A 113,738-nucleotide genomic window follows, 5' to 3' on the forward strand; every position below is an offset into this window, starting at 1 on the left:
ACTTATGCCCCGTCCGCAGAATAGGGCATAAGTGTCTGATCGCGGGGAGTCCAAACGCTGAGACCCCCCCCCCCCCCCCCCCCCCCCCCCGATCTCCTGTACGGGGCCCCAGCTCTGCCGCAACTCTCCAGTGCAGAAGGCGAGTCGGCCGCACTATGACGCCACGGCCAACACCCCCCCCCTCCCCCCCCCTACACGTATCTCTATGGGAGAGGCGGAGATGCAGCATTCGTGTCGCCCCGCCTCTCCCATAGAGCTATATGGCGGGGGCGTGTCCTCTATTCAGGATCCTCGTCCAGAGTCGAGATCGGTTACAAAGAGTTTCTATCTTCCTGGAGGACCAGTCCGGTCCTGAATTACACATTGATATGAATAGACGTTGTGTAATGCTTCGTTTCACCTGTGGAGGGGCTGCAGGAAAAGTAAACAGCTGATCGCTGAGGTTCGTGGCAGGAAGATGCTATTCTTTTTTTTTTACACGCAAAAGTCACAATTTTTCAGCTCCGCCTGCTATGGATTCCCCAAAACGTGGGCCAGGCTTAGCAGGATGGGGCTTGGCTTCTTACAGTCCGGCATACTAAACATAAATACTGGAAAATGGTTTACATTATGCCGAAAATCTGCCACAGTAGCTGTTGTATGAACTAGCATTCTAGTGTGTGGCCGGCCATAGACTCCATCCTGCATGCACAGCATATCCTCTCCCCTTCACACTAATTAAAGGGGTACTCCGCTTCTCAGTGTTTGGAACAAACTGTTCCGAACGCTGGAGCCGGGAGCTTGTGACGTCATAGCCCGACCCCTAGAGATGAGCGAACTTACAGTAAATTCGATTCGTCATGAACTTCTCGGCTCGGCAGTTGATGACTTTTCCTGCATAAATTAGTTCAGCTTTCAGGTGCTCCGGTGGGCTGGAAAAGGTGGATACAGTCCTAGGAGACTCTTTCCTAGGACTGTATCCACCTTTTCCAGCCCACAGGAGCACCTGAAAGCTGAACTAATTTATGCAAGTCATCAACTGCCGAGCCGAGAAGTTTGTGACGAATCGAATTTACTGTAAGTTCGCTCATCTCTACCGACCCCCCCATATAATGTCACGCCCCGCCACCTCAATGCAAATCTATTGGAGGGGGCGTGACAGCCACCACGCCCCCTCCCATAGGCTTACATTGCAGGGGCAGGGCGTGACATCATGAGGGGGTGGGGCTATGACGTCACGAGCTCCCGGCTCCAGCGTTCGGAACAGTTTGTTCCAAACACTGAGCAGCGGAGTACCTCTTTAGGGTGCGTTCACACGCTAGTAGCAAGTTTCACGCTGCGGGAAACCCGCTGCGAGTTACGCTACCATTGATTTAAATGGGTCCGCGGACTGTCCACAAATCTGACACTATTGCGGACTGTCTGTGGACCTATTGAAATCAATGGTAGCGTAATTCGCAGCGGGTTTTATTCAGCGTGAAAAACACAACGCTAATAATAGTGTGTGAACGCACCCTAAAAAGACTTCTCCACACTGGAAATCTCTATCTCTAATAATAAATGTGTACTTACCTGCTGCTGCACAGAACTTCCCGTTCTTTGTTTCTTCACAAGAACCGTGTCTACTTAGCCCAGTGTTTCCCAAGCAGGGTGCCTCCAGCTGTTGCAAAACTACAACTCCCAGCATGCCCGGACAGCCTTCGGCTGTCCGGGCATGCTGGGAGTTGTAGTTTTGCAACAGCTGGAGGCACCCTGCTTGGGAAACTCTGGCTTAGACAAGAGGAAGCGGAGAGGAGACCAGAAAATACTGCACAGTGTAGGGCACCATCTGAATGATAGTAGCAGCAGGAGATTGGGGCAGATAAGTACATATTTATTATTGTTTTTATCCCAGCCTGGCCATATTTAACCCCTTCCCGCAGAATGTCATATATAAACGCCGGGTTGTGCAGTGTGTTCGCGCATCCCGGCGTTTATAAATGACATGCAGTTAACCCGGCGATGCGCAGCATCGCACGGGTTAACTGGCAGAAGTCCCGCTGTTTCCAGCAGGGGACAACTTCTGCTTCACCCCCAGGACCATCAATTGATGGTCCTGGTCAGCGATCACTGTGATTGGTCCCTGTGGACCAATCACAGTGATCTGGGGTGAAAGTTCAGATCCCCCGCACTGCCCGCCCCTGGAAGTCGGGCAGAACGGGGGACGAAGCGCTGCAGGGGCTCGCGGGGACCTGCGGCATTCGGGGGGAACACGTGGGGACCGGCGGACTTACCTGATCCAGCGGCGGGACCGAGGAGCAGCGCGGGACCGGCCACGTGGACGAGCAGCGACGGGTAAGTATGTGGTCCTCAGAGGCAGCAGTGAAGATCTTCACTGCTGCTTCTAGGAGTCTGAAAACTACAACTCCCAGCATGCCTAGACAGCCTTTGGCTGTCCGGGCATGCTGGGAGTTGTAGTTTTGCAACATCTGGAGGGCCCCAGTTTGGAGACCATTGTATAATGGTCTCCAATCTGTGCTCTTCCAGCTGTTGCAAAACTACAACTCCCAGCATGCACTGACTGTCCAGGCATGCTGGGAGTTTTAGTTAAGCAACATCTGGCCCTTCAGATGTTGCCGAACTACAACTCCCAGCATGCCCTTCAGCTGTCTGGGCATGCTGGGAGTTGTAGTTTTGCAACAGCTGGAGACACACTGGTTGGGAAACATTGTTTCTAACTCAGTGTTTCCTAACCTGTGTGCCTCCAGCTGTTGCAAAACTATAACTCCCAGCATGCACTAAAAGACCATGCATGCTGGGAGTTGTAGTTTTGCAACATCTGGAGGGCCCCAGTTTGGAGACCATTGTATAATGGTCTCCAATCTGTGCTCTTCCAGCTGTTGCAAAACTACAACTCCCAGTATGCACTGACTGTCCAGGCATGCTGGGAGTTTTAGTTCAGCAACATCTGGCCCTTCAGATGTTGCCGAACTACAACTCCCAGCATGCCCTTCAGCTGTCTGGGCATGCTGGGAGTTGTAGTTTTGCAACAACTGGAGACACACTGGTTGGGAAACATTGTCTGTTTCTAACTCAGTGTTTCCTAACCTGTGTGCCTCCAGCTGTTGCAAAACTATGACTCCCAGCATGCACTAACAGACCATGCATGCTGGGAGTTGTGGTTTTGCAACAGCTGATGCAAGCCCCCCCCGCCCCGCCACCCCCATGAATGTACAGGGTACATTCACATGGGCGAGGCTTTTACAGTGGGTTTCTCGCATCTTGAGATGCAGCAAATTTTGCGCTGGGAAACTCGCTGTAACCCCCGCCCATGTGACTGTACCCTAAAAACACTACACTACACTAACACAAAATAAAATAAAAAGTTAAAAACACTACATATACACATACCCCTACACAGCCCCCCTCCCCCAATAAGAACGTCCGGTACACCACTGTTTCCAAAGCAGAGCCTCCAGCTGTTGAAAAACAACAACTCCCAGTATTGTCGGACAGCCGTTGACTGTCCAGGCATGCTGGGAGTTTTGCAACAGCTGGAGGCACCCTGTTTGGGAATCACTGGCGTAGAATACCCCTATGTCCACCCCTATGCAAATCCCTAATTTAGGCCTCAAATGCACATGGCGCTCTCACTTTGGAGCCCTGTCGTATTTCAGGGCAACAGTTTAGGGTCACATATGGGGTATCGCTGTACTCGGGAGAAATTGCGTTACAAGGTTTGGGGGGCTTTTTCTTCTTTAACCCTTCATGAAAAGGAAATGTTGGGGTCTACACCAGAATGTTAGTGTAAAATTTTTTTATTTTTTACACTAACATGCTGATGTTGCCCTATACTTTACATTTTCACAAGAGGTAAAAGGGAAAAAAGCCCCCCAAAATTTGTAACGCAATTTCTCCCGACTACAGAGATACCCCATATGTGAGCGCAAAGTGCTCTGGGGGCGCACAACAAGGCCCAGAAGGGAGAGCGCACCATGTACATTTGAGGTGATTTGCACAGGGGTGGCTGATTGTTACAGCGGTTTTGACAAACGCAAAAAAAAAAAAACCCCACATGTGACCCCATTTCGGAAACGACACCCCTCACGGAATGTAATGAGGGGTGCAGTGAGAATTTACACCCCACAGGTGTCTGACGGATCTTTGGAACAGTGGTCCATGAAAATGAAAACTTGTACAGCCCACTGTTCCAAAGATCTGTCAGACACCAGTGGGGGGCAAATGCTCACTGTACCCCTTGTTACGTTCCTCAAGGGGTCTAGTTTCCAAAATGGTATGCCATGTGTGTTTTTTTTTGCTGTTCTGACACCTTAGGGGCTTCCTAAATGCGACATGCTCCCCGAGCAAAATTTGCTCTCAAAAAGCCAAATATGACTCCTTCTCTTCTGAGCATTGTAGTTCGCCCATAGTGCACTTCAGGTCAACTTATGGGGTACCTCCATACTCAGAAGAGATGGGGTTACAAATTTTGGGGGGTATTTTCTGCTATTAACCCTTGCAAAAAGGTGAAATTAGGGGGGAAACACACATTTTAGTGGAAATTTTTTTTTTTTTTTTTTACATATGCAAAAGTCGTGAAACACCTGTGGGGTAATAAGGCTCACTTTATTCCTTATTACATTCCTCAAGGGGTCTAGTTTCCAAAATGGTATGCCATGTGGGTATTTTTTGCTGTTCTGGCACCATAGGGGCTTCCTAAATGCGACATGCCCCCCGAGCAAAATTTGCTCTCAAAAAGCCAAATATGACTCCTTCTCTTCTGAGCATTGTAGTTCGCCCATAGTGCACTTCAGGTCAACTTATGGGGTACCTCCATACTCAGAAGAGAAGGGGTTACAAATATTGGGGGGTATTTCCTGCTATTAACCCTTGGAAAAATGTGAAATTTGGGGGGAAACACACATTTTAGTGAAAAAAAATAATTTTTTTTTACATATGCAAAAGTCGTGAAACACCTGTGGGGTATTAAGGCTCACTTTATTCCTTGTTACGTACCTCAAGGGGTCTAGTTTCCAAAATGGTATGCCATGTGAGGGTTTTTTGCTGTTCTGGCACCATAGGGGCTTCCTAAATGCAACATGCCCCCCAAAAACCATTTCAGAAAAACGTACTCTCCAAAATCCCCTTGTCGCTCTTTCCCTTCTGAGCCCTCTACTGCGCCCGCCGAACACTTAACATAGACATATGAGGTATGTGCTTACTCGAGAGAAATTGGTCTACAAATACAAGTATACATTTTCTCCTTTTACCCCTTGTAAAAATTTAAAAATTGGGTCTACAAGAACATGCGAGTGTAAAAAATGAAGATTGTGAATTTTCTCCTTCACTTTGCTTCTATTCCTGTGAAACACCTAAAGGGTTAAAATGATGACTGAATGTCATTTTGAATACTTTCGGGGGTGCAGTTTTTATAATGGGGTCTTTTGTGGGGTATTTCTAATAAGAAGACCCTTCAAATCCACTTCAAACCTGAACTGGTCCCTGAAAAATAGTGAGTTTGAAAATTTTGTGAAAAATTGAAAAATTGCTGCTGAACTTTGAAGCCCTCTGGTGTCTTCCAAAAGTAAAAACTCATAAATTTTATGATGCAAACATAAAGTAGACATATTGTATATGTGAATAAATTTTTTTTTAATTTGTAATATACATTTTCCTTACAAGCAGAGAGCTTCAAAGTTAGAAAAATGCAAAATTTTCAAATTTTTCATCAAATGTTAGGATTTTTCACAAGGAAAGGATGCAAGTTACCAAAAAATGTTACCACTACGTTAAAGTAGAATATGTCACGAAAAAACAATCTCGGAATCAGAATGATAACTAAAAGCATTCCAGAGTTATTAATGTTTAAAGTGACAGTGGTCAGATGTGCAAAAAACGCTCCGGTCCTTAAGGCCAAAATGGGCTTGGTCCTGAAGGGGTTAAAGGGGTACTCCATTGGGAAAACATTTTATTTTTTATTTTTTAAATCAACTGGTTCCAGAAAGTTAAACAGATTTGTAAATTACAAGAAAGGTGCGAGGTAGTTAAAGCTATAACCGGTCCCCACCGGCGTCAGAGAGAAAAAAAAATAAATCTAAATTTATAGCTTTTACCTCAAGAACCTCCCCATCTGAGGCGCATAATGATGTGTGTGGAATCGTAAATGAATGGAATAAGAAACAGCATCACTAGTACAAAAATGTAATTCAGTAAAGTATAATATAATAAAATGTACTACATATATATAGGCACTAGTAGATACCCCACTGGGCCCTAGTGGGGTAACAATACTGGATTGATGACTATAGAATATTAAGCGTAATGCAGTCCGATAGTCAGGCACCTGGTTTATTAGTCCCGTTACGGAGCAGATGGTTATAGTGCACTTGATAAATAATGCAGAATCAGACTCCAGATAGTCAGTGGATTAGATGATAGAGATATTGAAGGAACATTAATAATTGTATTTCTCGCCGCCTGGTTCTCACTGGCGTGGACCGATGGAATGCGGCTGTTGGAATCTCTCCCGTGTAGCCACAAGATGGTAAGTGGCGATCTCTCGCTGGGTTAGCAACCTCGATGGCAATGGGGTGCGAGGCGATGGTCCGAACAGTCCCTTGCAGCCGCTCCTCCGTGGATAGCTGGATGGTGACAAAGCCGACACTCTGGGAGGAGTGACACGCACACACGGGAGCGGCGTCCCACGTGGGGGATCTGAAGGGTGAGATGCCGACAAACAAAGCGGGAGGCTGGAGCTTGAATCGACTCCTCAGGTGAAGCGGGAGACTGGATTAACTCCTCAGGTACCGGGATTGGGTGCGGACACTGGTAGTTAGATGCATACCAGTAGATGGAGTAAATAGTGCCAAGTCCTAGACGCGTTTCAGGGTACTGGGAATTGTAGTCCTCCGACCCCTTCTTCAGTAGGTAAATGAGCAGATTTGTCACCATCCAGCTATCCACGGAGGAGCGGCTGCAAGGGACTGTTCGGACCATCGCCTCGCACCCCATTGCCATCGAGGTTGCTAACCCAGTGTGAGATCGCCACTTACCATCTTGTGGCTACACGGGAGAGATTCCAACAGCCGCATTCCATCGGTCCACGCCAGTGAGAACCAGGCGGCGAGAAATACAATTATTAATGCTCCTTCAATATCTCTATCATCTAATCCACTGACTATCTGGAGTCTGATTCTGCATTATTTATCAAGTGCACTATAACCATCTGCTCCGTAACGGGACTAATAAACCAGGTGCCTGACTATCGGACTGCATTACGCTTAATATTCTATAGTCATCCATCCAGTATTGTTACCCCACTAGGGCCCAGTGGGGTATCTACTAGTGCCTATATATATGTAGTACATTTTATTATATTATACTTTACTGAATTACATTTTTGTACTAGTGATGCTGTTTCTTATTCCATCCATTTACGATTCCACACACATCATTATGCACCTCAGATGGGGAGGTTCTTGAGGTAAAAGCTACAAATTTAATTTTTAGATTTGTAAATTACTTCTATTTAAAAATTGTAACCCTTCCAGTACTTATCAGCTGCTGTATACTACAGAGGAAGTTCTTTTCTGTCTGACCACAGTGCTCTCTACTGACACCTCAGTCTGTCTCAGAAACTGTCCAGAGAAGGAGCAAACCCCCATAGCAAACCTATCCTGCTCTGGACAGTTCCTGACATGGACAGAGGTGTCAGCAGAGAGCACTGTGGTCAGACAGAAAGGAAATTTAAAAAGAAAAGCACTTCCTGTGGAGCATACAGCAGCTGATAAGTACTGGAAGGATTAAGATTTTTAAATAAAAAGTAATTTACAAATCTGTTTAAGGTTCTGGCACCAGTTGATTTAAAAAAAAATAATAATTAGTTTTTCACCGGAGTATCCCTTTAACTAATTTAAAAATCCCTTTAAAAATAATTTCCTAGACAACCTTTTAAAGTCTTAGGTGGAACCCTAACAGCAAGTAAATAAACAGAACATATATATATTTTTTTTTACTGTACTGTATAACTATAACATATGTGGAATCCTCCAGTTTTTCTCTCTCCACATTCACGTCATGGAAGCTCCATAGGGGGGAGTCACATTTATTATAAAAAAATTCCAAAACAAAAAAAACCAGGATAAAAGAAGAGTTCCTTAGGATGACTCCCCGGTGATCTTCATGTCCTCTTCAGGGCTGACACAGGGGTCACCTTCAGTAATTGTCTGTCCATAACAATCATGTATAACGGAGTGCTAGACACAAGTGTCGCCCCCTAGAGCAGGATGATGGGTGCTAGTCCTGATAGCCGAACGTTGCTGAAGATCTCACGAGATGGTGGAGAATTCTTTCAGTAGTGTCTCTTGGCTCAGGGTGTTGAAGGCGAGGTTTTTCCGTACGTTGATACTAATTGATCGGGCCTGGAGAAAAAAAATTGTAGATAATAAAAGTAATTTTCTAAGATGCATAGATTTAGATATCTCAAAAAAGAAAGTCACTAGAGATGAGCGAACTTACAGTAAATTCGATTCGTCACGAACTTCTCGGCTCGGCAGTTGATGACTTATCCTGAGTAAATTAGTTCAGCTTTCAGGTGCTCCCGTGGGCTGGAAAAGGTGGATACATTCCTAGGAAAGAGTCTCCTAGGACTGTATCCACCCTTTCCAGCCCACCGGAGCACCTGAAAGCTGAACTAATTTATGCAGGAAAAGTCATCAACTGCCGAGCCGAGAAGTTCGTGACGAATCGAATTTACTGTAAATTCGCTCATCTCTCAAAGTCACAGATGACTCCACTGTAACTTCTATAGCAGGGTTTTCCAACCATTGTGTCTCCAGCTGTTGTAAAACTACAACACCCAGCATATCAGGACAGCCTGCAGTTCCCACGATTCCTTTCCCTGCTCACAAGCACTGTCTCTACTTCCAGCTGCCTAAAGGTCCCTCTATTAAAAGGCAGAAGATAGCGCTATATTTATTGTTATATTGCTCACAAGTCTTTATAATATATCAAAAGTTTTCTGATGATTGGTATCCTTTAGATTAATGTATGCAGAATAACTTTCCAATTTAATGTTGTTAAAAAATATGCTTCTTTCTATTTAATTTTCCACTTTGAAAAAATGACCACTAGAGGTCTCCCTACCCGTCCTGGCCGCAAGCCCTGTTTATAGATTTCAGACTCATGCTCATGCTAAATCTCAGACTGCAGCCAGGACACAGACAAGCTCAGCACTGCTCCCTGCCTGTCAATCAGACAGTACTGTGCTCATAGCACAGCAGGGCATACTCATGACTCTGCGTTACTGCATGCCCTCATTTATTTTACTATTTGAGCTCGATCTTTCTTCTCTCTGCACATGCAGTTGTAGACAGCGAGGAGAAGATTCAGAGCTGCCAGCTGAGCTTGTCTGTGTCCCGGCTGCAGTCTGAGATTTAGGACTCCCGCATAAGTCTCAAATCTATAAAAAAAAAAAAAAAAAAAAAAAAAAAAAAAAAAAGGGCTTGCGGCCAGGACTGGTAGGGAGACCTCTAGTGGTCATTTTTTCAAAGTAGAACATTAAATAGAAAAAAGCATATTTTTAAAATAACATGCCATTGGAAAGTTATTCTGCATACATTAATCTATAATTAATCAAAAGTTTTTTTTGATGAAAGGTACCCTTCAAACAATCTGCTGCCCAGCATGTGAAACATGATTATTCCAGAGAAGAGAAATGGGAGCACTGGAGGTAACATTAACCTGTGTAAAATTTGTATATTACAGGGAGGGGTACATTACCACATGTGAGACTGGCTTACAAAAGGAATCTCAGCTGAGGCTGTCCAGGCATGCTGGGAGGTGTTGTTTTGCAACAGCTGGAGGCACACAAATTAGGAGACACTACTACAAGGTCTGCCTTTGGGTAAAAGAAGTATCCAAGAGGATAGGCAATTAATCCTTCTAAACAAAGGCTGTCTGGGCATGCTGGGGGTTATAGTTTTGCAAAAACTGGAGGCACACTAGTCGGGAAACACTGGTCTACAGTGAGGACACCAGCAACTGTGGTTGACCTAGGTAAACTAGGGTAGACCTAAAAAGTTAAAATAAAATATTTTTACTGGAAAAACTCACCAACTCCTTGAAGAAAGTAGCTTCTTTATGCTGCTCTGAATAGCGTTCATACTGATCGAGGCCATCTTGAAGTTTTAAAGTCAGGGTATCATAGTTAGAGCGCACAACTTCTAATACCTGTCATTCATATAGAGGGGGGGAAAAAAAACACAACATAATAAATCAACATTGTGGACTCCATCAATAAGACCCCTTTACACTACAAAGATATGTCTTCTAATGGAATCGTTAGTAAGAAAGCGTCAGCGTGACTGCTGGGGGTCGGAATATTGTGACCCCCCGGCGATGCTTAAAATGGTGCTTGGTAAAGTGCCGGAGCACCATTTGCATGGAACGTTCAGCAATTTCGTAGACCGCAGCTTTAGCCGCTGTCGCAACAACTTTAACTGCAATAGAGCACGATCTACTTGAACAGAGGTTCCCAACCTCAAGCTTCCCAGCTGTTGCAAAACTACAACAAAGAATTGGGCCCTGACAGCCATCGGCTACCGGAGCATGATGAGAGTTCTAGTTCACAATAGAAGAAGGCTGCACTAGAATCAAATGGATAGGTTGTTCACATCATGTCCAATCCTTTTGGATTTACATAGCCATTATTAGTTAAAGGGGTACTCCGCCCCTAGACATGTTATCCCCAATCCAAAAAGGGATAGGGGATAAGATGTCTGATCGCGGGGGGTCTAGCAATCTAGCATGCGGCACCCACCTGTAAGCGGTATAGTGACGTCACGACTCCACCCCGGTGTGACGTCACACCCCGCCCCCTCAATGCAAGTCTATGGGAGGGGGCTTGACGCCCCCTCCCATAGACTTGCATTGAGGGGGCGGGGCGTGACGTCACACAGGGGCGGAGTCGTGACATCACGATATTCTCTCCCCGGGGTCGGGAGGCATAACACTGAGAGCCTCCAGCGCTTACTGCAGTGCTTACAGGTGGGTGCTGCATGCTAGATTGTGGGGGTCCCCAGCGGCGGGACCCCCGCGATAAGACATTTTATCCCCTATCCTTTGGATAAGGGAAAAAGATATATTGGGGCAGGAGTACCCCTTTAAAGGGGTACTCCGGTGAAAACCTTTTTTCTTTTAAATCAACTGGCTCCAGAAAGTTAAACATATTTGTAAATTACTTCTATTAAAAAAAATCTTAATCCTTCCAGTACTTATTAGCTGCTGAATGCTACAGAGGAAATTGCTTTCTTTTTGGAACACTGATGACATCATGAGCACAGTGCTCTCTGCTGACATCTCTGTCCATTTTAGCAACCGTGCATAGCAGATGTATGCTAAGGGCAGCATGGTGGCTCAGTAGTTAGCACTGCTGCCTTGCAGTGCTGGGGCCTTGGGTTCAAATCCAACTAAGGACAACAATAAATAAAGAGTTATTATTATTATTATTATTATAATAACTTCAGCAAAGAAAACTGTGCTCGTGATGTCATCAGAGAGCATTCCAAAAAGAAAAGAATTTCCTCTGTAGTATTCAGCAGCTAATAAGTACAGGAAGGATTAAGATTTTTTTAATAGAAGTAATTTACAAATCTGTTTAACTTTCCGGAGCCAGTTGCTTTAAAAGAAAAAAAGGTTTTCACCGGAGTACCCCTTTAAACACTCCTCTATTACAAGATGTAAGTTAGTTCTATAATTACCCTCAGTCTGTACACAAAACATAGATCTACTACTAAGGCCGCGTTCACACAGTGGATTGTCCGCACAGAAAATCGTTGTGCAGACATTCCGTACAGTGCGGGGTGCTGGCAGAATCTGCCGGCACTAGCTGGGGCCGCACGGAATGCGCCGTCTCCTAGACAGTTATGCATTCCGTGGGGAATATCCACAAAGAACGAAAGCGCTCATTCTTTGTGCGGACATAGAAAAAAGGAATTTCCGTGCCGGAAACATCTGGCACAGAAATTCCACGGTGTGCACAGAGCAGCAGAATCCCAGTAAATGCTGCAGCTGAAATTTTGTGCGGACATTCCAAGCAGTGTGAACGAGGCCTCAGACACAGGTCTTCTATTACTGGGACACAGCTCTGCTATTCTATTGCTTACTAGACAATAATCTGCTGCCCAGCATGTGAAACATGATGATTCCAGAGAAGAGAAAAGGTTAGAGAGCAGGGAGCAGTGGAGACGTGTAACCTGGGTGAAATGTGAATATTACAGGGAGGGGTACATTACCACATGTCTGACTGGATTACAAAAGTCATCTCAGCTACAGACCTCAGCATTTCTGCACCAAAATCCACACTGGTTCCTTTTGACGTCAAGATGCCGTTAATTTTCTGCTGTAGAAATTATGCAGCGTATCCACCCTGTGTAAACATACCCTAAGGTGGCGTTTTCCCAAACAGTGTGCCTCCAGCTGTAGCAAAACTACAACTCCCAGCCAACGGCTGTCCGGGCATGCTGAAAGTTTTGCAACAGCTGGAGGCACCCTGTTTGGAAAATACTGCCCTAGGAATTACACCCCTACACTCCTGAACACAAAATCGACCCCCCCCCCCCTCCCGCTTAGAGAATAGAAATAACAAAACGCCTACCTGGTCTTCTGACAACTGTGAGATGTGATTCACGGCGGCGTAGGACTCTATCTTAGGGTTAAAGTGATTTATAATGGCCCTGGATAAAGGATACGAGAGCAATTAACTATAAAACAGAAAGAAGTCTATATTCTCAGCGCTCAATTCATAAACTGTAGAATATGAATAAAAAAAACAAATCTCAGCAGAGGTCTCCTTTAATAGCTGATTTGTGTCATATGACAAACCCATCCATAAGAACGGAGCAGTACTTTGTATATAGATTTATGCCTCGACAACAGTGCAGATGAGGGGTATCCCAGGAAAAAAACATTTTTTTATATACATATATATCAACTGGCTCTGAAACGTTTAACAGATTTCTAAATTACTTCTATAAAAAAAAATATCTTAATCCTTCCAGTAGTTATCAGCTGCTGAAGTTGAGTTGTTCTTTTCTGTCTCACCACAGTGCTCTCTGCTGACACCCTCTGTTTGTCTCGAACTGTCCAGAGTAGGAGCAAATCCCCATAGCAAACCTCTTCTGCTCTGGACAGTTCCTGAGACAAACAGAGGCGTCAGCAGAGAGCACCGTGGTCAGACCGAAAAGAACAACTCAACTTCAGCAGCTGATAACTACTGGAAGGATTAAGAAGTAATTTACAAATCTGTTTAACATTCCGGAGCCAGTTGATATAATAAAAAAAAATAAAAAAAATAAAAAAAATAATAGTTTTTTTCCTGGAATACCCCTTTAAAGGAGAAGTCCCATGCCTTGAAGTACAGAAAAACGTATCCCTTATCCACAGGATACGGGATAAGTTCTAGACAGTAGGGACTCCGTCTGCTGTGGCCCCCCCAGCGATCTCCTGTCTGGAGCCCCGGCTCTCTCCCCGAGCAGCGCGTCACGACCTCTGCCCGGAGCAGCACCGCAACGCCACCTCCATATATCTCTATGGGAGAGCCGTTTGGCTATCTTCGGATCTCCCATAGAGATATATGGAGGGGGTGTGGCGGTCAGACCCCCCTCGTTCTAAAACTACGTATTTCTGTACTTCAAAGCATGGAACTTCTCCTTTAAGCCCCCACCAATCAGCTCCCCCTACCTACCGGACATTGACCAACGCATGGGTCACTTTGCTTGCTGGTTCCTTCCACTGTCCTGCATTGGTAGATAGACGAAGCACTGCAAAAATAAAATGGATCGATAAACAAGTAAATGATTAAATAAAATAAATAATAATGTTTAATATTAATACCAACAAAGAGAAATATGGGCACTGCCATTGTAAAGAACTTTTGATAGGTCAGAGAGTGTTTAGACCAGCGGTTACCAACCAGGGTGCCTCCAGCTGCTGCAAAACTACAACTCCCAGCATGCCCGGACAGCCAACGGCTGTCCGGGCATGCTGGGAGTTGTAGTTTTGCAGCAGCCAGAGGCGTCCTGGTTGGTAAACACTGGTTTTGACCTTCAATAGAACGACAATAAGTGCACCCTTAGTGTGTTCTCTCCCGATGCCATGTCACATGACCTGGACGGCCTCATAATGTAAGTCTATGGGAAAGTCTCGCTCATGTAGACAAAGCAGGAAGAAAGGCGCAGGTGCGCGCTTCTTTCCCCACTTATTTTAGTGATTAGGGAGCGATAGAAACTTTTCTTTAACATGTACAAGTTAAAGGGGTATTCCAGGCAAAAACTTTTTTTTATATATATCAACTGGCTCCGGAAAGTTATACATATTTGTAAATTACTTCTATTAAAAAATCTTAATCCTTCCAATAGTTATTAGCTTCTGAAGTTGAGTTGCTGTTTTCTGTCTAACTGCTTTCTGATGACTCACGTCCCAGGAGCTGTGCAGATCCTATGGGGATATTTTCCCATCATGCACAGCTCCCGGGACGTGACATCATCATTGAGCAGTGAGACAGAAAACTTCAGAAGCTAATAACTATTGGAAGGATTAAGATTTTTTTAATAGAAGTAATTTACAAATCTGTTTAACTTTCTGGAGCCAGTTGATATATAAAAAAAAAAGTTTTTGCCTGGAATACCCCTTTAATCACGGAATTTTTAAACATTTTTAATTACAAATTTTATTGATTGACCATTTTCTACATCTCCGACTGTCAGCGGATGAAAACATTCTTGCTTAGGCTGCGTTCACACGGCCGTCTAGACCCGTCACTTTCTTCTCCCATCAAAAATAAAAACAAGACTTTAAAAAAAATTAAAAATAAAAAAAGGGACAATAACGGATGCTATCGGTTTGGATCTGTTATTGTTCAATTAATAAACCAAAAGGAAAAAAAAAAATATTTTGTTTGTTCTGAGCATGCTCAGAAGTAAAAAGGGATCAAAAAACGGATTGAAAAAAAAACGGATGCAAATGGATGAAATTAAAGGGGTATTCCAGGAAAAAACTTTTTTTTAATGTATATCAGCTGGCTCCAGAAAGTTAAAACAGATTTGTAAATTACTTCTATTAAAAAATCTTAATCCTTTCAGTACTTATGAGCTTCTGAAGTTAAGGTTGTTCTTTTCTGTCTCAGTGCTCTCTGATGACACATGTCTCGGGAAACGCCCAGTTTAGAAGAGGTTTGCTATGGGGATTTGCTTCTAAACTGGGCGTTTCCCGAGACACGTGTCATCAGAGAGCACTTAGACAGAAAAGAACAACCTTAACTTCAGAAGCTCATAAGTACTGAAAGGATTAAGATTTTTTTTAATGGAAATAATTTACAAATCTGTTTAACTTTCTGGAGCCAGTTGATATATAAAAAAAAGTTTTTTCCTGGATAACCCCTTTAAAGGCTCATCCATTTTCCATAGACTTCAATGTTAAATTTACTGTATTCATTTTTTTCTTCCGTTCTTTTGACAGAAGAAAAAATACTGCATGTGCCGTTTTTTCTGCCGTCAAAAAAACCAAAATGAGTGCAGACGGGTACAAACGGATGTAAACGGAATGTGAAAAAATCCCACTGACATGAATGGGATTTTTTAAAACCGCTTTTAATCCGTTTACAGCCTGCAGGAACGGAACCGAAACGGGGATAAAAAATAAAATAAAAAAGGGGACTGACGGCCGTGTGAACGCAGCCCTAGTGATCTCAGCTGAGAGAGTTTGCTACAATTGTATCCGATCTGAAGAATCCTACTGTGACCGATACATTATAACAAACTCAAAGTGGGGGATTTATCAAAACCTGTCCAGAGGAAACGTTAACCAGTTGCCCATAGCAACCAATCAGATCGCTTCTTTCATTATTCAGAGGTCTTTTCAAAAATGAAAGAAGCGATCTGATTGGTTGCTATGGGCAACTCAGCAACTTTTCCTCTGGACAGGGTTTTGATAAATCTCCCCCTTTGTGTTGAAAGGTTATTCCGCGGTCCTAGTCACACGGTAGATTTTCCGCTACAGCGTGGATTCTGAAATCCCACATAAATTCAGCACAAATTCTCCATGCACATTCCGCAAAGAATTCAGCGAAACTGCAAAAACTGCAAAAAAAAAAAATATAATAATAATAATAATAATCCGCTGCCAGCTTGGCAGAAAGGAATCTGGGCGGAAGCTCTGAGGTTCCACAGTGTGAACATAGCCTTAGGTTAGGTTCAGACTACGAAATTTCTGCCTGCAATTCAGCTGTGAAATTGCAGGCAGAAATTCTGCGTACTAAAACGTATTATGCTAGTCAATGGATTTTCCGTACACCAATTCACACTTCGGAATTTTTGAAGCGGAATTTGTGAACGGAAAATTCACTAAAAATTTCCGCCTAAAGAATGGTGCTGCTTATCCTTCAGGCGGAAATACTCGCGGAACACATTGCAGTCTATTGGGGAGTGCAATGTCACCTGATTCAGTCGGCGCAGGCCGCACTCTGGAGCTTTAGACAGAAATTTTCCGTCTGGAGATTCCGTAGTCTGAACATAGCCTTATGAAAACCATATTTTGACAAGTTATTGATCGAACCAGGTCTCACACCTGAGACACGGGGTAGTCGGGCGGCATTGCGCTCCACTCCTCAGATGGCCAGGAGAGGAGATCCAACCTTTTATTTGCATAGACTTTTACACACAGAAAAGGTTGGATCTTCCGCCCACCGAGGAGTCTTAATGACATGTCAAAAGTTGTTTTTTTAAGACAGTAACGCTTTAAAGGGGTACTCCGCTCCCCAGCATCCAGAAGTTTATTGTTCCGAACACTGCGTGTGGGTTTCCGTGTTCAGGGCCGCCCCTCGTGACGTCACACCCGCCCCCTCAACGAAAGTCTATGGGAAGGGGGCGCGACGGCCGTCGCGCCCCCTTCCCATAGACTTTCGTTGAGGGGGGCGGCGTGACATCACGAGGGGCGGAACATGGAAGCCCGCACGCAGCGTTCGGGAACAATAAACTTTCGGATACTGGGGAGCGGAGCTTCCCAAGCAGGGCAGCAGAGTACCCCTTTAAAGGGATGCTCCAGTGGAAAACATCTTTTTTTTAATCAACTGGTGCCAGAACGTTAAACAGATTTGTAAATTACTTCTGTATAAAAATCTTAATCCTTACAGTACTTATCAGCTGCTGTATGTTCCATAGGAAGTTATTTTCTTTTTTAATTTCCTTTCTGTCTGGCCACAGTGCTCTCTGCTGACACCTCTGTCCATGTCAGGAACTGTCCAGAGCAGGAGAGGTTTACTATGGGTATTTTGCTCCTACACTGGACAGTTCCTGACATGGACAGAGGTGTCAGCAGAGAGCACTGTGGTCAGACTGGAAAGAACTACACAACCTCCTCTGTAGCATACAGCAGCCGATAAGTACTGGAAGAATTAAGATTTTTAAATAGAAGTAATTTATAAATCTGTATAACTTTCTGGCACTAGAATTTTTTTTTTCCACCAGAGTACCCCCCTTCAAGCTTCTGAACATTGGGTGGATTTTCCCACAATACAAAATTATAGCACAGAGTTTCCCAACCAGGGTGCCTCCAGCTGTTGCAAAACTACAACACCCAGCATGCCAGGACAGCCTTTAGCTGTCCGGCCATGCTGGGAGTTGTAGTTTTGCAACAGATGGAGGGGACCTTGTTTGGAAACACTACTACAGCATATCGCTAGTATATACCATCACTCCCAACATTCGTGGGAGCCATGACGTAGCTCTATTCACTTCACGATTTAACCATCCGATTATCGGTCCGTAAACTCGGATGAAATCTGATTGCAGAAAATCGTATATATGAAATCGAATCCAAAAATCGTACAGATGAAAATTCCATCCGATTTTCAATACAAATCTGATCCTGTTTTTAAAATTAATATGTATGCCAATGGCAATAAAGTTTTATATATTTGAAGTGTATGTGTTTTGAAGTCTACTGCGCATGCGTACAAAAAAAATCGCGTGCGATTAATCCGATAGAATTGCACACAGTCACACGATTCCATGCGATTTACATAGACATCAATAATAAAAAAAAAATTTGGACACGATTTCGATCAGATTTTGAATCTGAACGAAAAATCGTGGTCAACCACGATTTTACCTCCCATCTTAAATTGTGCAAAATCGGATGCGGATCCAAACTGATGCATTTGTTGTCTATCACGAATGAATGGAAGTCAATAGATACGACTTGGCGTGCGGATTTGTACGATTTCAAAGTAAAAAATCGTGAGAAGAAGTAGGATGGTAAAATCGCGATATGAACGCACCCTTAGCTGCAATTGATTATTTGGACCATTCAGCCATTATTACAACAACGTCCGTTCTTACCCATAGAGTAAAGGTTGTCGAATATCTGATGCATTCGAATGATTTCATAGTACAACTCATCATAGCTGCTGGGGGTTGGGAGGAAAGTGTCTCCGTAGGTAATAAACATATTAAACAGATTCACCACCTTCAAAAGAAAAGAATGTAGCATTAAAGGGGTACTCTGGTGGAAAACTTTTTTTTTTTTTTTTTAACCCCTTAAGGACGCAGGACGTAAATGTACGTCCTGGTGCGGTGGTACTTAACGCACCAGGACGTACATTTACGTCCTAAGCATAACCGCGGGCATCGGAGCGATGCCCGTGTCATGCACGGCTGATCCCGGCTGCTGATCGCAGCCAGGGACCCGCCGGCAATGGCCGACGCCCGCGATCTCGCGGGCGTCCGCCATTAACCCCTCAGGTGCCGGTATCAATACAGATCCCGGCATCTGCGGCAGTGCGCGATTTGAATGAATGATCGGATCGCCCGCAGCGCTGCTGCGGGGATCCGATCATTCAGAACGCCGCACGGAGGTCCCCTCTCCTTCCTCCGTCCGGCTCCTGGCATCTCCTGCTCTGGTCTGTGATCGAGCAGACCAGAGCAGAAGATCGCCGATAACACTGATCTGTTCTATGTCCTATACATAGAACAGATCAGTATTAGCAATCATGGTATTGCTATGAATAGTCCCCTATGGGGACTATTCAAGTGTAAAAAAAAAAGTAAAAAAATGTAAAAGTAAAAGTAAAAAAAAAGTGAAAAATCCCCTCCCCCAATAAAAAAATAAAACGTCAGTTTTTTCCTATTTTACCCCCAAAAAGCGTAAAAAATTTTTTTATAGACATATTTGGTATCGCCGCGTGCGTAAATGTCCAAACTATTGAAATAAAATGTTAATGATCCCGTACGGTGAACGGTGTGAACGAAAAAAATAAATAAAAGTCCAAAATTCCTACTTTTTTAATACATTTTATTAAAAATAAAATTATAAAAAATGTATTAAAAGTTTTTTATATGCAAATGTGGTATAAAAAAAAAGTACAGATCATGGCGCAAAAAATGAGCCCCCATACCGCCGCTTATACGGAAAAATAAAAAAGTTATAGGTCATCAAAATAAAGGGATTATAAACGTACTAATTTGGTTAAAAAGTTTGTGATTTTTTTTAAGCGCAACAATAATATAAAAGTATGTAATAATGGGTATCATTTTAATCATTTTGACCCTCAGAATAAAGAACACATGTCATTTTTACCATAAATTGTACGGCGTGAAAAAGAAACCTTCCAAAATTAGCAAAATTGCGTTTTTCGTTTTAATTTCCCCACAAAAATAGTGTTTTTCGGTTGCGCCATACATTTTATGATATAATGAGTGATGTCATTACAAAGGACAACTGGTCGCGCAAAAAACAAGCCCTCATACTAGTCTGTGGATGAAAATATAAAAGAGTTATGATTTTTAGAAGGCGAGGAGGAAAAAATGAAAACGTTAAAATTTAATTGTCTGAGTCCTTAAGGCCAAAATGGGGTTAAATCAACTGGTGCTAGAAAGTTAAACAGATTTGTAAATTATGAATTCGAGTAGAATACAGACATGGTGCACATTTACAATCTTGTATAATGATCTGACTGCTTCTCAGTATAATATCAAAAACCAACAGGTTGTTAGTATACATTTTTGATCAAAAAGTACAAGCCCACTCGCCACGTCAAGGCCACCTATTTAGAGTGGGTCCCTAACGTCCCTAACATAAAATGGCGCAGCACCGGGCGGCGACCACCACCGCCGCGACACCAGCGCCCACGGGGGGGAGCGACCCACTGGCAGAGCGGCCCCAATGCCACTCCAACCAGTCTATGGGCCGCACCCGCCCGCAGACACAGCGCCACGGCAGCAACGGAAGCCGCCCCGCACCACACCAGTGTGAACAAGGTGTAATGGCTCACTTACCTTGCTCTCCCAGTCTGACTGGGAGACCAAGGTAAGTGAGCCATTACACCTTGTTCACACTGGTGTGGTGCGGGGCGGCGTCTGTTGCTGCCGTGGCGCTGTGACTTCTTTTAAAAAATCTTAATCCTTCCAGTATTTATTAGGTGCTGAATACTACAGAGGAAATTATTTTCTTTTTGGAACACAGAGCTCTCTGCTGACATCACGAGCACAGTGCTCTCTGCTGACATCTCTGTCCATTTTAAGAACTGTACAGAGTAGGAAAAAAAAAATCCCCATAGAAAACATATGCTTTACTGGACAGTTCCTAAAAAGGAAAGAGGTGTCAGCAGAGAGCACTGTGCTCGTGATGGCAGCAGAGAGCTCTGTGTTCCAAAAAGAAAAGAATTTCCGCTGTAGTATTCAGCAGCTAATAAGTACTGGAAGGATTAAGATTTTTTTAAATAGAAGTAATTTACAAATCTGTTTAACTTTCTGCCACCAATTAATTAAAATAAATAAATAAATAAATAAATAAAAAAATTTCCACCTGAGTACCCCTTTAAGAATCAAGTTAGCATTGAGAAGCTGGCTCGGGGGGGGGGGGGGGGGGGGGTGGTCAGGGCATAAATTATATTATATATATATATATATATATATATATATATATATATATATATATATATATATATATATATATATAGACTATACTCACCATCAGCGCCAAAGTGAAAATGTTGTGTTTCGCCAGGAGAACAGTCTCGTAAGACATGAGGAATTTCAGCAAATTTATCAGGGCTGTGAAGAATAGAAATAATAATGTATAAGAGGAGAAATAATAAAAGCAACATGTGATCGAGGCTCACTAGGTGGTTTCTGGGTGTATGAATATGGAATTGCAAAACTACAACTCCCAGCATGCCCAGACAGCCAATGGCTGTCCGGGCATGCTGGGAGTTGTAGTTTTGCAGCATCTGGAGGGCCACAGTTTGAGACCACTGGTATGGGCCATGTAATGCCATGAAAAGGTATGTACCGTATTTTTCGCCGTATAAGACGCACTTTTTCTTCCCCAAAACAGGGGGGAAAAAGTCGGTGTGTCTTATACGGCGTAGACACCCCTATCACGGCGGTCCCTGCGGCCATCAACAGCCGGGACCCGCGGCTAATACAGGACATCACCGATCGCGGTGATGCCCTGTATTAATCCTTCAGACGCGGCGATCAAGGCTGACCACCGCGTCTGAAGCGAAAATAACACTAACCTGGCTGTTCAGTCGGGCTGTTCGGGACCGGGTTAGTGCTTGAATAGCCGGGTTAGTGCTTATAGGACACCGGGAGGGACCTTACCTGCCTCCTCGGTGTCTTCTCCATTCAGGGATCCCCTGTATGGCCGGCGCTTTCCTTCGTCGTCATCGCGTACGTGCGTCGGCGTGCGTAACGACGTGATGGCGGCGACGGAGAGTGAGGATACCCGGCCAGCAGCAGAGACGTTCCGGAGCGACGGGGACAGCGATGGAGCAACATACAGGGCAGCGGTGACGGGTCCGGAGCGGCGGGGACACGTGAGTATTACCTCCTATGCAGTGGTCTTCAATCTGCGGACCTCCAGATGTTGCAAAACTACAACTCCCAGCATGCTGGGAGTTGTAGTTTTGCAACATCTGGAGGTCCGCAGGTTGAGGACCACTATTGGGTTCAAAATCTTTATTTTTTTAGATTTTGCACCTATAAATTGGGTGCGTCTTATACGCCGGTGCGTCCTATAGGGTGAAAAATACGGTAAATCAGCTCTTCCAGAAAATACAGACTCTACAGTGCCACCTATAGGCAGCTGTCATATAAGTCAATGAGTAACGTATTAGAGGGCCTTGAAACAGCAAAAGGAGTTTTAGTCTGATGGAAAAGGATGAGACTGTTTAGGGTTCTTGTCAGTACAGAGCAGGGTACTGGTTAGTTGGGGGTGATGGAACGTACCTCCCCACAGCTCTCTCCAGGTATAATGCAGCCGCACTCGGCACTTCTTCTGGTAACACAGGACTTTGTGGATAATCTGTATGCAACGTCTACAATAAAAGAATACAGTGCGTTATTTACATACATGACCAATGAAACTATTTTATATATATAAATATATTTATTTATTTATAAAAAAAAATTATCCAATAGAAACAGCACATTCACAAGAATGCAGCAAAAAGATAGAGGCCCACTGGTTCTTCAATTCATAGAAAAAATACAGGCAGCTCACCACATGTTGGGTTTCAAAAAAGGAGGATTTATTCCATGATGTGAAAGAGACTATGTTTCACCAGCCTCACCCTGGCTTTCTCAAATATATTTATAGATAGATATGAGATAGATAGATAGATAATGAGATAATACAATACAGTCCAAAGAAGAGCACAACCGCCCAAATTCAATGCATGGTTAGGTGCACGCAATCTTGGGATCCGTGGTCATGGTATCCTGGTAAATCCACATGGAAATAATTGCAGCACATAGACGTAGTTCAAAATTAGTGAAGTGGTTTATTTCATCTCAGAAATTTCAGAATTCTGTCTGCACCAGAAACAAAAAACCCGACCAACTCTCCATTTTACTGAGAAAACCTGAAAAGGGGGCGTGCCTGTCAGAAAATGGGGCGTGGTCACGGAAAAGAGGCGTGTTCCCGACATTTTCACAAAAACCCAACATATTTACTAAGGTTTTCACAGAAAATGTGGTGGATTTGATCTCTCATATCTATCTATCTATCTCTCTCATATCTATCTATCTCATATCTATCTATCTCATAGCTATCTATCTATCTATCTCATATCTATCTCTCTCATATCTATCTATCTCATATTTATCTATCTATCTCATATCTATCTCCTAGCTATCTATCTCATATCTATCTATCTATCTATCTCATATCTATCTATCTCATATCTATCTCTCTCATATCTATCTCATATTTATCTATCTATCTATCTCATATCTATCTATCTCTCATATCTATCTATCTATCTCTCATATCTATCTATCTATCTCTCATATCTATCTATCTATCTCTCATATCTATCTATCTATCTCTCATATCTATCTATCTATCTCTCATATCTATTTATCTCATATCTATCTATCTATCTCATAGCTATCTATCTCTCATAGCTATCTATCTCTCATATCTATCTATCTCTCATATCTATCTATCTCTCATATCTATCTATCTCTCATATCTATCTATCTATCTCTCATATCTATCTATCTATCTATCTCATATCTATTTATCTCATATCTATCTATCTCATATCTATCTATCTCATATCTATCTATCTATCTCATATCTATCTATCTCATATCTATCTATCTCATATCTATCTATCTCATATCTATCTATCTATCTCATATCTATCTATCTATCTATCTATCTATCTCTCATATCTATCTATCTCATATCTCTCTATCTATCTCATATCTATCTATCTCATATCTCTCTATCTATCTCATATCTATCTATCTCATATCTATCTATCTCATTATCTACATGGAAATGATTGCAGCACATAGACGTAGTTCAAAAGTAGTGAAGTGGTTTATTTCATCCTCAAAAACAGGTGCGACGTTTCGACAGCCTCGTCGCTGTCTTTCTAAAGCATATCCAAGTGAGTGAACATCCGGTACTTAAATAGTACCCATTTACATCAAACAGGGAATTTACAATCATTAATAAATTAAGTAAAATATTACAAAATTCCATGTGCATATATTAAATCCTATCAAACAGTGCAAACATATCATAGTAAAGTGCTTACATTTTTTAGAGGATCGTCACCGATCCATAAAGTGTGCAGTGCAAAATAAAAACAATGCTTAGTTAATACTGTAATAAAAGATTATAGGGGCCCCTATAATATTACAGTATTAAGCATTGTTTTACGTCTATGTGCTGAAATCATTTCCATGTAGATAATGAGAGAGATAGATATGAGATAGATAGATATGAGATAGATAGATAGATATGAGATAGATAGATAGATATGAGATGGATAGATAGATAGATATGAGATAGATAGATATGAGAGAGATAGATAGATAGATATGAGATAGATAGATATGAGAGAGATAGATAGATAGATATGAGATAGATAGATATGAGATAGATAGATATGAGATAGATAGATAGATATGAGATAGATAGATAGATAGATATGAGATAGATAGATATGAGATAGATATGAGATAGATAGATAGATATGAGATAGATAGATAGATAGATATGAGATAGATAGATAGATATGAGATAGATAGATAGATATGAGATAGATAGATAGATAGATATGAGATAGATAGATATGAGATAGATAGATAGATATGAGATAGATAGATAGATAGATAGATATGAGATAGATAGATATGAGATAGATATGAGATAGATAGATAGATATGAGATAGATAGATAGATAGATATGAGATAGATAGATAGATAGATAGATAGATATGAGATAGATAGATAGATAGATAGATAGATATGAGATAGATAGATATGAGAGATCAAATCCACCACATTTTCTGTGAAAACCTTAGTAAATATGTTGGGTTTTTGTGAAAATGTCGGGAACACGCCTCTTTTCTTTGACCACGCCCCATTTTCCGACAGACACTCCCCATTTTCGGGTTCTCAGTAAAATGGAGAGTTGGTCGGTTTTTCGTTTCTGGTGCAGACAGAATTCTGGCGCAAATTTCGGCTCAGACAGTATTTCTGGCGCAATGAGACAGAATTCTGGTGCACAACCTGACAAAACATGTCGGGTTTACAATAGTAAATCAGGGCCAAAGTGTATCGAACTAAGACATTGTTCTCTGCTGACATCTCTGTCCATTTTAACAACTGTCCAGAGTAGGAGAAAATCCCCATAGCAAATGTATGTTGCTCTGGACAGTTCCTAAAATGGACAGAGATGTCAGCAGAGAGCACTGTGGTCATGATGTCAGCGAGAGCTCTGTGTTCCAAAAAGAAAAGAATTTCCTATGTAGGATTCAGCAGCTAATAAGTACTGGAAGGATTAAGATTTTTTAATAGAAGTCATTTACAAATCTGTTTAACTTTCTGGCACCAGTTGATTTAAAAAAAAAAAATTCCACCGGAGTACCCCTTTAATAGGGAGGACAAATTCCGAAATAAAATTAACAATGAAATGCAATGTTGCGGATTTTGCCCTTAACAACCAATCAGATCGTCAAGTATCAGGGTTCTTATTCTTCCCAGAATGTAAGGATCACACTGTACCAGGATCCCCAGTATCAGGGTTGATCGAGACGTTAGGTGTCATTATTGGACAGAACTAAAGAAAATCTTTTTTTGCGCCTTTTTCATTTTACCATATAAAGACACTATCCACTGCTACTATAAACGAAAGGAAAAACGCTCCTAGCGTGACAACGTAACATGTACGGTGTGAAATGCAAAAGCAATAATGCTCACCGAGAAGAGTTGTACTGCGACCAAGTACAACTATGGTGTGAACGTAGAATAAAGCCTCAACGGGCGAAGCCCGGCAGCCGCTCCCGGCAACACAAGTGAAGCACTCAGATGGATCAGCACAGGATAGAGCCGGCGCACAAAACTCCAAAAGGTAAAAAACTGTTTTATTTACCCGGCATGCAACGCGTTTCACTGGATGACCAGCTTCATCAGGCATGTGATGAATGCATCACATGCCTGATGAAGCTGGTCATCCAGCGAAACGCGTTGCATGCCGGGTAAATAAAACAGTTTTTACCTTTGGAGTTTTGTGCGTCGGCTCTATCCTGTGCTGTTCCTTGGAGGGATCTGTCTGAGTACTATCCACTGCTGGCCTCCCTGGTAATGAATCTCCATTGTGTGTGCACCCAAACTTACACATACAAGTCCATAGGAAACTCCTTCATCATGTGGGTGACTATGAATTCCACCATGAGATCTAGAAGAAAAGAAGATGAGCATTATCGTGTAACCCCATATAGCAGTGTTCCCCAACCAGGGTGCCTCCAGCTGTAGCAAAAATACAACTCCCAGCATGCCCGGACAGCCAATGGCTGTCCGGGCATGTTGGGAATTGTAGTTTTGCTACAGCTGGAGCAATACTGGTTGGGGAACACTGCCATATAGTATACATAAACAGCCAGCCCAAGCAGCATTTTAGGAGGATACTTTCCCTCAATGTGGATTTTCTGGGGCAGTTGGCCCATAGACTTTAATAGTCAGTATGGGATTACATAAAGGAGACTGAAAATAAGGTCACTTACCTAACACTGAATACCAAACCCCTAGGCCTTTGCCTGGGGGTATAAAACCTACAACTTAAACTTTTACTGTGTGCTGTTAAAACATGTGATCCCAAAAAAAAAAAAAAAAATGATATCGGAGTGAACCAGATTGCGGATATAGCGTGTACACTCCCTATATGAAAATGAACGGCCCAGCAGTGGCCACTATATTCATTATCCACTCAGATTATCACTTAAAACGTCACTCAAGTTTTGCCGGAACAACGGCTTTCTCAAGAGGCAAGGGTGGCAATGGCTGCTCAAAAATGGTGATGGGAGTATTTATAACCATCCCCTATAACATTACCCTTCATGGACCATCTGGGACAACCAGTGACACAGGATCCGACACAGGTGAGGAGGAGCGGTATTGAGAGAGGATTGGAGGATGACTTAGGTGATCTTGATATGCGCAGGATCATTGATTGTCTCAGATGGTCCATGAAGGATGATGTCATAGGGCAATGATGGCGAACTTATGGCACGCATGCCACAGGTGGCACGCCGAGCCCCCTCTGTGGGCACGCGGCCATAGATGCCAGGTGGGGCAAACTGGGACATCCCTGTGTCCCGAAAGATCTTTTCGGGACACAAGGATGTCCCAGTTACCTTTCTGCATCCCCACGTTAACTTTAAAAACGCAGGGGCCGCCAGGAGGTAGCGCACACAGGGACGTCACTGACGTCCCATGCGTGCGCTTTTAGGAACGGAGCATCAAGGAGGATGTGCGCTGGCCGGCATGGTAAGTTACCAGCTACACTTCAGCTTCAGTGCTCCGACCACCGCTCCTCCAGTCCCGGGACCTACTGCTATGGCCTATAGGCCATAGCAGTAGGTCGTGACCCCTGACCGGAGGAGCGGTGGACGGAGCACTGAAGTGGGTCAGTACACAGGCATACAGCCTCCAGCCATACACTGTATATGGCTGAAGACTGTATGTCTGTGGGGGAACTACAACCTAATGTGGGGGAACTACAACCTAATGTGGGGGAACTATACTGCCTACCTAATTTGGGGGAACTACAACCTAATGTGGGGGAACTACAACCTAATGTGGGGGGGGGGGGAACTACAACCTAATGTGGGGGGAACTACAACCTAATGTGGGGGGGAACTACAACCTAATGTGGGGGAACATACTGCCAACCTAATGTGGGGGAACTACAACCTAATGTGGGGGAACATACTGCCAACCTAATGTGGGGGAACATACTGCCTACCTACTGTGGGGGAACATACTGCCTACCTACTGTGGGGGAACATACTGCCTACCTACTGTGGGGGAACATACTGCCTACCTACTGCGGGGGAACATACTGCCTACCTACTGTGGGGGAACATACTGCCTGCCTACCTACTGCGGGGGAACATACTGCCTACCTAAGTTGTTTTTTCTAAACTTAAACCTCAGTATTCTGATTTAATTGCTGTGCTGGCACTTTGAGGGGGAAAAATTGGCGTGCATTACGGTTTGGGCACTCGGGCTCAAAAAGGTTCGCCATCACTGTCATAGGGGATGGTTATAAATACTCCCATCGCCATTTTGGAGCAGCCATTGCCTCTTGAGAAAGCCATTGTTACGGTGAAACATGTAGAGGCGGTAATTGAGTGACGTTTTAAGTGATAATCAGAGTGGATAATGAATATAGTGGTCGTTAATTTGGTATTCAGTGTTAATTGGCCCCTTACTACCCTTGGGTAGAACATATGAGTACTTACCTAACACGGCGCACACCAGCGGTCGGCAGGGTATGTTCTTGTCAGCTGCTTTTTTCCGATGCCTCATGGGCTGCAAAGATTTGGAAAACAAGAAATAGAAAAGTAAATAAACCATCAAAAGGATTCAGTGCTGAGAAACGTTCAGTCTTCTGCTGCTTTGTAGATCGGCTGCAGCTGTCAGAGAAGAATCATACGTGACCTCTGGAATTCAACTTGGAGTAGAAGTCTTCTCTATTAGAAATCTCAGATCCAACAAAGTAGAGGAGTCGCTTCAGGTTTTAAGATCCTTATTCTCACCAAACTCTAAATTACCCTAATATCTATGTCTACCATTTTAGCATTCTTTATTTTAAAAAAAAAAAAAAAAAAAAAAAAAAAAATGATACTTTGAAAATTGATTTTAATTAATAAAAGGTCTCTTCCAGATCTATGTGTCTCTACGGCAATGTTTCCCAACCAGGGCGCCTCCAGGTGTTGCAAAACTACAACTCCCTTCATGCCCGGACAGCCTTTGGCTGTCCGGGCATGCTGGGAGATGTACTTTTAAAACATCTGGAGGCGCCCTGGTTGGGAAACACTGCTCTAGGGAAACCGACTACAAAACAAAACAAACCTCGAGTAGTCCGGCTTAGAGACTATTCCATCTTGGACAGTCCGGACGTCGATGAAGAAGAGGATTAACGCCCCTCTGCTTCCCCTACCTCCCCATACTTTTGCCCAGTAGTTTGATCCTGTGACCCCCCCCCCCCCATAGATCCCACGCCCCTCCCCAATCACAGACTGTAATGTGTTGTTGTTTTTCGACTTTGTTTCTTCAATATAGAGTGAAGGAGCGGAGTGTTAGTGTAGCATGTGGTACGGTGTATAGCTTAGGGAACCTGTGCTGTATATTGTACTGTCATGCTTTGTGCGATTGTATTTTATTGTATGATTTGTAATGACGACTGAATGATGAATAAAGCTCCTTCATTACCTCTGGTTCTCGTGATTGGTGGAGGTCCCAGTGGTCAGACCCCTACTGATCAGATTCTTATGATCTACAATGTGAATGGTCAACTCTGCACTCACCATTCTGTGGAGGTTTACACGGAAGTTCATGTTGTCGTCATGTAGGAAGGCGTTGGCGTATTGGTCCTGTGCAGAAACAAGATATGTGAACGGTTACTGACTGCAGCCTCTCAGTGCATCTGAGTGAAAGTGAAACAGAAACTCCAAATAGACCAGATATTAAAGACAATCCCACAAATCTGCCTTTTGCCACTTTTGATGGCGGTCCCATAGACTTGCATTATGAGACTGTCTTGGTCACGTGACACAAAGCGGAGAGAGAATGTGCTAAGTGGGTGCTTCTCCTCACTCAGACCCTGACCCATAAGAAACTTTTCATTTGTCTCTATGACATAACATCATTTTTTCATAATAACAGGTACAATTTAGTAGGATTTAAAAAAGGTAATAAAAAAATCCACCTACATAAAACAATGCCTTAAAAGTTACAGCTGCAGTAATTGAGAGGCATAAACCAAAGAAGGAAAAAACATTATAATAATTAGCTGGTCAATAAGTGCCCAAACAGACCAAGTCATTAACCGCTTGCTGACTACCCATAACTTATAAATGTCTAGGCCAGGGTTTTCCAACCACGGTGCCTCCAGCTGTTGCAAAATTACAACTGGGACCTCCAACTTTGGCTGCCGGGGCATGCAGGGAGTTGTAATTTTGCAACAGCTGGAGGCACCCTGGTTGGGAAACACTGATCTAGGCTGTGCAGCAATGTCTATGGGCATGTGAAGTGTACTTGGTTAGGAAGGGGTTAAATGAGTTAATGTAAAAAAAAAAAAAATTAAAAATAAAATAAAAACACAAGCCATGTTCAGTAGAGCTATAAAGAGGACAGAAATGAGACTCACCTCAGCGATACAGGTTAGGATGATCAAACAGAGTTTCCCGCTATTGAGCCGATGTTCATCTACAACACGTAACACAGGACATTACTCAATGACTGCAGGATCCGCAACCGATGACACAAAATTAGGGATCGACCGATTATCGCTATGGCCGATATTATCGGCCGATAATCACGATTTTGGGCATTATCGGTAATCACCTTGCCGATAAGCCGATAATGCCCCACCCCCCGCACCGCCCCCACCGCACCCGACACCGCCCCCCCCCTGACCCGCCGCACCGCGACCGCCCCCCCAACACCCCCCCCCCGACCCGCCGCACCGCGTCGCACCCCCCACCGTAGTGCTGGGCGGTATACCAGTATGAACCGGATACCGTTTTTTTTTCTCCCACGGTATGGATTTTTGCCCATACCGCTATACCGGTCGGGCCCCTCCCCCACCCTCCGAGTCAATAAAAAAAATTAAACTTACCCATAATGGGTGTGGTCCGGGCCATCCATCCTTCCTGTAGTGTCCGGCGGCATTCCGGGTGGAGGGTGAACCGGTCCGGGCTGTCCTTCTTCTGCGGGGGTCCTCTTCTCCACTCCGGGCATGCTCCGGCCTAGTACGCTGCATAGACGCCGCTACGCCGTGCGGTCAGGTGCGTCGCTGCGCAGCGGCGTCTATGCAGCGTTACTAGGCCGGAGCCTGCCCGGAGTGGAGAAGAGGACCCCCGCAGAAGAAGGACAGCCCGGACCGGTTCACCCTCCACCCGGAATGCCGCCGGACACTACAGGAAGGATGGATGGCCCGGACCACCCTCCCCGGACGGTCCCTGCAGCAACTGGGAAGGTGAGTCAGGGTTCTGGGATGGACAGGGGTCTGTATAATATACTATACCTACAGTAGGCCCTCCAGCTGTTGCAAAACTACAACTCCCAGCATGCCCGGACAGCCAACGGCTGTCCGGGCATGCTGGGAGTAGTAGTTTTGCCACAGCTGGAGGCACCCCTATGCACGGTGCGGCGCGGCGGGGGGAGCGGTGGCGGTGATAGGACTCAGGACCCCCGGACAGGCACGGGGGGAGAAGCGGGTGGCGACGGCGGCCTATGGCACCGCAAAAGCCACTGCAGTGCATTGATTTAAAGCGCCCGCTTTAAATCAATGATCTGCAGCGGTGTCGCGGGGGGATAAATAGCCGATAACTTATACCGGAATATCGGTATAAGTTATCGGCTATCGGCCCTAACCTCCACCGATTATCGGTATCGGCCCTAAAAAAAACGATATCGGTCGATGCCTACACGAAATGACAAGTATGTGTACCGTTTGCCATCAGATGTGAATCTCCAGCATTTACCTTTTGTGTCTTGCATAACGATGGAGCTGTATTTCAGGAAGGTGATGAGAAGGTTACTCGTCTGTACGTCAGCATCGAGCGGCAGCTCCACCGGACTGATCACTACGGGACAATACAGAAGATTTATTATAACCTATATTACTAAATATAATAATAACAAGCAGGGTAGGAGAGAGAGGCATACTCACCATCTGAGGAAGGGGGCGTCGTACCCAATGGAGTTGTGGGTGTTGTTGGAAGAGGGCTGGTCGGTACCGTAACTAACCCCATCTCCGGATGGCTCTGTGTAAAAGAATAAAACGTTACAGCTTTCAATATTGCTCAGTAAGTCTAGGTTCACTGTACTGTCATATAGATCAGAAGAGGTAATAAGTAGCCGATCGGTGAGGGTCTGACTTCTGAGACCCTTAAAGGGGTACTCCCGTGGAAAACTTTTTTTTTTTTTTTTTTAAATCAACTGGTGCCAGAAAGTTAAACAGATTTGTAAATTACTTCTATTAAAAAAAAAATCTTAACTTTCAGAACTTTTTAGGGGCTGTATAATACAGAGGAAATGCTTTAATTTTTGGATTTCTCTTCTGTCACGAGCACAGTGCTCTCTGCTGACCTCTGCTGTCCATTTTAGAAACTGTCGAGAGCAGGAGAAAATCCCCATAGCAAACATATGCTGCTCAGGACAGTTCCTAAAATTGACAGAGGTGTCAGCAGAGAGCACTGTGGGCGTGACAGAAGAGAAATCAAAAAATTAAAGCATTTCCTCTGTAGTATACTGGAAGGATTAAGATTTTTCAATAGAAGTAATTTACAAATCTGTTTAACTTTCTGGCACCAGTTGATTTAAAAAATAAATAAATACATTTTCCACAGGAGTACCCCTTTAATGATCATAATCTATATTAGACTCAAAGGGGGAGATTAATCAAAACCAGTCCAGAGGAAAAGTTGCCCAGTTGCCCATAGCAACCAATCAGATCGCTGCTTTCATTTTTAACAAGGCCTCTGCAAAATGAAAGTAGCGATCTGATTGGTTGCTATGGGCAACTGGTCAACTTTTCCTCTGGACAGGTTTTGATAAATCTCTCCCAAAGAGTTGAATAAAGCAGCAATGTCCACCTGTCACTCCATACAAACAGGTGGTGGGGGGCACAGGACCCCTATTCTCCTGATCATTGTGGCTCCCACTGATCAGACACTCCGTCCTCACAGGATAGTTAAAGGGTATCCTTCAAATATAGTCTTGAATGGAACAAGTTGCAACACAGCGGTCCCTCAAGTTACAATATTAGTTGGTTCCAGGACGACCATTGTAGGTTGAAACTATTGTATGTTGAGTCCATAACTCTATGGAAACCTGGTAACTGGTTCTGAAGCCCCCAAAATGTCATCCAAAAATAGGAAAAAGTGAGGATTAAAGATAAATAAGTAGATAACTAATATAGATAAAGCAAATCCTTATATATAAATGTAAGAAAGATCTGCTGGGAGCTGTAATCACTGTCTATGTAGAGGACAGGAGCTTCTTCAGGGTCCTGTACAGTACACAGTGTCCTAAAAAAGTAACATGGAGCCGCCCTCACCTGATGTCCAAAGGAGCAGCTAACCCTAGGACAGGTAAAGAGTAGTACAGAACATGTAATACCTCCCTGTACTGTAGGGGGCGCTACCAGACACCAGTCAGTGCATACACTTCAGTAATACAGGGGTTTTACCAGTGAATGCCCATTCTGATTGGTCAGTTCTTCCAGACATTGACAGGTTTCTCAGATCTGGACTGTCTGTAGCATTGTATGTTGAGTCAGGTCACGATATTTTCAGTCTTTTCTGGACCATTGTAACTTGAAACCAGAGGCCATTGTAAGTTGAGAGACCACTGTACAAGGTCTGGCTGCTAACAAATGTACAGTACTTTACCTGCTAAGCCGTAAATAGAGATGAGCGAACTTACAGTAAATTCGATTCGTCACGAACTTCTCGGCTCGGCAGTTGATGACTTTTCCTGCATAAATTAGTTCAGCTTTCAGGTGCTCTGGTGGGCTGGAAAAGGTGGATACAGTCCTAGGAGACTCTTTCCTAGGAATGTATCCACCTTTTCCAGCCCACCGGAGCACCTGAAGGCTGAACTAATTTACGCAGGATAAGCCATCAACTGCCGAGCCGAGAAGTTCGTGACGAATCGAATTTACTGTAAGTTCGCTCATCTCTAGCCGTAAAGAGAGACCACAGTAATCACCCAATCAGGGTAGACTCCCACCAACCTGATAATGATGGTCTATATCAGTGTTTCTCAACCAGAGTGCCTCCAGCTGTTGCAAGACTACAACTCTCAGCATGCCCGGACAGCCGAAGGCTGTCCGGGCATGCTGAGAGTTGTAGTTTTGCAACAGCTGGAGGCACACTGCTTAGGAAACACTGGTCTATGCTAAAGATAAGCCATCTGGACTCTATACAAAGTAAGAATGAGGACCCTAAAGTATCTAGTTAGTATTTGTGGAAAAACTACTCTGCAATTAATTGCTAATTAAACATTTCTATATTTCACCCATTATAATCTGGTAGTAAGGACTGACCTGTGCCAGGACCGTGATGAAGTTTCTATTGAGATGAACGGCTTCGTAAAGTGCTAGCAAAATGGCTTCATTGGTTCTGATCAAGACAAGAACAACCTCAGTTAGACTCAGAGGGGATTTCACAGGATGGTGATATTATAGGAAATAAAAGAAACTCACTGTACGGAGATTTTCTCATCTGCATCTGCAATGAACATACTGCCCACCTGTGGACACAAAGAGAATTGCAACGGCTCAGATTGTAATCTATGAGACAGGGCCTGCTACTTGTAAACACCCGATGATCTGCTAAATGATGAACGTCTGATTCCATGAAACACCTTTTAACCTACCCGTCTGAGGCAACACCACCATAAAAGCTCAAGTATATTAAAGGGGTATTCCAGGAATTTTTTTTAATCTGACTATGCTACAGGGGCTGTGAAGTTAGTGCAGTTCATAATATAGTGTCTGTACCTGTGTGTGACGGTTTTCTCACAATTCTTGTGATTTTCACCCCAATGTTTATTTTTAACAGCATACAAAATGACTGTTGTCTCAGATTTTTCCCAGGTTGCAATGCAGCCGAGACATTACATCACTAGTCAGCTGATGACAGGGAGCCTGTCTGCTTCAATGGGTGGAGGGATCGCTTGGTGGGAGAGAGATCAATCTGCAACTAATGCAACAGCTGTAGGAACCCTGATTGAAAACCACAGGTCTTTTGAATGGATGCAGCTCATTTAGGTTTCGATGGGTGGGGTGTGGCTGATGTGTGGGAGGGAGGAAAATTGAATTATGGGATTTGTAGGCAAAAAAAGAAAACTCAAACAGGAAATACCAGCTCACAAAAAGCCAGCCACAGTGTTGTGATAATATAACAACATCGCAGCCTTGCGGCCGATCCGATCATCCATTTAAACATGCGCATTGCCGCAGATGCCATGATCTGTATTGATCACGGCATCTGAGGGGTTAATGGCAGACATCAGCACGATCGCCGATGTTCGCCATTACCGGCGGGTCCCCGGCTGCTGATAGCAGCCAGGACCTGCAGTGCATGACGCGAGCACCGCTCTGATTCTCATGCTCATGTACAAGACGTAACTGTGCGTCCTGGTGGGCTAAGTACCTCCGCACCAGGACGTACATTTACATCCATGGTCGTTAAGGGGTTAATTCACCCACCAAGTAAAGGAGTAGTCCCATCATGACATTCAAGCCATTTCTTAAGGATATGCCTTAAACACCTTTGGCATCCACACCTATCTCTACAATGGCCCCCACTCCACCCAGATGTTCCAGGATTATGGAAACAGCCAAGGGGGCTGTTCTTGGCCTCTTTCTATAACTCCATAAAAATAAATGGGTGTCAGAAGAAAATAATTTGCAGCGCAACAGCATTTCCTTATGATCACAAGAACTGGGCTCATTTGTCCCCCAAGCGAATAGAAGGTCAACACACATTTACTTGCTATGGGACTTCCGTAGATGGCCAAGTACAGAGCTTGGCTATCAATGGAAGCCCAATAGGAAGTGACTATATGTGTGCTGCTTCTCTATTCACTTGGGGGACAAGGAAGCCCCATTCTAGTGAATGAAGGGGGGTCCCAGTACTCAGATGCTTATGACCAATCAAAGGCTGAAAATACTCATCTTTATCAAAGAGACGTTGCAGCCATCTTCTCTATGATTTGTGATCGCTCCCTTCTAGTGACTGACATAATCTTAAAGGAGTAGTCCAACGTGGAAAAATTCTATACAGTTAGCAACAGTTTTAAAAGTTATATAACTCTGCAATATACTTAAACCAAGTGGAACGGAAAGTAGCTTTTTTCCAGGTTTTCCTCTGGACAGGAAGTGCTGCATAATTCAGCATGTCGACCCACGCATTCTCTTCACCCGCGGCCATTTTGAGGTCGGCTCGTCATTTCTCTCTGCTCTGCTGCCCGCCCCGTGCACGGCTTCGCCCGGCCCATTCATTATACCCTCTCCCCCTGTACAGCCCCTCTCCTCCACAATGCACATTGGCTCTGTAGTCAGAGCCAATCACTGATGCTTCGCTGCGCAAGCGCAGCATACTCTAACCCATGAAAAATTCTGACCGCAGAGCCCGAGGTCTGCAGGAGATAAGCCACGCCCCCTCACCCCCCCTCCCGGAGGATGGAGACTGCAGCTCTTCATAATACAAGAAGACAGTGCAGGGGGAGAATGAGGACTTACACCAGTGGTCCTCAACCTGCGGATCTCCAGATGTTGCAAAACTACAACTCCCAGCATGCCTGCTAGGAGTTGTAGTTTTGCAACATCTGGAGGTCCGCAGGTTGAAGACCACTGACGTACACAGCTCCTTCACTCCCCTGCTCTGTGTTTTCCCCGTGAAAACTTGAAACCTCCCTGTGATTAATGAGGTCGTGTGTAGACCGAGCTGGGGGAGGGGAGGGGCTTTGTACATCCTCATTCTCCCCCTGCACTGTCTTCTCCAGTGAAAAAATCAAACCCATGGCTGCTCTGTGTGTCCTATGTAGACAGAGCAGGGGAGGGAAGGAGCTGTGTACGTCAGTGGTCTTCAACCTGTGGACCTCCAGATGTTGCAAAACTACAACTCCTAGCAGGCATGCTGGGAGTTGTAGTTTTGCAACATCTGGAGGTCCACAGGTTGAGGACCACTGGTGTAAGTCCTCATTCTGCCCCTGCACTGTAAGTCTTCATTCTCCCCCTGCACTGTAAGTCCTCATTCTCCCCCTGCACTGTAAGTCCTCATTCTCCCCCTGCACTGTAAGTCCTCATTCTCCCCCTGCACTGTAAGTCCTCATTCTCCCCCTGCACTGTAAGTCTTCATTCTCCCCCTGCACTGTAAGTCCTCATTCTCCCCCTGCACTGTAAGTCTTCATTCTCCCCCTGCACTGTAAGTCCTCATTCTCCCTCTGCACTGTAAGTCCTCATTCTCCACCTGCATATTATGCATCTTGTATTATACATCTTCTTGTATCTTTTTATGTCAGGATAGCGCAGCAGCCTGACTTGTAATGAATGGGCGTATATACAATGTCGGTCGGCATAGCAATGTGTGGGCTGCGATTGGTGCAGCTATGAGGACTGTGATTGGTGCAGCTATGAGGACTGTGATTGGTGCAGCTATGAGGACTGTGATTGGTGCAGCTATGAGGACTGTGATTGGTGCAGCTATGAGGACTGTGATTGGTGCAGCTATGAGGACTGTGATTGGTGCAGCTATGAGGACTGTGATTGGTGCAGCTATGAGGACTGTGATTGGTGCAGCTATGAGGACTGTGATTGGTGCAGCTATGAGGACTGTGATTGGTGCAGCTACGAGGACTGCGATTGGTGCAGCTACGAGGACTGCGATTGGTGCAGCTACGAGGACTGCGATTGGTGCAGCTATGAGGACTGTGATTGGTGCAGCTACGAGGACTGTGATTGGTGCAGCTATGAGGACTGCGATTGGTGCAGCTATGAGGACTGCGATTGGTGCAGCTATGAGGACTGCGATTGGTGCAGCTATGAGGACTGTGATTGGTGCAGCTATGAGGACTGTGATTGGTGCAGCTATGAGGACTGTGATTGGTGCAGCTATGAGGACTGTGATTGGTGAGCACTAGGAAGGGCAGTGATTTAGCATAGTAGGTCGTGTTAGAGGACGGCTTGGGGGCATTTTTATTTTATTTTATGGAGGTGTAGATTATGTTTTATACTTGGGAGGAAGTCGGCTGTGGGAGAGTGAAAAGGATCATGGGAGCTGAGCTCCATAAACAGGAAGTACAGGGATTTTCACTGCAGCATATCTCACAAATGGGAGCAGTCAGACAAATAATGGAAAGTGCTGTGTGATTATGGATGCAAGGTGTACATTGTGGCAGGTACTTCATTTCGTTTTTTTCACAATTGGATATCTCCTTTAATATAATCTGGTGCATTTGCATGCCTGACGTGTTCCCATGTTACTCACCATACTTGTTAAGGCAGAGAAGAAGCCGGTCTGGTTCTCCTCCTCCTTATCCCTGTATTGCCTGAGGGAAAACAAAAAACAACCATAAGATGGAAACACAGCAGGAAGCAGGCAATGTGTGCTAGTAGGGGGAAAAAAAAAAAATTTTAATATATCAACTGGCTCCAGAGAGTTAAACAGATTTGTAAATTACTTCAATTAAAAAAATCTTAATCCTTCCAATAATTATGAGCTGCTGAAGTTGAGTTGTTCTTTTCTGTCTGACAACAGTGCTCTCTGCTGACATCTCTGCTTGTCTCGGGAACTGCACAGAGTAGAAGAGGTTTGCTATGGGTATTTGCTTCTACTCTGGACAGTTCCCGAGACACGTGTCATCACAGAGCACTTACACAGAAAAGAACAACTCAACTTCAGCAGCTGATAAGTACTGAAAGGATTAAGATTTTTTTAATAGAAGTAATTTACAAATCTGTTTACCTTTCTGGAGTCAGTTGATACATAAAAAAAAAAAAAAAAAAAAAAGTTTTTTCCTGGATAACCCATTTAAAGACATAGGACAGTGTTTCCCAACCAGGGTGCCTCCAACTGTTGCAAAACTACAGCTCCCAAACATTTTGTTCCTCCAGAGTACTCCTTTAATATGGAGTAAACAATTCTATAGCAGTGGTCTCCAAACCGTGGCTCTTCAGATGTTGCAAAACTACAACTCCCAGCATGCCTGGACAGCCAATGGCTGTCCGTGCATGCTGGGAGTTGTAATTTTGCAACAGCTGGAGGCACTCTGGTTGGGAAACACTGTCCTATGTCTTTAAATGGGTTATCCAGGAAAACTTTATATATATATATATATATATATATATATCTCAATCACCTGGCTCCAGAAAGTTAAACAGATTTGTAAATTACTTCTATTAAAAAATCCTTTCAGTACTTATCAGCTGCTGAAGTTGAGTTGTTCTTTTCTGTCTAAGTACTGAAAGGATTAAGAGAGATTATATATATATATATATATATATATATATATATATATATATATATATATATATATCTTAATCCTTTCAGTACTTATCAGCTGCTGAAGTTGAGTTGTTCTTTTCTGTCTAAGTACTGAAAGGATTAAGAGAGATTATATATATATATATATATATATATATATATATATATATATATATATATCTTAATCCTTTCAGTACTTATCAGCTGCTGAAGTTGAGTTGTTCTTTTCTGTCTAAGTACTGAAAGGATTAAGAGAGATTATATATATATATATATATATATATATATATATATATATATCTTAATCCTTTCAGTACTTATCAGCTGCTGAAGTTGAGTTGTTCTTTTCTGTCTAAGTACTGAAAGGATTAAGAGAGATTATATATATATATATATATATATATATATATATATATATATATATATATATATCTTAATCCTTTCAGTACTTATCAGCTGCTGAAGTTGAGTTGTTCTTTTCTGTCTAAGTACTGAAAGGATTAAGAGAGATATATATATATATATATATATATATATATATATATATATATATATATATATAAGTTTTCCTGGATAACCCATTTAAAGACATAGGACAGTGTTTCCCAACCAGGGTGCCTCCAGCTGTTGCAAAACTACAACTCCCAGCATGCCCGGACAGCCGACGGCTGTCCGGGCATGCTGGGAGTTGCAGTTTTGCAACATCTAAAGGGCCACGGTTTGGAGACCACTGCTATAGAAATGTTTACTCCATATTAAAGGAGTACTCTGGAGGAAAAAAAAAATGTTTGGGAGTTGTAGTTTTGCAACATCTGGAGGCACCCTGATTGGGAACCGCAATACAGACAGGTATACACTGATATGTTCCTATGTACTTACGTGTTATATTCAAATAACGCACGGGCAATAACCAGTCCCATCCCCTAGAATAGGAAGAAGCACAGAATGTATTACTACAACGCGAGACGTGAATTATGGATAATAAAGAAGAGGCTAATACTTGACTCACATTGAGCGTCCCCTCATCATCCACGATAGACAACTTCACAATGTACGGGTTTACAGACTGAAGAAGGGAAAGGAAATGGATTATTACTGAGCGTGAAGTTATCCTAGACGGGATTAGCTAAACTAAATACACACTGACTGCATTACCAGCGAGTTATCACGACCGGGCTGACATGGAAAACACAGAGAGAGTGTGAACAGCGGATGACTGTCCGCCTCCTGCAGGCTATTTTCATCTAGTAATGTGGTAAAGTACCGGACAAGTTCAAATCCGTCCGATGCGACAGATGATGGTGGAAAGAAGGGACGGCTGTGATGTATTTTCACCACCCAATTCTATTGTGCTAGGAGGGATAAGCTGGTGCCAGAGCTGTCTGGTTGGGGTTATGCCTTTTCTCCCCATAGAGGACACATGAAAACTCAGACGTGATGAACGTTCATGTGTATGGAGAGGTCAGGAGAGGGACACACAATTTAAGTGTATGGCCAACTTAAAGGGTCACTCTCATTAAAAATTTTTTTGCTATTGCACTTCTTATGGTAAATAAAAAAAATATTTCTAATAGACTTTGTTTAAAAAAAAAAAAAAAAGTTTTCTATGTTTTATTTTTGCTTAAAAAAGCTCAAGAGCACATTTCCCCCCCCATCTTATACATAGACTTAGGACCGAAGTCCAAACACAGGAAGTGCAGCCTGGAGTGCTGAGGGGAGAGGTGTCCAACCAACTGCATATGGAAGTTAAGTGTGAGAGGAGCTATGATTGGATGAGGCTGGACACACCCCCCTCAGCACTCCAGGCTGCACTTCCTGTGTTTGGACCTCGGTCCTAAGTCTCTGTATAAGATGGGGAAAATGTGCTCTTGAGCTTTTTTAAGCACAAATTAAAAAAAAAAATGAAGTTTTCTATGTTTTAACAAAGTATATTAGAAATATTTTTTATTTACCATAAGGAGTGCAATAGCAAAAATTAGTAGATATTTTGTACTGTGAACGAGCCCTAAGTGTGTACGTGGCTGTTTGTCGGTATTTCACACCTGTGCAACCAATAACATTGTGGTATGACTGCTGTAAACTAATATCATAGCATTGTATCAACAAGTATGACATTTTCCAGTGATATGCAATGCATGGTTCATGGGTTTATCCAGGAAAAAACTTTTTTTTATATATCAACTGGTGCTAGAAAGTTAAACAGATTTGTAAATTACTTCTATTAAAAAAATCTTAATCCTTTCAGTACTTATGAGCTGAAGTTGAGTTGTTCTTTTCTGTCTAAGTGCTCTCTGATGACACTTGTCTCGGGAAATGTCCAGAGTAGAAGCGAATCCCCATAGCAAACCTCTTCTACTCTGTGCAGTTCCCGAGACAAGCAGAGATGTCAGCAGAGAGCACTGTTGCCAGACAGAAAACAACAACTCAACTTCAGCAGCTGATAATTATCGGAAGGATTACGATTTTTTAATAGAAGTAATTTACTAATCTGTTTAACTTTCTGGCACCAGTTGATATATAAAAATGTAAAAAAAAGTTTTTTTTCCTGGAATACCCGTTTAACCTCTTAAGGACCCATGACGTATGCGTACGTCATGAGTCCCGGTCCTGCGATATAACGCGGGGTCACACGGTCATCATAGTGAAGCCGGGACCCGCCTCTAATAGCGTGCGGCACTGATCGCTGTGCCGCGCGCTATTAACCCTTTAGCCGCGCACTCAAAGCTGAGCCGCGCGGCTAAAAACGAAAGTAAAATGTGCCGGTTAGCTCAGGGAGCTGTTCGGGATCGCCGCTGTATAATCGCGGCATCTCGAACAGCTGTAGCACAGGAGGAAGGTCTCTTACCTTCCTTCCTGCAGTCCGATCGCCGAATGAATGCTTCAAGCCTGAGATCCAGGCTTGAGCATTCAATCGCTGAAAACACTGATTGATCCATTCCTATGGAGATGGATCAATCAGTGTAAAAGATCAGTACATGCAATGTTATAGCCCCCCCTATAGGAGCTATAATATTGCATAAGAAAAGTGTAAAAAAATCATTAACCCTTTCAATTATCCCTTTCCCTAATAAAAGTTTGAATCACCCGGCATTTCCAAAAATAAAAAAAACATTATGTAAATAATAATAAAAATAAACATATGTGGTATCGCCGCGTGCGGAAATGTCCGAATTATAAAAATATACCGCTTTTTAAACCGCTCGTTCAATGGCGTACGCGCAAAAAAATTCCAAAGTCCAAAATAGCGCATTTTTGATCACTTTTTATACCACAAAAAAGTGAATAAAAAGTGATCAAAAAGTCTGATCAGAACAAAAATGGTACTAAAAACTTCAGATGACGGCGCAAAAAATGAGTCCTCAAAGCGCCCTGAACACAGAAAAATAAAAAAGTTATAGGGGTCAAAAAATGACCATTTTAAACGTATAAATTTTCCTGCATGTATTCATGATTTTTTTCTGAAGTGATACAAAATCAAACCTATATAAAGTAGGGGATCATTTTAACCGTATGGACCTACAGAATAAAGATAAGGTATCATTTTTGACAAAAAATGTACTGCGTAAAAACAGAAGCCCCCAAAACTTACAAAATAGTGTTTTTTCATCAATTTTGTCGCACATTGATTTTTTTTCCCGTTTCACCGTAGATTTTTGGGTAAAATGACTAATGTCATTACAAAGTAGAATTAGTGACGCAAAAATTAAGCCATTATATATAATTTTAGGTGAAAATTTTTAAGAGTTATGATTTTTTAAAGTTAAGGAGGAAAAATTGAAAATGAAAAAACGGAAAAAGCCCGGGTCCTTAAGGGGTTAATATGTATGTTGTCATAGGAAAACTCACTTCATATTTTCTGTAATTGACTAGAAGGGCCAGTAATACCACAGCATCGTAGCCATGTTCCCTGCGGCTGGGAGGATGGGACAAAATCTGAAAAACAAAAAAAGCCAAACAGTGTAATATAGGAAGTATAGGATAATAAATAAAGAAACACGGCGGGTCAGTCTTTCCTGTCTCCTCTTGTAAACAATCACATTTGGTTTGGCCAGTATAGGAAGGGAGATAAGCGGCTACCAGACACCATGGTACTGCCGATTTTCAAAGGATCTAACTAATTAAAATGCAACCTGACTGAGCCTGATGGTGAGAGACATAGAATAAATTAGCAAAAATCTTCAATGGACGGAGGGGCAACAACTTATATCTTAAAGAGAACCTGTCACCAAACTATACTTTTAATTAATTGTTCCTTATGTTATTATAAGACACTTTGCTATTTACTTGCTGTTAAAATTCACAACCTTTATAGGTTTTTCATGTGATTGAAAAAAAACGGCCACTAGGTGGCTCTGTTCTGTTCCCAAACAGTTAGTTTGGTCTCCACCTGGACTTACAGAAGTCCAAATTCAGGAAGTGCATGCGGGGCATGGAGAGTCACAGCTCTCGCAGGCTTCAGTGACGCCGCGCCTGCTGGGGAACGCCCACTTTCTCCTTCCGGGAGCTCACACAATGTGAGCAAGGGGAAAGGCATGGTACACAGCTTTTTAAAGGGGTACTCCGCCCCTGGCATCTTATTCCCTATCCAAAGGATAGGGGATAAGATGTTAGATCGCCGTGGTCCCGCTGCTGGGGACCGCGGGGATCGCCGCTGCGGCACCCCGCCATCATTACTGCACAGAGCGAGTTCGCTCTGTGCGTAATGACCGGCGATACAGGGGCCGGAGCAGCGTGACGTCATGGCTCCACCCCTCATGACATCACGGCCCGTCCCCTTAATGCAAGTCTATGGCAGGGGGTGTGACGACCGCCACGCCCCCTCCGATAGACTTGTATTGACGGGGCGGGCCGTGACGTCACGAGGGGCGGAGCCATGACGTCACGCTGCTCCGGCCCCTGTATTGCCCGTCATTACGTGCAGAGCGATCTCGCTCTGCGCAGTAATTATAGCGGGGTGCTGCAGCAGCGATCCCCGGGGTCCCCATCAGTGGGACCCCGGCGATCTGACATCTTATCCCCTATCCTTTGGATAGGGGATAAGAGGTCTAGGGGTGGAGTACCCCTTTAAAGTTTGGAAACTATTTTTAGGACAGGAGGGGTGTTAGGAGTAGTTAGCTTAGAAAATATGGTTTGATGACAGATACTCTTTAACTAATAAGCCTCCATGGTGTCTAGAAGAATTAGATGGTAAATTTCTATCTTTATTGTATCCTTCTTTTGCCCATAGGCAGCCCAGGCATAAGATTTTCCAACCAGGGTGCCTCCAGCTGTTGCAATATTACAACTCCCAGCATGCCCGGACAGCCAAAGGCTGTCCGGGCATGCTGGGAGTTGTAATTTTGCAACAACTGGAGGCACACTGGTTGGAAAACACTGACTTTGAGGGTCATTCAGGTCCAGTCTGAATTTTCAATAAATGTAAGAGATAACAGATATGGACTCACACAGTGCAAAGCCAAATAAAACAAAGAAAAAGCATCAATGGCATTGTCCATTACTGGTACAAATAGTAAACGCACCTGTAGAATGGCTTCGAATATGCTATTGATCATAACATACTCCAAAATAGTGTTCTGGCTGATGTTATCTGTCACCTGAAACAAGAGGAACAAAAACAAATTTTACTTCTATTGTACAGGTATTCTGTGAATGGTTTGTTACCATAGAGGTTGTAGAGACTATATGGAAGGCACATAGGCCTCTTTATTCTCATGATCACTGATCAGTAAGTGATGTTAAGGGGGGAAAAAAAATCACATTAAAGGGAATCTGTGAGGGGACGTGGCCTGATGCCGAGCTAGTCGGACGCACGACGCGGCTCCCTGGAGGGGAAAAACACGAAAAACTTACCCTGCCGGGCTCCTGCTTGCCTCCCTTGGGTGGTCGGTTCCTGTGTATGCTCCTGGGGTGCTCCGGTCCGCCTCCGCTCTTATCTGGTGCGGGCACACAGTCCTGGCGGTGTACTGCAGCTGTTGGCTGGTGCGGCTGGGACGCAGGTCCTCGGGCTGTAGCAGTCAGGTCGGCTCCTGACACTCCGGGCTGTCTGGTTGCTTCGGGACACCTGCTGATGTTCTGGTGGGGGTCAGTACGGCAAACAACAAGGCATGCTTTCCTGCCATTGTTGGCCTTCGTGGGCATGGCTTCCATCTTCCCTCTGGTTGCTGTGGTAACTCCCGCGGCTGGTGACAGGGGACGCTGTTGCGCTGTGCTTGCAGGGGGTCTGAAGCTGCTGGACCTTGCTGCTGTGGATTCCTCTGCCTACATATTCCATCATACAGTGAGTGTTGCTACTTGAGGGGGGCTGCCTCTACCAGGGGACTGTTGTGCTGTGACCTTGCTGGTGCTGAGTCTGCTGGGACTTGTGGTGCTTCCTTGCTGTGCCTGCTTGGAGTGCCCTCTATATAGAGACTCTTTGCTGCAGGATACGGGATTGGGCCTTCTTGTCCTCTGTTTACAGCCTCCTACTTCACCTTGCCGACCTTGCCTGGTCTACTGTGGTCCCTGGATATGGGAGGCCCCTACTCCAAGACAAAAAAAGTCAAAGATGGTGGCGGAGGCTGCGGGACAGTCCTCAGATGATAACGCCTCAGATGGTGGGTGCTCGGAGGATTGCGGTCCATCTCAACGTAACCCCTGTGCTCAGACACCGCTTTCTTCAAGGATGGCGCCCAGCGTAGCAAAAACACTTTTGGATGCTATGGGCTTTGGTCAGAGGTTTTGTGCGTGGGTACATCTTTTATATGATAGTCCTAGGACTCGTATATGTACTAACCTAGAGGTGTCTGGCTCCTTTTCTTTGGGTCGGGGTACGAGACAGGGGTGTCCACTATCCCCTCTCCTCTTTGCGCTTGCGGTGGAGCCCTTGGCTGCAGTGATTAGGATGGCCCCTAGCATATGTGGCATTCCCAAGGGGTCTATAGTAGAGAAGGTTTCCTTATGAGGATAATACCCTAGTCTATTTAGCTGATGCGGAGGGTTCTCTCCGTTTCCTTATTGACCTTCTTGACCATTTCAGCTCCTTCTCGGGATTATGGGTTAACTGGGCCAAATCCTCCTTAATGCCTCTGTCCCTGGGGTGTGTTGTTCCAGATTCGCTCCAGCCAGGTCTTTGAGCGGTATGTCAATTTTGGTATTTTGGGGTGGAGGTCACGGCCTCCTTGGTGGATTTTTCCCCCTTAATCTAGGGCCTCTTCTGTTCAGTACTAGGGATAGGCTGAACTCATGGACTTCACACCCCTTGTCACTAGCTGGTAGGATAAACATCTTTAAGATGATTTATCTCCCTAAGTTCTTATACTTGTTTGATTTAGCCCCTGTTATGACCCCCTAAAAGGTTCTTCCTAAAACTATTCAGTGCTCTGGGATCCTTCTACTAGCAGGGTAAGTCTCCTAGACTCGGTCAAGGCCCTTATCCAGGTGCCTAAACAACATGGGGGATAAGCTGCTCCTGATATGTATAACTATTTTCTTGCTTCCCAACTGGTGTATACAACGTGGTGGATCGACCTGGACCTCTCGAATGCAGCTACCTCCCTGGATGGTGCTCTCATGGGGTCGTATGAAGGAATGAAGGACTAACTAACACATTATATAGTCCAATAGGAGGGACCCAGCACTGGATGAGCGCCAGTGAGGTGCACGTACTCCCCCCACTTGCCAACCATCGGGTTAGATACAAAGCTTCACCTCGAGGTAACAGCACCAATCACTAGGTCCGGTTAAAGTGCAGGCTTTTCATTGCATCAAAGCATAAACAAGTGCAACGTTTCGACCAACAAGCGTTTTTCAAGCATAGTACATCCATCAATAAAGTATACTTATATGGGTGGCAAATACATGTGATTGGTGGAAACACAAGTGCAAACAATGCGATATTATCAGTTCAGACCGCCTTCTGAATCTCATAGGTTTAACTATAGGTCATGTGATTTAAGAACCGTCAAACAGTATACTATAATAAAATATGCAATAAATACATTGTGTAGTATAAAAACCGTCAGGAGCGCAGCATAAGGGGGACTCCACAATACTTGTCTGACCTTCTGATCTTTCATAACTTGCAGAGAATCCCCTTATGCTGCGTTCCCGACGGTTTCTATACTACACAATGTATTTATTGCATATTTTATTATAGTATACTGTTTGATGGTTCTTAAATCACATGACCTATAGTTAAACCTATGAGATTCAGAAGGCGGTCTGAACTGATTGTTTGCACTTGTGTTTCCACCAATCACGTGTATTTGCTACCCATATAAGTATGCTTTATTGATGGATGTACTATGCTTGAAAAACGCTTGTTGGCCGAAACGTCGCACTTGTTTATGCTCTGATGCAATGAAAAGCCTGCACTTTAACCGGACCTAGTGATTGGTGCTGTTACCTCGAGGTGAAGCTTTGTATCCAACACATGATACAGACATTCTCCTGCCTCTTCTTATCTCCTCCCTCTTCAGACGGTGGCTAAGGTGTGGTCCGTGGTGTTGGGACGGTTTCCTCAACCACTTGCCTCTCCTAGAGCGCCCCTGTAGGGGAATAGTCATCTTCCCCACTTATAAGGGTTGTCAGAGGCTAGCTTTTGGGGAACACATGGGGTCAAATTTGTTTCCCATTTATTCGGTGAGGATGAGGTTTTCCTATCCTTCTCGGATATGAAAGACAAGTATAATATATATGGACATGCCTTTTTTCGGTATCTCCAGCTGTATCATGCTGTATGGGCGCAGTTTGGCTCCCTGGTGGTTACCCCTGTTTTTTCTGAGGTGGAGCTTCTCCTAGGTACCACGGACCTGACCAAACCACTGACTCAAGCTTATGCCCTCTTGCAGACTCTAGGGCCTAGTCCCTTTGGGGTTGCCTATGGGAAGTGGGTTGAGGATATTCCTAACTTGTCAGAGGATGAATGGAAAGAGGTGGAACAGACGTATTATTATACAGTAGTTAGTGCTCGTGATATGCGGATTCAATCTAGATTTGTCTTGCACTTGTACTATACTCCGGAGAAGCTGAAACGTATCTGTGTCTCTTCTTCAGATGGGTCTTTTAGGTGTTCCTGTGAAGTTGGCACGTTTTTACATGCGGTGTGGAGTTGCCCTTGTGTTGCCCCTTTCTGGAGGGAGGTGATGCAATTCCTATCTGATCATTTGGAATTTCCCTTTCTCCTTACTCCTCAAGTCTGTCTTCTGGGACTCACTGCTAGTGTTGAGTTGGACCCTTATAGGAGTTTGTTGATTCGATTCCTCCTCTTCTGTGCTCAAAAGGTGGTGGTGATGACTTGGAAGGATGGCTCTCCTCCTCCGTTGTCCCGTTGGATCTGTCTGGTTAATAAGTATGTGCCTTTGTATCAGGCGTTGTATAATAGTTATAAATGCCCGAAGAAATTCGACAAGGTATTTGATTCCTTGGTTGCTCCTTAGTTCCTCTGGTGACTCTGCTAGTCTTAGGTCTGAATGATCTTGACTCTGCCTGAATCTGTGCTGTTGATGGTTTGGGGGGGGGGGGGGGTGATGGGGGGAGTGCTGGGTTGTCTGTTTTTGTGTGTGTTGTGTTGTCTGTTTTTGTGTGTGTTGTCTGTTTTTTGTGTGTGTTGTCTGTTTTTTGTGTGTGCTGTTGGCGGTTTGATAATGTGTGTCTTGGGCTATTTTTCTCCCGGGGATACTTGACAGTATTGTTCCTGCTGCTATATAGGAATGATTTTTTTTTTTGTTACTATGTTATTTCCTTATTGTAATTCCCTTTAGCATTGACGCTTGTTTGACCAGTTTCCAGGTCTTGCTCTTCTCCCTCAGGGTGCATGTTTTCTTAATGTGTGTGCTTTATTCATTAATGGTTTAAAAAAAAAAAAAAAAAATTGATAAAGTCTTTAAAAACAAAAAATAAATAAATAAATAAAATAAAAGGGAATGTGTCAGTCGAAATAAACATTCCAAACTGCTGACAATGCATGATGCTGTTTGGGCAAGGAGACACATGGTACCTATCATATATATCTGTCTGAGCTTCCATAACTTAGAAAAATGCTTTTATTATCTGGTGTCAAAACGCAATGAGGCGTTCCCACCCCCCCGAAGTGCTGAGACTGGAACTCTCTCTCGTCCCCTCCCATCCCTAACAGGCAGTCAGAAGAACATGTTCATTCTTTGCGTGGAAGTCCACAAGTACTGCATAGCCGTCAATGGTGACAGCGCAGTGCCCCGCGGTCCTACCGAGGAAGTATCTTCGGCGGCGACCGCCTGACGGAATCCTCTGTCTATGTCAGGAACTGTCTGGAGCAGGAGAGGTTTTCTATGAGGATTTGCTCCTACTCTGGACAGTTCCTGACACGGACAGAGGTGTCAGCAGAGAGCACTTGTGGTCAGACAGAAAAGAACAACTCAACTTCCTCTGGAGCATACAGCAGCCGATAAGTTCTAGAAGGATGAAGATTTTCTTTTTATAAAAGTCATTTACAAATCTGTTTAACTTTTTTGAGCCAGTTGATTTGATTTTTTTTTTTCCACCAGAGTACCCCTTAAAATAAGGAGATAACCCAGAGTATCAGTCATACACCTAGGTCAGCTATCTCTTCTGATTCCCGCATACCCATGCATTATGGGTTTAGCCAAGTATGCCTGTACAGTGGTCCCTCAACATACGATGGTAATCCGTTCCAAATGAACAATCATTTGTTGAAACCATCGTATGTTGAGAGATCCGTACAATATAAAGTATAGGAAGTTGTACTCACCTGTCCCCGCCGCTCCGGACAGTCACCGCTCGTCACCGCTGCCCTGGATGTCGCAGTCCATCGCTGTCGCCGCATCCCCGTGGTGTCCCTGCCGCTCCGGAATGTCTCTGCTGGCTGGGAACGTCGCTCTCACGTCGCCGTCATTCCGTCGCTACACACGCCGCTCCTATTGATGACGGGACGGCGTGCGCAGAGACATGATGACGTCGATGGAGAACGCCAACGATGGAGGGGATCCCGAAGAGGATGCTCCGGAGCCCCGAGGACAGGTAAGAGACATCACCGGAGCACATGGGGAACCGTAAACGGCTAGCCGTTTATGCGATGGCCCCGACATACAAAAGCATCGTATGTTGATGCTAACTTCAACATGCGATGACCTCTGAGAGACCATCATATGTTGAAATTATTGTATGTTGGGGCCATCGTAGGTCGGGTCACTGTATTTTTAATGGAAAGAGGAGGGAAAGCCATTATCAGACACCTCCGATGGTGGCTTATCTCCCGGAAAACAAAAGGGTGAGGCAGCTGAAGTCCAACATACCCGATCCTTGGCTTCCCCAACATAATTTATCAGGGGAGAATAGGGAGGTAACTATACACATAAGACTTTTCTCTAATGCAGTGTCTTCCAATTAGGGTGCATCCAGCTGTTGCAAAACTACAACTCCCAGCATGCCCGGACAGCCGAAGGCTGTCCGGGCATGCTGGGAGTTGTAGTTTTGCAATACCTAGAGGCACCCTGGTTGGGAAGCACTGCTCTAATGTGTATGTACGACCTGTAGGCAAGATCTTAATTTGAATGTAAAACTTTTGCAGCGTGTCTTATTCATCTTCTGCAAGATCCCACCATGTCCTGACATTACTCACAGTGACTAGGCAGAGCAGAAGCTTCAGGCAGAGACTCTTCAGGCTTTCGGAGCCCTCCCCACACAGCAGAATATCCAGGCTCTCCATCAAATTCTGTGGGAAAACAGCACTCACACATCATCATATGACATCTACAACTATTAGAAATGTATAAAAATCAACACCAAAACTGCTGAAAGACATTAAACTGGCCATTTCCCTGCATTAGCAAATTATGATACAGCAATTTTATTATTGGATATAAAAATCTAATTAAAAAAATATTTTCAATTTTTTTCCCCCCCAAGAAACAACAACATTACCCTTATCTGCAGGCTGTGTCTGGTAATGCAGCTCTGTCCCAACTAACTTGCACACTGCAATACCAGACATAGTTACACCTCAATATGTACTACATGCGAATGCAAATAACCCCAAATAAAATCAGAAATAGAATAAATGAGTAAAATTCATGTGAAAAAATATATTGTTTTTTTTTTTTAAATCATCATTACATCAATATATTACACACAAGGACAGAATAAAAATATGATAAAAAAAAAATAGTATAAAAAAATATATATTTTTTGTACTATTGTATAAAAAATAGTATAAAACAATAGTATAAAAAAAAAAAATATATATATATATATATATATTTTACACTTTTTTATATAATTTTTTAATACTATTTTTTTAATCATATTTTTATTCTGTCCTTGTGTATGATATATTGCTATAATGATGATTTAATAAAAGTATATATTTTATCACATTAATTTTTTCTATTTCTGATTTTATTTGGGGTTCTTTGCGTGCGCATGTAATGTGTTTATAGGTGTAATTAGTTGGTTTTCTAACCCCCCCCCCCTTTTCTTTATTTTTCTATTGAGCCGGTAACGGGTCATTTCGGTCTCCTTGTAATATCAGACATAGACCAAGGGTGGTGCTGTTCCTGGAAAAAAAAAACTGCATACCTTTAAAAAGGGGTACTCCAGTGAAAAACATGTTCATATCAACTGGCTCCAGAAAGTTAAACAGATTTGTAAATTGCTTCTACTAAAAAATCTAAATCCTCCCAGTACTTATCAGCTGCTGAAGCTGAGTTGTTTATTCTGTCTGACTGCAGTGCTCTCTGCTGACACCTCAGTCTGTCTCAGGAACTGTCCAGAGTAGGAGCAAATCCCCATAGCAAACCTCTCCTGCTCTGGACAGTTCCTGAGACAGACAGAGGAGTCAACAGTGAGCACTGTGGTCAGGCAGAAAAGAACAACTCAACTTCAGCAGCTGATAAATACTGGTAGGATTAAGATTTTTTAATAGAAGTCATTTACAAATCTGTTTAACTTTCTGGAGCCAGTTGATATGAAGAAAAAATAATTTTGACCAGAGTACTCTTAATTCCTTGGAGAGAAAAGAACTCTAATCCTGTCCATTTCACCCCTCAGATGCTGTGATTAAAAGCAAGTGTAAATTCTTAGTGGTTGGGCAGAGGAAGTAGGTTCCCTCTGTTAACCCCTTGGCATTCCCCCACTGGGTCGGAAGCCTAAAGACGGCCCTCAGGTCTGCCATGTGTGGATTCCGATTAGATTCTGTATAGCAGTGTATTATGTAAGAAATCATATGACTGCATGCTTAAAGAGGTACTCCGCATCTCAGCGTTTGGAACAAACTGTTTCCAACGCTGGAGGCGGGAGCTTGCGACGTCACAGCCGTCATGCCCCTTCCCATAGACTTGCATTGAGGGGCGGGGCATGACATCATGAAGAGGCGGGGCTATGACGTCACGAGCTCCCATCACTGGCTCCAGCTTTCAGAACAGTTTGTTCCAAATGCTGAGCAGCAGAGTACCCCTTTAAGTCCCACAGTGTAACTAAAAAATTTTAAAACAAAATGGTCAGAAAAAACACCCTTAAGACAATGGATGTGTGGGCATGCTGGGAGTTGTAGTATTTCAACAGCTAAAGGCAACAATGCTCTAACACAGTGCTTTACAAACACTGCAGATCCAGCTGTTGCAATGTAAAACTACAACTCCCAGCATTCTTGAACAGCCAAAGCTTTCTTTGACTCCTGAACGACAAAGAAGCTGATCAGACATTCAGGAGTCTGTGAAAGCTGAATGACACATAGTGAAAACTGTGTTGATCAGCATCCAGCTTTACTAGAAACAGATAGAAAATGTATGAATAAAAACTACTGTGCAGTGATTTGCAGACTGCCAGGCTGCTCCCAGACTCAGAGCAGATGAGTCATCACAGTGAGGGAGAGAGACATACACTTCCACTCCAGAAGGCAAGAACAAAAAGAAAGTGAGCAACATATAAATCTATTTGTTAGGGATATATAGGTCCTAGACACATAATATGTACATGATCAGTATTAGGTACTGAGTAACATATCACTTTTTTTGTTGCACTATGACAGGTACGCTTTAAGCATTTATTGGATTGCTTGTTTATTTCCTTCTCACCTTCATACGAAGTTCTGCCTTGTCAAAGCCCATCAGCATGTTAATAATATCAAAGCCAGACGACGACTTGTTCTTCTGATGAACTCCACGGATAAGGGCGCATAGCGTCTACAGAAACAACGTAAAAACATCAAATGAACTGATGCCAGGTGCCAAAAACCATTTCCTCTACAATAACATGGCAAATGGATCTTATAGGCTCTAAAGGTCTGATCTGTGGTGGGCCTGATCATTGGGACGCTCTGTGATCCACAGGTATGTCTGATCTCACTATTATTATCGTCTATGAGAGATACATGGTGGTTGCTATTGACTGTACTACATCTTTCATAGACTTTCGTCATGAGAGAAAGCTGTGGTGTCCGATACCTTGTTTCTGGTGACGGTAAGGCCATGGTTACACGGTGGAATTTATGTGCGGAAACTGATGGAAAAATTCAGCTTGAAAATTCTGCTAAATTCTTAACATTGTGGTGAAAGGACTTTCCGCCATCCCATTAACACAGAATATCTTCATTTCAGATTTTGCAAAAAAAATTAAAAATTGAACACGTCAATTCTTTTTGCAGAATTCCGCGATAAAGTCCAACCGAAGACAATGGGACTCAGAATTCAGTCTAGAATCTGCGTGTTAAACTCGAGAAATTCTGCATAAATTCTGCACACATTCCGAGCAGAATGCGTAAAAATGTAAAACAAATCCGCTGCAAGCTTGGCAGAATGGAATCTCAGCAAAATTACGGAAATTCTGCCATGTGAACATAGCCTACCTCTCCATTAGGACAGTCTATAAGGGATACCTCTGTGACACCTCTGATCTTAGGATCTGCGGTAATGCCATTAATCAGACATTTATGTAAGGACTGATAAATAAAGGGCCATTGCTAAAGCATCTCAGTTGTGTCACGTATTTGTTGTGGGAAAATAGAAGTGTACCTGCTTTTACTATATATCTAATGCAAATGTATCTAATGCTTTTACTATATATCTAATGCAAATGTATCTAATGCTTTTACTATATATCTAATGCAAATGTATCTAATGCTTTTACTATATATCTAATGCAAATGTATCTAATGCTTTTACTATATATCTAACGCAAATGTATCTAATGCTTTTACTATATATCTAATGCTATATATATAATGCCTTTATTATGTATCAAACGCGATCTAATACTTTAATTAGAAAATCCTAATACTTTTCTATTGTATCTGAATGCTTAAATTGCATTATAGCATGTATACTGGTGTATTTTTTATGTGACTATGCTACAGGGGCTGTAAAGTTAGTGTAGTTCATAATATAGTGTCTGTACCTGTGTGTGATGGTTTTCTCACAATTCTTCTGTGATTTTTACCCCAATATTTATTTTTATCAGCATACAAAATGACTGTTGTCTCAGATTTTTCCCAGCTGCAATGCGGCCGAGAACTGACTCACTAGTCAGCTGATGACAGGGAGCCTGTCTGCTTAAATGGGTGGCGGGATCGCTTGGTGGGAAAGAGATCAATCTGCAACTAATGCAACAGGTGTAGGCACCCTGATTGAAAAACACAGGTCTTTTGAATGGATGCAGCTCATTTATGTTTCAATGGGTGGGGTGGCTGATGTGTGGGAGGGAGGAAAATGGAATTATGGGATTTGTAGGCAAACGAATAAAAGTCAAACAGGAAATACCAGTTCACAGAAAGCTAGCCACAGTGTTATGGTAATCTTATGACATAGCCTTTTAGCCCCAAGACAAGCGCAGATCCTTCCTAAGCATGTCCATTACTGCCTGCCAGGTACGTACTAAAATCATCTTATGGTGGAGAACCCCTTTAAAACAAGGACATTCCGCAACTTGTACAGGGTCCACTGTGATTGGCAATAAAGTTTAAATACCTCATAAGCTACAAGTGGACTCTAACCAATCTGGAAATGTTTGTGAAAAGGTAATAAAAAGAACGGACATCCCTTTGTGGGGATGAGTCTATCTACCTTTCTTGGAATGTAAGGATTCTCATCCTTGTACATCGATGTTTTCTTAATAAACTACCTTAATAACTGGATACTTGAGTGTTGACTGATAGGAGAAGAGATAATTATTTTTTTTTTTTTACAGTATTATATAAATATTATTTACATAAAGTTAATATTCACTTTTTTGTCGGTCAGTGATTTCCAGGGCGTCTCCAGCTGTTGAAAAACTTTGGCTTCAGATATCCAGGCATGCTGGGAGTTGTAGTTTTGCAACAGCTGGAGTCCCCCTGGTTGGGAAACACTGATCTATTTGCTCTGGCTCTGTGGCAGGTGCTGACTACTGGGGTATTCCATCAGCCATGGGAAGCCTGTAGACAGAGCAGATGCATTACCTGTAAGGAGTTGACCACTCGGATCTGGTGCTCGGCCTTCAGGGCCTGGATACAATGCTGGAACAGACTGTTAATATTATCCTTTATCTTCATTAATTCCTCTCCATCCAGTGATTCTAACTTGGCTTCCAGGTACTCCAGATTGACCTGGTCAGTGCAAAGTTACAAAGGGTTAAAGATGCCAGGTTTGTGATCCGGTCATTGATAGTGTCTGATATATCTAGCATACTATTACCTTCATAAGGAAAAGCTCATCCCAAAATCGGGGATTGGATTTGGTTGGATCCTCTTTCTGAAAAACAGAGAAATAGTAAGTATGGTCAATGCATCCAAAGTAATGACAGCTGCCTATATATATATATTATATATATATATATTACATATATACACACACACACACACACACACACACACACTACTCAGTTGGACACTCTGCAAGCTTGTTCATAGATGGATTCATAGATATACCCCTATATCTATACACCAGTATCTTCAAACTGTGGACCTCCAGCTGTTGCAAAACTACAACTTCCAGCATGCCCGGACAGCTGAAAGTTGTAGTTTTGAAACAGCTGGAGGTACACAGTTTGGAAATCCAGGTGCTTGATGAAAGGGCGGTGGGGGAACTTATTGGACCCCACCTATTCTATTAAAAAATCTTTACCCTTCCAGTACTTTTTAGCAGCTGTATACTACAGAGGAAATTCTTTTCTTTTTGAATTTCTTTTTTGTCTTGTCCACAGTGCTCTCTGCTGACATCTCTGTTCGTGTCAGGAACTGTCCAGAGCAGCATAGGTTTGCTATGGGGATTTTCTCCTGCTCTGGACAGTTCCTGATAAGAGCATCAGGTGTAAGCAGAGAGCACTGTGAACAAGACAAAAAATAAATTCCAAAAGAAAAGAATTTCCTCTGTAGTATACAGCTGCTAATATGTACTGAAAGGGTAAAGATTTTTTAAAGGGGTATTCCAGGGAAAAACTTTTTTTTTTTAAATATCTATCAACTGGCTCCAGAGAGTTAAACAGATTTGTAAATGTCTTCTATTAAAAAAAAAATCTTACTCCTTCCAATAATTATCAGCTGCTGAAGTTGAGTTGTTCTTTTCTGTCTGACAACAGTGCTCTCTGCTGACATCTCTGCTGGTCTCGGGAACTGCACAGAGCAGAAGAGTTTTGCTATGGGGATTTGCTTCTACTCTGGACAGTTCCCGAGATACATGTCATCAGAGAGCACTACAACTCCCAGCGTGCCTGGACATCAGAAGCCATCTCCTCCATGTGGCTCTGCTGCAATCCATCTGTATGGTCTGCATTCTAGCAGACTGTACAAATGGAGCACAGATATGACTGATCAGCGCTATGTCAATGCATAGCATTGAACAGCAATAGCAGTTCTAAAAATAGTCCCCTGAGGGGGTATTTAATAAAAAAAAAAAAAAAAAAAAAAAAAAACCAGGAATAAAATACAAAAAACATTTTTTTTTTTTAAAAGGGCATTAGCCCCAATAAAATTTATTTTTCCCCATTTTACAAATTTACTCCCCCCCCCCCCCCCAAAAAAAATAAAATAAAAAAAAAACAAGCATGTTTAACATAGAATGTGTCGGCAGATAAGAACGATTTGGCCCATCTACTTTGTCCAATACTGTGTATATTAGGAATAGTCCCTGGCCCTCTCATATGAAGGATAGCCTTATGACTAGACCTATCTTATATGAAGGATAGCCTTATGACTAGACCTATCTTATATGAAGGATAGCCTTATGACTAGACCTATCTTATATGAAGGATAGCCTTATGACTAGACCTATCTTATATGAAGGATAGCCTTATGACTAGACCTATCTTATATGAAGGATAGCCTTATACCTATCTCTATCTTATATGAAGGATAGCCTTATGCATATCCCTATCTTATATGAAGAATAGCCTTATACCTATCCCTATCTTATATGAAGGATAGCCTTATGCCTATATCTATCTTATATGAAGGATAGCCTTATACCTATCCGTATCTTATATGAAGGATAGCCTTATACCTATCCCTATCTTATATGAAGGATAGCCTTATACCTATCCCTATCTTATATGAAGGACAGCCTTATACCTATCCCTATCTTATATGAAGGATAGCTTTATGCCTATCCCTATCTTATATGAAGGATAGCCTTATGCCTATCCCGATCTTATATGAAGGATAGCCTTATACCTATCCCTATCTTATATGAAGGATAGCCTTATACCTATCTCTATCTTATATGAAGGATATCTTTATGCCTATCCCTATCTTATATGAAGGATAGCCTTAAACCTATCCCATGCATGTTTAAACTCCTTCACTGTATTTGCAGCGACCACTTCTGCAGGAAGGCTATTCCATGCATGCAGGACAACAACTCCCATCATTGTATGTGCACAGGTCAGCGAACGGGTTAACGCTATGTGGTACAATGAAGCCCGAAACAATCTGCTCATTACCCGGGTGCGCTCCATCAAACCTATCATTAGTACTTCTTTTTCCATAATGAAAGAAAACCATGGCAACAGGAGGATCAGAAAGCTTCGGTTACCATGGAAACCTTTGGAAAATTAGAATTTTGCATCCGTAGATTAATCCGTTCAGAATAAGCTGCAGGAGATATAAGGCCAGTGTTTCCCAAACAGGGTGCCTCCTGCTGTTGCAAAACTACAACTCCCAGCATGCCTGGACAGCCTTCGGCTGTCCAGGCATGCTGGGAGTTGTAGTTTTGCAACATCTGGAGGCACCCTGGTTGGGAAACACTGTATTAGGCCAAATAATGACTGCGGAGTCCACGAGGGACACATGGCAGTGCCCGCTGGTAATACCCTGCAGAGTAGATGAACAGATGTTACTCAGTGATGAATATCCTACCTAATATAATGGAGGCTCTGGTGGGCCCAGTCTGACCATGTATAACATAATTAGTAGTATGGTCGAAAAAAGACATATACGTTCAACCATGGAATTGAAGGGAAGGGGTATGGTGGGATGAGGGGGAAGGGATGTGATTATATTTCTGCATAAGCATTAAAGGGGTACTCCAGTGGAAAACATTTTTTTTTTTTTTTAAACAACTGGTGCCAGAAAGTTAAACAGATTTGTAAATTACTTCTATTAAAGGGGTTATCCAGAAAAAAAAAACTTTACATACACACACACATATATACATATATATATATATATATATATATATATATATATATATATATATATATATATATATATATATATATGTGTGTATGTAAAGTTTTTTTTTCTGGATAACCCCTTTAATAGAAGTCATTTACAAATCTGTTTAACTCTCTGGAGCCAGTTGAGAGATTTTATATATAGATATATCTATATATATCTCAACTGGCTCCAGAGAGTTAAACAGATTTGTAAATTACTTCTATTAAAAAATCTTAATCCTTTCAGTACTTCTGAGCTGCTGGAGTTGTTCTTTTCTGTCTAAGTGCTCTCTGATGACAGGTGTCTCGGGAACTGTCCAGAGTAGAAGCAAATCCCCATAGCAAACCTCTTCTACTCTGTGCAGTTCCCGAGACAGACAGAGATGTCAGCAGAGAGCACTGTTGTCAGACAGAAAAGAACAACTCAACTTCAGCAGCTGATAATTATTGGAAGGAGTAAGATTTTTTTTTAATAGAAGACATTTATAAATCTGTTTAACTCTCTGGAGCCAGTTGATAGATATTTAAAAAAAAAAAAAAAAGTTTTTCCCTGGAATACCCCTTTAAAAAATCTTTACCCTTTCAGTACATATTAGCAGCTGTATACTGCAGAGGAAATTCTTTTCTTTTTGTATTTCTTTTTTGTCTTGTCCACAGTGCTCTCTGCTGACACCTGATGCTCGTATCAGGAACTGTCCAGAGCAGGAGAAAATCCTCATAGCAAACCTATGCTGCTCTGGACAGTTCCTGACACGGACAGAGGTGTCAGCAGAGAGCACATCCTGTGAAACACAGCTGTTCAGTGTGAGAAGTGTGCGGGTGTGTCCCTGTTTGAGCTCTCCAGGACTTCCAAGAGAACTACAGAGGCAGGTGTTCTAACTGCTTTTCCCAGGAGGGTGGCAGACTCCTGGGGAGAGCCTCCCCTGCATGGAGCCCCGGAAATCTCGAGCCTCCACTTCCCGTTCTTCCAGGCTGGCGGGGGGTGGAGAGAAAACTGCAACAGCCATTGTTCCGGCCGGAGGAAGAAAATCTGGCAGAGTCTGCAGCAATGCAGGCTCTGCTTCCACGGCGACGGGTGCCAACCAGAGATCTGGAGGAAGCAAGGCGAGGAGGAAAAAAGTGGAGATGTGGGCAGAAAGAGGGCCCAAGGAGTCGAGCGATACATACTGCTCCCGCATGGCCGCACGCTTTGCGGAATATGACCAGTGCGGTAAGGAGCTGAGGATGGCCAGGGAGGATCTACGTGTGGCTCAGAATCTGGTGAGCACGGGGTCCAAAAAGAACAGGCCAGAACTAAGAAAGAGGATCACAGCGCTAAAAAGCGAGATTGTGAAGCTGGAGGAGAGGAGAGACGAGATCCTGGAGGGAAGCGGTCTTTTCCAGGAAAAGCTGATTAATGAAGACCGGTTTGCCGCCACGAAATCCCCAGGTAAGGTGGAGGTGGGGAGAGTAGTGGCGGTGAAGAAAGTGAGGATGGTGGTGATGAGGAAAAGGATGAGAATGTGGAGGAAGACGCTGTGCCTGTGGCTGCTCCCTGTGACACCCAGGCCACCCAGGACAGCTATATTGAACCGGCCCAGGTGGCTCTTCCTTCAAGTGAGAGCGAGGAGGATGATGTGGAGAGTGAGGCTGGGGGATTGCTAAGGGCGATAGTCATGCAGGAGTCCCCAGCCCACCTCCAGCATTTCACCTTTGGTGATGATCTCTGTGATGATGTGGCAGTTAAGAGGAAAAAGCAAAAGACACAAGAATCAGTGAAGTACGTGTTTGTTCCTTTCCAGCAGTCTGGGCCAGCTGCAAAGCTGGTTCAGGCTGCTGGGCCCCCCAGACTGCCAGACTCCGTTTCTGTGGTGGAACGGAGCCAGCATGGGGGGTACAGCATGGCGTCAGTAAAAGCTGCAGACGCAATAGATGTGAAGCCCACCCATCCTGCCGGTAGGGAGGGGCAGGATGGGCTTATGGTGGGAAGCGCGAGTTATGCCCCTGTGTGCTCGGGGGGCGGTTCCCCGAGTACTGTGGGCATTACCGGCACTGCGGGGCACTCCCCTGTGAGGTGGGGGAGTGTCCGGGCGCCGGGATTATCCACAGAGCCTGTGAAGTTGGGTGAAGCAGGTGCTGGCGCTGTGGGAGGAGCTGGGGTGCGCCCGGTGGGGCAGCCCCAGAATCAAGATATGATATCAGCCATGAAGGAGAAACCATCGGCGTCGACCCCAGCAGCGGCTAAGCCAGCACAAAGGACTTTACTAAAGCCAGCCATACTACAAGTCCCAGCCAGCCCAGAATCTGTTAGTCAGGACAAGAATGTAGGATGTGATATTGATGGGTGTAGTAGTGTTGTGGGTGAGAGGAGTGTATGTGGGAGTGTCAGTGGATTGAATGTTGATGGGAGTGGTAGCAGTATGGCTGGAAATAAAGAGGTTGAGAGTTGTGGTGTGAATGGTGTTGTAAGTGGTTCTGGCTCTGGGTCTGGTCCGGCTGCCCCCCCCGGCAGTGACTGCTCCTAGGAGCTATGCTAATGTCGCTGCCGGGGGTTCAGGGGGGTCCCCGTCTCCGTCCGGCCCTGGGGGCCATTTGCAACAGCGCCTCCTGGAGGCTCTACGCAGGGGTGACAGGTCGATCCAGGTAGAGGGAAGGGGTGAGGTCGACCTGTCTTTCTGGATAGAGAGGCACGGTTTGGGGGCTTTCCGAGAGAGGAATGGGGAGGTGGTCTGGTCCCTCCCGACATCCGGGCAGGACAATAACCGTAGGAATGTGGTCCGTCTGATTTGGAGGGGCGAGGATGTGTGCCCACCTCGCGCTAAAGTGGTTGAGCTCCTCCTTCAGATGGAATTCAGGGCGAGTGACATCTTTGCCCTGATTCACCCCTACGGATCGTCTGAGTTTGACGTCAGTTTCGTTCGGCCAGAGGGTCTCGAACTCTTCTGGTCGAATTACGAAGTGGCAAAAAACGAGCCCGGCTGGCGGGATTTCGCCGTAAAGGCGATTTCCCGTCAGAATGCTGTCAAGAAGGTGACCGTTTTGACCCGTAACGAGTCACTTTCTTGTTATGACATCATGACCTGGCTCGGACGGTATGGGGATGTGACGGACATGCCCAAGAAAAACTTGGATGAGCACGGGATCTGGTCCGGGGCCTGGACGTTTTCCGTCAAACTCAAGCGTTCAGGGAGTACGGTTGCCCACATTCCGTCAGCCGCCTTCCTTGGACGTGATAGGATCCAGGTCTTCTACCAGGGGCAGCCTAAGGTCTGTCACAGGTGTGGCAGCCCCACCCACTTTAGCGCAGCCTGTACTGTACAGGTCTGCGCTTTGTGTGGTGGGGTGGGACATCTGGCCGCATCCTGTAGGCAGATCCGGTGCCACCTGTGTGGTGTCCTTGGGCACCCATTTAGCCGTTGTCCTAGCGCCTTCGCCCGTGCAGCGGCCGCTCCGGCTGAGGAGAACTGTGAAGTTGCCTCGGCCGGGGAGGGAATGGGCAGGGATGGGGGTGCAACAGGGCTCGTGAGGAGGAAAAAGGGCCCCGCCAAACTAAGGCGGGAGGAAAATCGTAGAAGGAGTAGGGAGCTGGAGAGTGCCCAGGTGACGGGGGTAGCTCCGGCCTCTGCTCCTGAAGCTGGCCCTGTAACCGCTGAAGCCCTGGAGGAGGATGTGCTGGATGAGGAGATCAGGAGGCTTCACAGAGAGGAAGGCAATATGGCCGACCCTTCCGATTCCTCCCACTATGAAAGTGTGGATGAGGAGAGTGGGGAGAGGCCTAAAAAGAAAGACAAGGGCAAAAGGAAAGGGAGAAAGAAGAGGTCAGAGCCCTCTGTTCCTTGTACTACGGGCCAGGTTCAAAACGGAAGCCTGACTGCCCCCCCTCTGGTTGACCTGTCAAACCGGTACCTCGTCCTCGATACCATCTCCTCCCCCTCCTTGGCTGGGGAGGGTGAGGGCGAGGTGCCTAGGGAGAAAGAGCCTCTGGGAGGAACTGGGCCCTGTCCTATTGAGGCACCTTCCTCAGAGGGCAGGGCTAGACCGGGGCCGGACGGAGACGGGGATAATATGGATCTATCTGAATCGAAAAAAAGATCCAAGAGTGGTCCTGCCCTCTCGTCTTCTTCGGGGGATGAGGGGGCAAAAAAGAAGGGAAAACAAAAGTAAAGGGTGTGGCCGTCTAATTTAATCACCCTGTATGGCGGCACTCACCCCATTGACGCTGGCATCTATTAATTGTGCCAGCATAAAGTCGGATACGGCTAGATTCGCAGCCTTTGATTTTCTCGGCCGCGTTGAAGCCGACATTTTCTTTTTACAGGAGACCAGGTTGTCAGATCTAGCCTCTCTGGTAAAAGCCAGAAGAGAGTGGAGGCGCGGTCCCTCCCACTGGTCTCTTGCGGCTGAGCCGTATAGTGGGGTGGCGGTCCTTTTTACCGCTCCTGTTGAATGCCGACGGGTTATTGAATTAGAAATGGGGAGGTGCCTGATCTTAGATGTCTTCATGAAGGGACAAGAGCTCCGGCTCATTAACATCTACGCCCCGCAAAGTAAGCGGGGCCGTAAAGATCTCTTTATGAGGATTAAGCCCTTTCTTTTTACGAGTCGGCAGGTGATCTTTGGAGGGGACTTCAATAATGTCACGAGGTCCCAAGATAGGAGAGGTTCCAATAGTCCGCTGACTTGCGATAGTGTGGCGCTGATTAGCATTGCTAGAAAAGCTCGCCTAGAGGATGCCCACATCCGGAGCCCCTCGGGCCACGCGGGTTTCACCTATCATCAAGGTAGTCGCAGGTCTAGGATAGATAGGTTTTATTTAAAGGAGGAAGCCGTCTCTTCTGCAGTGTCCGTGGTTGAGGTGGAGTTCTCCGATCACTGTATGATTTTGTTTTCCCTGAATGTTTCAGAAACCCCCCGGATGGGAAAAGGTTATTGGAAGCTGAATTCGTCCCTCCTGGAGGAAGCGGAGATAAGACAGTCCTTTGAGGATTTTCTTCAGAGTCAGGTACCTTTACTGGGCCTATGTAGTAGTAAGTCAGAGTGGTGGGAGATATTCAAGAAGCGGGTTGCGGGGTTCTTCCGCCAGCTCTCGAGCCTCAGGTCCCTGAACAGGTATCGCCTGTATCAGGGTCTGAGGAGGAAACTCGAGCTTCTTGTCTCGACTGGAGGTAGCCAAGAGGATATCTCCAGAGTGAAGTCCTTGCTGATGAGGTGTCAGTACGATAGGCACGCATCTTTGGTTTTTGAGAGGGATTTCGGGAAGTACCGCTCGCCCGACCCTTACAGAAACTGTAAGATGTCAGTGAGTAGTAAAGTCATTTCAGGACTGATTGATAGTACAGGATCTCTGAATCGGTCCAGATCAGGGATCTTGGAGATCATCAGATCCTTCTACTCTCACCTCTTGGGAAGGAAGGATCTGGATCGGGATGTGATGTCGGGTTTCCTGGCTGAAACCATTCCTGAGCCAGGGGTAGACCCCTCTCTTGGCGTTTTGGCAGAAGAGATCAGGGAAGAGGAAGTGAGACTGGCGATCGAGGGGCTTGCCCCCAAGAAGTCGCCAGGTCCGGATGGCTTAACATCTGAGTGGTACAGGACCTTTAAGGAGTCTTTAGCTCCCCTCTTGACTGAGGTATTCAATGAGTGTCTCTCCTCGGGCACTCTGCCAAAGTCAATGAGGAGGTCAGCCCTGATTCTTCTCTCAAAGGGTAAAGATCCCAGCCGTATTGAGAATTGGAGACCCATAGCTCTTCTCAATACGGACAGGAAGCTTCTGGCCAAGATACTGTTTAATCGGCTGGTGAAGTTTGCACCCCGGCTCCTTTCGGAGGCCCAGCACTGCACTGTTCCAGGCCGAAGCACCTTAAGTGCTGTCCTTAGTGTCAGGGAGGCAGTGGAGCGGAGTAGTGCGGGTCTCTGGAAGGGGTACATGCTGTCCTTGGATCAGGCTAAAGCATTTGATCGGGTGAACCACGAGTACCTCTGGTCCGTCCTCCTGAGATATGGCTTACCGAGTACTTTTGTTAATTGGCTTAAGATCTTGTATGCAGGGGCAGAGAGTTTCCCACTGGTGAACGGGTGGTCTGGCCACTCTTTTGGAGTGGGGTCTGGAGTCCGTCAGGGTTGTCCTTTGAGCCCGCTGTTATATGTGTTCGCGATCGATCCCTTCCTTAGGAGGGTGAGTTGCGGACCGTTGGTGGGAGTCGGGATGAGTTTGGCGGAGCCGGGGGCCATCCAGGGGGTAGTGGCGTACGCCGACGATGTCACTATTTTCGTCTCCTCGAGAGAGAGGGGGTTGATGTGGTGATGTCGGAGGTGGAACGCTACTCGGAGGCATCCGGGTCTAAGATCAACCGGGATAAGTGTGAGAGTCTCTGGCTGGGAGGGGGGGATCCCACGTTTGATCTCCCGGACACCCTTCCAGGGCCCCAAGAATCAGCAAAAGTCTTAGGCATCACATTTGGCCAGGATGATTATCCCACCAAAAACTGGGATGGTAAGCTCCAGGATGCCACTCAGAAGGTGGACCAGTGGAAGGGTTGGTCTTTGACCCTCAGGGAAAGGGTACACCTGATCAAATCGTACCTGCTCCCCTTGTTTATCTATCTGGGCAGCGTATGTATCTTGCCAGAGGCTTACTACACTAGGATCTACAGCCTGTTTTTTCAACTGTTATGGGGGAACAGGATGAACCTAGTCAAGAGGGAGGTTACGTACCGCACGAGGAGACTAGGGGGTTTATCTATGGTAAACCCTGTGGTGTTCTTAACAAACACCTTTTTAAAAGCTAACATCTCAAACCTCTGGTCAGAGAGGGCTCCTCCGTGGGTACTTTCCTGCAGGGAATGGTTTCGGCCTTTCTTCCAGGAATGGGAGACAGGAGGGCAAGTGAAGGACCTCCGTACGCCCCATGGATATCTTCCGGCTTACGCTACCCCGACTCTGAAGGCGATACGTCGGTGGGGTCTGGGAGTGTGGGAGATCAGGACCCAGTCAAGGCAGTTCCTTGACAAACGGGTTCTGTTGACCCACTTCCAGAAGCCTCTGGCACTCAGGGACTGCCCAGGTCGGGATCTGAGGGTGGGGTTGTACCTTTTAAACATGAAAAGGATCCCCCAGAAGTTTTGGGACTTGGCCTGGCGCTGCTTTCAGGGGAAGCTATATGTAAGGGACAACCTGAAGTGCAGGAACTCTGATGACCGGGGATGTCCCCGAGAAGAGTGCGGGAACATGCTGGAAAGCATGGACCACTTCCTGCTTCATTGTCCCTTTAATATAGGGGTTTACAACCGGGTGGGCGCTTCCATCGGCTGGAGTCAACTTGCCGGCCTTACCTATCCGGAGTGGGCTTATGGGGCATTCAGGACACTGGGTGGCCGAGACCGGGGCACTTTATTCTTAGTTAGTTTAGTGGTTAGGTACTACACGTGGAATGCACGGTGTTTAGTGTCGACCCAGCAGAAAATCCTCTCCGAGGTGGAGGTCTGTAGGAACATCACCGGTGACCTCGGGAAGATCAGGTCTTTGGAGTATGGCAGTCTTGGTACCAGTAGGGCTTCTCTCCTGTGGAGAGGGTTTTCTTTTGATGTGCCCTAGGTACTAGATCTTTTGGGTAGAGTACCTTTATTTTGGATAGGGGAAGTGTGATAGGGATAGAGATAGGGTGAGAGTAGGGTTAGCTTTAATGGAGGGATAGAATTAGGGAGAATTGTAGGGGGAGTTAGGAAAAGAGTTAAAAATTATTTTGGTGTATCAAGTCTGCCATCCTTCTTTCTGGTGGTGGGCTAATGCATGTGCACGCTAGCTTTTTTGTTTTGTTTTAAGCTGATATGGCATGAAGGGCTTACAGGCGACCAAACTTGGGCCTAAAGTGGGTTGTGGTTCAGTGTCTGTTAGTTAGTATGTATAAGTTTGTGTATAAGTTGGTTGGGTGGAGTGCTAGGTGGGGAGGGTGTATTTGTGGGTGGTGGTGTGTTTTCGTGTTTTTGGGGGACCTGACATGGGTCAGTTAAGGACAGAACTTTGTAAACTGTAGAGGAACGGTATGGACTCTGACCCATGTGCAGGAGGGGTGGTGTGGGTGAGGGCACAGTTTTAGTGTAGGGATTTCCTGTATTTTTTTTTTTGTAGGTTTCTGTAAATAGGGTGCATATATTTATGTTTATATACTATAATTTATTAATTTCTATTAGTGATTTTGTATCTATTTGGTTTTGTATCTACATCGTTTTATATTGTCTCATATTATAGTTATGGCAGTCGGACCAGTTGTTGTGTTATGTGTTTTTGTTTATTTATATTTTTAATTTTTATATTTTTTATTTATTTATTTTCCCCTTTTGTTTTGTTTCCCGAGTATGGATGGTTTGAGTTACAGCCAGGTAGTGCTAATTTTATGTTTATGTTTAAGCCAAGTTGTGCTGTTTTTATGTTCATTTTTGGTATGTGTGTCAGTGTGTTTTTGTTTGTTTGTTTTCTTTTTGCTTTGTAAAGCTGGGCTGGCCGGTTAGGCAGGGTTTTGTTTTTGATTTATATTATAGCTGGTTAAGCTTGTTTTTTGTTGTATTGGATAAGTTTTGTATTTTTATAATAAAAAAAGTGTCAGCAGAGAGCACTGTGGACAAGACAAAAAAGAAATTCAAAAAGAAAAGAATTTCCTCAGCAGACTACAGCTGCTAAAAAGTACTGGAAGGGTAAAGATTTTTTAATAGAAGTCATTTACAAATCTGTTTAACTTTCTGGCATCAGTTGATTAAAAAAAATATATATATATATGTTTTCCACCGGAGTACCCCTTTAATATCATTTTGTTCTAGGAACGCATCTAACCCTGTTTTAAAGCTTTCAACTGTTTCTGCTGTGACCAGTTCCTGAGATAGACTGTTCCATAATTTCACAGTTCTTATGGTAAAGAAGGCGTATCACACCTTTAGACTAAACCTTTTCTTCTCCAGACGGAGGGAGTGCCCCCTCGTCCTTTGGGGGGGGGGGGTTAACCTGGAACAGTTTTTCCACATATTTTTTGTATGGGCCATTTATATACTTATATACGTTTATCATATCCCCCCCTTAAACATCTCTTCTCAAGACTAAACAATTGTAATTCTTTAAATCTTTCATCATAGCCAGGATGTTCCATGCCCCTTATTAGTTTAGTCGCTTACATGGACCACTACTCACATGGACCCATTCTGCCGCTTACCGTAAAGATCTCATCGTACATTAACACCACCTTCTCTTTCAAGGGCTTCTTGGAGGCCGACGACTTTCGCAGGAGCCCCACTTTCTTCTCTACTTGCGCCATGGTTTAAGCATAATCTGTGCAAGAAGGGAGAAAGCCATGAGTAAGCAAAGAACGAAACACTGCACCGCATGTATCACACATGACGGGATTAGATACACAGACTACACTGACAGGTTCAAGGTAGACATCAAACGACATAAGTTGCTGGCCGAACAACAGCTATGTCTGCCACCATATACATGAACGCTCAGCTCAGCCGAGCAATCGGGCCTTTTTTGAATGAAGAAAGGAGGGGCAGGCTGCTGGCAAACTCCTCTGGTGGCGGCTTATATTTTCAAGAACAAAAAGACTGTGCAGTTAAAGGGGCACTCCGCCCCTAGACATCTTATCCCCAGCAGGGGACCTGCCGGTGGGGACCCCCGCAATCTCCCTGCTGCACCCGGTGTTCGTTTAGAGCGTCGGGTGCAGCGCCAGAGGCTGGTGACATCACGGCCATGCCCCCTTAATGTAAGTCTATGGAAAGGAGCGTGACGGCCATCACGCCCCCTCCCATAGACTTGCATGAAGGGGGCGTGACCACAATGTCACAGGCCTCCGCCCCGCATCGCCAGTCATCCGGCACAGAGCAAAGTTCACTCCGTGCATCGGATGTCTGGGGTGCCGCAGCAGAGGACGGGACTGGGATGCCTGCTGAAATCATACAGCAGGCACCTCGTGCACACCCCTGGGGTAGTAATTTTTCCCCCACAATGTCCTGTCACTGTATCACATCCGTAATGAATTACGGGCATATACGGGCAGTTACAAAACCCCATAGGCTGCAATGCAATTTAGTCATGGCCGTCAGGGGTTTTGTAACGGCAGGTTTTCGGAACGTGTTGACGGAACGTGTGGCGGAAGTTCCTAAACGGAACTATTTCATAGTGTGAAAGAGGCCTTAGTTTTAAGCCTAGTGGCCAAAATGAGAACTGCAAGATTTTAGAATTATTTAAAAATATAGATAGTAAAATGTAAAATTAGAAAAAAAAAGTTAAAATCCCCATAAATTATTGAAAAAATGCGTTTAACATAAAAACTTGAATTAAACAATGATGACACATTCCATTTAAATGCACCAGCACAACAACACAGTATCATATTACAGTAAAATCTCCCTTAGCGGAAACCTCCCAATAGGGGACAACCAGACTTATGTGCCAGCCCTTGTACACAGGGCCACTGTCAGGGGGAACAGCCAATACCCCAGTAAGGGGCCCAGGCCCCACTGCACCAAACCCCCCCCCCCCCCACAGCACAGAAGCAGAAGACCGTCTCCTGCTTCTGTACGTTCACCGGCAGCATAATCCCCCCCCCCCCCCCCCCCCCCGTGCCACTTTATTCCTCATGCGCCAAATCCCCCCCCCCCTTTATTACCCCCTGTGCTACATCATTACCCCTTGACCCCCCTGTGCTATTTCATCGCCCCCTTTATTACCCTTTGTGCTAATCCATCACCCCCTCTTTACCACCCCTGTGCTATTTCATCCCCCCTGTGCCATTTCTACCCCCCTTTATTCCACCTGTGCCATTTCATCCCCCTTTATCCCCCTGTGCCAAATCATAGCCCCCTTACCCCATCACTTTTCCCCAGCCCTCCTCCCCCTGCTCCGGACGTCACTTGTCAGTGCCCGCAGCCGCCACTGCTCCGTAAGTGCAGCGCAGAGGACATCAGAAAAACGTCAAACCCGCTTAGAGCCCCTACACCTGAGCCTACTGGCCAGGTAAGAACAACAGGGGGAGGAGGGAAGGGAAAAAGTGATGTAGCACAAGAGGTGAGGGGGGGAGCGAATGATGTGGCACAGGGGATAAAGGGGTAATGAAATGGCATAGGGGATGGTAAAGAGAGGGGTGATGAATTTGCACAGGGGGTAATAAAGGGGGAATGACATGGCACAAGGCACAGGGGGAATAAAGTGGAACAGGATAAAAAAGGGGGGGATGAAATGGTACAGGGGGTTTATAAGGAGTGATTAAGCAGCACTGGGAGATTGTACTGTAATATTGCTTTTTGTCATGTTTTATACAGTAGGTAATTACACTCTGGAGTGAGTACAGTACCGTATTCGGTCATTTAGAAAGGTTTTTGAGCATTTTTCCCCAATAAGTGATGTCTCTCAATAGCGGACACTTTTTTTTATTCCCCATAAGTGTCCGCTATTGGGAGATTCTACTGTATAGGCTTCAATGCACCAGTGTGATACATGACGGGCTTAGATACATCAGCTCGGCAGCACTCTCAGACAGTAATAAGGTCCACGCTGTGCAGACAGACCCTCCTCTCTTTCAGGACCCCCCCCCCCCCACCCACCCACCACCCTCACTGAGCACAAGACCCACATTTATACAGAGGATTCCCTTAGAATAACATGATGGCATGCGGTGTATTCTCAGTAACCACAGAGTTTACTTATAACAACAATTAGAGGGAACAAAGGATTCCTTCTGTATTAAATGACATTACGTCCCAAATAATGACATTAAACCATCACGGAGAACAAATGTAATGACCGGGGGAAGGAGACGCCTGATCATTACTGATAGAACAGCAAAATAGACGTCACTCAGACGGCTGATAACAGGAAATAACAGATTCCTCTCTTTTTGTTCACACAGGAATTATTCTCAATTCCCCATAGTGAATCTCTCCTACTCTGGACAGTTCCTGACAAGGACAAAGGAGGCAGCAGAGAGCACTGTTGTCAGACTGGAAAGAACTACACAACTTCCTGTTGAGCACACAGCAGCTGATAAGTACTGGGAGGATTAAGATTATTAACCCCTTAAAAGGGTACTCAGACCCTAAGACATCTTATCCCCTATCCAAAGGCAGTGCAGCGATTGTAATGGCTGATTGGATGGCCTGCGGTACTGCTGCAGGGATCAGAACAGCCAAGATGGCGGATGTAGGCCACCTTACCCTCCTCGGCCACTCTCCCGCTTTACCACAGCCTTAAAGCAGACCAGAGAAGTAGTTAGTCGATAATACTGATCAGTGCTATGCCAATGCATAGCAGTGAACAGTATCAGCAATCAAATGATTGCTACAAATAATCCCCTCTGGGGACATAAAAAGTGTAGAAAAATTGTGAACAAAAAAAGTTTAAAAATAAAAGTGAAAAATCCCCCTTTCCCCATTTTACTATAAAAAAAATATGAATAAACATATTCGGTATCTGCTTATGTATAATTGTCCGAACTATCAAAACTTATGTTAATATCCCGTACGGTGAACGGCGTAAACATTTAAAAAAATTGCCGCTTTTTTTGCCATATCACATCCCAGAAAAAGAAGTAAAAAGTGATCAAAAAGTCACATAAACACTAAAGGGGTACCTTTAAAAGCTACAGATTGTGGTGCAAAAAAAAAAATGGGCCCTCATACATCCCTATATATAAAAATAAAATAAAAAAGTGTTAGAGGGGTCAGAATAGAGCGATTTAACACATACTTGTTTAAAAGGTTTTATTTTTATTTACCGTATTTTTAACCCTCAGAATAAATAGAACATCATTTTGACCAACGAAACCATCCAAGTTGCTAAATTGTGTTTTTCTTGGTGCCGATCAGTTTTATCAGCGATCTACTTGTCTGGTCTGCTCAAAGGCAAACCAGAGAAACAGACCCAGCAGAGGCAGGTAAAAGGACCTCCGTCCACCATCTTGGCTGATCGGATCTCCGTGGGGCTTCATGGGCGATCCACTCAGCCATTACAAGTGCCGTACTGCCACAGATGCCGGAATCTGTATTGATCACAACATCTAAGGCCTCCTTTACATATATACGGGGTCCCTTGTCAGTTCCCTCCAGCACTGCAAAAAATGCGCCGGAGGTAAAATGAAGCCAGAACTGATCCCATTCCTTTAAATGGCACCATTCACAATCATCTCAGTTTAGACGCCGGATGTTTGGACACGTCGGACCGACACAGACAGGGGAAAGCATTTTGCTGCGTTCCCCCGTCCATGCAATATATACCTGTCAGGCAACCGATGGTTTTGACCGATGACAATTTATGCCGTCAATTTATCAGTCGTGCCATCAGTTTATGTAAAATAACGGAGCCTGACACAACGAACATATGTAAACCTAGCCTAAGTGGTTAATGGTGGACATCAGCGTGATCACTGATGTCTGCCATTACCAACGGGTCCTTGGCTCATGCGCTCGCTCCATGTATAGGACGTAAATGTACATCCTGGCGCGTTAAATAACAGAACGTACATTTACGTCTTATGGGGGAGATTTATCAAAACCTGTGCAGAAGAAAACTTGCCCAGTTGCCCATAGCAACCAATCACATCGCTTCTTTCATTTTGCAGAGGCCTTGTTAAAAATGAAAGAAGTGATCTGATTGGTTGCTATGGGCAACTTTTCCTCTGGACAGGTTTTGATTAATATCCCCCAATGTCCTTAAGGGGTTAAATAGAAATAATTTACTAATCTGTACCGTAACTTTCTGGCACCTGCTGAAGTTCCTCTGGGGACTTTATTTTTCCTCTGGGGACGTTAACTTACCAGCACCCATCACTCCAGCCCGGGCCCCGTCCCCTCGTCTTGATTTACGGCTGGCGCCATCGCTCTGTTCCCTAAGGAGATGGAACAAAGCGGTGATGCGAGCCGTCAATCGAGACCAGTGTTGAGGACGAATATTCATGATGTGAATTTTTATCGCGAATATCGGCACTTCGCAATTTCACTAATTTTTAGAACATAGTGCTATACATTCGTAATGACGAATATTTATTTTTATTTTTTTCACATGCAAATTTTTATGCAAATTTTCCATGCAAATTTTTGCTTGGAAGAAAAAGTGAATGAACATAGCGGATATGCAAATTTCACGAACATAGGACGAATAATCGTCAATATATTTGCAAAATATTGCGAATTTGAATATGGCTCCTGCTGCTCATCACTAATCAAGACAAGGGGACGGGTGCTGTAAGTAGAAATCCCTGCCCAGGGGACTACTTACCGGGACTTTATAACCTAATATCTTCACCATCCCTGGGGGGCACAAACGTCCCCTGGAGATGGTGAGGATAAGGATTTGAGCATATATAGTGCATTGCCGATCGCTATATATGCTAAAATATGTTGATTGGTTCCCTTTAAAGGAAAACTCCAGGATACAAAACGTATCCACTATGCTAAGGATAGTGGAAGAGCGTCAGATCGCGAGGGGTCCAACCGCTGGGACCCCCCGTTAGCTCATGTACGGGGCCCCAGCCCTGCACTCTGCAATCTCCGGCTCTCCCATAGAGCTGCATTGAGGGGGGTGTTGGTCTTTGCCTTGTGCAGCGGTCGTCACGCCCCATTCAGGAGGAGAGCTGGGGGCCCGTACAGGAGATCACAGGGGGGCCCAGTGGTCGGACCCCCGCGACCTGACACTTAGGATAGGGGAGAAGTATTGTATCCAGGAGTTCTCCTTTAAATCTATAGATTTAAAGGGGTACTCTGCTGCTCAGCGTTCAGAACAAACTGTGCCGAATGCTGGAGCCGGCAGCTTGTGACGTCATAGCCCCGCCCCCTCATTATGTAAAGCCCCGCCCCCTCATTGCAAGTCTATGGGAGGGGGCATGATGGCCATCACGCCCCCTCCTATAGACTTGCATTGAGGGGGCAGTGCGTGACATCATGCGGGGGCAGGGCTATGATGTCACAAGCTGCCGGCGCAGGCTCCAGCGTTCACAACAGTTTGTTCCTAAGGCTGAGCAGCGGAGTACCCCTTTAATGCAGATCGTCCTGTACAGCTCTCGTCTTTTCCTGTCAGCCCATAAAGTCTATTGAAATGGGAGACGTGACACATCACATGTCCTATTTCTACTGCCCCCTTCTCTCCTCTGTCCTCAGTTACTGGAAGGATTGTGTTTCACATACTGGGCAGCAGTTCTAGGCAGTAACAGATCATCAGTACAGAGTTGTGTATAAGGTTTGGGCTACACAAACCTTTCATCGTGCTACCTGTGGTTCACAACATTATTTCTCTGGCATGCGGCTGTAACACCATAGTTAAAATCAAGTGTTGGAGGGACATGCTGTCACTGATCCGTCAGGTGTATGTAATGGCACATCTGTAATCTCCTAGTACAGTCTGCCTCGGGCAGGATGTAATAGTAGATCTGGCTGTATGAGGACTTCAGGACTGAAGGAAGCCATAGTGACGTCAGTGGACTGTGTGAGGTCTTCTGAATAAGAGTAAGCACCGGCATATAGTAAGATGGTGACAACCCTATGGGCTGGAATGTGGCCTGTGGCCAATCCTGTAGGCAAGTCAGTGGACTAACAGAGTCAAGTGGAACAGAGGGGGCTCTAAGCCCAGACAGAGACTGGTGGACAGGAAACTGAGACCCATAAAAGACTCGTTTACACAGCGGAATTTCCAAGTGGAATTCGGTGAAAAAAATTCTGCTAAGAAATTCTGGTGCAGCAGAGTCCCATTGTTTTTATTAAGATTCTGCTGCACCGTGCAAAAGGCAAGATTTTCTGCAACAGAAACCTCTGCTCTAAAAAAAAAAATAAATAAAAAAAAAAAATATACTGTTTCTGGCCTCTGCAGAAAGAACTGACATGTTGAATCTATTTTTTGGAATCCGCTCAGAAATGCATCGGCATCTACGGAGACGACATATTGCCGAGCGGTCCTGGTGCTGGAACATTCTGCCGGCGTCCGCCATCTGTGGAACGTCCGGCTGGAAATTTCCCAGGCAGGCATTCCTCTGCGTGAACATAGCCTAAGGAAGTCCTTTGACTGGTCAAGAGCAGAAGAACAAGTCTGAATGTTCCACTAAAGGAGTATTCCGGCAAATATTAAAGGAGTAGTCCAGTGGTGACTCAGTGGTGAGCAACTTATCCCCTATCCTAAGGATAGGGGATAAGTTGCAGATCGCGGGGGGTCCGACCGCTTGGGCCCCCTGCGATCTCCTGTACGGAGCCCCGACAGCCCGCGGGAAGGGGGCATGTCGACCTCCGCACGAGGCGGCGGCCGACGCCCCCTCAATACAACTCTATGGCAGAGCCGAAGCGCTGCCTTCGTCAATCTCCGGCTCTGCCATTGAGATGTATTGAGGGGGCGTGTCGGCCGCCGCTTCGTGCGGGGGTCGACACCCGCTATCTGGGCCGAGAGCCGGGGCCACGTACAGAGAGATCGCAGGGGGCCCCAGCGGTCGGACCCCCCGCGATCTCAAACTTATCCCCTATCCTTAGGATAGGGGATAAGTTTTTCACCACTGGACTACCCCTTTAAAAGGGGTACTCTGCTAGAAAATATTATTTCTTAAATCAACTGGTGCCAGAAAGTAAAACAGATTTGTAAATTACTTCCTTTCAAAAATCTTAATCCTTCCAGTACTTATCAGCTGCTGTATACTACAGAGGAAATTATTTTTCTTTTTGAATTCCCTTTCTGCCTGACCACAGTGCTCTCTGCTGACATCTCTGTCCATGTCAGGAACTGTCCAGAGCAGGAGCAAAATCCCCATAGTAAATCTATCCTGCTCCAGACAGTTCCTGACATGGACAGAGGTGTCAGCAGAGAGCACTGTGGTCAGGCAGAAAGGGAAAAAAAAAAAATAGAACTTCCTCTGTAGTATACAGAAGCTAATAAGTACTGGAAGGATTTAGATTTTTAAAATGAAGTAATTTACAAATCTGTTTTACTTTCTGGCACCAGTTGATTTAAAAGAAAATGTTTTCCAGTGGAGTACCCCTTTAACTTATCCCCTATCCACTGGATAGGGGATAAGTAGCTGATCGCAGGGGTCCGACTGTGATCACTAACACGGGACCCCAGCTCTCAGTGAAGAGCGCGCGTCATCTACTGGTAGACGGCACGCGCTCCAATCATTTCTATGGGAGCGCACCGGCTGTAGCATGCGCTACTCACTAAGCATCCGATCCCGTCCTGGTGATTACGGGGGGCCCCAGCGGTCTGACCGACGCCCTCCCCCCCGATCAGCTACTTATCCCCTTTCCTGTGGATAGGGGAGGAGTTGTTTTCCCCAGAGTACTCCTTTAATAGAACATTTGGGCTTGTCCCTCTACTCTTGACCAGTCAAAGGAATTCCTTAGGCTCTCTTGTGGAGGGGGAATAAGTTATTTTTATTTTATTTTTTCAGCCTTGTTATGTTTTTGATCCATTCTTTAAATTTTTATAAATAAAAGTGTCCCTGATTGGTGAGAACCCAGCAATCATTAGAACAAGCGGGGAGAAGATCGTACTTAGGTGCTTCACTCCCTTCATTCAAGTGAAGCTGAGTGGCGATCGCTCCTTTTAAAAGGGGTACTCCGGTGGAAGACTTTTTTTTTTTTTTTTTTTTTTTTTTTTTTTTAAATCAACTGGTGCCAGAAAGTTAAACAGATTTGTAAATTATTTCTATTAAAAAAATCTTAATCCTTCCAGTACTTATTAGCTGCTAAATACTACAGAGGAAATGGTTTTCTTTTTGGAACAGTGTTCTCTGCTGACATCACGAGCACAGTGCTCTCTGCTGACATCTCTGTCCATTTTAGGAACTGTCCAGAGCAGCATATGTTTGCTATGGGGATTTTCTCCTACTCTGGACAGTTCTTAAAATGGACAGAGATGTCAGCAGAGAGCACTGTGCTCGTGATTAAAAAAAAAAGAGAATTTCCTCTGAGTACTGGAAGGATTAAAGGGGTATTCCAGACAAAAACTTTTTTATATATATCAACTGGCTCCAGAAAGATAAACAGATTTGTAAATTACTTCTATTAAAAAATCTTAATCCTTTCAGTATTTATGAGCTTCTGAAGTTAAGGTTGTTCTTTTCTGTCTAAGTCCTCTCTGATGACACCTGTCTCGGGAAACGCCCAGTTTAGAAGAGGTTTGCTATGGGGATTTGCTTCTAAACTGGGCGTTTCCCGAGACAGGTGTCATCAGAGAGGACTTAGACAGAAAAGAACAACCTTAACTTCAGAAGCTCATAAGTACTGAAAGGATTAAGATTTTTTAATAGAAGTAATTTACAAATCTGTTTAACTTTCTGGCGCCAGTTGATTTAAAAGAGAAAAAAATAAAAATAAAGAGTTTTCCACTGGATTACCCCTTTAACAACCTCTGGGGGTCCCCGACCGATCAGCGTTTAAAAAAAATAAAAATAGGGAACAAAAGGTAGGACAGTATGTCTAAAACAGTGTGCCTCCAGCTGTTGCAAAGCTACAACTCCCAGCATGGCCGGACAGCCAAAGGTAACATCTGAAGGGCCACAAATGTTCCATGCAAATCAATGTCAATGGATTAGTGTAGTGTTTCCCAACCAGGGTGTCTCCAGCTGTTGCAAAGCTACAACTCCCAGCATGCCCGGACAGCCAAGTTTGTTTTTGCAACAGCTGGAGACACCCTGGTTGGGAAACACTACACTAATCCATTGACATTGAGTTGCATAGAACATTTGTGGCCCTTCAGATGTTACCTTTGGCTGTCCGGCCATGCTGGGAGTTGTAGTTCTTGCACCAGACGGAGAGCTCCAGCTTAGGGATCACTAACTTATAAACATCAGTCTGTATGGAACTGGGGTTTACTGGTTTTGCGTAAATTGGGCAGTCAACCAGTCCAGTGGTTTCCAAACGATGGCCCTCCAGCTGTTGCAAAACTACAACTCCCAGCATGCCCGGACAGCCGTTGGCTGTCCGGGCATGCTGGGAGTTGTAGTTTTGCAACAGCTGGAGGCATACTGGTTGGGAAACACAGCGAATATTCTAAACTATCTGCTGTGTCCGAATGTAAACAAGAACAGCCAGTCACTGACAGCAAGCAGAGATCTTGACAACACTGAGTAGTTGCGGGACAATGAATTATCAAAGCCTGGAGAACTACAAGTGCCAAGAGACAGGGCGGTGCTGCTGGGACTTGTAGTTCTAGCACAGCTCGCTTTCCTGTGCCCACATGCGGCCTACACCACCCAGCACACGGCTCCTACCTCTGCCCCAACACAAATGCCCATGCCCCGGGCACAGAGCAGTGCCCCCTGCCACCCTCCACATCCGGGTCCCCGCACGCTACTCACCAGCACCACCTACACCCTCTCACAGGCGGCAGACCCCACCACGGCTTCAGCCGGGCATCAGCCAGGATACAGCCCTGGAACCCGGCAAATGAAGGAAGAGGGGTGATCCGCTAGACTCTGTCTATACATCCAGCGCGTGTCGAAACGCTTCCCCCCCTCTGTTTACCAATACTAATGGTACGTCCCGAACCTCCTCCGCTGTCATCCGCTCCCCTGAAGTGACGACGACAAATATTATTTTTATTTTTTTCCCCGAAAAGTCACGCCCCAGTCTCTAAATCCTCAACGCCATTGGTTCGCTTTGTTAAGTGCAGTCACGTGCGTGAAAGGCTATTGGTTGGCCAAGCTGCAATCAGGTTAAGCGTTGCTGGAAGGTCACGCCTACTCCCCCCCCCCCCAACACACAGGTGACCCGGAAGTCAGGCGGGGGTCGGTCTTGTGATGCGGAGACGGGCGGTCATGCCGGGATAAGCGGGCGCGGAGCGGGGATGACGCACTTCGGGCCTCCGCGGCTGCTCTCGGATTATGGGGACTTCGGGCGGCAGCAGGTCCTGCGGGAGGCGCTACAGGCGCGGCCCGGGGACTCCCGCCTGTTCTGCAGCCCGGACCGGAGGCACCTGGTGGTGTGGCTGCTGCGGCAGAGAAGGCTGCTGTCCTTCCCGCGGCTGAGCGCAGACACCCCGCTCCCCGGAGCTCACCTGGAGCACAGCTGGCCGGGCTCCCCTCACCTATGCGGGCTGCTCTTCCCTCACCGCCCGCCGGACTGGTTGCTGTGCCTGGTGTGGGATAACGGGCGGGCGGATGTGTGGAGTCCTCCCCGGGGACCCTCCGGTAACACCTGGACCAGGCTGCAGTCCCTGGAGCTCTGCAACAGCCCCCGGGCCCGGGTGGTGTCCGTGTGCTGCGGTACCGCAGGGGAGCTGGTGTGGTGTGAACAGAGGGCGCCCTCCAGCCCGTACATGTACTGCATCTGCCGCAGGTCCCTCCGGATCACCGCACAGCAGGTGAGTGAAAACCGCATGGGAGCTGTTCACACTGAGCGGCATTGTTTCCCAACCAGGGTGCCTCCAGCTGTTGCAAAACTACTGCCACTGTCCGGGCATGCTGGGAGTTGTAGTTTTGTAATAGCCCAAGGCTCCCTAGTTGGGAAGTGTATGATTATCTATATGACAGTGTTCTGCTACCCTCCTCAGCTGTTGCTACACTACAACTCCCAGCATGTCCAGATGGCTAAATGCTCTCCAGGTGTTTTTGGGGGCTTCCAAGACTGGAGTGTTGCACCCAGTGGGGGGTAAAGATTGCTTGTCGATTTGGGTATACAGCGTCCGTGCAGACTGATGTTTATAGGTTAGTGATCCCGAACCTGGAGCTCTCCGTCTGGTGCAAGTACTACAACTCCCAGCATGCACCAACGACAACATCTGAAGGGCCACAAATGTTCTATGCAAATCAGTGTCATTAGATTAGTGCAGTGTTTCTAAAACAGTGTGCCTCCAGCTTTTGCAAAACTACAACTCCCAGCATGCCCGGACAGCCGTTGGCTGTCCGGGCATACTGGGAGTTGTAGTTTTGCAACAGCTGGAGGCACACTGTTTTAGAAACACTGTCCTACCCTCATTTTATTATCCTAATATTCGCAGTGTTTCTCCACCTCTGTCCGGGCATGCTGGGAGTTGTAGTTTTGCAACAGCTGGAGGGCCATAGTTTGGAAACCACTGGACTGGTTGACTGCAGAGATCTTAAATGCTGAAAAATTGTAAACCGTGATTTAAGCCCAATTTGCGCAAAACCAGTAAACACCAGTTCCATACAGACTGATGTTTATAGGTTAGTGATCCCTAACCTGGAGCTCTCCATCTTGTGCAAGAACTAAAACTCCCAGCATGCCCAGACAGCCAACGGTAACATCTGAAGGGCCTCAAATGTTCTATGCAAATCAATGTCAATAGATTAGTCTAGTGTTTTCCAAACCGTGTGCCTCCAGCTGTTGCAAAACCACAGCCAATGACTGTCCCGGCATCCTGGGAGTTGTAGCTTTGCAACAGCTGGAGGCACCCTGTTTTAGAAACACTGTCCTACCCTCATTTTGTTTTTTGTTTTTTTGTCAATTTTTCTTATTTTAAGCGCTGATCGGTCAGGGACCCCCAGAAGTTGTTAAAAGGAGCAATTGTCACTCAGCTTCACTTGAATGAAAGGAGTGAAGCACCTGAGTACGATCTTCTCCCCACTTGTTCTAATGATCGCTGGGTTCTCACCAATCAGGGACACTTTTTTTTATTTAATTTATAAAAATTAAAAGAATGGATCAAAAGTCAAAAAATAAAATAAAAATAACTTATTCCCTCTCCAGAGAGTCCTTTGACTGGTCAAGAGTAGAGGGACTAGCCCAACTGTTCTATTAAAGGAGTACTCCACAGGAAAGGGGATAAGTGGGGGGGGGGGGTCAGATCACTGGGGCCCCGTGATCAACAACTCCCAGCATGCCCAGACAGCCGACGGCAACATCTGAAGGGCCACAAATGTTCTATGCAAATCAATATCAATAGATTAGTGCAGTGTTTTCCAAACAGGCTGCCTCCAGCTGTTGCAAAACTACAACTCCAACGGCTGTCCGGGCATGCTGGGAGTTGTAGTTTTGTAACAGCTGGAAGCCTCCTGTTTGGAAAACACTTGATTAGCTCCAAGGCTCCCTAGTTGGGAAGTGTGTGGTTATCTATATGACAGTGTTCTGCTACCTTCGTCAGCTGTTGCAACACTACAACTCCCAGCATGTCCAGATGGCTAAATGCTCTCCAGGCCTTTTTGGGGGCTTCCAAGACTAGTGTTGCACCCAGTGGGGGTAAAGATTGCTTGTCAATTTGGGTATACAGCGTCCATGCAGACTGATGTTTATAGGTTAGTGATCCCTAACCTGGAGCTCTCTGTCTGGTGCAAGAACTACAACTCCCAGCATGCCCTGACAGCCGATGGCAACATCTGAAGGGCCACAAATGTTCTATGCAAATCAATATCAATAGATTAGTGCAGTGTTTTCCAAACAGGCTGCCTCCAGCTGTTGCAAAACTACAACTCCCAGCATGCCCGCACAGCCAACGGCTGTCCAGGCATGCTGGGAGTTGTAGTTTTGCAACAGCTGGAGGCAGCCTGTTTGGAAAACACTTGATTAGCGTTTTCTAGCAGAACTACAACTCCCATTATGTCCTGGCAGCCTTTGAGTGTCCGGTGATGCTGGACAGTGTTTGAGTTGCTGGGAGTTGTTGTTCCCCAATGGAATAAGCCCATTCTGTACATTATGCAGTAATAATAATAGACGTCCATCTGTTTGGTCACTTGGCGCCTTATATAATCTAAACCTGCATGTAACATACACCAGGTCTATAGTTGGGGGGGGGGGGGGGGGGGGGTTCTTCAGGACTGTGACTAATAATAAGCACTGTCTGTTTAGTCAGCTGGGCATGGCGGTAAATAGAGATGAGCGAACTTACAGTAAATTCGATTCGTCACGAACTTCTCGACTCGGCAGTTGACTTATCTTGCATAAATTAGTTCAGCTTTCCGGTGCTCCCGTGGGCTGGAAAAGGTGGATACAGTCCTAGAAGACTTTCCTAGGACTGTATCCACCTTTTCCAGCCCACGGGAGTACCTGAAGGCTGAACTAATTTATGCAGGAAAAGTCATCATCAACTGCCGAGCCGAGAAGTTCGTGACGAATCGAATTTACTGTAAGTTCGCTCATCTCTAGCGGTAAACAAGAGCAGACAGTGTTCAGGACATAGAGCGGTTTGACTACTGTCCCCATGTCACCTGAAATATACAGCAAGGAAGTATACCTGTATATCAGCACATACATTGGAGCCATATATAAATGTATAGTGGAATATAAAATTACTGTAAATACAAATGGGGGGGGGGTTACGTAAACAGTGGTTTGCAGGGCGAACCGCGCAACTTTCATTAAATGGGAGTTATATGCTGCAGGGGGACTTTATTTTTATTTTATTTATTTTTTTCAATCCCATCATCCCATCTTATTCTTTTTGTTGTATGTTTAAATATTTAGTGATATTCAAAATCTCATAACTTTATTAGTCCGAATGTTATTTTAACATTACACGTTCTTATTTATATTGTTTCCTTATCGATTTCAATTTAATCTGTTATTAATACAATAAGTGATAGGTGCTGCAGGAGGACTTACCTGGGCTTTTGTCATGCTGGGGAACGCCCCCCCCTGGGCCTTCCACCTAATTTGTATAACAACAATAAGGCTTATATCTTGCGGATGGAGTGGACTATAGAGCGAAAAAAAAAGGTATACCAGCCAGGAGTATGGGGGGGGGGGGGGGGAACTTGTCCAAGGGACTAAAATGGAACACAGTCCACTTGTCCCTCATGAAAATCCACTTGTCCTGGTAGACGATCTCAACCAAAATAGTACGTAAGTAAGGTCTTTATTCATTTCAGCACTTTCGTTTTTTTCCTCCTCGTCCTATAATAGCCATAACTCTTAGTTTTCCATCTACAGACTTGCACGAGGCTTGTTTTTTGCGTGACCAATGATGCCTTATATTAAATTATCCTTTCCATAACTTATGCTCTGAAACAAAAAAATTATTTGTGAGGTGAAATTGAAAAAAAAAATGCAAATTTGAGGTTTTTCTTTTTTTCTCGCCATTCACCTTGTGGTCAAACTTGCATGGTACTTTAATACTCTAGGTCATCTTGATTACACCAATACCAAATTTGTTTATTTTTCGTCATGTTTTACTAATTTACCTTTTTTTTTATTTTTTTAACGCAAACATACGGGATATAAAATGTAGCAATCAAATGCAGATCCAAGGGTGGCAGCCATAGATGAAGAGGTAAGCCCTCCGGCTTCCTCCACAGTGGATCACCCCCCGCGATTGCACTGCAGGGGGGGGGGGGCCCCATTAGATCACCCGAGGTGGTTATAAGATCCCTTTAGACGCTTCTGTCAACTTTGACAGCTGTGATCTAAAGGGTTAATAGCTGCCCGCGGAGGTCGCCACATGTCGGGCTATTGGCGGCGGCCCCCGATTGAAATCAGCTGGGGGTCTCTGGGTATGGAGCGGGCTCAAGTCAGGAGCCCATGCCATGTCCCGAGAGCGCAGGCATTATTAAAATAAATGGGGAGGTTGGTCCGGCCCTGCTTGCCCGATACAGGGTAACTGCATGAAAAATTCACCTGCCCGGAACTACATGTCCCGCGTGTCGGGCGATAGGATTTCCACATCCCTGTATACCTAAATCCTGATGATGAGCCCCATCTAGCCACGTGCTTTTTTGTTTTCCTGCTGACAGCTCAGCTTACAGGAGTAGTCCAGTGGTGAACAACTTATCCCCTATCCTAAGGATAGGGGATAAGTTTGAGATTGCAGGGGGTCCGACCGCTGGGGCCCTCCTGCTATCTCCCGTACGGAGCCCCGACAGCCCGCAGGAAGGGGGCGTGTTGACCTCCACACGAAGCGGCGGCCGACACACCCCCTCAATACAACTCTATGGCAGAGCCGAAGCGCTGCCTTCGGCAATCTCCGGCTCTGCCATAACGATGTATTGAGGGGGCGTGTTGGCCGCTGCTTCGTGCGGGGGTCGACACCACTATCTGGCTGGAGAGCCTGGCCCCGTACAGAGAGATCGCAGGGGGCCCCAGCGGTCGGACCCCCCGCGATCTCAAACTTATCCCCTATCCTTAGGATAGGGGATACGTTTTTCACCACTGGACTACCCCTTTTAAGGGTATTTCAGACTAGCGGATTTACAGCGTATCTAACGATGCGGATCCGCCACTGAAGGACTTCTGTATGGTGCTTTTACATGTGCCGCTGCGCATGCGCGGTGTACTCGCACACATTGCGGCCACTCCCCCTGCTCAATGAGCTAGGCCGAGAGCTGCCGTGATGTGAGTATACTGCACATGCGCGCAGCGACTTGCATATCGTGTGTCTGCTGGTAATGGCGTATTGCTGCTCCAAGCAGGCACATGTAAAGGCAGCATATAGAGGTCCTTCAGCGGTGGATCCGCAGTGAAATACGCACTGTAAATCCGCTCGTCTGAACGTACGTCTTAAGTGGTCATTCCTCCCCTCAATGGAACAAAACTTTTTACCTGTCTATGTAACATATCAAGTGTTTTTTTTTTTTTTTGATAAGCGACGGGGACCTTTAAAACCTGTCAGGTCGACCTATCCTATAACGCTGGCATGAGGCCAGTGATCACATGGGTATTATACGGGCACCTCATCACTGCAGCCTGGAGGTTGAAACAAAAGCAGCAGGCAGACTGATGAAGCATCGGAGTATACGTGGTCTGCCGACATGTGAACACACTTTTTTTTTTTTTTTTGTCATTCTGAAACTTGTGATTTTATTTGATATCTAGTGTAGCCTTTGAATTTTAACAATATATATATTTTTTTTTTCAGGTGACGTTGGGCAGCATGAAGATCGTCCTCCATCAAAGCCCCTTCTACTCCATGCTCTCCTCCCCTAACCACATCTTCATGATCCCAGATGCTGGCCCCCATCCTATCCTCATATACTCCCTCCAGGAAGACAAGATGTCCATGGCCACCCTGACCACGGGGCTCCTGCACAGCAAAGCTCTCACTGAGGGGGACTTTAAGAAGATGGTCCTAGAATACTCTGGCTTCCTCTCTTCTCAGATGCCCCCAGCAATCCTGCAGTCAGTGATCACCGAGGACGGGTGCTTGTTGCTTATGACAACCATTGGGCAGATATATCTTCTCTATGAGGATGGGAGTGTCAGACATATCTTTGATATTAATATAGTGGATGGAACTCAGATCAAAATGCAGATATTTGAGGACACTTTGGCTTGTTCTGTAGACACCACAGTGTTCCTCATCAATGTCCATACAGGGAGGCTTCTGGCCAAGCAAATTCTCAATGCCGAAGAGCTGTTCTTCCTGAGGGTATTAGATACAGAAGACGTCCAGGCGGTCACAAGGGACGGCATCTATAGGATCAGCTCTTCTGTTGAGCCTGAAGACGAAGGAAAGTCGGAGCCTTCGTTGCTGGACATGGTTTATGAAGAGGCCTGTAAGTACTACCAAAGAAGAAGCCTGAGCAGCGCTAAGCTGACTGTGCCCGAGCTAAAGAAAGGCGGAATGTTCCAGGCCCCCATCACCCTGTCCGCCATCCTCAGCAACTACCAGAAAAACAGCAAGTCCAAGGATCAGACGCAATACTCTGATCTGCTGAACAACATGAGCAATGAACTGCAGAGCTTCGTAAGTCTGGAGCTCCTCAAGACCTGCATCCTCACCGCGTCCGGAGAAGACATCGAGAAGTACTGCGAGGAGCTGGTGGACCACGAGGTCACGCGGCTCCTTCAGATGGACGTGGACCGGGACGGCCTACTGTATATTAACTCTTTGTTTAACACTTTTCCCAAGGCGGCCTGGCTGTCTGTAAGGAATAACTTTCAGTTTCTTAAGAACGGAGATGGCAAACTTGTCATTCGGGCCACTGCCGACCTATGGAAGAAAGTGTTGAGTCCTCTTCCGTCGGGGGCGAGGGACGGCTCTCAGAACGGAGTGTATCCTCTGTTTGAGGTCATCTGTCGGTCCCTATGCACGTTCAAGCCCAAGTGGCTTCCTACTTTTGTCCAGCACGCCCAGGACTGCTCGGGGCTCTCCTGGAACTTTACCAAAGATAACTGTGAAGGTGCACCCCTCTATAAAAGGGCCTTATCCGTTTTGGGAAAGCGGAAGGAAAACACTAATGTGGACTTGGAGGTGGAGATCCTGCTGTGCAGCGGGAGGCCCCAGGCTATCATCCAGGCCATACATATACTGATCGCTCTAAAACGTTGGTCCAGGGTGATGGAGGAGACGCAGAGGTTCTCCCAGCTCAGCCCTCTCATCACTAAGGACATTTTCATCACCCTGCTGATAGAATTCGTCAAAAACAGACACTTGGACTCCTACATCAGCCAGCTCTGTGACATCTGCCCCGAGGACATGACCGCCACTGACATCTTACGGATTGTCCTCCAGAACATGCCCAAAGTGGAGACCGACCCGTCTCCGTTTGGGGGCGGGGTGCAACTGACTGTGGGGTTACTTAAACCTCTCCTAAACAAAGTATTGAAGAACCAGCTTGGGAAGGATGAAAAGTGTGCAACGCAAACCTTTCCTCCGGCTACTCCTCAGCGGACAAACAAGTCTGTCAGTCATAGTTCTGTAATGAACGGGGACGATCTGTCGCCCACTGACTTCTACTCCACTAAGGCTTTATAAGTTATTGCAGTATTCTTGTAGTATTAGTAGGTGTCTTAGTACTAAAGCACTTTTTGCTGCATGCAGTTGGGTTTTGTCTTTCTAGTGCAGTGTTTAACAAACAGCGTGTCTCTAGCCATTGCAAACTACAACTCCCAGCATGCTGTCCGGGCATGCTGGGAGTTGTAGTTTTGCATAGGCTGGAGGCACACTGGGCTTAGTGACTTGTTGCTCTCCAGCTGTTTCTAAACTACAACTACTGCCCAAAGGCTGTCTGGGCATGCTGGGAGTTGTAGTTTTGCAACAGCATAACTACTCCCAGTATGGCCAGAGAGAGCTGTTGCAAAACTTGACTACCAGGTAGCCTGTAATGCTGTCGTAAAAGCTGGAAAGTCATTGGTCTGTATCATAATGAGCTTCTCTCCCCCAGGGTTTCCAAGACTGGCACATTGCGCCCATGTCTGCCCATTTTACAGATGTGGCACCTGCACCTCTTTTTTTGGCTCTACAGAATCAAATGTGGATCCCAATAAGGTTTTGTGGTGGTCTGGACCTATGTATCTCAGCTGTAATACGGACTCTTAAATGTGCTGGTGTTAAAGGGGTACACCGCCCCTAGATATCTTATCCCCTAGCCATAGGATAGGGGATAAGATGTCAGATCGCATGGGGACCCCCGGGATCTCTGCTGCAGCACCGCGCTATCATTACTGCACAGAGAAAACTCTCTCTGTGCGTAATGACGGGCAATACAGGGTCCGGAGCATCGTGACATCACGGCCCGACCCCTAAATGCAAGTCTATGGGAGGAGATGTGGCGGCCGTCACGCCCCCTCCCATAGACTTGCATTTAGGGGCGGGCCGTGACGTTACAATGCTCCGGACCCTGTATTGCCTGTCATTACGCACAGAGCGATCTTGCTCTGTGCAGTAATGATAGCGAGGTGCTGCAGCCGAGATCCCGGGGGTCCCCAGCAGTGCGACCCCCGCGTTCTGACATCTTATCCCCTTATCCTTTGGATAGGGGATATGATGTCTAGGGGCGGAGTACCCCTCCTGTGCACAGAATATGGGAATAAGTGTCTGATCACGGAGTCCGACCACTGGGACCCCCTGCAATCTCCTGCCTGGCACCACGCAAGGGGGTCCAACTGCTGGGAACTCCCCAGCCACTACCCCCCACACACGATCAGACATTTATCTCCTATCCTTTAATTCTTTGTCTTGTTCATCTGTTTCCATATCTCCCAATCGTTCCTTGTATTCTCTACAAGGATTTGGCAGCTGCCTCGCTAGGTGGGCCCAAGGACCCCTATTTCCTAAATAGTAGTGTAAATGTGGGGCTGTATTCATGCTAAAGCTTTATCACCCTACTCCAAAATTGGGTCAATAACCTCTGTATATCAGTATTAATGTTTTTTGATTGTATTTTTTTTTATTTTATTTTAAAGGGGCTCTTCCTGGGCTGTAATATTGATGGCCTGTCAGTAGGATAGATCGCAAGTAGAGATGAGCGAACTTACAGTAAATTCGATTCGTCAGAAACTTCTCGGCTCGGCAGTTGATGACTTTTCCTGCATAAATTAGTTCAGCCTTCAGGTGCTCCCGTGGGCTGGAAAAGGTGGATACAGTCCTAGGAGACTCTTTCCTAGGAATGTATCCACCTTTTCCAGCCCACCGGAGCACCTGAAGGCTGAACTAATTTATGCAGGAAAAGTCATCAACTGCCGAGCCGAGAAGTTTGTGACGAATTGGATTTACTGTAAGTTCGCTCATCTCTAATCGCAAGTATCAGATCGGTTGGGGGTCTGACTCCGTGCAGTGAGGGGTCTGACTCCATGTATCTGTGCAGGTAAAATGTACCAGGCTGTCTAGGGCAGTGGACTCCAAATGGTGGCCCTCAAGCTGTTGCAAAAACTACAACTCCCAGCATGCCCGTACAGCCGTTGGCTGTCCGGGCATGCTGGGAGTTGTAGTTTTTGCAACAGTTGGAGGGCCACCATTTGGAAACCACTGGGCTGGTAGACTGCAGAGATCTTTAAAATGCTGAGAAACTGTATACAGTGATTTAAGCTCCATTTACGTAAAACCAGTAAACACCAGTTCACTCCATCCCATACCCATAGGGTTGCTGGACTGTTACCTTGTCCCCTGGAATATTTATCGGTGAGATTCGGTGACTAAGACAGCGCCGAACAATGATCCCTATAGACGATGTAGAAATATTTATTAAAGCCGTCTGTCTCCTTTTTATCGCGGTCTGGTGTCTTTTTAGTCGTATGTTTAGCAGCACGCGGTGTAGCGGTAGATACCGGCTGAGGCGTAGTGGCAGCCGGTTGTAGGTAAAAGCACTTTTTTTTTTCTCTTTATTTTTTTTTATTTTAATATTGCAGTGTTTTATGGTATTAAAAGAAAAATAAATTCTTTTAATTGTAACTCTGGTATCTGAAGTTATTGGGCTTGGGCTTTCAGAACTTGCTGGGACTTGTAGTTATGTATCTGTAGCAACAAATCTGGTCCTAAAAGTCCTATCATTCAGGATGCATGCTGTTCAGGAAAGATGCCAGGTTAGTGTTTCCCAACCAGGGTGCCTCCAGCTGTTGCAAACTGCAACCCATACCATGTCTGATCGCATGCTGGTTGTTTTGTAATTTTGCAACAGCTGGAGGCACCCTGGTTAGGAAACACTGAGGTATACAGAAAAGGGGGGCTCTGCTAAGGAATATAAACAATGGTGGGCTACTAGTTGTTTCTCATACACAAGTATCTGCAGGACAGAAAGTTGATCCAGTTTCCAAAGTGTGGGCCTCCAGCTGTTGCAAAACTACAACTCCCAGAGTTGTAATTAGAGATGAGCGAACTTACAATAAATTCGATTCGTCACGAACTTCTCAGCTCGGCAGTTGATGACTTATCCTGCATAAATTAGTTCAGCCTTCAGGTGCTCCGGTGGGCTGGAAAAGGTGGATACATTCCTAGGAAAGAGTCTCCTAGGACTGTATCCACCTTTTCCAGCCCACGGGAGCACCTGAAAGCTGAACTAATTTATGCAGGATAAGTCATCAACTGCCGAGCTGAGAAGTTCGTGACGAATCGTATTTACTGTATGTTTGCTCATCTCTAGTTGTAATCTTGCAACAGCTGGAGGCTGACACTCTGGAGACCACTGCACTGTAGAAATAGATTCTTACCCTGGATAACAGTGAAAATATGAAGCAGTGTATTGTTATAAAAAGTTCAAATATAATAAAAATATATTAATGCCATAAAGTGCACAATGTCTCAACTAAATGGAAACATATGATCAAGTGTATAATGGTCTGAAGAATTTAAAGGGGTTATCCAGGAAACCAAAAAAAATGTATATATCAACTGGCTCCAGAAAGTTAAACAGATTTGTAAATTACTTCTATTAAAAAATCTTAATCCTTTCAGTACTTATGAGCTGCTGAAGTTGAGTTGTTCTTTTCTGTCTAAGTGCTCTCTGATGACACCTGTCTCGGAAACTGTCCAGGGTAGACTCAAATCCCCATAGCAAACCTCTTCTACTCTGCTGACATCTCTGTCTCGGGAACTGCACAGAGAGCACTGTTGTCGGACAGAAAAGAACTCAACTTCAGCAGCTGATAATTATTGAAGGATTAAGATTTTTTTAATAGAAGTAATTTACAAATCTGTTTAACTTTCTGGAGCCAGTTGGACGATGATGATGATGATGGTTGATGATGATATTTTTTCCTGGAATACCCCTTTAATATGGATGTATAGAAAATACAAACCTGTAGAACTAGAATACTGTAGGGTTTATCTAACCAATGGGGCAGAGGCGGAAAATTCCAAAATATTCAGTGTATGGACATGAATCTCCATGCATGAATCTCCATTGTTGTGTTGTCCAAAAGTAATGTATTATATACAAAGCAGCACTGATCTGGATACCTGCCAGGTGTGGAGGCAGAAGTCTAATGGTCCATGGTGAACGGCTGTTTAACGTCCCGCAAAGATGACCGGCATATACGTTTGATGGAAAAAGGGCAGTTCAGGGGTTAAAAAAAGAAATGTAAGAGTGACAAAAACAGCCTGCACGAATGTATGATGTATAGTGTTGAGCACGAATATTCGTAATGCGGATATTGGCATTTCACGAATATTTAGAATATAGTTCTATATATTTGTAATGACTTATATTCGTTTTGTTTTTTTATTTTTTTTGTTTTTTCTCATGTTTATTTGACTGCATTTTCTGTGATTATCTTTTTTTTTTTTTTTTTTTTTTTTTTTTTATTCAAAACCAAAGTTTAACAGGAAGGCAGCATACAGTATTATAGCAAAGCAACAGCCTCAGCTCACTAGCGCTTCAGGTATACATCAGAGGTGTACAAAAGAGTAATTTGGAAGCACATTCTGGAAAGCAACCGTAGGGTGGTAATAAACAATACTGCTAAGCGGCGATCAGCAGTGTGTAAGCGCAAGGATGAGAATGCTACTTACCGTATATACTCGAGTATAAGCCGAGACCCCTAATTTTAACCCAAAATCCCAGGAAAAGTTATTGACTCGAGTATAAGCCTAGGGTGGGAAATACATCATCCCCCCCCCTGTCATCATCCAGGCCCCCGTCATCATCCAGACCCGTCATTAACATCCTCATCATCATCCCCTTGTCATCATCCCACACATCCCCCCTTCATCATCCCCTTGTCATCCCACACATCCCCCCCTTCATCATCCCCTTATCATCATCCCACACATCCCCCCCTTCATCATCCCCTTGTCATCATCCCACACATCCCCCCCCACATCATCATCCCCTTGTCATCATCCCACACATCCCCCCCCCCCATCATCATCCCCTTGTAATGATCCCACACACCCCCCTTCATCATCCCACACACCCCCCTTCATCATCCTCTTCTCATCATTCGCCCTCAGTGGTCTTCAACCTGCGGGCTTCCAGAGGTTTCAAAACTACAACTCCCAGCAAGCCCGGGCAGCCATCGGCTGTCCGGGCTTGCTGGGAGTTGTAGTTTAGAAACCTCCGGAGGTCCGCAGGTTGAAGACCACTGCGGCCTTCGACATCACCCAGCCCCCTCTCACCCCCCCTTTAGTTCTGAGTACTCACCTCCGCTCGGCACTGGTCAGGTGCTGCAGGACTGTCCGGTGAGGAGGTGGTCCGGTGGGATAGTGGTTCCGGGCTGCTATCTTCACTGGGGGCGCCTCTTCTCCGCGCTTCCGGCCCGGAATAGAGGCGTTGCCTTGACAATGACGCAGAAGTACGTTGGCAATGAACGTACCTCTGCGTCGTTGTCAAGGCAACGTGACTATTCTGAGGCCGGGCCCAAAGTGCTTAGAAGAGGCCTCCCCGGGGAAGATAGCAGCCCGGAACCACTATCCCACCGGACCACCTCCTCTACGGACAGCCCTGCAGCACCGGACCAGCGCCGAGCGGAGGTGAGTACTGTACAGAACTAAAGGGGGTGAGAGGGGGCTGGATGATGTCGAAGGCCGCAGTGGTCTTCAACCTGTGGACCTCCGGAGGTTTCAAAACTACAACTCCCAGCAAGCCCGGACAGCCGATGGCTGCCCGGGCTTGCTGGGAGTTGTAGTTTTGAAACCTCTGGAGGTCCGCAGGTTGAAGACCACTGCGGGTGGGGGAGTTCACTCGAGTATAAGCCGAGGGGGGTGTTTTTAGCACGAAAAATCGTGCTGAAAAACTCGGCTTATACTCGAGTATATACGGTAGTAAAGTCCCCATAGGCAGTAACACATTATCTTAGTAAAGTCTATGGATCTGAAAGAGAGCCAGGGGTAGAAAACCAAAAACAACTTAGTGGGGGAAAAAAAAAACTGCTAGGTCCCAAAAATAGAGCTGCATGGTAGAAAACACCACAGCAGTACACAAAATCACTAACCTGAGTCCAAGCGGGCCACACGCCCGCCCCGAAAGGTCGCACAGCGTCGCGGAAGCGTCCAAGGGCATTGCACGAGGAGAGGTCCAATGTCTAACAGGAGTGTGTGAAGCTAGGAGTCCCTATATTGTGGTCAATCAGGGGCTCCAGACCGCTATGTACCTGTCAGTCGCCCCACGGGAGTCGGCCATCAGCTCCTCCATGCGACAGACAGAGTACCTCCTTGAACCAGTCAGTTACAGTTGGGGGGTGTACGTCCTTCCCCCTCCTCGGGACCACCGCCCTAGCGGTTTTTAAGAGGAAATGAGCTAGTTTCTTAGCCGGCGTTCGCTGGGAAGACGGAAGGATCGAAAGTAGAAGTACCTTTGGGTCGTTAAGGTAAGTCACCCCAGTGAATGTGCGAGACCACTGCTTCCCAGAAGGGGCCCAAGAAGAGCATACCCACCATATATGGGACATAGTGCCCAGTCCCTCCCCACCCCTCCAACAGCACGCCGACACCCCTGGGAACATTTTATGTAGGACGGACTGTGTCCTGGATTTATTTATTTTTTTTACATACTTTTATGCAACTTTTCCATGCGAATTTTCGCATGGGGAAAAAAAAGTGAATCACAAACATAGGACAAATAATCGTCAATATATTAGAAATATCGCGAATTTGAATATGGCCCCTGCCACTCCTCACTAATGTACAATGCACATGCAAACATAGCCATTAAATCGAACAAGTGCAGTTCATACTATGGACACAGTCAATGTACAAACGTAGGATAAAAACTACAGATAATACAGAACATTATAGTCGTCTGTATATCAGGAGTGAGCCCTAGTCGGCACAGCACGTGCAGAAGTTGCAATTGTACAGGCGCAGATATCTAAATTAATTATACTTAAAGGGGTACTCCAGTGCTAGACATCTTATCCTCTCTCCAAAGAATACATGGCCCGATAAATCTGACACGTTTCACGCTAACAGCGCTTAGTCATAGGGGGAGATTTATCAAAACCTGTCCAGAGGAAAAATGAAAGAAGCGATCTGATTGGGCATCTGGGCTACTTTTCCTCTGAACAGGCTTTGATAAATCTCTCCCTATGACTAATCGCTGTTAGCGTGAAACGCTTCAGATTTTATAGCGTCTGTACTCCTGTATGTGAACCTTCAATGAAGTCGGACTTGTTTCTTCATCTTACACATTGGATGCCGGACATTCTTTGTTTGCTATGGATCTAGATGAGCTCTAACACTTTTTAATCCAGTTTGCACTATAACCCTGTTTATCAATCAGATTCATTGACTCCATTCTTCCAATTATGCGCATGAAGAAGGGACGATGCATCCCCGAAACACGTCAGATAAAAATATCTTGAACTAATAATTCTGATAGCTGAAGATCTTCCTTGGTTGAGAGTTCAGCCAGCAGGAGCTTGTTTACATTTGTTCTGTTGTTGGAATGACACCAAATCTGCGACTAGGATCGGGTATCCATTTCTGAAACGCTCCGTCCTATAGGGACTTTTGATCCATAGGGAGTCTATAGGTGTTGTGACTCCACCAAATTAATCGCTGATCTATGAATTATTATTACTGCAATGTCCTCTTATGAGTGCACTGCCAGAAATTGAGAAGAGTTTTTGCAGCATATCATCTTTTTCTTTTTTAATTTCTTTTCTGACTGACCACAGTGCTCTCTGCTGACACCTCTGTCCATGTCAGGAACTGTCCAGAGCAGGAGAGGTTTTCTATGGGGATTTGCTCCTGCTCTGGACAGTTCCTGACATGGACAGAGGTGGCAGCAGAGAGCACTGGGATCAGACAGAAAATAACTACACAACTTCCTCTGGAGCATACAGTAGCTGATAGGTACTGGAAGGATTAAGATTTTTACATAGAAGTAATTTACAAATCTGTATAACTTTCTAGCACCAGTTGATTAGAAATTTTTTTTTCCTCCAGAGTACTCCTTTAATATGAAGTAAGCATTTCTATAGTAGTGGTCTCCAAACCGTGGCCCTTCAGATGATGCAAAATTACAACTCCCAGCATGCTGGGAGTTGTAGTTTTGCAACATTTGGAGGGCTACGGTTTGGAGACCACTACTATAGATGAATTAAAGCTGCCATGTGATTCCACTACTACGACACATTGCCTGCTCCATGCTGTGGTCAGACAAAAAGGGAAAGGAAAAGAACTTCCTGTGGAGCATACAGCAGCTGATAAGTACTGGAAGGATTAAGATTTATAAATATATATATATATATATATATATATATATATATATATATAAATAATAAAAATTTATAAAATTTACAAATCTGTTTAACTTTCTGGCACCATTTGATTTAAAAATAAATACATGTTTCCCAGTGGAGTACCCCTTTAAAGGTTGCTACTATGTATCCATGCAGGTAAAATATACCAGGCTGTCTAGGGCAGTGGACTCCAAACTGTGGCCCTCCAGCTGTTGCAAAACTACAACTTCCAGCATGCCCGGACAGCCAAAGGCTGTCCGGGCATGCTGGGAGTTGTAGTTTTGCAACAGCTGGAGGCACCCTGGTTGGGAAACACTGCATTATTATGTCTCTGAGCACTTAGCCTGTAAGTAATATGACCTTCTATAATGAGCAGATAATGGTTTTCAGGCATCCGCTGTTTCCAGGAAACGTGACCTGAAAATCGATTGACGGGAAACAACATGGCCGTCTGCCGGCCGCGCCGGTGACATAATGTACGCGGATCAATGTTGTCTGACTGAAGAACACTGGGTAGTAAAGGTCCTGATGTGAACATGTTTTGGACACAATTGGGGGAGATTTATCAAAACCTGTCCAGAGGAAAAGGTGCTGAGTTACCCATAGAAACCAATCAGATCGCTTCTTTCGTTTTTAGCAAGGCCTCTGCAAAATGAAAGAAGCGATCTGATTGGTTGCTATTAGAGATGAGCGAACTTACAGTAAATTCGATTCGTCACAAATAGAGATGTGCGAACTTATAGTAAATTCGATTCGTCACGAACTTCTCAGCTCGGCGGTTGCTGACTTTTCCTGCATCAATTAGTTCAGCTTTCCGGTGCTCCGGTGGGCTGGAAAAGGTGGATACAGTCCTAGGAAAGAGTCTCCTAGGACTGTATCCACCTTTTCCAGCCCACGGGAGCACCTGAAAGCTGAACTAATTTACGCAGGAAAAGTCATCAACTGCCGAGCCGAGAAGTTCGTGACGAATTAAATTTACTGTAAGTTCGCTCATCTCTAGTTGCCATCGGCAACTGGGCACCATGGGGGAGATTTATCTAAACCCGTGCAAAGGAAAAGTTGCCCATAGCAACCAATCAGATCGCTTCTTTCATTTTGTAGAGGCTTTGTTAAAAATGAAAGAAGCAATTTGATTGGTTGCTATGGGCAACTGGGCACCATTTCCTCTGGACAGGTTTTGATAAATCTCCCCCGATATGTCCCCAGCCTTCTGCTATGGGTACGGTTCCTCATGCGTTCTCACATAGCAAACACATCTCATAGACTTGTCACATTCCACCCAAATTTCTGTCACTCCCCGACCACATTCACAGCTCTGCTATACTACAGGGCCTGCATCAAATACTGAAAAGAAATGAATGCAGCGGACTGCGATATTGTACCTCTCCACCATCTATAGGAGGACAGGAGGCTGAGATATAAGGAGCTGTACGGTGGGACCTTGCAGTCTAAGGGTGGGTTCACACCAAGGTTTTTCAAGTACGTTTCTATTATTGAAAACGTATGGAACCGTATTGAAAAACGTATGCATCCGGTTGCGTACGGTTTGCTTACAATACGGTTTTCTCTCGTACTCAAAACCGTTGTTGACCATGGTTTTGTCTCCAATTTAAAAACCGTACTGCAACCACATATATATATATATATTTTTTTTTAACATGGACGGCAATGGGAAACGCACATGTATACGGTCCCATACGGGAAACCGTATACGGTTTTTACTTTGCATCCTAAAGTCCCCACCCAAGACCCCTCCCATTAAAAATGGACAAAATTTTCTAAAATGTATTTTTTTTTTTATAAATATGGATGGAACTGTATGCACTTTTAAAAACAGTATACAGTTTAAAAACGCATACGGTTTACTTTTTTCCATACTGTTCCATCCGTTTTTTTTCGCCATACGGTTTTCTTTAGAAAAACGGATTGAAAACAGTATGGCAAAAACGTGATGTGAACCCAGCCTAATGATGGAGTCCATACTACGATTCTTTCCATTAAAGGGGTACTTCAAGGGGAAAAAAAATATATTAAATGAACTGGTGCCAGAAAGTTATACAGGTTTGTAAAATACTTCTGTATAAAAAATCTTAATCCTTCCAGTAATTATCAGCTGCTGTATGCTCCAGAGAAAGTTGTGTAGTTCTTTCCAGTCTGACCACAGTGCTCTCTGCTGACACCTCTGTCCATGTCAGGAACTGTCCAGAGCAGGAGAGGTTTTCGATGGGGATTTTCTCCTACTCTGGACAGTTCCTGACACAGACAGAGGTGTCAGCAGAGAGTCCAACTGGAAAGAACTTCACAACTTCCTGTGAAGCATACAGCAGCCTATAAGTACTAGAAGGGTTAAGAGTTTTGTATAGAAGTCATTTACAAATCTTTCTGGCATCAGTTAATTGGAACCAAACACCAAATCGTACCCCTCAGATCTAACAAAAAACATTTTTTTAAATATATCACTCAGTACCTAATCCCGACCATGCACATCTAATTTTTACGTGTCTAGCACCTTTATTTATTTTTTTATTACACTTTTAATTTAGCTCACTAGTCTGAATTCCTCTCAAAGGGAGGGGGTGTGGCCTCACTGTGCAGGTCTCCGCCCCCTCCCTCAGTATGCTGTCTGCTCACATCTCCCCTAGCATTAGCAAAACTACAACTCCCAGCATGTCCTCACTGACAGTAGCGGGACACAAGCTGACAGTGGGAGGATTTCTCCTCCAGCTCTGAGCCCTGCCCTCACAGCTGTCAATCAAGGAAGTGTGTCCATGACATAGGTGATGACGCATGGACACAGCAGGACTAGTATGTGTCCAAGCAGGCAGGGGGGGGGGGGGGGGCAGTTGTTTGACTGGATGTTTCAGTGTGAAATACTGAAAATTTTCTAATGAAAGCAATTCCAAAACCTATTGGTTATACATGCTTTACAACATATCAAAAGTTTTTGTATCTGACAGTGCTCATTTAAGCTAAAATATGCCTGGAGTTGTTGTGCAACAGCAGGAGCGTCCCCGTTTAGAGACCACTGCTCTAATATCCTAAAAGAAGAGACAGAAGGGTTCTTAGACTTAGCCATATGACTGAGTCCTTCTTCCCAGTGTACAACAATGATCTATTTGATTTTCTTCAAACATACTACATCTATCTACTTCTCCAGAATCCATATATCTGACGTATACAACAAAGTTCAATATTTGCTCTTAAAAAGCGTAAAACATCCTTGAAATTCCTAGAGCTGCGAGGACAAGAGGAACATACATGACATTCCCGTATATATAATGAGCGTTCTCAGCCAGAGCCAGCAAGTCGTCCTCCACATTGGGGCGTATAATGCCTGACTGCCTCATCCGTGCATCCATTGCTTTCATGTCGGGTGTACGTGCTACGAGTAATGTTATGTGCACTAGGAATGACTCCGTAAGGGAGGAGGGGTCCATGATTTCTGTGTGACAGACGTGTATTATAGCTCCTATCTAATATAATAGTGCATGTGTTCTTTCTGAACTACAACTCCCAGCATGTCCAGACAGCTGTTCCTCCCTGAGTCTGCTGTGCTGTGCTTGTCTCTTCATTCAATCCCTGCAGGCTTCTCTGTAAGCCCCTTCTCTCTGTTTTCATGCTGCAGTCTGATTGGACAGGAGTGAGCACAGAGGAGTGCAAGTCCCGCCCTCACTTCCTGGACTTTGAGGGGAATTTATCAAGCAATATAGACAGATTTTTTCGTCTAAATTTGTCACAGGAATGTCGCAGGCTGGTCCCCCGTCACTTTTCCTGCAACATTTCATTTAGAACGTTTGATTTTTTTTTTTTTTTTTTAATCAAAGCAATGCTTTATTAAGAAAAACATAGATAGACAAGCCACGGTAATTAAGACAATAATAGCGGTATAAAAGCGTGGAGTTCAAGTTAACACCTTCGCTCCTACAACAATTTGTCATCGGAATAGGGATGTCGCGGCTAATTAGGTGAATCTGAGCAGTGAGACACAACATTGCATCAATAATAGTGAAACCAGGTAATAACTGGAGGAAGAACACGTAAGTATAAAAGTAGGGGGAGAGGGAGAAAAAGGTGGGGAATATTAGAAATAGGAGTAAAAGAGAAAAGAAAAAGAAAGAACAGGGTCAGCTTCAGCATAGCTGTGGTCGGTGTGAGGAGGACACCTCAAGGTTGCAAACGTAGCACTTACTTGAGGTCGGAGTCACAGTCACCGCCGGGGTCCCCAATCTCGGAATATCCTCATAGCTCTGCGACACGACAGCCAACACCAGGGGAGAGGTCACTCCAAGTAAGAGGGGATGGGGGGGGGGGGGGGGGGGAGGGGTGTAGTCTAGTTCACTAGTCCTCTCTATAGAGTCGGGAATTAAGGAAGTGCAACCATGGGCCCCATATCGCTGTGTACCTAGCGGAGCGGTCCCTCGAGTCGGCTAGGAGTTCCTCCATGCGGCTCACAAATAGAATCTCTGTGTACCAGTCAGTTATCGTTGGGGGGGCACAGTTTTTCCATTTCTTGGGTATCACTGACCTGGCAGCCATGAGCATCATGTTGGCTAAGAGTCTAGCAGGCGATTTCCTGGAGGTGGGTATAATAGATAGGAGGAGTCCCTTCGGGTCGTTGGGGTATGTCACCCCTGTCACTAGGGCGATTCGGTCGATTACTGTAGACCAAAAGGTCGTGAGGGAGGGGCAGGACCACCAGATATGGGACATGGTCCCCGTCTCTGTGCCGCAGCGCCAACACAGGTCAGACACTGTAGGGTAGAATTTGTGTAGCAAGACCGGAACCCTATACCACCTAGCTAAAATCTTGTAGTTAGTTTCTTGCGCCCTACATGATATAGACATCTTGTGGCACATTACATAGGCTGTCAGCCAGTCAGAACGAGCGATGGTGGTGTGTAGTTCCTCCTCCCAGGCCGTTTCGAATTTGGGGGGTTCACAAGCCGCTTCTTCCATGAGAAGGCTGTACATTTGGGAAACTGCTTTATAAACCGGGGAGGCAGAAACATACAGCTCTTCAAAGGGTAGGAGGGGTCGGGCAAGCCTAAGGGAGCGTCCCGTAGTGGTAACAAAGTGGCTCAGCTGAAAGTACTGCATCTGACTTAGAGGCGTCCTGAGGTGTGGCGGTACCAGTTCCATGTATGGTTTCAGTTGAGTACCGCTGAGGAAACATCTGATGGGTAGAGGTGAGTGATGACCTAGGAAGGATTCAGTCATCATACCCGGTGGGAAGCTAGGGTTGCCTAGGATCGGGGTCAGAGGGCCATCGGCCGCCATGATCTGGGACCTCTTCAAGTATCTGTCCAGGGAAACGATCAGTTCCCTGGACACCCGGGGGAGGGACTCTAGCACCCGAGGAGAGAATGTGTTCGATGGTAGCCAAGGGTACAGGGCTATATCTGTAGCAGTCCCGTATTCTTCCAGCGCCACCCATTGTTTAGAACCCCGACCGTGTATGAAATCCAGGAGTCGGGTCAAGGTAGCTGCTACATAATAAGCCTGACAGTCCGGTACCGCCAGGCCACCTGCCCGCTTCCTCCTGACCAGAACCCTGCTAGATATCCTAGACGGTCGTCCCGCCCATATGAAAGAGCGTATCATTTGGTCTAGCTTTTTGAAGTAGGAGCGCGGGAGCGCCAGTGGGATCGCTTGGAATAGGTATAGCAGTCGGGGTAGGAAGTTCATTTTAATTATATTAGCTCGCCCCAGCCATGAGAAGGTACCAGTTGTCCATTTACGCAGATCCCTGTCTAGTGTCGCTGACAGAGTCTGGAAGTTAAGGGCAAAGGTAGCTCCCGGGTTTAAGGGAATGTGTACGCCCAAGTACTTGAAGGACTCAGTAGTCCAATGAAAAGGGTGTTCCCTCTTAAGACCCTCTATGGTGGCTATCGGGAGTGCTATTGGAAGGGCCACACTTTTGGACATGTTGATCCTATGGTTGCTATAGTGGGAGTATTGCCGTATGACCGACAATGCTGCCGGTAGGGAGGTGCATGGAGAGGCTAGGTAGAGTAGGAGGTCATCCGCGAAAGCAGAGCAGAGGTGCCCGCTCCCCCCCAGGGTGAATCCCTGAACGCCCGGATCAGATCTCAGGGCAGTCAGTAAATGCTCCATGCATAAGATGTAGAGGAGGGGGGAAAGCGGGCACCCCTGGCGCGTTCCGTTTCGGATGGGAAATGGGGAAGACAGGGACCCGTTGACTCTCACCCGTGCCTGGGGGTCTCGATACAGGGCCATTACGCGTCCCATCATAGCAGGACCCAGGCCTATCTGTTCCAGCGTTGCTCTAAGGAATCCCCAGTCCACCCTGTCGAACGCCTTCTCGGCGTCAAGAGAGAGGAGCAGTAATGGCTTTTTGAGTGTAGTAGCTCTATTAATTACCGAGAAGGCTCGAACAGTGTTATCTCTCGCCTCTCGGGAGCGCATGAACCCGGACTGGTCAGGGTGGACTAGGGGGCCGAGGACCAACGCCAGACGGTCCGCCAGCAATTTGGCGAACAGTTTAAGGTCTACATTCAGAAGAGATATGGGTCGGTAGCTGGAGCAAAGACCCGGGTCGCGGCCCTCTTTGGGAATTACTGTAATATAGGCACTGAGCGATGCCGTGGGAAAACCCAGGTTCGGGGCGATGCTATTGAACGTCTTGCAAAGAATGGGAAGTAGGCTATCCTTTAGGGTTTTGAAGAACCTGGCCGTGTACCCGTCTGGTCCCGGGCTTTTACCAGTAGGTAGGTGTGATATTGCCTGGGCGATCTCCTCTTCCGAGAACGGGGACTCAAGGGCCTCTATATCCTCCTCAGATAGACGAGGGAGGGATGTATTCTGAATGTAGTCATGCAGGGATAATGGGGGAAGAGGAGAATGAGGGGGTATTGACGGGGTGGGGATATTGTAAAGGTCATGGTAGTATTTCTCAAAAGCCTTAAGTATGTCGGCCGTGATGAACGATTTGCTACCTGACGATGTGTTTATGGATGGGATGAATAGCGCTGACCTCTTCTCACGGAGAGCTCTTGCCAATTGTCTGCCCGGCTTGTTGCCCCATTCGTAGAATGTCGAGGCGCATTTCTGACTATACTGTCTCAGGGAGGTGTCTAGGAGGGAGCGGATCTCATGGCGAGTTTTGGTGAGTTCCCTCAGCGTGGACTCAAGTAAGGTCTGTTTGTGCAAGGCTTCCAAACTATGGAGCGTCTCAAGGAGGCGCTTCAGCTTGGCCGCCTTCTCCCTCTTAAGCCGGGAGCCATGGCTGATCAGAATTCCCCTCAGTACACTCTTGAGAGCCTCCCATTGGATCGGCTGAGATGTCTGATCGTTTGCATGATCAGACTGAAAGTGCGTGATTGCAGTCCTCAAGTCTGACAGGCAAAGGGTGTCCAGTAGGAGGGACTCGTTAAGCCGCCACGAAAACCGCGGGGTGGTCAAGGAAGGAATCGTCACAGTGCAGTACACCGGAGCGTGGTCGGATAAGTACATGTGGCCAACTTGTGAGGAGGATAATCTAGGGAGGTGGAAGTGTGAAAGAAAGACGTAATCTAGCCTGCTATATGAGTTATGAGGGGAGGAAAAGTGCGTATAGTCCCGGTCACTCGGATGCTGGAGGCGCCACACGTCGCACAGCTGAAGAGAGTGCAATTGCTTCTTAAGTCTACTCAATTGGCGGTAGGAGATAGCCGATCGACGTGTGGACGCATCAAGCAGTGGGTGTAGCGGGATATTGAAATCCCCCCCCAGCAGTATCATACCCTGGGCAAAATGAGAGAGTTCTTCTAGAGTCGCTATTAAAAAGGGCACTTGTCCACTATTTGGGGCATAAACCGTCGCTACCGTCACCACCTGGTCCAGCAAGGCTCCACGGATAAAAAGATAGCGAGCGTTTGGATCTACCCGGACAGCCTGTACACTGAATGGAAGCGAACGGTGTATACCAATGGACACTCCCTTCGAGCGGGAGTCCGGGTTGGAGCTATGGAACCAGGTGGTGAAGTATCTGCCCAATCTATCCGGGATATGGCCTGATTTAAAGTGGGTCTCCTGCAAGCATAAAAGTCTGACCTTATTTTTGTGCATATGGTAGAGTATTTGTGACCTCTTCTCCGGAATGTTGAATCCCTGAACGTTCAGGGTGGCCATCTTCACCTCTGCCATGGAGTGTTCTGACTGCCTGCCGCAGAACGTAGAATAATAGGACACCGCGGAGGGACCCCGATGGGAGGCGAGTCACACCAGAGAATCTGAAAATAAGAAAGAGAAAAGGAAAGGGACAAGGAATAGGATCAGTAAAACAAAACACTCAAAAATAAAATAAAGAGGGAACAACCAACCAAAAAAGCAAGCTCAAGTGCCTGCAAGGTAAAACTAGTGGCAGAAAAAATCGTCTGCCAAATGGGTGTAGAGTACCTACACCAACCCTATGTGGGGTAGTGCTAAGCCAGCAGTGGGAGGGCTCTCAGCTCGACTACTCTGAGGTGTGTCAAAATTAAAGTATGTGGAAAGCGTCCGTCCACGGCCATGGTGGGACGATGAAAGCGACCCTCAGGAGGGCCACTGTAGGCATTAGATAGGGGGAAGTGTGTAAGTAGGGTCACCAGAGGTCTGGGTATAGAGCAGAAAAGGAGGAGTAAGCGTGGATGGTCCCCTGACGGGAATGTCCAGGAGGGTTGGAGGACAGGGGGGGGAAGGGGGGGGGAGAGGGGCGAGCATGTAAAAGAGAGGGTGAGGGAGAGGGAATGTGATCGAGGTGGGCGGGGAAAGAAAGGGAAAAGGGGGGGGAAAGAGGGGGGGGTAAGAAATCAGGACCTGGAGAGGAGGATTGGGTGGGGAGGGGGGGGGGGGGGGGACTCTGTAAGATCGTTAATGGGGAGGGCGATTAGTATCCCGGTGGACGAGGGAAGGGGGGGGTGGGAGGGAGCACGGGCAGGGCAATTGGGGCAAAGGTACAGAGGAGGGAGTCGGTTGGCAGTGGGAGTGGTGGGAAAGTCTAGGGGGGGTATAGGGGGGAGGGAGAAGGGCGAGGGGAAGAAGGGAGGGACATGTGGTAAGGGGGGGGGGTATACAGGGGTGGGGAGGTGGACAGCCAGGTACTTCACATTACTCCGCTTGCTAATCCAGATGAGCAGGTCATAGACCAACAAAAAACAAGTAAGCTAGTCAATCAGTCCTCAGGGGTGGGCCCTAAGGAAGAACGTCTGGATCTCCTCTGTCGCTGTGGCTGCGGCCAGCCTGGGTTGGGACGTCTCGCTGGGGGTCTCAGGGAGGGTCTGGAAACTGGAGGCACAGCATACGGATCTCTCAGGAAATTGACCCAATCCGGCAAGGTCAAGGGCGGTAAGCCCAACGAGGAAAGGAAGAGTGGTAAGTCCCCAGGTTCCCGCAGGGAGGCCGATACCTCCCCGGCTGTAACGTGTAGGGCAAAAGGGAAGCCCCATCTGTAGGGTAGATTCCGATTCTGAAGTTCTCGCAGAAGTGGTCGTAGAATTGCTCTCTGACGCAGGGTGCGTCTGGACAGGTCAGGGTACAGCTGTAAGGTTGCTCCGTCAAAGTCCACATCTCCTCGCTGTCTTACTTTTGTCATGATCTGTTCTTTCAGGGCATATTCGTGGACTCTGCATATTACATCTCGTGGGCGCGTGGGGTCTGTACTTGGTGCCCGGAGTGCTCTGTGCACTCTGTCGAGTTCAATGTGGGTATCCGGGGGGCGCCCCAGTAGTAAGTTGAAGATCCCAGTTACAGTGGGGAATAATTCTTGGTTTCTCGTAGCCTCGGGGAGGCCCCGGATACGAACATTGTTCCGGCGACTTCTGTTCTCAACGTCGTCGAGGTGATCTGCCATCGCCAGCTGTGTAGAAGATTGAGTAGATAAGGAGGACTGCAAGCCTCTTATAGTGTCCAACGCTGTAGCCTGTAGAACGTTTGATTTTTATTACCACAAAGTGATCTGATTTAGATGACTTTGTGCAGTGGCCACATTTGATAAATCGCACAGACGCCACTTTTTTTTATTTTTTATCTATTGTGAACAAAAACCATGTTCACTTTTGATAAATGTCCCTCTTTGTCCATGCCTGTGCTTCAGCTGGGACCAAGATGATGCTTCAGCCAGACAGGATTATGTTCTGGATAGTATGGGGACCCCTAGTGGTCTTTTTTTTTTTAATTTTATAAGCTATGATTTGTATGAAATTTTTTTTTTATATATATATACAAATTATTAGTTTAATAAAATGGTTTGCCCATTTATAGGGGTATTCCGGCCATTGACTTCTTATTCCCTATCCAATGGATAGGGAATAAGATGTCTGATTGTGGGGGTCCCGCTGCTGGGCTGCTGCTAAAATCTCGCCCCCTCATAACGTCATGCCCCCCCCTCTCAATTCATTTCTATAGACATGAATTGAGGGGGCGTGATGTGATGCCACGTTTCCAATCCTGGAAACAGAGGTTTCCGAGAATGGAGAAGAAGCCTGACACAGAATGCCAGGTGCTGCACGGAGATCACGGGGGGTCCCAGCGGCAGGCCCCCACGATCAGACATCTTATCCCCTATCCTTTGTATAGGGGAGGGATAAGATGTCTATGGCCGGAATACCCCTTTAGGTGAATGGTCCCGGTAAAGGGCTGGACACATTGAGGGATCAAAACTGGTGCAAAGGCAAAGTAGAGCAGTACCGACTACAGTGGTCCCTCAACATACATATGACAGTGGTCCCTCAACATACATATGACAGTGGTCCCTCAACATACATATGACAGTGGTCCCTCAACATACATATGACAGTGGTCCCTCAACATACATATGACAGTGGTCCCTCAACATACATATGACAGTGGTCCCTCAACATACATATGACAGTGGTCCTCCAACATACATATGACAGTGGTCCCCCAACACACATATGACAGTGGTCCCTCAACATACATATGACAGTGGTCCCCCAACATACATATGACAGTGGTCCCCCAACATACATATGACAGTGGTCCCTCAACATACATATGACAGTGGTCCCTCAACATACATATGACAGTGGTCCCTCAGCATACATATGACAGTGGTCCCTCAACATACATATGACAGTGGTCCCTCAACATACATATGACAGTGGTCCCCCAACATACATATGATAGTGGTCCCCCAACATACATATGACAGTGGTCCCCCAACATACATATGATAGTGGTCCCCCAACATACATATGACAGTGGTCCCCCAACATACATATGACAGTGGTCCCTCAACATACATATGACAGTGGTCCCTCAACATACATATGATAGTGGTCCCCCAACATACATATGATAGTGGTCCCCCAACATACATATGACAGTGGTCCCCCAACATACATATGACAGTGGTCCCCCAACATACATATGACAGTGGTCCCTCAACATACATATGACAGTGGTCCCTCAACATACATATGATAGTGGTCCCCCAACATACATATGATAGTGGTCCCCCAACATACATATGACAGTGGTCCCCCAACATACATATGACAGTGGTCCCTCAACATACATATGACAGTGGTCCCCCAACATACATATGATAGTGGTCCCCCAACATACATATGACAGTGGTCCCTCAACATACATATGATAGTGGTCCCCCAACATACATATGACAGTGGTCCCCCAACATACATATGATAGTGGTCCCCCAACATACATATGACAGTGGTCCCCCAACATACATATGATAGTGGTCCCCCAACATACATATGACAGTGGTCCCCCAACATACATATGACAGTGGTCCCCCAACATACATATGATAGTGGTCCCTCAACATACATATGACAGTGGTCCCTCAACATACATATGACAGTGGTCCCTATCGCAGGTCGGGGGATCACTGTACATTGCTGCTTTTGCTTGGATCTGGTTGTTTTTGGCCTCTGCTCCACCATTTATTCTCTCATTCTGTTGTTGTCGACTTTAGATGTCATGAAGTTCAGTGAAGCGATGGACCTACATGTCTGACCTTTGCCCTGTGGTATGTATGGGACTCAGAACTGTGAATGATTGCTGCACATTAGGGTTGTCGTTTAACCCAGCCATTTTTTTTTATTTATTTTTTATCTGTCTCTTCCAAAAGTGGTAACTTATTATAATTTTTTTTTTATGTTGCCGCAGCCATATGACGGCTTTTTTTTTTTTTTATTTATTTATTTATTTTTTGCTGGACAAGTTGTATTTTTACATGCACCATATATGCTATGGTGCGTTTGTATACATTATGTTTATTCATTTTTTGGGTAAGTGAAAATATAGTGATACAGGCCGGCATTTACCATTGTAGGTGTAAGTGAAGCATTTACCATTGTAGGTGTAAGTGAAGCATTTACCATTGTAGGTGTAAGTGAAGCATTTACCATTGTAGGTGTAAGTGAAGCATTTTTCTACACCTTTTTTGTGTCCTGGTAATGTGTAGGAGCGCCAAATTTATTAAATGGTCACAGAGTGTTTGATACATTTTGTGCAGGTCACATTTTCTGAAATTTCTCTCTTCACATACACCAAAAAGCTACCGTATTTTTCGCCGTATAAGACGCACTTTTTCTTCCCCAAAACTGGGGGGAAAAAGTCGGTGCGTCTTAAACGGCGAATACACCCCTATCGCGGCGGTCCCTGCGGCCATCAACGGCCGGGACCCGCGGCTAATACAGGACATCACCGATCGTGGTGATGCCCTGTATTAACCCTTCAGACGCGGCGATCAAAGCTGACCGCCGCGTCTGAAGGGAAAGTGACACTAACCCGGCTGTTCAGTCAGTCTGTTCGGGACCGCCGCGGTGATCACCGCGGCGGTCCCGAACAGCCCGACTGAATAGCCGGGTTAGTGCTTACAGGACACCAGGGGGGACCTTACCTGCCTCCTCGGTGTCTTCTCCTTTCAGGGATCCCCTGTCTGGCCGGCACTCTCCTTCCTCATCATCACGTCGTCGTGTACGTGCGTCAGCGTGCGTAACGACGTGATGGCGGCGACGGAGAGCGAGGATACTCGGCCGGCAGCAGAGATGTTCCGGAGCGACGGGGACACGGCGACATCGATGGAGCGACATCCAGGGCAGCGGTGACGTGTCCGGAGCGGCGGGGACACGTGAGTATTACCTCCTCCTGCAGTGGTCTTCAATCTGCGGACCTCCAGATGTTGCAAAACTACAACTCCCAGCATGCCCGGACAGCCAACGGCTGTCCGGGCATGCTGGGAGTTGTAGTTTTGCAACATCTGGAGGTCCGCATGTTGAAGACCACTATTGGGTTCAAAATTTTTTTAGATTTTGCCCCCATCTAAATTGGGTGCGTCCCATACGCCGGTGCGTCCTATAGGGCGAAAAATACGGTAAGTCTGGGCTGGTGTAGTTTTAGAGACTTTTCAGTGGCTTTGCGCATCTTCTGCTCCTTTTCACAAAAAGGCGCAGTTCATAAATCCCTTCCATATCATGTGTATTGCCAAAATCAGTGGATTACAACTCAAAATCAGCAGAAATGTGTAAACCAAAAGGCGCAAATATATATATATATATATATATATATATATATATATATATATATATACCCTGCTTGCGCCATTTTAGTGCCTTTTGAAAAAAACGGTCTAAAGACAATGATAAATATCAGCCACCATGTTTATATAGGTAGAAAAATTAGGAGAAATGGATGACGCACAGTGATGACTTTGAGTCGGCGGCTGCTCTGTCTCCAAAGCCAAACCAAGGCCCAAATCACAACAGGGAAAAACGGTGGAAGATGGCACTCCAAAATAGGTAATGCGACATTTCGACCTACACAGCGGTCTTGAGAATACTTTAAAAAAAATAAAAAAATAAAATAAAAAAAAAAGTATTGATGTTTAGGGACATATAATTTTGTGATCATTTATTAATTCAAATTTTTGGTAAAAAAAGATTAGATGAATTGTAAAATATATAAAAAAGATAGTGATGAGCGGCATATGCCATATTCGAATTTGCGATATTTTGCGTGAGGACGTATATTAGTCCCAAATTGAATTGCGAAATTTCGCTATTGCGAAATTAACAGCAAAATTTTGCTCGTCTGCGCATGCGCGGTATAACATCATGCGAGGGACGTTGCTAGGGACGTTGCTAAGCTCTGAGAACTGTGCTTGCAGAACTCTCATTGGCTCACAGGCATAAGTAGGGCGGAATTTCCACGAATATATTCGCATGCATAAACCTTTCGCCTCGCAGTCTCATCCCTGGGTCTTTAATGATACAAACATTGCATCTATCAGTCGAAGGAGATCCCTACAATGTGCTCAGTTTTTAAAACGGTTTGAAAAAAAGAAGAATATTCGTAATAGCGAATTTTAATTGCGAAATTCGTAATATTCGCAAATATGCGATATTCGCGAAAAATATTCGAATTGCGAATATTCGTGAGCAACACTACAAAAAAGAATAGGTAGCTTAACAATAGTGAATTGGGACCAAACGAGTACTGGTAAAAGAGGAAGGTTGTGTATCTTGTACAACCTAAAGAAAGAAATATCGAAGAAATATTACTGTAATATTTCTTCCCAATGGCAAAAGATACATTTTAAAAACTTTATTGAAGTGTACATGTTGTTAGCAAAAACTGTTTATATAATGTTGATAATACCAGTATATGTATCTTTTTTATATAGATTGTCTAAAAAATGTGTATATTTTTGAGTGAAAAAATGCTGACCCTGCAGCTATTGCCTCTATGAGGAGTCCAAATACAAGACATAAGGGTGGGACAAGCAGGAATGTGTGCAGGCTCCTGCCTTATAAATCATCCCGGTGTGTGAGCCTCAGTGTACAGAGCCCCGCTTGTCCTCAGTGTACAGAACCCCACTTGTCCTCAGCGCACAGAGCCCCGCTTGTCTTCAGCGCACAGAGCCCCGCTTGTCCTTAGCGCACAGAGCCCCGCTTGTCCTCAGCTTACAGAGCCCCGCTGGTCCTCAGCGCACAGAGCCCCGCTTGTCCTCAGCTTACAGAGCCCCGCTTGTCCTCAGCGTACAGAGCCCCGCTTGTCCTCAGCTTACAGAGCCCCGCTTGTCCTCAGCGTACAGAGCCCCGCTTGTCCTCAGCGCACAGAGCCCCGCTTGTCCTCAGCGCACAGAGCCCTGCTTGTCCTCAATGTACAGAGCCCCGCTTGTCCTCAGCGTACAGAGCCCCGCTTGTCCTCAGCGTACAGAGCCCCGCTTGTCCTCAGCGTACAGAGCCCCGCTTGTCCTCAGCGCACAGAGCCCCGCTTGTCCTCAGCGCACAGAGCCCCGCTTGTTCTCAGCGCTCAGAGCCCTGCTTGTCCTCAATGTACAGAGCCCCGCTTGTCCTCAGCGTACAGAGCCCCGCTTGTCCTCAGCGCACAGAGCCCCGCTTGTCCTCATACACAATTATATCTTTCAACTAACTACTTTTCTATTGGTTGCTAGGGATGTTGCTAACCTCTGACAACTGTATTTGCGTCCTTCTCATTGGCCCACAAGCTAAAAGAAGGGAGGGATCAGTGTCCTCTGGAAGTGCCGATATTTGCGAATTTTTGCATTATCGCCTTCTTTGGATCACAAGCTGGAAGCAGAGAGAAATTATTACTTTTTGTGATGTGCACTGTGAAAAAAAAAAAAGAAAATTCTTCATAACGAATATAATTTGCAATATTTTAAATATTTGGGGGGGGGGGGGGCATTCACGGTATTTAATTGTGGTACTGCAACGTGTGAACACAGCCTGATATATATAGGGCTGTGTCTTTCCAAATTCTGTCCACTCAGCTGAATTTACCCCAGGTGACTCCGATCGAGGTGTAGAAACATGTCAGAGATGATCAAGAAAAAGAGGAGACCGAGAGCTAAATTTCAAGCATCATGTTAAAGGGGTACTCCCATGGAAACCTTTTTTATTTTAAATCAACTGGTGCCAGAAAGTTAAACAGATTTGTAAATCACTTCTATTAAAAAAATCTTAATCCTTCCAGTACTTTTTAGGGGCTGTATACTAAAGAGAAATCCAAAAAAAGTAATGCATTTCCTGTGATGTCATGACCACAGTGCTCTCTGCTGACCTCTGCTGTCCATTTTAGGAACTGTCCAGAGCAGCATATGTTTGCAATGGGGATTTTCCTTCTGCTCTGGACAGTTCCTAAAATGGACATCAGAGGTCAGCAGAGAGCACTATGGTCAGGACATCACAGGAAATGCATTTCTTTTTTGGATTTCTCTTTAGTATACAGCCCCTAAAAAGTACTGGAAGGATTAAGATTTTTTAATAGAAGTGATTTACAAATCTGTTTAACTTTCCGGCACCGGTTGATTTAAAAAAAATAATAATTTCCACGGAAGTCCCCTTTAAGGGGTTTGAACACTTATGTCCATGTTAAATTTAAATTCTTCCTTTTTTTTTATTAAACTTTATTAAAATTTCTGATTTAAAATTTTTACATTCAAATTTTGGAGTATTTAATGCAGAATGACTAAAAAAACCAAAACAGTTTTTCCTCTTTTTTGCACAACGCCGCAACACAAGTGTAAAAGGGATATGAAAACATTCCGAATGCATTGTATATGTATATATTGTATATGTATCATTTGTTCACTTCAGCAAAGATTTCCTATAATTTTTTTTTATCCAGCGCTTTATTATTCTAGAAGACAAAGAGTATTATCACTGACTAGTTGGGAGTTGAGAGGAGCGAACTTACAGTAAATTTGATTCGTCACGAACTTCTCAGCTCGGCAGTTGATGACTTATCCTGCGTAAATTAGTTCAGCCTTCAGGTGCCCCGGTGGGCTGGAAAAGGTGGATACAGTCCTAGGAAAGAGTCTCCTAGGACTGTATCCACCTTTTCCAGCCCACGGGAGCACCGGAAAGCTGAACTCCTTTATGCAGGATAAGTCATCAATTACCACGCCGAGAAGTTCGTGACTAATCTAATTTACTGTAAGTTCGCTCATCTCTAGTTGGGAGCAGTGTTTCCCAACTAGGATGCCTCCAGCTGTTGCAAAACTACAACTCCCAGCATGCCCAGACAGCCTTTGTGCATTGGGAAAACATTCTTGAGCAGTGTTTCCTAACCAAGGTTCCTCCAGCTGTTGAAAAACTACAACTCCCAGCATGCCCGGACAGCCTTTGTGCATTGGGAAAACTTTCTTGAGCAGTGTTTCCTAACCAAGGTTCCTCCAGCTGTTGAAAAACTACAACGCCCAGCATGCCCGGACAGCCTTTGGCTGTCCGTGCATGCTGGGAGTTGAAGTTTTGCAACAGCTGGAGGCACCCCTGGTTGCGAAACAATGTCCTAGTTTGTAGTTCTAAGTAAAACTCAATCTAAGGATCACATGAGACATCCCGGACAGGGTGGCGTAAGACAATCGGCCCTTTCTTACTAGAAGACAATAAGACTCTGACAGTAAAGAGCCCCTCCGGCATCATCTTCTATTAGTTACATTCCACCAACTAATGCACAAGCTCGCGGCGAAGAATTAACGCTCAAACAGAGAGGAGAGGAACGAGAGGATTCCCAAAAATAACTATTGAGCTTGTGAGGTAACATGGTGTGTAGGATGCAGACCGCGACGGGGGACAGTCGTACTACAGTTCTTAAAGGGGTATTCCAGGCAAAAACTTTTTTTTTATATATCAACTGGCTCTGGAAAGTTAAACAGATTTGTAAATTACTTCTATTAAAAAATCTTAATCCTTCCAATAGTTATTAGCTTCTGAAGTTGAGTTGCTGTTTTCTGTCTAACTGCTCTCTGATGACTCACGTCCCGGGAGCTGTCCAGCTCCTATAGGGATATTCTCCCATCATGCACAGCTCCCGTGACGTGACATCATCATTGAGCAGTTAGACAGAAAACTTCAGAAGCTAATAACTATTGGAAGGATTAAGATTTTTTAATAGAAGTAATTTACAAATCTGTTTAACTTTCCGGAGCCAGTTGATATATATAAAATAAAGTTTTTGCCTGGAATACCCCTTTAAATGTCCCCATTCACAGAAATGTTTGCAATTAACCTTCTATGAGTGAATATTCTTTAACGTACATTTTCGGGCGTGTATTTATTTATATGTATTTTACCCAAAGGAATTACCGTAACTTTATATCCATATTCTCTATTTTTATTTTACACAATGGCTGCTCAGAGCCTGATACGTTTTAACTTCTGACGTGCTTATTGGATAAAACAGTGTTTCCCAACCAGTGTGCCTCCAGCTGTTGCCTACGCCTAGAATAGAAGCATAGCCTAGAGCTTCTGTCCCGGGGTTTCCCAACCAGGGTGCCTCCAGCTGTTGCAAAACTACAACTCCCAGCATGCCCAGACAGCCTTTGGCTGTCTGGGCATGCTGGGAGTTGTAGTTTTGCAACAGTGCTTCTAGCTCAGTGTTACCCAACCAGTGTGCCTCCAGCTGTTGTAAAACTACAGCTCTCTGCATGGGCATGCTAGGCATTGTAATTTCGCAACAGTGCTTCTATCCCTGTATTTCCCACTCAGGGTGCCTCGAATTGTTGCAACACTACAACTCCCAGCATGCCCAGACAGCCAAAGACTGTCTGGGCATGCTGGAAGTTGTAGTTTTGCAACAGCTGGAAAGACTGGGATAGAAGCACTAGAATATGCTTCTATCCCAGTGTTTCCCAACCAGGGTGCCCCCAGCTGTTACAAAAACTACAATTCCCAGCATGCCGGGACAGTCTTTGGCTGTCTGGGCATGCTGGGAATTGTAGTTTTACAATAGTTGGAGGCTCCCTGGTTGGGAAACACTGGCATAGAAGCACTCGACCAAGCGCTTTGATCCTTTAGGGTGCCCAAATTCAGTGAGCTGAGCCTTCACCGGGATCAATCACAGGAAGATTTATCATTGTTGTCTTTGGAAAGTGAGTTTTGCTGTCTTTTTATTTTTTCTATTTCTTTGGTTTTGCTCACATGTGACATACAGTCGTGGCCGTAAATGTTGGCACCCCTGAGGTTTTTCAAGAAAATGAAGTATTTCTCACAGAAAAGGATTGCAGTAACACATGTTTTGCTATACACATGTCTATTCCCTTTGTGTGTATTGGAACTAAACCAAAAAAGGGAGGAAAAAAAGCAAATTGGACATAATGTCACCAAACTCCAAAAATGGGCTGGACAAAATTATTGGCACCCTTTCAAAATTGTGGAAAAATAAGATTGTTTCAAGCATGTGATGCTCCTTGGGGGCAAGTAACAGGTGTGGGAATTTAAAAATCACACCTGAAAGCAGATAAAAAGGAGAGAAGTTCACTTAGTCTTTGCATTGTGTGTCTGTGTGTGCCGCACTAAGCATGGACAACAGAAAGAGTAGAAGAGAACTGTCTGAGGACTTGAGAACCAAAATTGTGGAAAAATATCAACAATCTAAAGATTACAAGTCCATC

The 113,738-nt window shown here is 45.2% G+C and overlaps 2 protein-coding genes across 5 annotated transcripts; one reads left to right on the forward strand and one right to left on the reverse strand.

Moving 5' to 3' along the window:
* Positions 1 to 7,499: 7,499 nt before the first annotated feature.
* ARMH3 (armadillo like helical domain containing 3) lies at positions 7,500 to 78,210 on the reverse strand. 4 transcript variants are annotated; one of them, XM_056529105.1, is made up of 26 exons: positions 78,092 to 78,210; positions 67,816 to 67,931; positions 55,682 to 55,738; positions 55,447 to 55,593; positions 53,090 to 53,197; positions 50,638 to 50,730; positions 44,561 to 44,635; positions 42,888 to 42,974; positions 40,051 to 40,107; positions 39,921 to 39,964; positions 38,046 to 38,106; positions 34,256 to 34,302; positions 34,097 to 34,172; positions 31,718 to 31,811; positions 31,530 to 31,631; positions 30,191 to 30,249; positions 29,349 to 29,414; positions 28,281 to 28,350; positions 26,155 to 26,215; positions 22,245 to 22,333; positions 20,983 to 21,065; positions 18,354 to 18,480; positions 13,703 to 13,778; positions 12,614 to 12,692; positions 10,072 to 10,188; positions 7,500 to 8,378 (listed from the first exon to the last, which is right to left on the reverse strand). In XM_056529105.1, the coding sequence occupies exons 2-26, from the start codon at positions 67,915 to 67,917 to the stop codon at positions 8,286 to 8,288; spliced, it is 2,070 nt and encodes a 689-aa protein (XP_056385080.1). In that variant the 5' UTR covers positions 67,918 to 67,931; positions 78,092 to 78,210; the 3' UTR covers positions 7,500 to 8,285. The 4 variants fall into 4 exon arrangements, with proteins under 4 accessions (XP_056385080.1, XP_056385082.1, XP_056385081.1 ...); XM_056529107.1 differs by having other exon boundaries at positions 78,116 to 78,137; XM_056529106.1 differs by lacking the exon at positions 78,092 to 78,210 and adding an exon at positions 72,345 to 72,479.
* Positions 78,211 to 78,302: 92 nt separating this feature from the next.
* HPS6 (HPS6 biogenesis of lysosomal organelles complex 2 subunit 3) lies at positions 78,303 to 86,863 on the forward strand. The gene is made up of 2 exons (XM_056529103.1): positions 78,303 to 78,929; positions 84,372 to 86,863. Exons 1-2 carry the CDS (start codon positions 78,414 to 78,416, stop codon positions 86,208 to 86,210), a joined length of 2,355 nt encoding a protein of 784 aa, XP_056385078.1. The 5' UTR covers positions 78,303 to 78,413; the 3' UTR covers positions 86,211 to 86,863.
* Positions 86,864 to 113,738: the final 26,875 nt, after the last annotated feature.

This window comes from Hyla sarda, chromosome 7 (assembly GCF_029499605.1).
Source record: "Hyla sarda isolate aHylSar1 chromosome 7, aHylSar1.hap1, whole genome shotgun sequence".
Classification (NCBI taxonomy): Eukaryota; Metazoa; Chordata; class Amphibia; order Anura; family Hylidae; genus Hyla; species Hyla sarda.

Coding starts and splice junctions, on each gene's coding strand:
- ARMH3 (XM_056529105.1), bottom strand. CDS start 67,917: ATGGCGCAAGTAGAGAAGAAAGTGGGGCTCCTGCGAAAGTCGTCGGCC. Junction 38,107..39,920: donor GCGTTATTTGAATATAACAC/GTAAGTACATAG, acceptor GTTTTCCCTCAG/GCAATACAGGGATAAGGAGG. Junction 29,415..30,190: donor TCCTAACCTGTATCGCTGAG/GTGAGTCTCATT, acceptor GTTTCTGCACAG/GACCAATACGCCAACGCCTT.
- HPS6 (XM_056529103.1), top strand. CDS start 78,414: ATGACGCACTTCGGGCCTCCGCGGCTGCTCTCGGATTATGGGGACTTC. Junction 78,930..84,371: donor TCCGGATCACCGCACAGCAG/GTGAGTGAAAAC, acceptor TTTTTTTTTCAG/GTGACGTTGGGCAGCATGAA.